Source organism: Crotalus tigris, unplaced genomic scaffold (genome assembly GCF_016545835.1).
Source record: "Crotalus tigris isolate CLP2741 ecotype Arizona unplaced genomic scaffold, ASM1654583v1 scf7180000017935.1779662, whole genome shotgun sequence".
In the NCBI taxonomy this organism is placed as follows: Eukaryota; Metazoa; Chordata; class Lepidosauria; order Squamata; family Viperidae; genus Crotalus; species Crotalus tigris.
Window position 1 is genome coordinate 738,361 of NW_024096727.1, and position 130,492 is coordinate 868,852.

General features: G+C 37.7%; 4 protein-coding genes across 10 annotated transcripts; 2 read left to right on the forward strand and 2 right to left on the reverse strand.

Annotated features, from left to right (window-relative positions):
• Positions 1-26,900: 26,900 nt before the first annotated feature.
• On the reverse strand, positions 26,901-37,178 carry CHMP4B (charged multivesicular body protein 4B). Its single transcript, XM_039344702.1, has 5 exons — positions 36,644-37,178; positions 32,372-32,549; positions 31,621-31,735; positions 29,903-30,029; positions 26,901-29,179 (listed from the first exon to the last, which is right to left on the reverse strand). The coding sequence occupies exons 1-5, from the start codon at positions 36,837-36,839 to the stop codon at positions 29,112-29,114; spliced, it is 684 nt and encodes a 227-aa protein (XP_039200636.1). The 5' UTR covers positions 36,840-37,178; the 3' UTR covers positions 26,901-29,111.
• A 3,952-nt stretch (positions 37,179-41,130) lies between these two features.
• ZNF341 (zinc finger protein 341) lies at positions 41,131-63,065 on the reverse strand. Of its 3 annotated transcripts, none has more exons than XM_039344703.1 (15): positions 62,862-63,065; positions 60,093-60,203; positions 58,419-58,606; positions 57,563-57,712; positions 56,616-56,840; positions 54,904-55,093; positions 53,624-53,708; positions 52,576-52,766; positions 50,215-50,408; positions 48,965-49,173; positions 47,747-47,843; positions 46,780-46,912; positions 46,294-46,405; positions 44,803-44,873; positions 41,131-44,294 (listed from the first exon to the last, which is right to left on the reverse strand). In XM_039344703.1, the coding sequence occupies exons 1-15, from the start codon at positions 62,890-62,892 to the stop codon at positions 43,783-43,785; spliced, it is 2,499 nt and encodes an 832-aa protein (XP_039200637.1). In that variant the 5' UTR covers positions 62,893-63,065; the 3' UTR covers positions 41,131-43,782. The 3 variants fall into 3 exon arrangements, with proteins under 3 accessions (XP_039200637.1, XP_039200639.1, XP_039200640.1); XM_039344705.1 differs by lacking the exon at positions 62,862-63,065 and adding an exon at positions 62,162-62,826; XM_039344706.1 differs by lacking the exons at positions 58,419-58,606; positions 60,093-60,203; positions 62,862-63,065 and having other exon boundaries at positions 56,616-56,835; positions 57,563-57,698.
• Positions 63,066-65,002: 1,937 nt separating this feature from the next.
• On the forward strand, positions 65,003-71,449 carry PXMP4 (peroxisomal membrane protein 4). The gene is made up of 4 exons (XM_039344711.1): positions 65,003-65,213; positions 66,417-66,479; positions 68,308-68,506; positions 69,476-71,449. The coding sequence occupies exons 1-4, from the start codon at positions 65,101-65,103 to the stop codon at positions 69,737-69,739; spliced, it is 639 nt and encodes a 212-aa protein (XP_039200645.1). The 5' UTR covers positions 65,003-65,100; the 3' UTR covers positions 69,740-71,449.
• On the forward strand, positions 68,476-116,700 carry E2F1 (E2F transcription factor 1). 5 transcript variants are annotated; one of them, XR_005556866.1, is made up of 9 exons: positions 88,608-89,660; positions 102,796-102,886; positions 103,730-103,949; positions 105,954-106,106; positions 107,218-107,332; positions 108,689-108,893; positions 111,262-111,881; positions 113,154-113,221; positions 114,182-116,700. XR_005556866.1 is itself a non-coding variant. In XM_039344708.1 (8 exons), the coding sequence occupies exons 2-8, from the start codon at positions 74,140-74,142 to the stop codon at positions 111,510-111,512; spliced, it is 1,041 nt and encodes a 346-aa protein (XP_039200642.1). In that variant the 5' UTR covers positions 68,476-68,506; positions 74,078-74,139; the 3' UTR covers positions 111,513-116,700. The 5 variants fall into 5 exon arrangements, 2 of the variants coding, with proteins under 2 accessions (XP_039200642.1, XP_039200641.1); XM_039344708.1 differs by lacking the exon at positions 88,608-89,660 and adding exons at positions 68,476-68,506; positions 74,078-74,145 and having other exon boundaries at positions 111,262-116,700; XR_005556865.1 differs by having other exon boundaries at positions 111,262-113,221.
• The last annotated feature ends 13,792 nt before the right edge of the window (positions 116,701-130,492 follow it).

Sequence of the window (130,492 nt, forward strand, 5' to 3'; positions counted from 1 at the left end):
TAAAAGAAGAGAAGAAACAATAATTGTTAATATCTCAAGGAACAGGATAACTCATTGTTATTTTATTCGCGTCTAAGAGGCCTGCTTCTAAGTCAGTAAAATCAATGCAGCTTGTTCAAACCTTATGGGTTTGACACGTAATGCAGTTGTGGTCTTAGACAGAGAGAAACTACTTGCCAAATCATATAAAAAGTTTAAAACCTTCAACTTAAGGAGATTCCTACTTTCATCTTCAAGGTGTTATTGAAAGACATAAAAAATGCCTTGACTTTTTTTTTTGAAGGGGGGGAAGGGAATATTTCTAGCACCAATTCCAACCAATAAATATGGAAGCTACATGTATAAAGCTATTATAAAAACAGGTTTTATATATCATATTTACTGTAATTTTAATCCGTTGTTTACTTAGATGAGATTGTAGATCTGGGTCTTATGATTCCCCAGCAATTTTCTATTTTATCTAACAAGCCTCTCAAGTCAATGATTCCATTGATATATGATAACAGAAGTAAGGGTATGGAATAGTCATATTATAACTCATAGAAATGACCCTGATGAGATATACAGGAAAAGATTTAATGTTATGTTTTCAAAGGAATGAAAAAAAAACAAAGCAGAGTCAGTATAGTATAAAAGAGGGACTAAGACCAGAGAGAATCTCAGATCAAATTCAAGTTCATCTTCAATCGAGGAAATTCAAATTTTCATTCTTCCTTGCTCATTTTTTTTCAGCAAAAATTGCTTATAGAGTTGTTGTGAGGATAAAATGAAGGCAGGGCTCCTTATAAGCCACCTGGAGCTCCTAGAAAAAGACAAAAATAAATCTAATTTTAAATTATCCTAGCAAACTGGCACAACAAATATCTTATCTGAAGAAGCCCTTCTTTTTCTTTTTGGTTCTTTGAGCTATAGGAATGGTAGTGTTACTGGAAAAATCATTTACTGATTTCATTGAAAACCTTTTGTGAGAAATTAATAAAGGCAATGAGCATGGGAAACCCATTATCATTGACAGTTTATTTCTCCCAAAGTCTTCAAAATTGCTTGAGGGGGTGCATAAGAGGATACAAATGGGGTACTCTGAGTTGCAGAAAGTTGCCCACCCTTGAGTTCAGGGGTTTCATGGAGATGGCTGGAAAAGAACTTGTCTCAAATTTGGAGAACCACTCTTGATCAGAAAAGGTGATATTGTGTATATCAGTTAATGATCTTAAAGAAGTCATCTATACGTCTTCATTTTTTTCCAGCTTATATATTAGAAAATATTTTTATTAAGCTGAAATAAAACTTTCCAGGAATCATATCTGAACTGGTTTCCATTATTTAATCAAATAATTCCAAAGCCATGTGAAGAAACTAAGAAAGCTTCATTATTATTTAATTTTAATTTTTTACTATTTGGGAAATTAGCTAACCAGAAAGATGGAGTGAAACAAGTGTCCCTATTTAATTTTGTTCAGAATATTTATCACAAAACTCTGTCCTAAGCAATATGTCTTAAACAAAGGAAAAATGCATTACAGTATATATTACCTTCTTTTCCTTCAGGTATGGAAAAGTGTCCTAGGTATAGTGATTATAGTGATATAGATATCTCTATAGGTATTGCTAAGACCAGCAAATGCATTATTTTTATTTAGGATCAACATTTCTCTCTTGACTTCAATGTCATCCTCAAAGGGATAAGTTTCCCTTATCTTTACTTCTATGACAAAGTTTGCTTGCCTTGATATTGTTCTGCAAATTTCAGATGATATTCTAACAATAACAGAAACAAATGAATTCCATGTTTACATAATTCTAAATTTATCCCAAGTAGCTGCTCTAAGATTTTGAGCACCCTTTCCAAGTGCCCAATCCTGGAAGAGCATTCATCTATTATCCCATAAGAAAGCTAAAAGCAAGTGGTATCATATCTGAATGTTGTGCTCTGGATGTTCTGAATGTTGTTTTTCCAAAAGAATCTTGCAAAAGACACCTCAACTTGAGCTCCTTATCTCTAGTTACTATTTAAAAACTCAGATGCTTGAAGGCTTCTGTTGTTATCAGTTAAAACTGTCCTTTTGGGGAAAAAATACTTCTTATATTTTACTCAAATGTCATCTCTTGCAAATGCCAGACATCTTGTTTATGGGTGACATTTCAGGGGTGTCTATCACAGTTGCTTCAGTGGATGTCTTAAGGCAATATTTATTATTCTCATATCTCTGTGGTTAGGGAATGTCTTAAATAATGCCAAGTTTCTCATACTTGCTCATCCTTTCAGTGAACAAATGTTGCATATTTTCATGAGCCTCAGTTTCTCTGCTATCTATGAAACAAACTCTCACCCATCATTTTTTTCATAGGGGCAGGACTTTTTTTCTCATAGAATGCCCAGAACGGAGTTCTGGCACCTTTTTTGGATGGAACCTTGTAGGGTAGGCAAGGCAGGTTGTATGACATGTGTGAGTTCCAGCATCTTTTTTTTTCTTTTTAGAAAAAAAGCACTGCATAGGGGAATATCCATATATGTCTCCCAGAGACTATACCCTAATGAATTGTGTTTATGGGGGGGGGGAGATTGGTTCTGAGAAAATGTTCTAAATGAATGCAGTTCAATGTAAAAAGTATTATTCTGCTTGGTGATGAATGAATGAATGAATGAATGAATGAATGAATGAATGAATGGTGTTTGGACCATTTGAAGACCCAAGCATAAATTAGAATGATGACTGGTGAATATCCACTTAGAAAAGTATCTTTTTAGAACATGTGAATTAAGTATAAGTCAATTCATACTTACACGTGGCACAGAAATGTTGATGAAATATGAGAGAATATATGAAAGATATAAGACTGATGAAAGAACCCGAATGTGGAACAGAATTTAGACAGATTTTTTGTAATGTCAAGAATGGATTTGTGGGAAATGTGTAGGAAAGAAAAGGTGTGAAGTGAAAGAAATGAGAGTGAGTGTAATTTTTTTCTCTATAGGAAAAAAATATAATTTAATCTCTCAGCGGAATGAATGGTAAGTGAATATTAAAAAAGAGAATGCGGGAGCTGTTTGAAAAGAATTATATTACAGAACGCCAATGAAATACATGGAAGTCATTTAAGATGAAACTGATGTGAGGAAATGCTGGAAGGAGATTTGCATGGGATATGCTGAAGAAGAGAAATAGGAAAAAAATGCTATAAACATCAGTAACCAACAAGCTGTAATCTTACATATTGTAGAATGTTTAAAAATGGTAATGTTACAGATAGAGATGGTGTAAGTTGTAAAACGTATAGAGCCAGTTTGGTGTAGTGGCTAAGGGACTGGTCAGAAGCTAGGCGACTGAGTTCTAGTCCTTAGGTGAGCTTGGTGACTTTCAGCCAGCCAGTCATCTCACAGGGTTGTTTTTTGGGGGTGGGGGGAGGAAGTAGAAGCACTTGGGATATATGCTGTCTTGAGTTTATTGCCTCTGAGGCACTCCATGCCGGTCTTGGGCAGCTAGGCTGCCGCGATGGGCCCAACCCTCAACTCCACCTCCTTCGGCCCCTTGGTCCACCTGGGGGGCTCTGGGAAGGGAGAAAAGGCAGCCCTCCTCCTCCTCACCTGCCCCAGCCTCTCCTTGGCAGGCCAGGGCCGGGGAGGGGGAAGGGCTCGGGGCTTCAGAAGGGGCCTGCTGGGGAGGAGGAGGGTCCAGGAGCTCCGCCGCCTGAAGTCTGTTCTGCACAGCTTGGAGGGAGGCCGGGAAGGAGACCAGTCCGGGAGCAGAGGGGCTGTACTCACTGAGCGGGCTGATTTTCTGGCATATGTCTTGTGGCCAGACTAAGTAACCTCATCCATGCTGGGAAGGAATGGGCTCAGCTCCTCTGGGGCTTTACCCAGGCAAGGTCAGTGGGGATGATGTTTCTTGGGGGGGTCCTTCGGTTGGGCTGGAACAATTATCCAGTGGAACAACCTTCCTCCAGAAGTTGTGGATGCCCTAATATTGGAGGTTTTTAAGAAGAGACTGAAGAGCCACTTGTCACAAATGGGCAGGGGTTGGACTAGATGACCTATAAGGTCCCTTCCAGCTCTATTCTGATTGAAAGGCAGAATAAAAATGAATAAATAAATAAATAAATAAATAAATAAATAAATGGTATGTTAAAATATGGATATGGTTTCTTTATGTAGTGGCCATGAAGCTTGTTAACATTTGTATGACGACTGCATTTTTGCCTTCTGATTGGAAGAATTCTATTATTTTCCCTGTACTGAAGGAGACAGATAGCAAGAAAAAAACTAATAAATATTTGGAAAATATTTGGCAGAGTTCTGATCAAAGGGACAAAAAACACACTTTGAGAGGTGCAGTTCAGCTTTATGTCAGGCAAAGGATGTTAACACCAGAAAGTTGTGTTTTAGCATGTCATTGGGAAACATATAAATCTGGAAAATAAAGTTTATTATACATTTATTGATTTAGCAAATGGTTCAGAAAGTAAAACAAGGATATATAGTTTTAATTTTTAGTTGTTTAGTTGTTTAATAGACATATAAATAAATATTTCAGGAATACTGGTGCTAATGTTAGAGATGAATTAATTGTGGATTTAAATGTATATGTACATTTTTACATATGTGATGCTGTGTTGCTGGCTGAGAATCCAAATGATTTGCAGTGAATGTTAGATATAGATGATTAGGGGACTGGAGGCTAAAACATATAAGAAATGGTTGCTGGAATTGGGTATGTCTAGTTTAATGAAGAGAAGGACAAGGGGAGACATGACAGCAGTGTTCCAATATCTCAGGGGTTGCCACAAAGAAGAAGGAGTCAAGCTATTTTCCAAGGCGCCTGAAGGCAGGACAAGAAGCAACGGGTGGAAACTAACCAAATAGAGAAGCAACCTAGAACTAAAGAGAAATTTCCTGACAGTTAGAACAATTAATCAGTGGAACAACCTGCCTCCAGAAGCTGTGAATGCTCTAACACTGGAACTCTTTAAGAAGAGACTGGACAGCCATTTGTCTGAAATGGTATAGGGTTTCCTGCCTAAGCAGGGGGTTGGACTAGATGGTACCTTCCAACTTTAGTATTAGTACTAGTATTAGTATTAAAGATATAAGAAGTGTGGGTGTGAACATGAATATATTATAAAAACATACTTCTGCCTCTTTTGTCATGTGAAATTGAGGGGGGGAGGAGGAGGAAGAAGAGGAGGAGGAAGGGGGAATGAAGAAGTAAAATGAAAAATGTTGGTATCAGCTAGTTTTAACTATATTTGTTATTCTTTTAATTATTTCTTTTACTTCTTTGGCTTTTTATTCCTTATTCAAAGTTTGTTATTAGACAATTCAATCATAAGTAAAAAAATGCCTCAGTTGCTATCATTAAATGACAGCACAAAGACACATTTAGTGAGGATTTCCTAGGATCACAACTGCTGACTTCCTGATGGATTCCCCATTGATTTTGTTTGTGGGAAGTCAGCAGGAAAGGCTGCAAATCATGATCATATGACAGTAGAAAGTTGCAACAGCTGTAAATACAAAGTCCAATCAAAGCAACCACTCATTCTATGTTTTTGTAAGTTTGAATGGTTACTTGAATGAGTGTTTGTTAAATGAGTATGTGGTATGATAGGTATGTATACATACAGAAAGTTAAGTTACCTCTCAGTTCATTTTTCCTCAGGTCCCTGTTCATTCCTTATATGTACATGTGAATTATTTCTTTTAAATATTTGTTGGAATAGGTTGATATGAATATGGTAAGGACTGAGGGGGCTGAGGCAAACATCCCTGATTCTGATACCAGAGAAAAACATTTGGTAAAAATTTGGTAAAGAACTTCAACATTAGGAAAAGAGTTGCCAGAAATTGGTTGGTTTGCAAAGACAGAAGGAAAAAGCAAATAACTTAAATCATGGGTCTGAAAGGGAGACAGAGAAATTGCCTGTGTGCTGGTATATGCTTAACTCAGAATCATAACATCATAGGATTGGAAGGGGCCTTGGAGATCTTCTAGCCAATCCTTTATAGGAATCCTCACAACATTTTGTCTAGTCTTTTCTTCAAAATCTCCAGAGGAGCACTGACAACTTCAGGAGATAGGCTATTCAATTGCTTAACTGTTTTAACGATCAGGAAATTCCTCCTTAGTTCAAGTGTGATTTCTCATTATAAAGCTTCCTCCCACTGACTGGGTGGAAGAATAAATTTACTCTTCCTTCCCTTTGCATTGGAAGACTGCCATCATATCTCTTCTTTAAGCTAAACGTACTAACTTCCTTCATAAATTTTAGCCTCCAAGCCTCTTACCATCTTTTTTGTTCTTCTTTGCACTCCAGCTTCTTTGTATATAAGATTTCCTAATTTTCTACAATAAAGTTACTTAGCTAACCTTCTGGAACCTACTGGGAATTGCAGAGCTGGGCATATTTTAGAGTTTTAACTAGCAATCTTTGGCAACTTACATCCATTTGTTTGGTGACTGTTCAAAGTTACAGCAGCACTCAGAAAAGTGACTTATGACTGTTTTCTACACTTACGACCATTGCAGCATCCCCATGTCACTTGATCAAAATTTGGATGCTTGGCAACTGGTTCATATTTATGACGGTTGCAGTGTTCTGGGGTCATGTGATCACTTTTTGTGACCTATAAGCAAAGTCAATGGGGAAGCCAGATTCACTTAACAACCATGTTTCTAACTTAAGAACACCAGTGATTCACTTAATAACTGTGCCTAGAAAAGTTCTAAAATGGGACAAACTCACTTAATTGCTTCACTTTGGAACATAAATTTTGAGCTCAATTGTGGTCTTAAATCGAGGACTACCTATACAATACAAAAATGGTAAATAATGCTGTTAAACAATATGGTGGGAGGAGCTTAACCAGTTTTCTTCTTAACCTTCCCATTATAAGAAAGATTGAAGCAAAAAATGAAAAGTGGCAAATTTCGGCAATGAAATGGGAAGTGGATATATTGAAACTCTTGTAGTCAGTCTTGCAAAGGGTTGTAGTGTGGAATGTGATGTCAAAATATTTTATATCATCAATGTCAGCTACAAGCCATCAAAATTCCTAAGAGAATAATTAACTTCTAGACAATTTCCTCCCTGCTAAAGTTTTCCTGTAGGCTAACAGCCTGATTAGCACTTTATCACACAATGGATTTGCACCTGGCAGATGGTTTATATTTCTTTGGTGCAAGATTATGAAAAACATTGCAAATCTTTTCCCCCACTATAATTAAAATGAAAATCACATCTGGTTAATATATCAAAGTTCATTTTAATTAAGAAAATGTGAATGACAACTAAAAGAAATAAATACCTAGATCTTTCTCTTTCCCTTGATAAAGAAATTGGCACATACTCCTTGAGAGGAGAAAAAAGGTGCCAAATTTTATTTTTTATTTATAAGCAAACATATTGATTAGATAAAATGAAGTTTCCCCAAGGCGTGCATAGCATTTTTATGTTATAAAATAATTCAAAGCATTTTGAAATTGTCTTTTAATGCAATACTCAGCTTTAATTATACAATTTAAGTAATCTTAGGTTTATTACCATTTTAGAAATTATATGCAACATTAATATAAACTCTTTTTTCTTATCTTCAAAGGTTTGTCTTATCTAAATTATCATAGTGTTAACAATTTCTAGTTTATGTTGAATAAATACCACTGCACCCTGCTTAATATTTGTTCTGTATTGAAATATTCACATTTTAAAATGAAATAAAACAGTTCTTTGAGGGAAAAAATGCTTTCCAGCAAACATATTTTTCCAGTTTTTCAGTTGGTTATTCTTATATTCAAAGTAAGTTATATAGTTATAGGTTCTATTATATCTTTCTTAGCATTTTTATTGTCTCTTAGCTTTTATATATTTTTTTGTCTGTTAACTGGGACACTATGAGCAGGAAAACTTTAAATCCAAAAATGCTAGGGGATTTCTGTAAGCTTGGCATTCTGGCAAATGTGCCATCAATAGACACGTAGAGGTAAATCATATTTATACATCATTCAAGAGACCATTAAAAAGTAGAATCAAAATGACTGAAACATATCCTCCCCAATAGCCAACACCCAGATAAGCAGGGAATAACACCAGACATAATCAAGTAGAAAACAATATCCCAGGGGTAGGCAACCTTGGTTCTTTTATGACTCGTGGACTTCAATTTCTCAGGAATTCTGGGAGTTGAAGTCCACAAGTCATAAAAGAGCCAAGGTTGCCTACCCCTGCAATATCCTAATCAAGGAACTAACCATACCCCCACCAATTCTGACAGGGAAAGCTGCTGTATATAAATAAGAAGCAACCACCATGCTCTCTAGCATCAATGATATTACCTAGTCAGGTGATGAAATGTCTGCAGACAAATAACCAAGCTTAGAGAGCTCCAAGGATTCCATAACTCAATAAATATGATAATACGGTATGATGCAATCTAGAATCAGAACATTTTGGTAATTGAGGATATGACCCCAAAATTCATAAATCTGTCCCCAATATCCCATTTTCATATTTTTGAAAAAGCCATGAATTAAAAAGAATTGTTTCAAGATACGAAACTCTTTAACTCTTATTATGATGTGTCAAGGACAAATGTGAGTATATTGCATAATTATACTTTTTCACCAAAAACCTTTCCACTTTATGGCAACATTCTTGAGTTAGTTAGAAGGAAAGCCTGGTTACTGGATATTTGATGATTAAACAGAAAGGATATGTTTCTGAAGCTGACGCAACAAACCCAGTTTTAATTGAGTTGCACCATATAATATTTTAAACAATCTATTTTAAACGTGTACACCCTTTTAAAATTAAAAAGAGCAGTATTAGAACAAGGAATATTTCTTAGAGAAATTCAAATATTTTCAAAACTCATGAATCCAAGTAGAGGATACCCATATAGCCAATGGGAAAAGTATTCAGTTGGGATTTAAAGGTTTTTGCTATAAGATTTGTTGATCATGCAAGATTTACATGATCAGCCAGGCAAGGTTATTTAAAGAAAACATAAAAGTTTGTTTTTCATCAGAAGGTACTAAAATAGGATAGATAAATCAAGTTTGTTTTATTGTCTAGGATAAAATAAAAGATAAACACTGTTTTTCATTGGAACTCCATTTTTAGTACATATTTTAAAAAACAGGACATAAGACTATCCAACTACAATCAAGCACTATACCACATCAAAGCCAACCAAGCATAAAAATTAATAAAACAGCAGTAGAATAAAAAGGGATTAAAAAAAGGTTTGATCTCTTTCATTTATGCTCTCTTTTGAGGGAAAAATAACAACCAGACCTCCCCAGTTATATGGAAAAAAATAATTAAGTTGTCCAGATGACAAATAGATTACAGGTAGTCCTAGACTTGTAAATCCATTTAGTGTGTTCAAAGTTACAACAGCACTGAAAATAGGTGACTGATGACCATTTTTCACACTTATGACTGTTGTAGCATCTTCATGATCAAATGATCAAAATTAAAACACTTGACAATTGATTCATATTTATGACAGTTGCATTGTCCTGGGGTCATGTGATTACCTTTTGCTCCCTTCTGACAAGCAAAATCAATGGGGAAGCCAGATTCACTTAACAACCATGTTACTAATTTAACAACTGCAGTGATTCTGTGGCAAGAAAGGTTGTAAAATGGGGTAAAACTCACTTAACAAATGTCTCACTTAGCAACATAAATTTTGGGCTCAATTGTGGTCATAAGTCGAGGACTACCTGTATAATGTACAGGAGTTACTGAGCAAAAGAGACATCTGGACACACACATCTATTTCTCTACCCTCTGCAGTAAATCAATCTATTGCACAATTTATTTATTTCCCTGTTTCCAGTCTAGAACACAGGTCCTCTGTGAAAATTCTGAGACTCCACAGCACCATCCTTCCTTCTTTCCTTCCAAAGAGCAATTCAGAGCAGTACTTTAATTAGAAACATATATCACTACTTTTTATGTGAAGCCTTTTGCCCATATGTGCTACAGATTTATTCCTATTCTTCCTCAGTTAATAGAGACAAAAGAAGCGTTGAATTCTGCTTGTTAAAGAAATAACGGTGCGCAGATAAACAAGGACATGAATGCAACCACTGTCATTCCATCAGGAGAACTGTTTCAATTAAGCAGCTCATCTTGAAGTACCGGTCCAAGCTAAATGCCAAGGTCTCAGCCAAAGGTCATGCAAATTAATACCTGGCTTGCAGCTTTTAAAGTTGCTGTTTTTATTTTACTATAATCCTATTTTACATAATTATTCATTAGGGAATTTCTACATACTTAAACAGGAAGCAATATCAAATGCATTAGATAAATAATAAAATAAGACAGGCATCTACAGAATGACCCATGTAAAGTGATGACACTGCACACATTTTTCTTCCAATCTACCCAATTTGAAGTGTTTTAAAAGGTTTCATTTGCTTTCTGTTTAGCTTTTCCTCTTCTATGGAATGAATATTCAGCAGCAGAATTCATAAAATCTCAATCCAGGAAAATTTTCTCCTTCCATCTATACCTGGCTGATGAAAGCTCACTCTTCTGCTTAAAATTTGACCCACTAAATACCACTCAGTTGCATTCACACATGCTCTTCCTTCCTGCTCACTATCAATTCTGTGTGTGATCATTTCCCCCTAATCAGTTTTCTAAGAAGAATTTCATAGAATGGGCCAACGTAAAAAAAAAAAAAATTATATGGCCATAGTGGCTAATATCAGATTTTTGTTAATAGTGTAAAAAGAAACAACAACATACATTTATAAGGCCTATAATAGCAGCTGGAGGCAAACTCTATCAAGAGTAAAATAGCAATATCTCACAGGCTCCCACTAGCCTCCGAAACCTCCATGCCTTTTAAAGGCTCTATGCATCAAGGTTTTTAAAGCTTTTTGAAAAGCCAAAAAGGTCTAGTATTATTATTATAACTTCATAGAGTAATTTAGTAAAATAACTTTATAAAGTAATTTAAAATATGCTCTGACATTTGGCAGAAGAAAATAATGTTATGAACAAAGTAAATTTGTTTCCAAGCATGAAATATTACTTCGCAAAGTTTGGGGTGTTAGTCATTTATTCTACCCATAGGATTCCTTCTGTTTAAGGAAGTACTTTCCATCCAACCCACTAATATATGGGGAAAGATTTCCCCGCTCTTCCGCTTACTACTCCCCCCACCCAGTTTTGGAAGGTGCCCTCAATTCATTTCTTAGAGTTTCAATATATGCAAAAAGAAGAAGAGACTATGCCAGTAGACATGACTGTGAATTATTTTTATCTTTAAAAAACTGCAGAGAATATGAGTGGAAGCCCATTGGGAAAAATAGTTCGATAATTCTTTCCCTGGAGATCACTTGTCTTCCACTCATCTCAGAATCTTACAGCTGCATTACAAAATAAATTCTCAAAACATCACAGAGCAGAATTATCTGTCAAAGACGGTGCACTACATCAGAATAATATTTTTGGGTACTCAGCCTCAACAAGACACCAATGTAGTTTGTAGTGATAGACAAAGGAGCCGAGGAGATTCTGCTGGGAGAACTTACTCACTAATATATATATATATATATATATATTAGTCAGAATTGAGTGCCTCTCAAGTCAGTGAAATTAACTCTCTGATAAACAGGGATTGTTCTATATTAAGCAGATAGAAGTTATATACTCATAGTGCAGATTGTTCTAGTTTGGACACCGGCTCCAAAATGGCTGGTTATCTTAAACTATTAATTTCTGAGGATTCTGCAGAACAAGGTATTGGACAAAGCTGCTCAAGTGAGAAATTGGAGGATGGGGTGGGATTGCCAATTTTATGCAGCAGTTAAAGGAGCAATCAGTGGAAATGTGGACCAGATTTAAAACCTAAGAGGGCCACTGTTCCTGCAGGGTATATAATATAGCTTCCCAGGCCATGTGCCAGATTCAGATGACTTGTTCCTAGGAAGTTAAGACAATTAGCAATGACACAGTTGGAGGATAAGTAGGATCAAAGTATTGCCCATGTTCATTGACCTGTCTATTTTGAGGATTGTCAACCATGCTGCAATTTTAGGTGCAGGGCCAATAAGTAGCAAAGGAAAAAATGAGATTCCTTTCTAAAGCAAATAAACTAGAAAAGCACCCATTTGATTCAGGTGTGTGTGTGTGTGTGTGTGTGTGTGTGTGTGTGTGTGTGTCCATAAGAATGCTAATAGGATGTGTGTCCCTAGATTTTGGCTCAAGAAAATAGCTTCACTTTTGGAGTCATGGGAACAAAACACTCCACAAGCAAATATTTTCATTTGCTTGAGCAACATGTGGGAAGAAGAAAGGTGTTCAGGTTATAGAGAGGCAGAATTTAAGAACCAACATTATTAGAACCATTAAAAAGGGATACAGCAACTCCCCAATTTGCTTTTTCAGTAAAAATGTCACCTCTAGTTTAAATTGTATTAAATTCAGTGCTACATAGAGAGTCAGCATGCACATTTGAATCTAAACCACTTCCATTCAAAATCCATTTTTCTTTCTTTTGTAAGCAGGCAGGGAAATAAATGATATGGGAAGTGGTAAAGTACAATCAGGTTAACACACATAATAAACTTCATGCTAAGATTAGAAGCAAATTAAAGGCCATTAAACATGACAAAGAATATAGAATATATTATATATAAAACCAGAGGGAGCTTAGATTTATAGGCTGCCTCATACAAGGGCTCAGAGCGAATTACATTTACATTTACACATTTTAAGTGGTGGATTGTTTATTTTTCCAAAAGGAAACCAATGGCTTAGACTTTACCATGAGCGTCCATTCTTTTTACAGCCACATTCTCTCTGCTTTCTTTCAGCCTTGCACTCTGAAAATCCCTAATTTTAGTTGTATTCCCCTGTTCAAACAATTCTGAAAAGGACCCCTGGGATCAATCTGAATGCTTGCTATTTGAATGAATGAATGAATGAATGAATGAATGAATGAATGATTTATATGGCTGTCCACTTGCAAAGTACACCTTGGACACCTAACTTAAAAAAACTCACACAAACCAAATATTAACTAAAAACAAGGATAAACATACTAATGAACCTGTTTGAGTTCAATTAAATTCCCAACCCCTATCCCTGAAAAAATAAGCATTATCTATATGATTAGCAGCAAAGTCTAGATTTTTGAAAAGATATAACAATAAAGGAGATACATAGTATAATTCGTGGCTTTCTCTACAAGAACCCAATGAAAATTAGTCTCCACAAAATATACTTGTACAATGATGATTGACTAAGCACCATCGTCAGTGTTCATTTTAGTGATACATTTCTGATGTTCTAAATGCAGAATATATCTTTCCTTCTCCTGCTCCATCATTGAACTCAGAGTAGACTTCTTCCGTACATCCCTTCAGATTGTATGCATCCATGCACACAGCATTCTCATTTACCACTCAGGCCATCCACTCAGTCACCTGAAAATCTTTTACTGCAAAAAAAAGTGCAGAAAACCAGTACATGGCAGCAATAAGGCAGAACTGTTCTAGTGGTTGCCCAGAGTTTTGCAGCCCATATACAGCATGTATTTTCTTTCATTCCTTTACAAGCAGGAAGGAGGAGGACAAAAATAGAAATAGAGCTGGAAGGGACTTTGGAGGTCTTCTAGTCCAGCCCACTGCTCAAGCAGGAGAACCTATATCATCTAAGACAGGTAATTGTCCAGTCTCTTCTTAAAAATTTCCAGTGATGGGGTATCCACAATTTCTGAAAGCAAGTTGTTCCACTGGTTAATTGCCCTCATTGTTACAAAGTTTCTCCTTAATTCCAGGTTGCTTCTCTCTTTGATCATTTTCCAACTATTGTTTCTTCTCCTGCCCTCTGGTGCTTTGGAGAATAACATGACCCCCTCTTCTTTGTGGCAGCCCCTCAAATATTGGAATATTGCTATCAGGTCACCCCTATTTCTTCTTTTCTTTAGACTAGCCAAACCCAAGTCCTGCAACCGATCTTCGTATGTTGCTGGGGAAGCTGTCATCTAATCTTTTTGCTGTCATCTTATGGTCCTCTGGATTTTTCCAACTCTGGATTTTCTAATCAAACAATAGAAGCCACACCCATACACTTAGGTTTGTTGGAGTTATGGGGAAGGAGTATATTGCAAGAGGGAAGTCCTACAGGTCCCAAGATAGCTTTCTTTCTGGTATTTACTATGTGAAGTCACCAGGGATAAAGAAGTACTGAAGTACCTAAAGGGTGAAAGAAAGAAAAATGTCTCACAGGGAAGAAGGCTTGGCGATTTCAGGAATAGATATATAGTAATATTAAAATAGATACATACAGCAGTAAGAACTATTTTTATGAACCTACGTAATTTTGGTAAAAGTATTGTCAGGTTTATAGGAGCTTTGGTTAGATTCTGGCTAATGACTTACTCAAGAAATTCTTTACTCGGGCATCCTGCTTTGATATATATCCTGCTAATATCTCATTATCACAAAGTAACCTAATGAGATAGAAGGAGAATGGACTCTGGGGTTCTCTTTCTTATGAACCAATTTCCCTGATTAGCATTCAGTCCTGGCAAATCTAGCTTAGCTCCTGCTGCATTTTGCTCACCCTCTGGCAAATGTCACATTTCTACAGCACCCAATTTTTCAGTATCATTCTGAAGAAATGACTGGAAAGAGAAAACCTCATCATATTTTATAGCTCTAAGCAATCTCGGACACCACATAGTGTTCAGCTAAAAGGATCGAGTGGCTTCTGCCAATTGTATATGGCAAAACTCTGCTTGGACAGATGGCTAGCAAATGGTGTCTTTTACCTACAAGTCATTGTCAGATTTGATCAAGGTGTTCTGAGAAAAACAACATATGGTCAGTTTTATTTTGTCTTTGTAATGGAGGATGTGTATGAACCCTTATACTAAGTTGGGGGTTTGGTCCATCTAATCAAGTGCTATCTGGAGTGGTTTATAAATTAGTACCATGATATGTACTATGTACACCTTACAAATTTTGTTTCTGTGGAGGGGAACTAGTGTAGCTTCTAAATGGACCTTCAATGGAAAGAGATTGAATAAAGATTGAGAACAAAATAAATTGGAAAATTAAGCATGCAGAGACATGCTCCACAATCAGGTATGAGTATTATATCTGATCACTTCCTTTTTTCAAACCATTTTAGGGTTCTGAAACAAAAACTCCAAAACCATGAGAAATTTCAGCTAAGAAAATATGAGTGGCATATTTGACCAGTTCAAATCAAAAAGTAAAAATTTTATCCCTGTTGTGTAAATATAACTAATAAACTATTGAAATATATAATAAACATAAAGGGTACCAATGCTTGCAAAAATGAATCAAACAACTTCCCTAGCATAGACTATACTATCAACTAAGAACAAAGTCAGGTGAGCATCTTAAAGAATAATAATTTTATTATGGTTAAATTTCATGGACCATAGCCTACTTCACCATGAAGTTATGAATGTATATGTATGTGCATGTACATACACTTAAACGCATACCGAAGGCAAGGTTTAAGTAGTAAATCACGGGACAGTGAAATTAAATGTAGGTAATTGCATTTTGCATTTCACCTCTCTTTAACCCCACTTGCATCTCAACATAATGCAGCCCATGAAAGCTTATGCCATCATAAATATATTCATATGTTTAAAATTTCAGAAGACATTCTGCTGATTTTAATGCAGTGAGCTAACTCAGGTATCCCCTCTGGAAATTGTCAGATCTAACGAGATCACATTCATCCAGTCCTAACTTGTAAGCAGTATTAACCTATTTGTTCAGAATTGTCCTATTTTAAAAGTAGTTTTGTTCCAGTTTCCTGAGAGAAATTATTGCCCTATAAACTGAGATAAATATTATAAAAGATCAAAATAGATCACAACAAACTAAACAGAATTCTGATGAAAAGTAACAACAAAACCCTTGAAACACCTACTACAATAATGTCACAGTTCTTCTAGTTAGTACATAACACTGGAAAAAATAAATGCTACAAAGATCTAACTTTAAGCAGAGAGACACGCATATAGAGAAACTGAAGGATGCACTTATCATATTATTAGAAATACTCTCAGAAACACTTTCATATACTTGAAAACAAAGTTTAAGGAGAATATAAGGAACGGTTGCTGGAATTGGGTATGTCTAGTTTAACGAAGAGAAGGACGAAAGGGGACATGATAGCAGTGTCCAATATCTCAGGGGCTGCCACAGAGAAGAGGGAGTCAAGCTATTTTCCAAAGCGTCCAAAGGCAGGACAAGAAGCAACGGGTGGAAATTAAACAAAGAGAGAAACAACCTAGAACTAAAGAGAAACTTCCTGACAGTTAGAACAATTAACCAGAGAACAACCTGCCTCCAGAAGCAGTGAATGCTGGAAGTTTTTAAGAAGAAACTGGACAGCCATTTGTCTGAAATGGAATAGAGTTTCCTGCCTGAGCAGGGGATTGGACTAGATGACCTCCAAGGTACCTTCCAACTTTATTATTATAATTATAATTATTATTATTATTATTATTCCAATATGAATAACTACTGAAAGCTGTATTTCATGAAAGAGAACAGCTTTAGCCACTGAATCTTTTCCAAGTCAATATTTCAGCCCTTTTGTTACAGGAAGCTTACCTTCTTATGAAGTTAGTTCCACTCAAAGAATTGTTTTATATTAATTTTACATCCCTCAATGCTTACACTAGAAATATTTGAAAGCAGAGTGTTGGTTGCAGTAACTGATGAGGTACCCACTAGTAACCCAATCCTATATCAGTTTATATGGGAGTAACTTCCATTGGACTTGATGACCTCCAGGTCCCTTCCAGCTTATTATTATTATGGATCATCGCACAGTCAGCCAGATGTTCAGACTGGATTTGGCATTTTGTCTACCTATAGAGTCCTTACCCAGGACCTGGGATAGGCAGATGTGGATGTTTGATGGTATTACAGGTATCGTCGCAGGATGGAAGCAGTTCCTAATAAGGCCGCCTTTTGCAATTGACTAATAGCAAATTTGTCAATGCCAATGGTGTTCAAGTGGTGCTCCAGTTGTTTTGGGATTGCACCAAGGCGCCTATGACTATTGGTATTACCCTTGCTTGCTTTTGCCACAGTCTTTCTATTTTATTTGTAGGTCTTTGTATTTTGTTATCTTCTCCAGTTCTTTCTCTCTATTCTGCTGTCTCCAGGCACTGCCACGTCCACTATCCAGACTTTTTTGTCTTTCTTATCGACAATTGTTAAGTCTGGGGTGTTATGTTGCAGGTGCTTGTCTGTTTGAATTCTGAAGTCCCAGAGCAGTTTAATTTTATCATTTTCTATGACTTTCTCTATTTTATGATCCCACCAGTTTTTGCTTACAGGCAAATGATATTTTTTGCAGATCTTCCAATGCACCATTGTTGCTACTTTGTCATGCCGCTGCTTGTAATCAGTCTGTGCAATCTTCTTGCAACAGCTTACCAAGTGGTCCACTGTTTCTTCAGCTTCTTTGCATAGGCGGCACTTACTGTCTGTTGCTGTCTTCTCAATTTTGACTTTGTATGCATTTGTCCTTAAGGCTTGGTCTTGTGCAGCCAGAATTAGTCCCTCGGTCTCTTTCTTCAATTTTCCTGCTCTTAGCCATTGCCAGGTTTTATTATTATCTGCTTTCCCAGCTATTTTTTTAATGTATTGGCCATGTAGTGCTTTGTCTTCCCATGCCTCTATTCTGTTCTTCATTTGGTCTTTCTTGTAGGCCAGTTTGGTCTCTCCAGTAGTCAGTAAGCCTTCCTGATATACTAATTTCAGTGCATCTTCATCATTGTTCTTCAGATATTCTTCCAAAGCCATTTTTTCTTCTTCAACCATCTGATGTACTTGTAGCATTCCATGCCCACCTATTTGCCTTGGTAGATAAAGTTTGTCAATGTCACTGCGTGGATGAAGGGCATGATTCATTGTCATTATTTTTCTGGTCTTCTATCCATTGCTTTTAGTTCTGCTTGAGTCCAGTCCACTATTCCAGCTGTGTACCTAATGACTGGAATTGCCCAGGTGTTGATTCCCTTCATGGTATTTCCTCCACTGAGTTTGGACTTTAAGATCTTCTTCACTCTCTTGATGTATTTGCCTCTAATCTTTTTCTTGACTTCAGTGTGTTCGATGTTGTCAGCTTGAAGGATACCCAAGTATTTGTAGTAATCTTCCTCATCCAGACTCTTAATGTTATTTTCGTGGGGCATCTTGATTCCTTCAGTTTTCACTACTTTTCCTTGTTTGATAGTAAGTGTGGCACATTTGTCCAAGCCAAACTCCATAACAATATCTTGGCTATATATACGGACAGTGTTGAGCAGCGATTCTATTTCAGATGATGTTTTTCCATACAGCTTCAGATCATCCATGTAAAGGAGATGGGATAGTCTGGTAGATGTTTTTGATGTTTGATAGCCATGTCCTGAGTTATTCAGTATTGTTGACAGAGGAAACAGTGCAATAACAGTGCAACTATTATTATTATTATTGTCGATCATTGCACAGTCAGCCAGATGTTCAGACTGGATTTGGCATTTTGTCTACTTATCGAGTCCTTTCCCAGGACCTGGGATAGGCAGATGTGGATGTTTGATGGTATTACAGATATCGTCGCAGGATGGAAGCAGTTCCTAATAAGGCTGCCTTTTGCAATTGACTAATAGCGAATTTGTCAATGCCAATGGTGTTCAAGTGGTGCTCCAGTTGTTTTGGGATTGCACCCAAGGAGCCTATGACTATTGGTACTACCCTTGCTTGCTTTTGCCACAGTCTTTCTATTCTATTTGTAGGTCTTTGTATTTTGTTATTTTCTCCAGTTCTTTCTCTTCTATTCTGCTATCTCCAGGCACTGCCACGTCCACTATCCAGACTTTTTTGTCTTTCTTATCGACAATTGTTAAGTCTGGAGTGTTATGTTGCAGGTATTATTATTATTATTATTATTACATATGCCATCATGGACTTGGAATAAATATGAATGAGGTTGTGCTTCTCTCTTCCTTCAGCATCTCACATTCCACAAAACTGAGCTGTGCAGTATAGGGAATGGATAAGCTGCCACATACACATATTTCATACCTATAGATTCCCTATCACTCCTTCCACAATCAGAATTTGCTCTCCTATTTACAGGAAAACTGTTTTTGATCCAATCTAGCATGATAAACAATTATTATTCAGATTTCCACATGGCCAGGTAAATACTTGACAACCAGAAATGCTCTTTCCAGGATTAGATATAAGAGCGGTACCTGAGCAAACAGCAAAATAATTGGCAAGGAGAGAACCACTTTTGTGCTCTTGCAGTTCCACAGAAATCTGTCATATCATTCAATATTATTTCAACATACATAAAACTATTAAGAGAAATGAGAGACACAGAGTGTATTGATATCGGCATGCTGGTGATCCTACCTCTCAACTGCACTATTTCTTAGATATATCACATCTGTCTTACTAACATCTGATGGCCCACTAAATGGATATAAAGAATTGTCTATATCTCTTCTGTATCGCTACATTTTTTCTTTTTTTTAAGCCAAGGTTACCAAAGTAATGAATCACTATCATGAGTAAAGGGTTATTTTTTTCTACCTTATCAGGATAGGAAGAGGATAGAGTTTGTGGTGGTTGGATAGAAGAAGGAGAAGTACAGGAACAGCTCAGGTAATTTTTAACATGAGGGAAAGAATGATGACATATTCCCCATGATAGAGGCTATGCTTGTTCGCCAAATCTATATTGGTTTCTATTATCTTTTGGGTTAAGAAGAGTACTTCCTGGTATACTGGTAGTCCTTGACTTACAAACACAACTGAGCCCAAAATTTCCATTGCTAAGCAAGTCAGTTGTTAAGTGAGTTTTGCCCCATTTTACAACTTTTGCCATAGATATTAAGAAAATAATTGCAGTTGCTAAGTGAATCGTGCAAACATTAAGTGAATCTGACTTTGCCCATTGACTTGGCTCATCAGAAGCTGGCTGGGAAAATTACAAACAGTGACCACATGACCCTGGGAGAGTGCAAATGTCAAAAATATATGCCAGTTGCCAAGTGCCCAAATTTTGATCACATGACCATGAAGATGCTGCAACCATCATCAAGTGTGAAAAGCAGTCATAAGTCACCTTTTTTAGGGCTGTTGTAACTTTGAATGGTCATTAAACAAATGGTTGTAAGTTGACAACTACTTGTACTGGCCACAGTGTGCATATAGGATTAATCCATATACAGGCCATTCAGGACTTACCAGCAGCGACACAAAGCAGAAATGAAAGAGGAAAGAGATTACCTTTTTCACCAGGGTGGAGAGATATCCAAATTAAATTAGGTGGTCATAACCAATCTCAGAAGACATGGGCATATGGCATGGGAAAAAGGAGTATCAGTCTTACAGGTTTTGCAAGGTATGCTATAATTATTGGTTCCAAAACATTTAAAAAAATCAGGAGATAATTCTATAAACAGCTATTGTTTATTCACCCACTGCAGGAAGGCAGCTAAAATTAAAGAAATCACCACCCTACTATACTTTGGGGATATATCAATTTTAGATGAGAAAAAGTTCCATTAACTTGAATGTTTATAATGTCATACTTTTCTTCTCAATAAATGCTGCTAAACAAAGCCTAGGAGAATTGTGCTTGGAAAAGAATGACATTACTTGCAGGTAGAAGCCAAAGAGTGAGGCATGCGTAGATCTTATTTGCCCAGTTTTTAAATTTATAGATGTATTATTATTTTATCATATTGCTTTTACTACTATTTCAGTTGATTCTGGCTTGTAATCACAGAACTGCCATATCTGGACTGGGAAGTTCCAAATGCCTACTAGCCAACAGCAAAGAGCCACTGAAAACTTTCTTTGTTGTCATTTTTAGAGGTTTTCCACTGAAGTTGAATTTTAATGAAACATAAGTTCAGGGACAAAACAATTCTTAAGTTAACCTGAGGCATCAGACACACATGCCATCTGCCCTAAATCAGGAAAAAAGACCAAATGGATGAACAGAATGCTAAAAACTATATAGCTATAGTAATATTAGTTGAAAAAATATCCTGGTGAGACAAATTAAAATTCCCTTTTGCCTTTCCCATTGTTGAATCAAATTTGTTTTCCCCTCCCTCTCTCTCTCTCTCTCTCTCTCTCTCTCTCTCTCTCTCTCTCAAATTCAAAACAAGGGGAAAATGTTTTTAATTAACAGAGATGACTGGTGAATTTCTCTCCTATAATGAGTCATGTTTAAAACATTCTAATTCATGAAAAATTAATATCCTTTAAAAAGGCACTGAAAATGCTTTAGAGTTCCAGATACTGCAAGGACTCTACAAATGAGCAGAGTGAAGCTCAAATGATGTAGCAACTTTCTAAGCAGGTATCAATAACAGGATTACACCTGGATGACACCAGACAAACAGCTTAATTCAAGTATGTATTCTCTGGAATTACTGCTGATGGTTCACTCATTTTAAAGACATCAACATAGAATTATCCTCAAATGGTTCTTTTGGAATGTGTCTCTATGCTGCTTCTGTATCTTTTGAAATCTCACAGAACATCTGATAGGAAGGAAAATAGCACAGATCATCTTAGTTTATATTCTGCTTATACACCTTGGTCATTATTAGACGCTCTACTGTGAGTTTTCCTATCAAGTGAAGTGGGGCAAGTGGTCCAAGAAAGGTCTTCTTGATTTGGAGCATCCTCATTAATGATCCATCTGACATTCCACTACTTACAGATATTTCACTAATTCTGAACTCATTTTGAGTCCAATTATGCATAGGAAAAGTCTGATAGATAGGTAGATATTATGTTACATTATTATATGTATTTATACTTTATTGCCTTTAAAAAAAATTACTCCTCTTTTTAAAATATTTTTTACAAACTAATGTTTAACTAACTTTCTACAATAATTCATGCAAAGAGTATCAGGTTTTGGGGTAGGCTGGAAATATGTGAAATTAAATAAATAGCATCCTGATGGAAGCATTTCGGTACTAAATATGATTTTAAAACATACTGCTAAAATAGTTTGGTTTGTCATTCCCATAGCTATGTCATATTCATAAATGTAGTTGGGAACAATGAAAGATCAATTACAACAACAACAACAACAACAACAACAACAACAACAACAACAACGTGTCCTTCTGCATTGTGGTAATTGCAGTGCCACCTACAGCCTATAGGAAACAAGCAATATCTGATAGCTGTGAATGCCATCCAGTTCTGAAGGGAGCCTAAAAATATCCACAAATAAAGAGCTATTTTCCTACAGACAACAAATTAAGAAATGGTACTGAGCTCAGAATTAACCAATTAAGGGTCACGATTGCAGGAAACTGCTGTGGTTCCTTGCTAATATTTCTTTAAGAGAAATGTGGAGAGAAAAACAGAAGTATTTTCTTCTTCTTCTTCTTCTTCTTCTTCTCCCTTTGTGAAAAAGTTATTACAGTTAAGGTGTCATTTCCGGCTGCTTCTGTTGGTCCATTGGTACTAATTGGTTTGTTAAAAGCCAAAATATCTGGCCTCCTGCCTCACAGTTTATCAAAAGATTTACGAGAGCAAATTCCACAGCAGTTGCTCAGAAATCTTCGCTGTCAAAAATCTTAATTGTCTTTCAACATACCTCAAAGACTATGTTATCATGGGGATGAACTTTCTGCTGAGAGAAGCCTTATGTTCACATTAATGTTCAGGTAATTAGCTGATGCCTATAATAACATGGTCTTGTGAGCTGGAAATATCAGCAGTACCATATAGACAGGCATAATCCCAGGTCTAAAGTGAGGGACTCTAAAATTTGGCTGGGAGAAGAATGACATCTATAGGAAATTTACTGTTGGTGCAGGGGTATTTGAAATAAAAAAAAATAAAGATGCCCTGAAGTCTAGCTCAGATGAGGCAAAGAAAGTGACTGGAGAAGAAAGAGGTAGGAAAAGTGAATGGATGTATGGAAATGGGCAAAAGGAAGAGGATGAAACAAAAGGCAGGCTGGCAGGCAGGCAGACAGGAACTAGGTCCCTTCCAACTCTGTTACTATTAAGGAGGGAGGGAGGGAAGGAAGGAAGGAAGGAAGGAAGGAAGGAAGGAAGGAAGGAAGGAAGGAAGGAAGGAAGGAGGGAGGGAGGGAGGGAGGGAGGGAGGGAGGGAGGAAGGGAGGGAAGGAAGGAAGGGAGGGAAGGAAGGAAGGAAGGAAGGAAGGAAGGAAGGAAGGAAGGTTCAGCAATAGCAGCTCCATATGTGAAAAATGCTATGATATGGAAGATTTGCGAGAAGATGGCAACAAAATGGACAAGACTTAAGCCTTAAGGGAAAAATATCAATGCCTTCATGGTCACAGCAATTACTTTAGTGTTAGGAATGATAATTCAATACGAATTAGGTCAATTGCACTGTGAGGGCTGCTATTATATTTTATTTTGTTAGCTGCACCTATCACTAATAAAATTACCATTTGTCTGTTGCAAGTCAGACTCTTTTCTATTTGGCCCCAAGAATGGTCTAAAACAGGGGTCCTCCAACTTTTTAAACAGGGGGCCACCTCATTGTCCCTCAGACGGTTAGGGGGGCAGACTGTAGTTTGAAAAAAAATAATGATTATAACCAAAGCATCCTTAATGATAGGATGGGAAACAACCAGGATAGGCGAGGAGGGGGCATGGGGATGGCAAAAGGGCAGCAGGGCAGGACTAAGGCAGGACTTCCCTCAGACCCTTCCTCCCTCTCGTTCCAATCTCCTTCCTTCCTTCTGCCCTCCATCCCTACCCTCCTTCCTTCCCTGCCTCCCTCTTTCTTATTCCCATCTCCTTCCTCCCTCCCTCTGTGCCCAGGAAGGGACAAGGGGAACGGGAGAGGCTGCCAACGTAGCTGGTGGCTGTGCTGCCAGTGGCCATGGCTTGTAAATTCCTGGACAAGAGCTGCACAGCCTTAAGAGCAGAGTGGCAGGAAGATTATTTGCGATGAGGGAGGGAGAAAAACAGGCAAGCTGGGGAAGTATCACCTTCCATGAGGAATGAAGAAAGGTACCATCGGCTGGAGGTGACCAGCAATTGGCCCTTGCCCACTTCACACACCAGGTCTGTGGGCTCTGGGGAAGGGACGCCGCAAGCGGAGTGAGAGTTGGCAACTGCCACCCATCTCCCAGCCTGCAGGCAGCGCAGCACTCTCCTCACAGCATGGAGAGGCTGGGTCGGGCAAGGCGAAGCTAACAAGAAGCTGAACCTGCCTCAGCACACTCACAGGTAGCAAGCAGCACAGGGCCTGGCGTCCGGGGGGGAAGGATCACCCAGGAAGCCAGACCCTGCGCTGATCACCTCCTGTGAACGCGCCGAGGCAGGTGGGAGAGGAAGTGCTGATGGAGCCAATAGTGATTATATATACTGGTAGCCATGAACAAGGTGACAAAGGATTTTCGATAACGATTCTTGTCCAGCAGGCAGATTGCATGTACAAATCATGTGGATTGTTTTTTAGAACAGTGGTTCTCAACCTTTTTTTCATCATATCTTTTGTGGCCAGAGGCCATGGCCATGGACCACCAAGACTTAAGTCAAGATTTAAATCATAAAGCCTTCGTGGGCCCGTAGCAATATAACAGCCCCCCCCCAGAGCCTGTGTACCACAGTTTGAGAGCTACTGTTTTAGAGCATATCATTCCTTTATTAGCCATGAGGAAAGCTGTAGACCATGGCACTATGTACTCATGCAAGTGATGCATAGAGGATGTGCAACTCCAAGTCACAATTAGTGCCTATGTGTCATATTGCTTGATAAACAGTAGTGTGCTCTATTTAAAATGCTGCAGTTAAAAAACTAAAATGGACTTGGAAAATCTGCCTTTCTTAGAAATAACTCATATTAAAAAATTTCAGCAACATTAAAAAAAATACATTATTTACCTCTCCTCATTCCACTTTACACCAAGATGGAATTTTATTTGAAATGGTGCAAGTTTGCCACCCAGTGTTCAAAAACAGTATTTCACATCTACTGTCTGAAATAAGGAATTCGTTTATTCACTTGAAGTAATAATCTATTTGCTCTCAAAGAACACAGAGCAGCAGGTATGGAGATAATCCCTTTAAAATTATTGTCATATCTTAAAATGCATTTTAAGCCATATTCTGTTTTTGAACCTGTGCAATAATTAAGACTGATTTTCAATGGATTTTGAAATACAACTCCATACATATTTTATAAAATACTTTTTTTCTTGGCCAAATTTCATAAAACACTGCTCAAACTGAAAGGCACAAAATAAAATGCTTAAGGATATAATGTCAGCTTTAGGAGAATTTCTAAGCAGCAAACATGGACTTTAAAGACAATTTGGAAGTATTGGGATATAAACAATCAACAACTTGGAATTTTTTTCTCTTAATATAATTTATATAAATCTCTCAGATAAATAGTATACTTGAGAATCGTGGCGTTTACAATTTAATTTTTTTCTACGCATAATATTAAAGTTATGATGTTACATAAACTATTATCCATCCAATTGTTTTGTAACACTTATGAAAAATGTTTGATCATCACTTTTGGTTGATAGTAGCTAAACGTGGGGGAAGGGAGGAATCTCTACACACTTCTACTGTATAATTTGTTTATAAGGAACTAAGCAGATTGACAAATTAGGAGTCTATCAAAGAAACAGGAACATTCATGCTGAATTTCAGTTATCTATTTATTGTGGCAATTAGAAAGATGGAGAGGGGTTTGTATGATAAAAGAAATTGTAAGAGTATTAATAGTAGCAAAATCATGTGTAGCTCCAAAGTGGAAGAGCTCTGAACTCTATAAATACTGGGCAAAGCATACTAATGGATTAATATATTGATTGATTTAAAATGGGGCTCTATTTTATATAGAGTAATTTGAATGGATATGAAACTGTTTATATATATCCATATACATATTGTACAGTAGTTTAAAAAGATAAAATATTATTTTCTTCATCTAGAATAAAACATAACATGCATTTAATATGCAAATATATGCATGGCTAGTTCAGATTGTGGAAGACGGGTCACATAGAAAAATTTGGGAGATGTGAATCCCTCCCATGTTTTTGAAGAAGAGTATAGTTGTGAAAGAACAGTACTTTGTCTCTTTTCTCTGTTTTGGGAAGATGAGTAGGAGAGCTTCTAAACGGAGCAAGTTCTTTCCTCCTTCTTTTCCTTCATTAAGCTACATGGCCTTCCTACAGCCTCCATAAATTTCTCTCCTTTTTCCATCTCCTAGCAGGACAGTTGGTGTCAAAAGAAGCTACAATAAAAGCAGGAGAGTGTAGAAAATATTACTGCTTTTTAGGTGCATATTTCAAGGCTGCAAGCCTGGGTTTGGGAGGAAGAAAGAAGTGAACAACACAGGAACAGCAAGAAGCAACTAGCAAATTGGGGGGAACAAAGAGGAAGAAGAGGCAGCTATAGACAGTCTGGTTAAAGGAAAAGCAATGCATTGCAACAATAACAGAAAGAGTAGAAAAACAACAGCCCAATGGAACTGAAATTTGCCACTAGGTGAATCCTTTAGCGGCTAAGCCATAGCCACACATCTACAAGTATCTACACATCTACAACGATCCAGGACACTGGCTGATAAAAGAGGTGTGGAGAAAAGAGAGTCCAGATGCTAAACAGAGTAGGTGAAGTTGACTTCGCAACATATAAAGGGTCAGTCACCAATTTTGCAGTGATTGTGCAACAGCTTGCTTTACTGTATAGTCAGCTTATGCTTCCAACCTGAAAGCTGGTAAAGGGGAGGAAAGGTAAGAGACACAGTATATGAAGCTAAATAAAATGTACTTAAGCACCTAATATTTCCAAAATAGAAAAAGACCTGAGGTGTAGGAAGCAAGAATAAGATAGGTACAAGGGTATGACAGACTTAATAAAGGCTTTATTTTTGTTGAGAACCAAATTTTACAGTATTTTTGTAACTGCTCATCAATAAAGTATCTTGTGTTAGTAAAATCTAATCCACCCCATTTATCAAACAAAAATGAGTCTGTGACACAGCCTTTACATTTGCTTAAATGACTTAGTTTTTATAAATTTTCTAATTACTTTTCTAATTAAAAACAATCCAGCTGAATCTTTATCAGAAGAAAAAAACATGGTTGTGGAAAGAGCTATAAAAGCTAGTTCTATGTATCATTCTCTGGTTTATTCCATAGAAGCAAGACATATAACCAATTTTATCAATTAGAATTCTTACAGTTCTGGGGTTTATAAAAAATCTCATACAAGCTCTGTAGGACTTTTCATTCAGGGTCGGCAATAAGGTGATAATCTTAAACAACAAAGTGAATTACAGTAAATACATCAGAGAAAATGAACCAAAGAATCAGCTACTGAGAATGGGTAACTCGGCACTGTATTACAGCCACCCTCAAGGCCATTATGTCTCTATTGAAGACAACTATACAAAATTGCAGTTACTTTGAAACCCAAGAGTATTTTAGTAACTTTTATTTTGCTTTCACCATGCGGTGCAAGTATATGGAGGAAAGCAGTACATCAGTATAATAGTACATAATCTTCTTTCCTGAGAAAATGGGCTCACAATCCTGAGAAAAAGAACACTGAAGGATATTAAAAAATCATAGAGATGAATAGGGAGATCCATACTCAAACAATTGTGAGAAAGATGGCATGCACATACATCCTTAACAATACTAAGAATGAATGTGATCTGTTTTAGGGCTTTAAAAATTGTATCCTGCTTCCAATTAAAAAAAAGAAAGGTTATTTCTGTTTCTATATATCAGAATATTATGTTCAATTATAGCTTCGTAAGTTTTCCAATTAAAGTTCTGGCATACTAAAGAACAAAAAAAACCTGGCATGATTAGCCAGGATCAAGTGTGTTGCTTTGGGATTTGGTAGCACTTTGGTAAAGACTAAATGCATTTATAAAGTGTACGTGAACATCCACTCAGTTTCATATAAAAATGACATAACTGTAAAATATATGCATATACAAACTGAAAAAAATATTTTTTCATTAATATTATTATGAAGGAGTTATTTTTTGATCTAGTGCCAAGTTTCTTTTAGACCTCGTTATGAAATCTCACATGGAAAATAAGTTCGAAAGGTAGACACAGTAAACAATCCAAAAAAGATGAATTCAAAACTTTCCCAGAAATTCTGCTTAATGCTGAAATATATTTGTTTCTAGATCATTCTCTCTGAAGAATAAAAAAACAAAGAAAAGAAAAGTTTGAGGAGAACTACTTGGAATATCTGTACAATATTTCTATCTCAAAGGCAGATTTTGAGAGAATGATGAGGGAAAAAACTAAGAAATAAACTGGAAGAAAATCCAAAAAGTTTTTCAAAGTTTTGTAATACATACACAAATGAACACCTCAGACAGTATGAAAATCAGTTTAATACAGTGCATTCATATTTAAAATAAATGTATGTTTGTTTCTGCATGGGCTATCTGTTGTCATAAATAGTAAACATCCAGGTGCTATCGAGAAAAACATACAGCTAGAACAGAGGTGTAAATTTAATTTATTTCCATAACAAAATAATTTATCATTCCAAATCCACTTCACCAATTAAAATGGGGAAAGTGACCAAGTTCAGTGTCATTATGAGAGGCATTTCAATGTTGCCAATATAAATACAGACTTTAAAGTACTAAAAGCCTAATGCATTTGTACATCTAAACACAGTAAGCCGATAATGGCTTATGAGTTTTCATTTTGCAATGCTTTACACACACTTTTCAAAATTTCATTCAACTTAAGTTACCACTTTCACATCCCAAGTCTCAACACAGTCAGAATTCTGAAAGATGAGGATCCAGCAACAGCATTAGCTAAGTCCAGAAGCTGAATATTGGAGTTTTGCCAATAACACTTATTATGTAAAGGAATTCAACGTTCTATATTACAGGTGCCCTTCTTGGAAACTGTTGTTTACTTTGTTCAAACCAAGCTCTGTAGAATGTAATTCCCAGTTTGGGGCTTAAAGAAATAAAAGACCTTGAGCTTAATGAAGTCTCCCAAGTATATGTGCACCTTTAGCAACAGGTGACCAGTCCCAATTATTTATCCAGCTCACTGCTGGTGCAGTTACATGTTTTCAGCCCAGGCTTCAAGCTCTTTCATGTCATCATCCTCCTCCTCTTCTTTTTTCTTAGCTAGAAGCAAGGCACAATAGTAAAGATTTAAGCATTTCACTTTCAATACTGATTGAATTACCACATAGTGTGCAAGATATAAAAACCCCTATAAGTTAGAAAAATCATTAGATAGACTGCTATGCTGAATGAATGAAATTAAAAATTTATGCAAAACCTATTGTTAAATTAAATCAAAATATAATAGGAAATTACACCAACAAAGAGAAAAAAACTGGCAAGTGAAAATATAAAATCTCACTACTTACACTATGAATAAATCTTTTACAAATGAGATATCATATCTAGATTTAAGGTTATCCTAGTTTAAATTTTATTCTTCCCCACTCATAGTTCTATGAAGTCTACTTGATACATCTTTAGATAAATCTCCTTCCACTCCCATTTTAAGAACAATAGCTTGGTACAAATGTTATGCAGTCTATAATGAATTTATATTCCAAGAACCATTTAATGGCATATCAACCTTTTTGTCATGTACCAGTCACAATTTGTCATACTGTCCTAATCTTAAATTTCCAGTGTAGCTTACAACATTAATGTGTACTTTTATAGTGCTATAAAATTGTGTCTGGAAAAGAGATCAGATATTCCTATAAAATAAACAAATTTTAGATGTAGGTATGGCAAGATTTAAAAAAAAAAATTATGCAAATAGTGTACATATGAGTATGTTTGTGCAGCATCTACATTTGTCATAGGACATCACTTTCCAACATTTACCAGGCTTTGAAGGTATAGCTATAGAGGGCACATTGGGTAGTGGAACAGTCTCTGGACCACTGATTTCCAGCAGGTTTTTATCCAGTTCTTCCTGCTCTAGCTCCTCTAATTCAGCCATCAGTTCATCCTGTAATGGAACAAGTGAGAAAAATTTTCATTGTTTATATTAGTATCTGTAATCACATTTACTAATGTTGTATTATGAGAATAATAGTTTTAATTTTTATGACCCACTGGGTGCAACTGGATTTTCTCAGGAGAGTCTCACCATTTGATTGATGGATGGATTGATGAATTTGAGCACTTATATATATAAGTGGTTACAATATACTAAAAACATAACTTAATACAAGCCAAACACTACAGTTCAATTAAAGATGAGGAGAGAAGGAGCAGAATGGGGGAGAAGGTGAGATCTGTTGTCAATCTATCAGCCACCTCCACTATGATGCTCCCACATTGGAGCCCCAAGATAACTGACAAAGCCAGGCCTTTAGGCTCTTACAGAAGGTCAGGATGGTTGAAGCCAACCGTACTCCAAGGAGCAAGATGTTCTAGAGTCCAAGCATAATGGCAGTGAATGGCCTTGTCCTGAACTCTGCTGGCCAGAATATTTGGGCTGACAGGGCCCACAGCATGCCTTCTCTGCCAGCATGGGTGGGGCATACTGAACCCAGTGGGACCCATGCCATGAAGGGCTTTCAATATGATTACCAACACCTTGAATTGTACCCGGACTGGCAGTCAATGCAGCTTGAGGAGCACTGGTGTTACATGGGTTATTCTTTGGGCCCCAAGAACTATTTGTGCTACCGCACTCTGAACCAGCTTCCAGATGCTCTTCAAGAGTAGTCCCATGTACAGCGCATTACAATACTCCAATTGTGAGATGATTAGAGCCTGAGTGATTGAATGCAGAGACTCCTGATCCAGGAAAGGCTGCAACTGCGCACAGCCCGAAGGTGTGCAAAGGCTCTCCTAATCGCAACTGCCACCAGCTCTTTGAGAAGGAGTTGCAAGTCCAGGGCAACCCTCAAATTACAGACCAGATCCATCTAAGGCAGTGCCACCCCATCCAGAGGTAAAACTGACAAAGTACTGGATCTCGGGGCCCCATGCACCCAAAGCCGTTTGGTCTTGCCAGGGTTCAGTCAAAGTCTCTCATCCCCCATCCAGGCCCTCACAGCCTCCAGGCACAAGAGGGCAGTAACAGCATCACATGCGTCACCAAGCGTGGAAATATAAATTTGGGTATTGTCAGCGTACTACCAATATCTCAACCCACGGTGATAGATGATCTCACCCAGCAGCTTCATGAAGATATAAAAAAGGAGTGGAGAAAGTACCGAATCCTGTGGCATACAACTGTCAAGGGCTGGACGTCTCACTCCCTATTAACCTCAATTGGGACCAGCCGTGGAGAAAGGAGCTGAACCAGTACAAGACTGTGCTGCCCAGCCCCAGGCCCTGTAGCCAATCCAAAAGGATACCATGATTGATGATATTGAAGGTTGCCAAGAAGTTAGGGAGAGTGAAGATGGTTTAACAACTGTGGTTTTTAACAGGTGATCACATCATCATGTCCAATGTTCTCTAAACCATCATAATGCATTAGTTGTGGGTAGTTAGCACTCTATCAAAGTATTTTAAATTACTGAGCTTCCTAACCACTGTATGTCTGACACAGAATGTAATTATTGTTAGTTATTTATTCTTACGTCATCAAATTCTTCACCAATTCCTACAGGCTTGGAGATAGCAGTTGAAATTTCATCAGCTAACTCTTGCTGTTCTGCAATATCTTGCATGAGTTCATCTACTTTGTCAATATCCCTGTAAGAGACCAATTGGTAAGTTTCATCCATTCAGGGAATATCTTGGAGAGCAATTAAAATTAGCAGGCATTTCTGGAAACCTATATTGAAATCATTTCAACACTGATTTAAATTAAATTTCTTTTAATATTAGACTTAACAGTTTATGAAGATGAATTACTGTAATTATCTGCAATACAATAAGGATTTATTCCAGTTAAAATTCAAATTGAGATCATAGAAGTGAAATGCCTTTTATGCTACGTGAAAAATGATTTCAGTATACAAATGCATTTATTAATGCATTTATGAATAAATAATCACAGAAATGAGCTATAATAAGTGTTCAATTTTTTCCAAAACAAAGGGATTGGTAATTACTAAGCAAAATTAGTATTTCTTTGCCTTATTCAATACTGCTGCATATTAATAATTTCCCAATACTTTATAGCACTCAGATGCTTGGGGGGAGCAATCTGAATTCTAAGACTTGTAAGTTGTTTTCCCTGGATCAATTATAATTTTTTTAAAAAGCTGGGGTTTTTTAGACAATGGTCAAAAATTTAATTTATACTAATTAAACCAAAAACACTGCAAATCCTAATCCTTGCTTTGTACTCATCCCTCCAGAAAATCAATGAGAAGGATATCTTACATGTTATCATGAGCAGCTTTCATTGCTTTTGCAGCAAAGCCCATATTCTTGAGCACTTCAGTATTTGTGTTAGCATTTTCCAAGGCTTCCCTCTGGAATTCAATTGTGGAGAGTGTGCCATCTATTTGAGCAAGTTGCTTTTCATATCTCTTCTTTCGTTTTAGAGCTTGGAGTGCAGCTGGATAAAAACAACACAAAGCATGATTGATATATAATGTGCCTCTACAACTATCTCTACTAGAAAGCTACCCAGAATACAAAACCGCTTCAAATGTGTGCTCAAAATTACTCTTTATTTTGTTCCAAAATTAACATTATTATTACCAACAGATACTCTTTCCTAGGCAAATAAATTTTACTTATTATCTCTAAATTTAACTCCATATCAGATTCATAACAATCTTAGCAAGGCAGAACTTGGTGCTCCAAGGTCTTCAGAACTAGAAAGATTTGGTATTAAGCAAGTTAACAGAAGTTATAAAAAAGATAGATTATGTCAAGGAACCCCAGGAAAAGCAAATAACACCATATTCTACTAATGTCTCTCTTCAGATCCCACAACAACATATCAGAAAGAACTATATAATCTTATGGAAGAATTTTCTAAGGACATATAGAACTATATAGAAACAACTCAGATGCTCCAGTTGGGTACTTTTACCTAATCTTCAAATTACATAAACTAAGAAATTTTGATCATCCCATTGTCTCGAGCACTAGAACCACCACAGCATATCACAAAATCAGATTCCAGTCAGCAGTTCGGCTATGTAAGAGCAATCATAGACTTACTAAAACACCTAAAATCCATTGGCAACCTTCCCATACCATTTTAACTATCCTGGATATTGAGGTATTATATACAACATCCATTAAGTATAGACTTTAATGTCAGGAATATCATAAGTGAGGTCAGTAAAGCCTATCTTGCCATTAGATTGTATGACTTCGTATTCACCCTCACCTTTGGCAATAACATATCTGCAAATCAATGGCACTCATGGCTCCATAATGTGTCTACATCTTTACAGCTGACCTAGGGCATGCTTTCTCAAATTTTACATTCTGAAGCCCCTAATCTATTTGAATCTCTCATTAAATTCCATCAAAATCTTAATTTACACTGCATCACCAACCTTAGTTTTGACCTATTTATACAAAAGTTCACTTTCTTGACATCACATAAAATTACACAATAGACAATAAACACCATGTTGTACAGGAAACCTATAGGTCATAATGCACAGCCACCTGCCTCCAGCTTCCATTGAGAAAACAAACAAGTATTTACTACTAGAAACTATGCATTTGCTCTGAGATGCTCAATTGATGACATTAAGGCTTTGGGAGGACTGAATTACCCAATCAAATCAGCAAGCAATTGATAAAGTCACATCAATTCTCAGGAAAGACATATCAAAAGAGAGCAAAAAAACCTAGAATAGATCATTACTTGTCACAACTCACAGTTAAAGCCATTCAAGCACATTATTAATATACAACCCATACTACAATCCAAATGTTACTACTCTTTCTCAGGCATTGAGTGACAGCCTATACTTACATATAAGCAATCCCTAAACTGAAGTAGACTCTCAGAAAAACAGTAAAATAATGATGTTAAACATGGGAACCAGAGGCAGCAAGATATTTAGATATCTAATTTGTTCCCTAGATGTGTACTTTCATAGAATCATAGAGTGAAAGGGATATTATCATTATCATATCCATCATATCTATACTGTAAATGCACTATATCATCTCTTGTAAATAACTAACAAACCTCTATTTGAAAATCTCCAGTGAAAGGGAAGAAGTCCATGTAGTAACTTATTCTGATTAGAATTCTTATCATCAAAATGTTCTTCCTAATGTCCACATCCTTGAGGTTTCATGCTATTCTAGTCTTACCTTGTGGAACTTGTGAGAATAAATCTGAACCCTCTACAACACGACTGCCCATCCCGGGTTTGAGACCCAAGCACCACATGATGAGGTGAATTCCCATTACTTACCCTAGCTCCTGTCAACCTAGCAGTTTGAAAGCATGCAAATGCAAATAGATTAGCTTTAATGGAAAGGTAACAGCACCTCAGCATAGTGGTCATGCTGGGCACATGACCAAGTGTCTTGGATAATGCTGGCTCCCTCAGCTAAGAAACAGAGATGAGCACCACCCCTGGAGTCGGACATGACTGGATTAGGAGAAACCTTTACCTTTACCTATGACTGGAGTCAACTTAAATTTATCAATGTGAAATTAAATTGCAGGTCATACTTACTAAACCACAGAATCCATGTAGGCCTCAAATAGGAACAAGGAGGCAAGCTAAGTTGAGCAGAGTCATACACAATATTGTATAATTTTACATGAATCTAAAGTATTCCTTTAGTACAGGGCTCCCTAAACTCTGGGCTGCGCAAGACTGCTGCTTGCACAAATGGAGCTGCACACACAAGCATACCTGCTTCTCCTGTGGAACCATCTCCTCTTCTCTCCCCCCCCCCCCAACGCTGCCACTGCCAGTTTGCAAAGCCAGACAGGTTGGGGACCACTGCCTTAGTATCCCACTCAGGCTATTTCAATATCTGATCTCCATATCATAACAGAATTTAATTTGGGAGGAAGAGTTGGGAGAGATATAATATTGGAAAGAATTGGAATAGACAAATTAGTAACTTCAATTTACATGTGCACCTACTCTTTATTGTCATGCCTTTGTTATTTTTTATAAATAACTCAAAGTGACAACATACTTAATACTCCTTCCTCCTCCTATTTACCCACAGCAACAACCTTGTGAGGTGGGTTGGGCTGAGAGAGAGTGACTGACCCAAAGTCACCCATCCGGCTTTCATGCCTATGGCAGAACTACAACTCAGAGTCTTCCAGGTCCTAGCCTGATGCCTAAACCACTAAACCAAACTGGCTTAGTACTTAGGAAGTAATATAGTCAAAAATGATATACCACCAATGCTAAAAGACCAAATAAACTAAAAGCATTATAAAATGGTTGATTGATTACATACTGCACTGTACATCTAAAACAGTGGTTCTCAACCTTCCTAATGCCGTGACCCCGCAACCGGTCGTAAGTCAAGGACTACCTGTATTTCCCTGCCCGGGAGCGCCGCGCATGCGTAGTGCCGCCCCCTGCGCCGGCCGAGGAGTAGCTGGCAAGCGGCAGAGACGGCGCAGGCCGACCATCGGCTGGGCCACCAGCTGGCCCAGCCCAAGAGAGGTAAGGCACCCGCCAGGCCCCACGCACACCAGCAACCCTCCCTGCGCCCGCCGGCCTCCCACCTCCCACCCCTGGCCCTCTTTTACTTACTTTTAGTAGTTGCTCAGCAGGGAGGGAAGCTTTCCAGAAAGTTCGCCTTGCAGCACCGTTTGCAGACTGGGGCTTTTGGCGGGCTCAGCAGGGCAGAGACAGCTGGACAATTCCTATTGGCTTTTGAAAGCCAATAGAATTAGACTCTATTCAAGAGAGTCTATTCTATTGGCTTTCGAAAGCCAATAGATTCTATTGGCTTTCGAACACCAATAGAATAGAGTCTCTTGAATAGAATCCAATAGAATAAGAGGGAATAGCACAGCTAAAGGAGAAAAAAATGGCGGACAGCCTTGTTTGGCGACCCCTGTGAAATGGTCGTTCGACCCCAAATGGGGTCGCGACCCACAGGTTGAGAACTGCTGATCTAAAAGATTCTAAAAAATCCAAAGTGCCTTTCTATATATATTACAACTCCACACAATATTCTCCAGATATCTGTTGTGCCCTGGATGCTACTGGAGTTGTGGGGAGGTCCCTCAAAATTATTTGAACATCCAACACTCATGATACTATTGAGATGTGAATAAAGGAACCATTCCAAGTAGGGTGCTTTTCACCAAGAGACCTACACCTTACAATCAAAGGTTGCTCCCTCAATCACGGATTTCAGAAACAGTAGAAACCTCTCTCAAAAATTTTGCTCTTTTGTGCTGACTGATGTTGGTGCATTTTGCTTCTGCAAGCATTCTCGATCGCACCCATTCCATCAAGTAACTTTGAGGCCAAAGGGACAGCTGAAGAAAGTCCACAACGTCCACAATTCTGAACCTACTTATACATGCACAGGTTTACTCCCGAGTAAATACAAAGAACAAGATCCACTTTTACTACCCTACCCGCTCTCGCATCCAAAGAGGACATTCAAATTCACCTCATCCGAGTCCACCCACAAACGTTAGGTGGGATTTCCTCCATCGCTCCGATCAGCCGGACTCACCGCGCTTATTCTTGGTGCCGTGTTTGCGGGCCGCCAACAGCTCCTGCTCGATCTTCTCTTCCAGGAACTCCTGTTTTTTACTCAGCATGTCCTCGGTCTCTTTAAGCTTCTGGATGGCCTCCTGGGGAGAAGGCCCCTTCCCGCCGCCTTTCTCCCCCGGGCCGATCCCGAACAACTTCCCCAGCAGCCCGGACATGGCTGGACCTCGCGCGAGGAGAGTGACCGACCGAGAACCCCAGCCCGGAGGAAGTAAGGAAAACGGGGAGGGGAAGGGGGCTCTCTAGAAGATGCTGTGGTTGCTCCCGAGGTGCTAAGGAGGACGTGGCGGCGAAAGGTGATCCCTGCGGTCCCCTCCCGTCCTCGAACCGTCAAGCGGGTTAGTTGGCCGCACAGGCCAAAGGCCCGAAACTGACCGCTCTCTTAGACCAGCCCTCGGCAGCAGCCCCAAGCAACCCCCGACTGACTCACGGCCCGTCGTAGAACTGCTCCCGATCCTATACGTCACTCATACAGCTATGGCAACAGCGGTAACCCCGCCCACCTCCGTCTTCCCCCTCGGCTCAGTGGGTGTAAAATAACCAGCAAAGTCTGCCGGGAGTTGTAGTGTTGTTTGAGAAGGGACGCTGTTGCGTAAATGTGCTTAGACACACAATATTATTCTTGTTTCGTCAGTTCCTGAATCGTTGTAATAGTTTCATCCATAAAAATCATTGATTAGTTGCCTTGTTTTTATGTATAAATTTTGAAACTCCCAATTCATGCAGCATCCAGATATCACAACATAAATAACGTGTTTCAAAGAGTTTTTTTTAAAGGTGTTTGTTTAAAAGACTTTTGTCGTTTTGTCTGACACTTGAATGCTATATTAAAAAGAAAGAAAAGAAAACTGATGCTCCTGGTGGTTATGTTTTAGTGCCCTTGCTTGCTGTGCATCTTTTCTAGACTATTTCATTGGTTTTAATGCAAGGGTTTCAAAACATGCCGTCTGCCCATTTCATTTGACTATCACATGACTTATTAGAATATGGAATCTTTTAAATCGTTTAGCCTTGAATCAACAAAGGGCCGTTTTGTTGGTATGCTCTAATATTCTGCCATCAACTCTGCTTCAGACTTAGAGATCCAGATTATCTGCATTGAATTTACATTACTGATAGTTCAGTTGAAATGAAAAATGATAATCCGCTGACTAATGTGTAACACTTTATCCATTGATATCTATTCTGTGTAAATCTATCAGGAAGTTCTGATTAATATTATGCATATTTTTCATGTATGTATGTTTTTTGTCCTGTCAAACCATAGGTCAGGGGAAAGTTAGCTAGGTTTAAACTATTCCTTCTACCCAGTGCTTTTTTTTTGGGTGGGGGGGGGAAAGGTGCCAGAACTCACACACACCCACTTTGCCTACCCTACAAGGTTCCATCCAAAAAAGGTGCCAGAACTATGTTCTGGGTGTTCTATGGCAAAAAAAGCCCTGCTTCTACCACTCATAAAGTAATTAAACAATCAAATTGTTAGTTACTTTGTGTGCTATATTTATTGATATTTGCAAAATAGCCTGCTGATTTTAAGTTATTTTTCCTATGGTCTCTATATCTGTTTTTGTGCTGACTTTAGGCCATGAGAAGGTGAAAGTCAAATCAAATAATGATAAGGTGACCAACTTTTTTACAATGAAAAGGAGGATACAAATAAATTGAAAAAAAAATATCGTAAATAAAAGAAACATTTTATTCATTGCAACAATAATACAGAATACGCTATAATATGATAAATGCATAATAAAAAACATTTGTAACAATAACATTTTATATTGTAAATATGCTTACATGCTGCACCCCCGCCCGCAGCCACCCCGCCAGCACTGCTGCCCCGCCGTGTAGAGCGGGCCCCATGGCTCCCAAAGCACCAGTGGTGCCAGCTCTGGCCCCGGGGGGGGCAGCCCGCTGTCGACACACCCCGCCTGCAACCACCCTGCCAGCACCACTGCCCACCCTGCACAGCCCCGTGTAGAGCAGGCCCTGCAGCTCTCATAGCACGGGGGCAGCCGACCACCGCCGCCCCTCACACCCCTGCCCGCAGCAGCCCCACCGTCCCTGCCTCTTGCGCCCACAGCCATTATTGCCCTAGCAGGGCCGAAGATCAAGTGATAGTTACTGTGGCATCGCTGCTCCAATCTCCTCCAGGTATCTTTGGGACTAACTAGGAGATGGTGTAGTTGGGTAGCAGGGAGGGGTGCAAAGTTCCTGCCAATTCGCCTTCACTACAGACAACTTACATGTGCAAAGTTTGCCAGCCGGGTATTTTGGCACACTCAGCAGCAATTCCTATTGGCTTTCGAAAGTTGAAAAAAAAAATCATCAAAAAAAGGTACCAGAAGTTGAAAAAAAAAACCATCAAAAAAAGTTGAAAAAAAAAACCATCAAAAAAAGGTACCAGAACGTCGTTCAGAGTGTTCTATGAGAAAAAAAAGCTCTGCAGATTAGTCTTCAAATATCAAAAAGGAGGACATGTAGGAGGACACTTTTTGAGGAAGGATAGAACTTAAAAAAGGAGGACTGTCCTCCCTAAAGGAGGACGGTTGGTCACCTTAATAATGAGAAATTCATCATTATTACCGACCCTTATTACCAGACAGATGCAGCTGATTTATCTTCGTCCTATTTCAAATGCTTTCCATTTGGTTTCTCTGTGTGTCTGTGTATATGCTTTGGGGAAAGAAGAGGGTATTTAGTAGAAATTCTTTCAGCTAATAAGAGATTGGCTAGAAACAGGATATCTGAAGTCTTGAATCTGAAGACCATCCTTCTTCAGTCTGGTGCCCCCAATAACTCATCGCTCCTCCCAGAATTTCCAGTCAAATGACTAGAAATGTTAAGAGAGACAGTCCCAACACAAGTAGAGGGCATCAGGTAAGAGAAATCTGTGGTAGACAACCTTTCAGGTTAGTTCCCAATCCTAATCCAAGCATCATTCCAAGGTAGAATAATGTGTTAGTTCACATTAATAGCATACATACAGATGAAAATTCCACCTATGACAGCATTTTATTTCCCATATCTGGCACTGTCAATTGCATTACTTCAATTACAATAGTTCATTAGCAAATCATAAAGATAATTCCTCTCTTTCTGAGGTACCACAACAATTGATATTCAGTGACATGTAGATCTGATTCACACACACTGAAGTAAGCTTTAATTTAACAATGGTTTATTAATAACATACAAAGCCATAAACCTTGACTTACAACAGGTCATGGGCATAAACTTTTTTAAAAACAATTCATTAACTATGGAATATAAATGTTTAACATGAAACATACTGTAAATGGGACAACTCCTACGCAAAAAAAGAAAAAAGTATTCCACAGTCTAAAAAACACAATTAGTTTTTAATATGACATTAAGTCAAAAACAAAATTTGAACGTTCAGTTGTCTGTAAGTTTGAATTTGGTATCAAAACTATCACTGAAAAATAGTTATTGCAACATTACTCATTCCCAATAGCTGCAAGACTTGCAGACAGAAGTAGTTGTGAAAGAGAACAATGACCCTAAATGTTCTCTGCTCAGTTCCTAATGTTCAACTGATAGTGCTGCTTCCCTACAATTCCAATAGGCAGACATGCCATGTCCATAGACTAAGTTGGCAAAATATAACCCACTATTTTCCAGATGCTTTAATCAAGTGTCACAATCACTTGTAAGTAGTAGGCTGGTTAGTATTAAAGTTTAAAATACATAGAAAACACCAGCCTAAATTGTTTCCACAAGGCCGAGGCTTGCCTGTCACAAGGTCAAACAACAGATTCACCTTACTCATAGCAAGCTTGGCTCATAAGCCTGTTCTTTTCAGTGTGAGGAAAAGGAAAAACTTGATGCAAGTGGGATTGGTTCTTCTCTTTTCAAATTGATTAATGGAAATAATATAAAGGATCAAGTACTGAAATACACATTATATTAAAATATTATGGAGCAGTATATAATTGTATTTTAAAATGTTTTAAACTATAATGTAATAAATTTAAAAAACTGATTTTATAGAAGATTGAATTTTTTTCAATTTAAAATACAGCTGGAAGGGACTCTGGAGGTCTTCTGGTCCAGCCCCCTAATCAAACAGGAGACCGGATACCATTTCAGATGAGTGGCTGTCCAGTCTCTTCTTAAAAACCTCATTATGAAGCACCCACAATTTCTGAAGGCAAGCTGTTCCACTGGTTAATTGTTCTTAGTGTTAGGAAATTTCCCCTTAATTCCAGGTTGCTTCTCCCCTTGATTAGTTTCCATCGTTTCTCATCCTGCCCTCTGATGCTTTCGAAGATAAGTTGACCCCCTCTTCTCTGTGGCAGCCCCTCAAATACTAGAATACTGCTATCATGTCACCCCTACTCCTTTTTTTCTGTAGATTACCCATACCCAAATCCTGCAACCACTCATGTTTTTGTCTCCAGGCCTTTAATCATCTTAGTTGGTCTTCTCTGCACTTTTTCCAAAGTCTCAGCATCTTTTTTGTAATGTGGTGACCAAAACTGGATACAATATTCCAGATGTGGGCTTACTAAGGCTTTATAAAGCGGTACTAATACTTCATACTTTATAATGAATTTTGTTAAGAAAGATGTTGACACTGGCTTATCACCTATGCTGGGAGTACAACCTTGGTTTTGGGAGAGGCAACCTGAGGCAAATTACTGCAGCTAAAACTTTGAAACCATATATATCACTTCTCTGTATTGTCTTCACATCATTGTGCAAGCAGCAATGGGCATAGGAAAACCAGATCAATGGAGATGCCAGCCCCTTAACTTCTTGGTATTCTAATAGGCAATGATAATTGAAAATAAGGATTCACTTTCATATGGTACACTCTTGAAATGTGACTTGGAGACAATGTGAAACAAGGATTGGGTATTAAGTGTGCATGTGCATGAAACATAGAAGCTACAATTCTGTATATTTTAAATGGAACTACAATATTCTATTAAACTTAGAGGGGCTTACATCAAAGTATATAGATGTAAGCTGGACCCGCATATCATAGACTGTTTTGTTTTGTTTTAGTGTGTTGTATACCTAGCTTGTTGGGACCCCCAATTTGGCCATTAAGTAAAGATATCACTAAGTGAAAAATCATGTGATTGCAATTGTACTTACAATTTTACACAGGACAATGCAAACTGATTATAATGGCAAATACATGATTGAGATACCGTAAAGATTGTAAATATGGGCAATGGTCCCAAAGTTACCTTTTCGGTAACATTGTAACTGCAGACATTGACTGAGGCAGTCACTAAGCAAGGAGTACTTATAGTTTGACACATTACTTAGACAAACCAGTTTAGTACTTTAGTTAAATGCTGTGCAAAACTATGTGCCACAATGCACCCAAGTATGCATGCAGCACCTAGTTTTGAATAATTAAAGTAAATGTGTGTTTTATGCACATTTGGAAACCACTCCCAACTGTCACCATATGTGGAATATATGTACACATACATAGAAACAGCTAGGAGCTACACTAATGCCGTTATGCAAATTGAAAAAGCTGCAGCTGCTTAAATAAGAGATCCTTCATACATGCCCATGGTTTTGAGTTACCTCTCTTGAAGTCAAATCAAGTTCTCTCCTTTCCTGTGGATAGAACAGCAACTTTAGAATTTCAGATAAAAAGTACACAAAAGGCCAAAAATTCTGACTCAAAGATTTAACAATCTGTAGTGTCACAGAATGCATGTTTTCCAGAAACTTATGGACAGCATACACTCAAGAACAATTGGATTTGGATAGCATGACTGCAGGACATCTTGGAAAAAACATAAAATGTAACATCAGCACTATAAGTAATCCATTGGTACTAATATATTTGTCTCATTAAATTAGAATCATCCATATCTCTTATTATCTCAATCTGGTCTTTAATAAATCTGAAGCAACTACTTGCTCAGGTCTAAGATGCAACTGTTTCCCACTATCAAATAAGTGGTTGTAAGGTACAAGATCAAGCTACATTGGCTCCACAAGTGCATGGTCACTGAGACTTCTAGTGAAGTACCTTAGAACACTTGTTTGCCAACCTCAGCAACTGTTAAGATGTGTGGATTTCAATTCCTAGAATTCCCCAGCCAGCACAAGGTTGATAAATATTGCCTTAAAAAGCTCCCTTCTTAAACGTAATGAATAAACAAACAATTATAGATGGAAAATGGTACGAACACTATTACAGTCCACGCTGGTCTTTTCTCCCTTTTCTCCCCTTTCCTAGTTCTTTCTTAGCAGGTGCATATTTAGCAACCCTCAATTCTTGAAAGATCCACATTTTTCTTTGAAATCCAGATGCCTGAGATATTCCCATTTCAAAATTATATATTTAGATGTTATTTCCTTCCAAAGCTGCTGCTCAGTATTGGCAAATCTGGGAAAGTTTGGGAGGGGTGCTCCACCTTTGTCTACTGTGTTTGTATACTACTTCCCCATACCAATACACCCTGAGAAAGGGAATACTTTTATGAATAAGTCTTTGAAGTTTTCAAAGGATCACGTTATGAATAAACTTTCATCTTGAAAGCGCAACGTAGATTTTAGGATAGAACCATAAATGGAGTCCTAGGAGTGCATAGGGGAACAAGTAACATATGGGCGATGGCATTATCATAGAAATTTCATGGCTTGCATATTGTGTCAGAGATCAGGATGCAAGTACTAATATTTGTACATTAACATTTTCTTGCACATTTTGTCATTTTGGTGTCACCACCATTTGCTTTAAGTGCTCCATAATGAAACAATAAAATTAAATCAAGAAATGTGAAAAATATTGCGGTGATTTAGATTCGGAGTTCAAGAACTTGAATGAATATTTAAGCACTGAGTATCTTTAAATGAAAAGAAGGTAACTATCCCCATCTGTTTTTAACAGCTTCTTCCAATTAATTCATCCAGATAAGGAGAGGAATGATTTCACTTTATAACACGTTTCTTTAAAAGAATATTGTCCTCTGCATCAGTGAAGCCAAACATTTATACACATACACCACCATTCATTTCTCACTCTCTGCAGCAGTTCTTTTGTATCAGTAAACACAGGAACTTTCCCTCCTACTAAATGGACGCAGCATAGCATTCATCAATTTAGTCAGTAGTGTGGATGTAAACAGGGACCGCCAGCATGGCACATGGACTCTCAGAGCCAGGCTGCAATTCTGTCAGAGAAAGGTTGGGTGAGATGCCAGAATGCTGGCCAGGGTTGTCAGTGTCTGAATTTGCTGCTGATCTGCCAACCACAATGGATAGAACAGTGTCAGGTTCAGAAAATTGTTCTTTATTAGGACCACTTTTTTGAAGGCTCTCTCCACCTGTAGTGTCTTTGAGTTCTGTGAAAGCCAACTGTGCTGAAAGAGGAAGCCCCACTTTCCGCCCACGTGCCCCCCACTTCTTCTGAGATTTTCTGACTGCCAATTCTTTATCCTTTGATGAGTTCAGCCTACATTTGTGGTCCTTCATGTACTTCTGGCGGGTAAAACCTTTGCTACATGTAGGGCAACGGTACTTATAGTTGCCAGTGTGAGAACGCTGATGTTCCATCATATGAGCTCGTCGGCTGAAGGCTTTGTTACAGTATTGGCACTTGTGGATCTTCATACCTAAAAATGAAAGAATGCAGCAAACAGCTTTGATATAAAAAGTTTCTGAAGGCCTCATCTAAACCCAATTAATAATTTTGTGGGTGAAGCCAGATCTGAATCTAAAGTTTATGGCACACTTTCTTAGTGACTCTGCATCAGTTCTACATACAATTCTATATAATTACATTGGTGATATAAACCATATTTTATATAGGAAACTATGCAAACTCAGCTACTTTAAATAGATATGATTTATTGAAGGTTTTGCTATCTTTGGCTTTTGTGAATAAATTCCAGCATAACAATTCAATGTGGAATCGTTAATTCAGTCCCAATGGTAGCTAGAATTGAATTTATTTGATTCAAAGCTCAAAAAGGGAAATCATAAATTGTTAGGACTGAATTGCACTGCTTCTAATCTTCACTGAAGTTGAGAAACAAAATATAAAATGCTTTATTAATATTCAATATATTAATTATAATTATTTTCAGTACTGATCCAAATCAAAGCAATAATTCTACATACCTGAATGGGACAAAATATGAGCTTTCAGTTTGTCCGGTCTATTGAACTCTTTACTGCAGCCTGTATGATTTCTGAATAACAAAATAAAAATAAGCTATGCAGAGAGGAACTTCTAAGATTATTCATTTATTAAAATATCTGTACAATCATCCCTCTTTGAACAGATAATTCTTTTTCACTAAAACAAAGATCGTCATCTTAGCAGAAGCAAGTTTAAATTATCAAACCTTTTGCTATAGCAAGAAAGAAGTGTTGAGTTCTTGGTGCTTTCTGAGCTTGGTTATTTCCTTGCACACATTTTATTTTCATGCTATGTAACATCATCAATACAAAAGACAAGTTGTTTTATATATACGGATAGTCCTTGTTTAGCAACCACAATTGGGATTGGCAACTCAGTCATTAAGTAAAGTGATTGCTAAGTGAAATCATGACTCTGCTTATGATCTTACTTCAGCTTTACTTTGCTTTACAGACCTCCAAAGGTCGTAAATGTGAGGATTACTTGTAAAATTTTTTTCATCACTGTCATAACTGCGAATGGTTGTTGAACAAGGACTTTATGTAGTAGTTTGCTATTTTCCCTCACAATGATGTTACCTTGTGCACCGAAAGAGCACAAAGAATCCTACAGTTTTACTCTGAGTTACTTATTTTCTCTTCTGCTACAAGAATGAAGTCCCTACGCAGTGATGGAAAGAATTTTGTTCCATTTCTTTTTTACAATATTTTTGAAAATTACCCTATGAAAAAACAACAAAAAATAACTGCATATTGGTCCTTAATTAAAGAGGTAGAAAGAATAAAAGACTATCAAAGTGAACAATCTACCTCCAAGCAAGGTTGCTACTTTATTGCACAATTTAAGAAAGTCAAAGTCACCCAATAAAGCCAGGAATGAGAAGAAGTAGAGAAGTCAGACAAAGCAGAATTTAACAGAAACAATATTTTCAATATAATGAGAGCTTTGGGATGGTAGGTCTACATGAGACTACAGACAAACTACAGGTCTATGGTTAAATGTGAGATGATGTGCGATAGGGCCACCTGGGAGCACCTTACAACAGCATGGACCACCCACATAAACCACAATTTTTTTCAACTTAGTCTTCCTTTCATTTTAAAACTGGTTTTCAGTGTAATAACTCAATGTGTGTCCAGGGCTTTGTTTTAAACAAGTAACCTTGGTACAAAACACTTAACCCTGCTATACCCAAACTATGCACAGATGTATTACGGGATACTATTTAATAAATGGAGCTGTTAGTGAGAATGTCACAACCCACAAGCTGGAACCACTGGGAGGTGCTATGAACTGAGAAAGTTTGGGAACTTCTGATTTAGCCAACCTCAATCAATAAAAATAAGGCAATTCCATCTCCTTTATATGCATTTGTTCAAAAAGCTGCTAATTATTTGCATCATTTTATTTTTCAAAACCTAAGCAATCCAATATGAAGCTAGTGTTGCTGTGGGCCCTCTGATACTTACGAGAATGGACATTTATATTTCTTGAAAGGCTCATGGATCAGCATATGCCGTTTGAGTTTATCTTTCCTGTTGAAGGCTGAGTCACACACTGAACACTTAAAAGGCTTTTCACCTGCACAGGAAAGAGGTATGAATTCAGCAATAAATGGGTTTGGTTAAAAAGCATTCTAATAAGTCATTTTCTATTCCTGGGTAACAGAAACATGATTAAATAGAATTGGGATTAGTTCCCCAAGACCTTTCCTGTCTCTGATGTATTGCTTCTAATAGATGCTTGTATGTTTAACATATATTCAAATGGTTCCAATCAAAATAGTGATCCATCAGACAGAAATTAAGAATATTGTTAAGAGAACACAATTTTTCAAACAGGGAAGCAAAACTCAACAAACGTAAGGTATCAACGACCACTGAAGATGATGACAGGAGAACCTTAAAACATGAAGAGGTTCAACAGATTGGAAACCGATTTCTGCCATTTCTTACCCGAATGAATGTGTGCGTGTAATTTGAGGTAGTGTTCTCGGCGGAAGAACTTTTTGCAGATCTGGCACTTAAATTTACCTCCTCCTCCGTGTGTAGGGAGATGCCTTCGCAAGTACCTCTCACAGGGAAACACCTATTAAAAAAGGGCAATGTCATTAAAACACTGGTTAAGGTCATTTAGAAGGGTAGTAATATCAGTCAGACCAGGAGGGGGCACTATTTTGTGGCTACAGTTTACTCTTAATATTTTTTTGAGAAACTGACACTAAAAAGTGAATGGGGAGGTCACATCTCAAATAAGGGCAAGATGGAATTTTAGAAAATTTCAGGATTATCTTCACTTTCAGGATTATCTTCACTTTTCAACATGGAAAGCTTTATTTTAGGGGCTTTATTTTAGGGGTTTTCATCTATTTCTCGGTTCAAGAAATAGACACTAATTGATAGCAGGATACCTTCATTGCTTTTCATCAGTAATGGTTAGATGGATGCTCTGAGGGCTTCAAGGGCTCTTTTTGGTCCAGGGTCTACAGACTAGCTACTTTTTCCTTAAGGAAATGGGTATGTATAACAAATCTATACAGTAAAAGTCTAAAGTAGATGAGACAAAGACTTTACTAACCTAAATCAAGTGAACTTTAAAAAAAAAACAACCTCTGTGTCAGGTAATGAGTCACAGAACAGTATGTTGTGCAAAGGAGAAGATAATTTTGACAACTCAGGTGCTGGCATTCCAGTAGCATCCTCTTCAGTACAGATGGTACAACTCAACGGGATGTAATGTGTATCCACTATACAAAAGTGTGAAAACATAAGCTATCTTGGGCAAGACTCCCTTTTCTCATTCTAAAGCCTGAGAAACAAACTATGAAATAAACATGAAAGTATAAAGGGACAAAATTTTGCTATTCTAGGTGCTTAAATCATAGAATCACTTATTTTCCAGAAAATCAATTTACTTGTCTACCTTCTGACAATGAGGACAGGGGAAGTTGTGTGTTGCTGTCTGTAAGTGATGCTCCAGGGCTTCTGGCGTGGAATATTTATTTACACATTTGACACACCTGAAGAAAAAGAAAGAAAGAAAGAAAGAAAGAAAGAAAGAAAGAAAGAAGGAGGGAGGGAGGGAGGGAGGGAGGGAGGGAGGGAGGGAAAGAAAGAAAGAAAGAAAGAAAGAGGGAGGGAGGGAGAGAGAGAGAGAGAGAGAGAGAAAGAAAGAAAGAAAGAAAGAAAGAAAGAAAGAAAGAAAGAAAGAAAGAAAGAAAGAAAGAAAGAGAGAAAGAAAGAAAGAAAGAAAGAAAGAAATTAGTATGGCTGAAGTCTGCAGGCTAGCTATAGTTTCCTTACCCATATGCATTTGCAAAAAGCATTGTCAAAGAGGAAAGCACTTAAGAGATCCTTGAAGCAAATAAAGGCTTAAAAATTAACTAAATAATTGCCTGAAGTCTGGGTTCAAAATTGTCAGATTTACCTGCAAAAGAGTGAAAGCTTATGGAATGGATTCTGAGGAAGAACCTATTTATCTTATACCTCTGGTATGCCATAAATAGAAAAAAATAATCTCTACATAAATATAAATGAATTAAATTTTCTTAACTCTAGCACAGTAGTGGCAAACCTATGACATGCGTGCCAGAGGCGGCACTCAGAGCCCTCTCTGTGGGCACACACACATTGCCCCAGACCCACCCCCCCACAGCCCCCTCCCCAGCAGCCCCCCTGGAGGAGAGTCGCCCCTGAGCGCAACCCATGTGGAGCAGCGCAGCCAAGGACATGGCAGCTGGGCAGCGGGGACCAGACTTCTCCCTTGCATCCATCGCGCGCAGTTGATGCTGCGGGGCGCGGGCGGAGGGCATGGCTGCCATGGCACTGCTGGGCCCCCTGGATGTTCTGTGGTGGGCCGTGGAGGCGGTGGGTGGCCCTGTGGGAGGGCGGTTCGGGGGATGATGGGGGCTAATTTTGGGGCACTCGGTCTCTAAAAGGTTCGCCATCACTGCTCTAGCAGGTTATACTCTCACAGTGGGGGGTTGATTTTGTTACTTTTTTAAAGAAAGGAAAGTACAAAATCATTCAACAGCAAATCCGCAACACTGACTGCTCTCCCAACTGCAGTTTAAATGATTGCCCGATATTGACTGTTCTCCCAAACAGATTAAAAATATTACTATTTGCAGTGCTACCGTACTTGTAAACTGCCATGTCCTTCTTGGGGCTGTGTTGAGGGAGCAAGCTGTGGGAATATTGATGGACACCCAATTCATACAGAGAAGGATAGTCCTTGCTGCAGAGGTGGCAACGATAGCTCAGCTCTTCCTGGTGGTTCTTGATATGCTCCAAGAAAGAGTCCAGCTTCTGAAATGTCTGGGCACAACTTTTCACAACGCATTTGTACACCTGCACATTAATGGTAAGAAAAGAGAATTTAAATCGGCATTATCCTGTACCACCAAAAGCAAACAAGCTATACTGTACTCTCAGCATTAAATATATAAATGTAATTAAAGGTTCTTGTGAGATTGATGTACCCACTCACCGTGAAATCTATGTACTATGTCTCTAGACAATGAATTTTAAGAGTAATTAACTTAACTTTTCTTCCAGCCAGCCTCTCCCAGAAGTTAGCAGTGAACCATTCAATTCTTCCTTATGGAGAAAAATACAAAGCTATTTTCCTGCGGAGGTTACACATTATGTCACTGCACGAGATTTGCCTCCAGATTGCCTCCTTCCAATAAGGAAACAAGGACATGGGCTGATACCATCTAGCTTAGAATAGTTTCTACACAAGCAATGGCTCTCTAGAATTTTGAGCAGAATTTTTGTTCTCTATCTCCTTAGAAATTCTAAGAATGAAAACTAGAATGTCCTGCAAGCAAAACATAGGTCCTGAGCAATGACTTACTGAATATACTCAGAATAATAATTCATGCACACAAAAATGGAATTGTATGGTTCTTACACGGTGGAAAAATAAGAAGGTAGTATAACTGAAAAATGTATTTCAACTATCAGAGATCTGTGAATTAGGTTCCATGGAATTGCTTGTATTGTTATCTAGAATATATTGTGTTATCTATTCAATACATATTTCTAACGCTAAGTTAAAATATGCATAGGAGGAAATTCCTATGCTGGATCAATGTGTCAAGAATACAGTTTGCATGTATATAAATCACAATTTCCATACCTAGCATCAAAGAGCCTTTGTCAATCAGTGAGAAGCCAATTAAACTTTTCACAGAGCATTTTATATTTTAAACTGTATAGGCTAAAGAAAAAATAGCTGGCAAAATAGCCAACATTCTGCATGTGAGTTTTGTAACCTATATAGATTGTGTAAATTTGGAAGTATGCATGCATTGGTCTCCAACTCATGGAAAAGTGATAAAAAGCTAGGTATGACAGAATGAAGCTATCTCATGATAAACTATCTACCTGTTCATGTTTATGCTGAGTCATGTGTGATTTCAGCTGGAAATATGTATTAAATTTGTTGGGACAGAACTGGCACTGATAAGAACTGTCTATCAAGACCACTTGCTTGGCTTCCAACTTCGCAGCGTCATGTTCTTCCCCAGGAGGCAGAGCTTGAGGATGTGGAGGACTGCTTCTTGGAGCATGGTTTAAGCCTGAAGGAAAAGATACAGAACACAGAAATAGTAGTTTCAGTTTCAAGCATTTTAAGAGAAATAAGCATTTCAAAAAGATTACAAACAAGATCAGCAAAATAGAATTAATATAAATCATTTTCCCAAGATGAAAAACCATGGAAATTAGATTTCCTTCTTTGTGTGTCTTTGTATTTCATTCCTCATTATAACTGAGGATAAAACCTATGCTCAATTTCACTTTACAGTGAGGAGAACTCCTGTCACCAATGTTACATATTATATCCAGCATTGGAGGGATATGCTTGACAATGCCAGCTGCTAAAGAACACTAGATAAGGACTTTACTGTACTTGTGAACTCTTTTCAGGTGGCCCACTGATACCTATTTCATCGCTGTGGGAATAAATTGTGGACCAGATTCTATGTTTTTAAAGTACTCCTCTCATATTCTCAAGGAATGAACAACTTAGCCCTTGGTAAAGTATTTACACTTGTTATGTAGGCACAGGAGATTAAAGTAGAACAAATATTCTCTACCACATAAGTTGATTTGGCACTGTCAGGCTTGTTTTGTCGTGTAAGTTCCAGCTTTTGCCTTGGTGAGCCCAATTATAACTTAAAACAGTTTGGCCCTTACCAATCTCAATCAGAATAGAGCTGGAGAAGACCTTGGAGGTCTTCTAGTCCAGCGCCCTGCTCAAGCAGGAGTTCCTATATCATTTCAGACAAGTGGCTGTCCAGTCCCTTCTTAAAAACCTTGAGTGATGAAACATCCACAACGCCTGAAGGCAAGCTCTTTCACTAGTTCATTGTCCTCACTGTTAGGAAGTTTCTCCTTAATTCCAGGTTACTTTTCTCCTTGATTAGTTTCCATCCATTTTTTTCTTGTCTTGACTTCTGGTGCTTTGGAAAATAAATGGATCCCCTCCACCTTGTGGCAGCCTCTCAGATACTGGAATACTGCTATCACGTCACCTCTAATCCTCCTTTTCTCTAGACTGGCCATTCCCAAATCCTGCAACCGTTCTTCATATGTTTTAGTCTCCAGGCCTTTAATCATCTTAGTTGCTCTTCTTTGCACTTTTTCCAAAGTCTCAACATCTTTTTTGTAATGTGGTGACCAAAACTGGATGCAGTATTCCAGATGTGGGCTTACTAAGGCTTTATAAAGCGGTACTAATACTTCACGTGATTTTGATTCTATGCCTCTGTTTATACAACCAAGGATTGTATTAGTTTTTTTGGCTGCTGCCACACACTGCTGGCTCACGTTTAAGTTATCATCCACCAGGACTCCAAAGTCCCTCTAACAGTTAATGTTTTTGAGCTAGGTTTTGCTATTCGGTACTTGTACCTTTGGTTTTTCCTGCCCAGGTATAAAACCTTGCTTTTCTCCACATTAAATATCATTTTGCTGGATAGGGCCCATTGTTCAAGTCTATCAAGACCTTTTTGGATTCTGAACTTGTCTTCTGGGGTGTTGGCTATTCTTCTTCTCATTGCCTATCAACCAGTTGGTATGTACAACTCAGGAAACAATCTTAGCCCAAGCAGTTACATTTACACAATATGCAAAAGGATTGATGTGCATGGATCATTGTAATTTCTTATGATCATCCAGAGACAGTAACAGAGATGTTCAGGAAGTGAGCGATACTACATCCAAGCATTAGATGCACAGCCTCTGTTTCAGGAATATATTTAATGTGGGCTTTCCAATTTGTTGCTCTCCAGATTCCAATTCTCATAATTACTAACCAACATCATCTTCAGTTGGAGAAGGCCTATCTAATGCAAAGCAATTATATCTAAAGGGTCATTTGGATATTCTCTTCTTGAGGATAGATGATAGATTTTTAATATACATCTAATTTTAAGTTTAGACTATAGAAGGGAAAAATCAGTATTACAGATTCCAGAAGTGAAGAAAAAATTTGCAAAAGGATTAAGAATTACAAGACTATGAAATAATATTAAATGAAGGGCTATGACTGAGCAAGATCATCAACCGTATATCTGATTTATAGATTCACATGCTAGTACATACTTAAACCAACAGTAGCCATAGTTATTTTTCTAACCCTAAATCTATAAAACGGAATAATAGAATAATAGAAGCACTATTATTCAGAGGTTTGGTGAAGCAGGTCCATATGATTGGCCATTCAAGTAGTTAATAATGCACCTGCATTTTCCTCATCCTCCTGCTGGTTGGGGTTGAGTTGCATGACTTGCACAGTGACAGAGCTCCGAGAGATGGTACACCCAATTCCTGGTGGCCACACCTTATGTGTCTGCATGTGCTTCTTCACATTGGATTTTTGCGCAAAAGCTCGACCACACACAATGCACTGGAATGGCTTCTCCCCGGTATGACTGAAGGAAAAATAGACACTACGTCAGAGAACAGGAATCACAATACCTCAACAGAGAGAAAACATATTACTAGTGCACTCGACTACAATCTTCACTGTTGTGGCTTCAGTCTGTTTTAGGATGTTTCCTCTCTCAGCATTCAGGGAGGAGACACAATCTTCTAAGTGAGCAAGTTAATCTATCATTTATGTATTTCATTTACTTTAACTCCCTGTATCCTTTAATACTGAACTTTTAATACCGAACAATTTTCCAGCTGGCTTATAACTACAATTAACTTGCATTCCAAACTGCATATAGATAGGTATTTGCATGATTGGAAGGCTCCTTCACAAGCAACTTTTCTTACACAAGCAACTTACACATAAGAACCTTATCCCTTCAGGGAGGATAGATAAAAGACGTTGTTTTGAGATGTATTTTTCCATGTGACAAGAATCTGCCTGGGGAAACATGAAATCATACTAACTCTCATCTGCAGCCTAAAATGGTACACCTCTGTCTCTCTCCTACTATAGTTCAGAGTTATGGGTCAAGCAGGCCATAATGGTTTATCCAATAATAATAAAACAAATCCTGCCTTAAAATTATGTGCAAAATGTTGTTATCACTTGAGACTCTGGAAGACCTGGTGGTTCAGCAATCAGGACCAAGATTAAGTTTCACACATACACCATAAAGAGACCAGTGTTCAACATTTGGGGGATCACACTGACCAAGCAGAGAGATGGCTTTATTTTCCATAGCTCTTGCCAGCAAGTAAGAATGGCTCCAATTGTTGCTCAGAATATCCAATCAAGTCCTTGGCCTGTCCAAACAGACACTGCTTCTGTCCGATTTTGGAAGCTCAACACTACCTCCTGATATGTTGCTGCAGATCAAAATTCTTGGTGAAGGCTTTATCACAGTATGTACATTTCAGTTTTGGTGACTTGGGCTTTCCTGAAATGCAAACAGCAAAAAACAAGCATGAATTTATGTCAAAAAAGACCATCCTGTTATGGATTCTTGTTTGTTTGTCCATTCTACCCATCAAACTAGAATTAAGTTTGAGGAAGGGAAGTGCAGCAGGGATTTTGAGTACATTGCCTTATGGGAAGAACAGAACGAAAATAGTGGAAAAATCAAACAAAATAACCTTATGTGGGAGGAATGTAAAACCATTATTTGCATTTTCTGTTATCATGGGACTTCCTGCTTTACATCTTGTGTTTACACCACATTAATTCAGATTGCATTCAGGAAAAGAGCTGCAACATTGGCTTCTCCTACCTATACTGGATTTTTCATATTTTCTTATGTCATGGGAATGGCAGTGCAACATTTCCTACAACATCAGAACAATAGCTCGGCTTTCATGGGTTACAATGTTGTAGTCATCCATATTAGTGGATTACAATGAACGCACTGAAAAGTTAATACTGAACCAATAGTCCAATAATGTGCAATACAAAATGACGCCGAAAAACATAAATTTCTTGAGGTTTAAATGTGATTTCCTACAGGAACACAGATTTCTATTTTATAAATTTATAGCGACATCTATTCAACTTGATTTGTTAATTTGTTAATCAAAAAGAAAAACAAAAACCCTGTCCTAAAAATAACCTGAATAATAAAATGAGCCCATTCAAGCATATCTGTTAGTTCCTTCTTTATAATGAAAACACAACAGCTACATAATGTTTGTGAACTTTATGAAATATGAAATGTTTCACATTCCTATACCATCCAAAATATTTTTCATATTTTATTACATCTTCCAAATAAAGACAGTTTGCATATCGATTAGAGGCTAATGATGTGAATCTTTTATTTCACACGTTTCAGCAATGAATAGGAAATAATACATTAACAATTTTTCTATAGTTATAAAACAATGTGTTCTCGGGATTCTAATAACCAGTGTTTGGGTTAGATGCCCTTCCAGAAGTTTATGGATTAAATGTTTATCATCCTCAATTATTATTATTATGTTAGCTTTGGGGTACAAGAATCACAGTCCAGGATTATATGGAGGATCATAGATTTCCCTTAACAATATGTCACCCAAGTCTTCCAGTGTCATGGACTCCACATTCTGTCTTCCTTAAATGTAATTAAGACTACAGCAAGAATGAGTACCAAGAAGATTTACCTTCAAGCAAGTTATTGTCTGGTTTGGAATGACGGTTCTTGGAAGCAGAATCAAAATTGGTCAGATTTCCTCCGCATGTATTATTCAAGGAAGCAGCAGCATTAGCACTTTTAGACTTAAAGCTTTGTTTGCTTGGATTATATACTGGAGGGGAAGGATACACTGGGTTTTCCACACATTGGCTGGGCACCTGAAACAGAAGTCAGTGATAACGTATCTGACAGAAAAATATAAATACAGGTAATCCTCAACTTACAACAGTTCATTTAAACAGACCATTCTAAGTTACAACAGCACTGAACAAAGTGACTTATGACCATTTTTCACATTTACAACCTTTCCAGCATCCCCATGATCATGGGATCAAAATTCAGATGCTTGGCAACTGTTTCATACTTATCACCGTTCCTGTGTCCCAAGGTCATGTGATCACCTTCTGCGACTTTCTGACAAAGCACAGTCAATAGGGAAGCCAGATTCACTTAACAACCGTGTGACTAATTTAACAACTGAAGTGATTCATTTAACAACTGTGACAAGAAAGGTCATACAATGGGCCAAAACTCACTTAACAAGTGTCTCACTTAACAACAGAAATTTTGGGCTTAATTGTGATCGTAGGTCGAGGACTGCCTGTAATTCAAAGCTCCGTCATTTCTGATTCAGCATTCTGACAACCATGACTTTCCAACCATCACACAGAAGAGAAATAGGCTGTCTTGACTTCCATTGCCAGCTCAAAGCTTGGAAGTAGGAAGCAAAGCAAAGTTCTGTTGCTTACAGGTGAAAACAACAAACTCCTGCACTGCTTATACATTTGCATCGTCTTCTAGTATGGCCATGTGGAGAAACTGGTGCTAACCCTGTTTTTAACTAACTATAATTTGCTATTTTGGATAAACATTGACAAACCTTAAATATAGTTACAGTAGTTAACATAAGTCAGTACCAGTTGCTTATTAAATTTAACTGCAGTTAGGTTTCAGATATCCTACCAATCTTGCCAAATGTGGAGAGCTTCCTCTGTGGTTAAAACATCACTTTCATTTCTTCTATATTATTTTTTTCTAATTATACACAATCTAGATTTTCTAATCTATAATCTAATTGTAGTCTACAATCTAATAGTTATGACCATTTAAATACAATTTCTGAATAAGAGCCTTCTGAAATTTCTTATTCAGCCTCAATACTGAGTCTGTACAGTAAATCTGTAAGCTCTATCTCTTGAAAGTCAGATTCTTTAATACCTGACTTAGCTTTGGCATTCCAGGACACATTGTTAAATTTATTTATGTTAAGTATTATTATCTTACTTCTCTATTCAACAATCATTCAAACGTCCATGGACAAATTTCTACGACACATGTAGGTCAATATATAATATTCCTCCTTCTGGTCATGTGCAGTCCAGCAGACTATATTTAAATAATACTTATCTCTCAGTTTAGACAATCTGTATAGAACATAAATAAATTTCTTTCTTTCGGAGACTGGGAACTATTTCACAACCATTTTCCTTAGGAAGAAAATTATTATTATCTATTATAATATAACCTTGTGCATTTAGCTATGCCACTTTCTGAAAACCAACAAAAATGGTATTTTGAGGCTGAGTAAAATCAGAGTCAGTATCATTTTACCAAGGCCCATGAGATCATGTAATTATCACAAGGGAGACCATAATCACTAAGACAGGCAACCATTTTTACCTCCAAAGGCGGATATGGCTGCATCCCCAGATTCTGTATTTCTACCGTCCCATTTCCAGACATGGAAGTAGATGTATTGTAGACTTCTGCTACTCCACTGCTACCTGCATTGGCTGGGCCTGGCACTCCAAGGGTTCGAGGTTGTGGAGGGGGTGGCTGAGGGGGTGGAGGGGGGGGTGGAGGCTGAGAGAGGTATCCTGCGCCAGGATGCATATTCAAGCTGCTCTAAAAACAAAAATCAGAAATTAGTCTTCCTTCCTTCCTTCCCTTCCCTTCCCTTCCTCTCTTTGGTCCATGAATATGAACAATATTTTCAAGAAGATTTTAAGCTTCCTTCTATAACCAGTATCAATATCCATGTATTTCTGCATACTAGCAAAATAAAACTGTCATGATAAAGTTCATGGATATGCAAATCATAGTTTACATTTATTTAATAATATAGGGGTCTCTTCTAAGGAACAACTGTATCCATTTACATTTTCAACATAATAATATTATTACATCAAAGAAACTGAACCACAAAGATAAAAAATGCCTCAAGTCAAGGTCAACCCCTGCTCGAGAGAGAGAGAGAGAGAGAGAGAGAGAGAGAGAGAGAGAGAGAGAGAGAGAGAGAGAGAGAGAGAGAGAGAGAGAGAGAGAGAGACAGAGACAGACAGACAGACTGTATAGATATAGATTTTTAACACAATCCTATGAATGAATGAATGGTGAATGCATGGATGGTTTAAAATATGTCCATTTAATTTGATGTGGGTGCTTGCCCTGTGCTTCAAATTATATTTTGCCCTTCAGATTGCTGTCCAGTCCTACTACACAATATTATGCATATGGTATGTTGTCATCAGACATTAAACAATGTATTTATTAATTTTTGTTCTTATAGCATATTCCATTTGTCAGAGCTTGTGTATGCCTTAAATGGCACAGAAAAAAAAAATTACCTGCACAGTGGGTTGCACTGTGGACATTGGCTGGTCCAGGGTTGTGAAAGCAGACATGGCTGACATCAAAACCTCATCGCTCACTAAGATATTCCCTTGGACTAGTGTTTGGATCAAAGGAGAGGGTGGAACAGTAATATATGTAGAGATCTGCTGAGCAAAATGGATAAAATAAAATCTTATATTGGATATTAGGCAAGACATTTTTCAGAAAATTCTTGGGGATGACATACAAACAAAGTAAAACAACTCATTCAGCGTAACTACTCCCTGTAAGAAATTATGTAGTAAAAGTCAAAATTTTGTGAATAAACCTCTTCAGTATTAATTATGTAGCATGGCAAAAAGGGTAAAACATTGCTCAGCTAGCAATTAAGTCATTAAACAGGAGGAAATCTGGTTTTTATTTCAAATATGCTATTGCAGCCTTCCCAAACTTAAACTCTAACCCATTCTAGATGTTACACCAGCTTGAACTCGGCTACCTCCACTGCCAATCCCCTTACTGAGTCCGCTACCTCTGTTTTACATCACTACAGTCCCCAACTCCTGGGCCGTGGCCCACTACCGGGATGCAACCTGTTTGAAACAGGGCCGCACAAGCGGCGGGCGAGCATGCATGTACATGCATGCCTGCCACTCACACAGAACCATCCCCTCTTCTCCCCCTCCCCACCAGTCTGCCAAGCCAAAAAGGTTGGGGTCCATTGCTCTTAACGTAATCGATGACAACCAATAACAGGTTTTAAACATGCTGAGACTGACTTTGGAATATAAGAGGAAACACTTGCATATTTAGTACACAGGTATAACTGATGACCCAGCCACAAAAAGCTCCAGCATTCAGCATCTCTACCTGACGATTGGTGGTCTGAGCCTGCTGTACTGAGGTAATGGACGGGGTATAAACACTGTTAGTAGCTAAGGAAACTGTAGCCAGTGAAGGGGCATGGCCTTGACACTGTTCCCGCTTATGAGTCATGAATGCTGGCAACGAGTTGAATTGCTTCTTACATTTCCCACAGAGAAATACATCTTCGTCATCTGAAATCAGGGAAAGAAAAATATATTTATTTAACCTCAAAGACTTCCTCCGAAGAAGACGCCAAATTTCAGCAGAACAAAGTGATGAGAAATTATTAACTAAAAATTGACCCGCTGGAGTTAGGAGAATCCTTAGCTTTCTCACAGCACATCCCATCTGATGTCCCCAATGTGTGACTATTCATTTAGCAAATATTCAAAGTTATGACGGTGCTGGGAAAAAAGTGGCTTACAATCCATTCCTTGCACTTACAACTGCTGCACTGTCCCCACAGTCTCATGGTTGCAATTTGGACGCTTGGCAACAAACATGTCTTAGTGGCATTGCAGCATCTGGGGAAGTCAGCAGGGAAAGTTGGCAATCATGTGCTGTCTCACTTAAGTATCATAGCATGAAAAGACTGTTTCAGAAAAGGCTACACTCCCCAAAATAGTCAAATTTGTAGACTGGACATCCTTTTAGATTCATCTCTATCACTACAGGCTCAGGCACACATAATGCCTTTCATTGGCCAAAATTGGTACAATAGCTATGATCCTACTAAAATATAGTCTCATATCAATAAACCATGCTTGGTTAATCTCTCATCTAGATTGCCATAATCCATTATATATTGGATTGTCTCTGAAAACCATCCAGAAACTTCAGTTATCATCAAATTTGGCAGTAAGAGTACTGAATGGAATTGGATATTATAACCATATTATACCAGCTTTATGCCATCTTTACTTGGTCTCAATTTTTTTCTGATTGCAGTTGAAGAGATAAATATTAATCTCTAAGGTCCTGCATGGTATTTGAACAGAACTCCAACTGGTATGATTTTAGCCATACATGATGCCTGAATGTGGCAGGTAATTTCTCAGATGTGGGCCTTCTCAGTGCTAATCCTCCAACTCTGAAATGCTCTAGAGCCTATTTTATTGTCAACACTATGCAATAACCTTTTTAATTGTCACAGGTCTTTATGATAGCATATTATAATACTATGAACTACTCAGAACCTTTTTGGAATTGAATAGCATATAAATTGCAGAAATAAATTTGAATTGGATATGCTACACAGACATTATTTAATAGTGTATTTTTAATTATGTTTTTATATAATGTCTTTGTGTTTGTTTTTAAAACAATTGCTAATTGTCCTGGGAAAACAGTATCAGCAAGCATATATGTCTATTTAAAAAAATAAAGGTATAGTGAGAACAAAACCAAATAAAGTGATATCTTATGCTAAATGAATTTATGTTAATGGCAACAAGGTGATAATACATAGCAAATTAACTTCCCTACTACAATTTTTTGCACAGCTAGTGAATATAAAATGGTTTCATTAATATTGTTTCAGGATTATATAACTCTTTGAATACAAGGGATAAAGAATAAAGTAGTAGTGCATGCATACACTCACAGACACACTGGAACCAATTACTGTGTTACTGCACATCACAAGAAGCAACAAAGAAGTCCCAATGCAAGACTCACCCATGGACTGGATAGAAGAAGATGTGTTGACTGTCTGTGATGATGGATCTGTAACACCTCCTTGGCCATCTAACAAGGACTGAACAGCTAGCACTGTCTGATTATCCATTCCTGGAAGGAATAGAAATGGCAATCAGAAAATCTGTATTCCTTCCAGGGACAAAAATTATGAAAAATTGACTGTGATAAAACCTATTTCGGCACATTAACTTCCATGTTATTTCCAGTTTTCTTACAATGTAGGGATCTTTATTAACTCAAGTACTGTATTTAATCAATTCAGATCACAAACATATTTATTATGTTTACAATCGTCTGGTCACACAAACACACACACTCCATTACTTGACAAAATTGCCACGTTTTTACATTCGATTAGGTAGGCTCTTCTTTCTCTTCCTGGTTCCAAGGTGCCACTCTGGGCTTTCAGGAACCTGGCCTTACAGCTCAGTTCTTTTTTCTTTTATCTTTGTGAAAGTTTGATGGCTTTTAACTACTGTAATACAGTTTGAAACTGCAAATTAGCCAATATCTTAATAACATCATGCTTCAAGATAATATAGGAGACTGTAGTAAAATAATCCCTAATTCCACTCCTCCCCCCCCCTCCTCCTCCTCCTCCCTCCATAATCTGTAGTAATTACCTCTCTTGTCATGTAAGCTCTTTCTCATCACCTTCAACAAAAGTATCTTGATTATAATGTTGGTATAAATATTATGAATGTATTTTAAATACACTAAATGCTTTTCCAGAATGAAACTGTATTTGGGTTAACTATAGTTGGAAAGGAGCTGTAAATTCATACATAAGTTATATGTGATGTATATGCAAGTGTTCAGACAAGAAAATTTGTCATAATCCTCCTAAACAAAAGGTGAAGATCCAGAAAAAAGGAACCTTAGTTACTTTCTATTCTACCAGATAGAGATTTGGCATATGTATGTGTTATATATTAGTGCCACGTAGAAAGGTTTTGACATTTTGCTATCAACTGGCCGTCAGTTTGATCAAAAGGAAATTACCACTGATATTTTTTAAAAGATAGTGGAAGCAGTAGTCTCTGCTAGCTCAAAGAACAAAATAAATTCAGAGGGAGAAAATCAAAATGAGCCCTTGAATCCTGAGAATTAGATAGAAAAATTGCCTCAAAAATTTCTTTTTTAAAGAAGATAATTTTAAGAACATCATTAAGACAGACTTTGAAATAGCTTGAGTGTATCTTGTGTCCAATATTATTACTAGCTATTCTAAGCCTCAAAGATGCACTTAGTAAAGAGACAAGATTTCCAATAAAGTGAAGCAGCACTTTCAGTTCTTAAATTGTCGATGTTGAGGTAACATATTTTTTTCAAGTTGAGACAGGCCTCATATCAAACTGTTCCAAAATAAGAATGTTTTCCACAGATCCAATCATTGTTTGGATAGTGGTTTATTCTTTGGTACTAATTTAATCAATGGTTTGTGTCAGATTTCACTATACAGAACATGGAACCACCACTTTCAAACCTAAAAGTGACAAGGAGTTTTTATAGATCAGAGTATGGGATCTAGTAATTGTTTCTTTTTAAACAATACTTAAAGGATTAGCACACTTTTCTGAAAGACTTGTGATATGACAGCCCACTAAAACTGTTTCACTGCTGTAATATCACATGCCAATCAATGGTTGAATTTACTTGTCAGACTAGTTCTGGCTTATGTTTCAATGGCCTGAGCAATAGGGCCTAGTAAATAAACAATAATTAAAAGAAATTACTGTTCAACACAACATACAAAACCTTGGGTTTCTTCCAAACATGATACAATTGCTGTTTTAGAGCATTTTCAGAAGACCTAATAAATTTCAGTGGCTGCATTCACACAACAATGAAAACAAAACCTAAACTAGCCACATTAGTCGGTCCTTAGATGTGTAAATCATGTAACCAATAGATGTTCTTTTAAATTATATAACATTGTGAAAAGGATCCAGTTGGTCAAAATAGACACGGAGCTGCATTAAACAGATTGCTGATCCAACTCATCAGGGATTATTCTTCTTAAACATTCAGTTTTTACAGAAGCATACCGTATCTTGAAGTTTGATGCAGTTAGGGGGAAAGAATGTAATTTGCAACCAGGAAACATTTTCAATTTTGACTGGCCACTGCAGGTAGCAACTGCATTTGCATTTGTAAAAAAATAGCTTTAGCGGCAGCGGTTTTCACAAATGTACGTGCCCAGACTTTAATGGCACACTAATAACTACGATGCAATTCTTCCAGGGAACGGTGGCGATGTTACACAAGCTGCATTATTTAAGAATCTAGCAAAGGCACCTTTAGAGGTAAAAGGGACTCTTACATAGAGAAAATTAAAGCAACAAATGCCCTTTGAGGGGAACTTGCAAAAGCGGAGGTAGCAATGAAAGAGCCACCGTCCCTTCTTCCTTTGGGAACAATTTCCAGGAGGACCCGAGCCGCCTGCTTGCTTTCCGTCCCTTGCTAAGATTTGGCTCCTCCGGGATTTATCGGGCGAAACAAACCCACGTATGCAGATCGCCGGATGGTACGATTACGCTCCAAGACAGACACTGAACAGTGGCTGTTCCATGAACCCTCCCTCAGCGCCAGAGATGGCATAGGGCGGCACCGCCGCCTTCTTAGCCCCCGTCCCATCCACAACGGCGGGAGGGAGGCGCCCAGCGTGGAATAGCCGCGCTTTTTTTTTTTTTTAAATGGACTTTCCCCGCCGCGAGGCCTCAACCCGCCCGGCTCCCCGAGATATACCTTCCAGCGCCTCGAATATCGCCTGCGCCATCTTGAAGCTGAGGCAGCCACAACAGAACAACTTAAACGGGCATTATGGGAAGACGAAGGAGGGTCGTTCCTCCGCTAGGGGGAGCGCGAGGCGACGAGGTGGGGAGGGGAGGCTGGCTCAGGGAATAGCCTTGCTGTGGGGAAGCCGATACCTAGTTGGAAGGGGCGGAGCTTCCTGGCCGTAGTGTTGACAAGAGGGGTTACTGCTGTGGTGTCCCAATCTGTGAGTCGGCTTCTTCAGGGAGGGAAGGAACCGAAATTATATTTTAATTTATATAGAAGAAATATCAGAGTTTCTTCAGGAACCCCTAGAGCAAAAAGAAGAACAAAGGAAAAACTGCATTTTGAAAACTGAGCTTAGAGACACCCTTGCTCTTTGTCTGGGTTGGCTAGAGGAAAAGTTGCATTTTAATAGGATTTCCCAAGGCTGGACCATCTGTCCAGATTTTGAGGACTTCCATGCCTCTTCATCCATCCTCCTTTTTGCATCATCTTGCGTGACTCATACATTTGGAGAACCTGAAAGTTCCTATGATGTTTTATACTTTTTTACCTTTACCTTTTATATTAGTCCTAATAAAGGTATTATTCAACTATGGACTTGGATGTGCATTCAGCAGGACCTATGTGTAGCCTAAAGGTTATTGCAGAAGAACATAATATTGGGTGGTTATGTATTTTGTTTAATGTTCAGACTCAGCCACCAAAGGCAGGTGTAGAGTAATAGAGTTGTGTTGCCGCTTTCTGCCAGACATTTAGCCACAACCAAAACTCCCTTTCATTATGGGTGTAATTTTCTGAAAGCATCCAGAACATGTTCCCAAAATTTCAGAAATGCTCACCAACCCTAAATGATGCTTACCAGCCTAGCTTTCAGCCATGGAATTCATGATATTTCAGAACCACTGTAAGACAATATTCAAGTTCCACTTGCCTCAACAATGGCATCTGTCAGAAGGGAGCCAGCCCTGAAAAGAAATCCAAGAGTTAAGGAGCAATGGGAAAACTATCTTTGTGAATAACACTGATGAGAATCAGAAAGCAGATTAAATTCCTTCCAGAAAATAGTAATACACCTTATCGAAGCAAAGACTACATTTTGATGTCGCAGTTGGCATGACTTATTAATAAATAACATATTGACCCAGCAGCAACTATTAATGTCTTTGTGATCTATCAGAGGAAAGGCCAACACAATGATCTCTCTTGACTTAAATCCATAAAGTAATTCAGCCTTATGATCAAGAGATCCTAGGAAATTCAGTAAATCGGTGTAGGATTTGTGTTTTGTCCAATCTATACTCCATTTTTTTCCTCCAGCCTTTCTCTATAATGCCTTTTGACTAATTGTGCTAAAAAAAAACTTTTCATCAGATTGATTAATTTATCAACTAATGGAGGTTAATCCACTGGGGGCACTCCTAACTTGGAAGGAATTTAGGGAATCACTCTATCATGTCAAAACACATTTTGCTTGGAAAGCTTTCTCAAGCCAACATCAAAGGATTCCACTTGTTCGCCACAAATACTGGATTGGCAGGAAAAGCAGTTTAATTAATATTCTATTTTCATATAAACTACCTGTTTACTTTTAACACCATCTTGTTTAAAGGGTGGAAATGAAATGCATAAATTAAAAACCAGGAAATAAAAGTAAATTATAAAGCAAAAAAGGGGAATTTGTGTTGTTTTTCATTCATGTTATCTCTAGTAAAATAATATTTTTTAAAAAATGCTACAAATAAAAATATGAAAACATTAAAAAGGAAGTCTCTGGAATTAACTAAGCCACTGGTTAATTTCATGGAGAAAAAATCAGGAGTCTAGTAGCACCATTTCCACCATTTTTTTTTTTTATTAAAAGTCATAACACACTTCCATATAGTTTTCTGTATTGTTGCAATTTGGTCTGGCTCTTAAACGACCAACTTCACGCTTTCTTTTAAAGACGCAGGCATAGAGAGAAGCTGTTTCCGCTTGAATAGCCGGGAAAAGAAGAGTTATAATTATAGGACGGTACATTTTGCTTTCTCTATAATTTAAGACTCAAGTCTTCTGGTGAGCTTATAAAACTAGGGCGGAACCAAAGTTCGGGGGTTGGTTTTCCGCTTGAACATTATTTCCTGAAGCTCTGCTTCTATGCCTTTTGTGTTTCAGTCAAGTTGTTTTCCCAGATTGACCGGCTGCTGTAAACGTCAAGTCTGAGGCAATGGATGATCGGACAATTCTCAAGACTTTGCTTTATACCGTCAATTCTCTCTTGCAGCAGCGGAGATATCAGACTACGCTGGCGCTGCTCAAGGGCTTCCGCAACGGAGCGGTGTAAGTTTGAACTGGGAGCCCTGCTTCTTCCGCATTTCTGTTCCGAAATGATCGCCGAAGGGTCCTCTTGGTATCACGGACGAGCGTTTACACCGATTTCACGAAGACTTTAGCGGGAGGAAGCAGATTTTTGTTTATAAGTGTTAAGTGACGTTTTGTATGGGCAAATATAAGGTTTTAATCTAAGGGCGGGTTCTCCTAATCTTCTGTAAATAATGTTTCAAAGTATAGACATAAGCTAGGTTAAATGACCGATCAGACTGTCAGCCTGGGGTAATTTAAATAGTTTAAAGTGGCCCTGGCTATTTAGATCTCAGAACATTTGCTTCTTCTGCTTTATCGGCATTTCATTTCGGTCGTCTTCAAGAAGTATTACTAACAAAGTGATAATATATCTGCTATTAGATTGAGTTTTCATTTCTTTTTAGAGGACAGTATTGGTTCAGTATATACTATATTATGCTAAAGCTAAAACGTCGGAGAAGGTATAAATGCACAGAACAACAGTGAGCTTAGGTGATGCCTTCTAAGGTCTGGGTACACCTGGATTTCATTTTTAATCATTCATACTTAATGCTTACAGATAAATCCTTTTTTGTTTTCTTCTTGTATAGATGTCTCCAAACTCCATTCGTTCAACTATCATTCTAATAAAGCAATTGTTATTCTATACATTGTTTAGTGGTTACCTATCTCAGCTCCTGTAACATTGTGCTAGATATTTTAAAATCAATTCTGGTGTTAAGAGTGAAGTTTCTTTTCTAGTGGGTGGAACTTTGAAACAAACTCTGTGGTTCTCTTATGAACAAGATTATCTTCCTGTTCTTGGCTGTTTTTATATTTTCAAAGCATTAAATATTATTTCCCCAATAATAATAATGATTATTCAAAGAAGGGAAAAGTGAGGAAGAGGTTTCAGAATATCAAGAATATTGCTTTAGTGGTACACTAAATCTGAGTATTCAGATTTATATGCCTTAGGCAAGCATATTAAGTCTTTCGGTATAGAACAAACCCAACCTGTTTGTGCAATTTATATCTCAATATACATGGCAAAGGAATTGTGAAAGATACTATTTATCATCCAAGACCTGTATTCCCATATTCTGCTGTTTCCAAATTACATAAAGCAATAATTGCATTTAAACATATATTAAACCTCATTTTACTGACAATTTTATGCATTTTCTTTATTTTTGGCAGTTATGGAGTAAAAATCCGTGCCCCTCATGCTTTGGTAATGACATTTCTCTTCAAAAGTGGAAGGTACATTTCTCAGAGCATCTGTCACATACAGAATAAAGCCACTGAAGTTGAAGTTATTTGTGTGCATGCTGTTTAAAATACAGGTAGTCCTTCACTTATGACCATTAGTTTAGCGACATTACTGGAAACAGTGACTTATAACTGGTATTCTTATAACCGTCACAGCCACTTACAACCATCCCCACACTCCCATGATCAAAACTTGGGTGTTTGGCAACCAACATGTATTTATGATGGTTGCAGTGTCCCAGGGTTATTTGACTGTCATTTGCAATCTTCATTTGCAGAAGCCGGCTTCCAACAAGCAAAGTCAATGGGGGAAGTGGCTTCACTTAACAACCGTATGAGTCACTTAACAAGTGCAGTGGTTTGCTTAACAACTGTGGCAAAAAAGTCATAAAATTGGGCATGACTCAAGAAGCACCCTGTTTAGCAATGGAAATTATGATCTCAATTGTGACTGTAAGTTAAGAGCTACCTGTAGTCTTCCAGTACACATTATGTTTTCTTCTCTGCATTCTTACTATTTCTGTTTGGATGTTTTTCAATAATTAAATATATTAGGACAGAAAAAGAAGCGATTGTCTTGTATTACATTAATAATACTCTTCGTATTTTTTTTACTTAAATAAGACTATTAGTAATATATTTAATACTGTTATGTGGATCCATAGAAACAATATTTTCTAGGAAATCAAGGTGGGTTTATGATAGTACAATTTTGCATATATCGTGTTTCCCTGAAAATAAGACTGGGTCTTGTATTAATTTTTGCTTCAAAAGATGTATTAGGGCAGCGGTTCTCAACGTTTGTGTGACGACGACCCCCGTCACACAAACGTTATGCGCATGCGCGGTGCGGCGCGCACGGGGGCAGGCCCCCCCATGCGCGCCGCCCCATGCGTGGCGCATGCGCAGTGGCGCCCCCGTGCGCGCCGCGCATGCACGACACCGCCCCCGGAGGCGTGGCGGCGCCCCCATGCCCAGCGCGCATGCGCGGCGGCGCCCCCGGAGGGGAGAAAATGGCGGATCGCCACCTTTGGCGACCCCCGAAAAATGGTCGATCGACCCCAAATGGGGTCGCGACCCATAGGTTGAGAACCGCTGTATTAGGGCTTATTTTCCAGTTAGGGCTTATATTCGGGGAAATACAGTACTAAATGCATCTGTATGGCTGACTATCTTAACTGGGGGTTATTTTGGGGGTGAGGCTAATATTACCAGCATCCTGAAAAATCATGCTAGGGCTTATTTTCCAGTTGGGTCTTATTTTCGGGGAAACATGGTATATTCGCAAGCAAGTTTCATTATGTCCAATGCAGTTTATGCTGCTATCCTATCAGCCCTTAATGTAGAAGTAACACTGCAATCTTATCCATTGTTAATGTGACTCTGTAGTTGAAGACTCATTAATTTATAGATGTTCTCCTGAATAAATGTAATAGAATTGAGCTAGTAGATATCAGTTTGAATTTCCTTCTTTGAATTTTTTTAATAATTTTAACAATCTTACAGTCATGTCAGATTTAGCTTCACTGCCATTCTTTGCATGTTAATTTACAAACTATAAATGTTTTTAAAAGTGCCACAAACTATAAAAAATTGACTACATCTCTAAATTGACTAGAAAACACATTCATGCTCTTTTTATTAGAAACAGGTTCACTTACGTAGCTTTAGTTTTCTAATATTTTCTGAAAGTGAAATGAAGATCATTGTTACTTTTTAATGTACATCAGAAGCAATGACCAATAAATATTATAACTGATTTATAATATTTTAATGGAAATAACATGTGTAATAATTGTTCACTGTTTCTTCCCTTCAGCCTAAAGGAAAAATTGAAAGCAATTCTTCAAGCTACCTATCTTCATTCCAGAACCCTGGCCTGTTTTGTATTCATTTATAAGGGTTTAATGGCCATGCAGTCACGAATGCAAGGAAAGAAGGTTCCATTTCAGTCTTTCCTCGCAGCCTTCATTGGGGGCTGGTTACTGTTTGGGGAAAATAATAATATTAACAGCCAGGTAAGCAACTGTGTTGTTCTGTGTTAGATTTATGGTTCTATTGATCTAATGAAGAATGAAAGGGAAATTAGGGAATGTTAGTAAATTGTTCCATCACATTCTTCCATCATTATTTTCTATATATCTGCTGCAAATGGAGTAGTGAATTTATCTGAATACAATTCTGCATTTTTCTTTCACTGTAGCAAATTGTAAGAAAGGGATTAGTAATCATAATTTGTTAAATTTGTATGCTGCCCAATTCTCAATTACTCTGGATGGATCACAATCCAGAGAACATTAATACAAGAACATTAATAAAAGATAGAAGGCAGCAAGTAGAAAGAAGTGAGGGGTCTTACTTTCCTGTGCCAAAAGCTTGGGTAAAGAGCCAAGGCTCCACAGCTCTTATAAAGAATAATAGACTGGGGTCCCTTTGGGTCTTGGGGACAACCTTATTCTTATAAAGGATATCTGCTATCTATTTGATAACCACACTCAGTGAAGATTTTAAGAAAAGGAAGTATTGTTATTCAAATGGTAAACCCATTTAGATAAGCATATTTCTTCTAGGAGGAAAACCTTTTATTTGGTAAGTTACAATCGATACTTCACAGTGATAGATAATTGTAGAAGAAGAATGCCTATCCATGTTGATTTTTCACTCTGAAATTAAAAAAAAAAATCCAGGTATAATTTAGATGCTTTTTAGGAAATGTATTTTTCACACAAATGCATTTCTTTTGAAACCAGTCTTCATGCAACTGGGAAAGGATTGATTTACACCTGATTTTTCTAATATTAGATTTAGGAATAGATGTAAATTGTTGCTGAACCTTATTAAAATTCAAGCAGTCTGGTTAAAATTAGAGACTGATTTTGATATGAAAGAATTTGATGATCTCCTAAATTGAAAGTTGTTTAAGTAATCTGATTTTCTTGTTGGGCTAATTACCTAATTTTAATTCAGGGTTTTTTTTTTCTGAACAGATAAATATGTATCTATTATCTCGAATCCTGTTTGGCTTGTCTCGATTGGCAGTAGAGAAAGGTTATATCCCACAGCCCAAACAAGATCCCTTCCCACTTTTTACTGCTCTGGTTTGGGGGATTGTTCTTTGGCTCTTTGAGTATCACCGGCACACTCTACAACCATCACTGCAATCATCCATGACCTACCTATATGATGACAGTAATGTTTGGCATGATATTTCTGACTTCCTTATACATAATAAAAGATCTACTATCAAATAATCCTGACAAGTCTTTGGATAATAACACATTCCAAGGGCAATTAAAAAGATATATATCTGAACATCCTTTTCAATACTGAACATTTATTTATATTAACATTGGATAGAAATGCCTGTTTGAAGTCTGTCCACAATGTTTGGTATAGATTGCTGATTTCTGCTGATTAGAGTTTGAAACAGCATTTTACAAGCAAAATATTTTATTCCTTTTTTCTTCAAGATACCCAGTTTCCCCTTCTATGCTATCAGCTGAGGAAAATATCTCTTCATTTTTTTAAAATCAAGAAATATGAATTAAATGTTAAAGTTGAAGGATCAGATGACATGAGTACACAATGTCATCTACAATATCTTCAGCAACAAAAGAAATAACTAAATTTTATGCATGATGGATATCATTTGATATTGGTCTTTGTAGTTATGGTTCTTGGTAGTGTTATTGCTTCTGTTTTGTTTATCCATGCCTCTTTTCTAGATTATAAGGGCAGATAACATATCAAACAAATTTTAAAGATGCTTTTTTTAATATGGACTTTTTAAATTCAGTTGCATAAATATGACACAAAAATGGATTTGTTTAAGAACACCATCTTACAAAATACTTAAGATTTAGTAACATTAACAAATAGAGAAAAATGAAATTTTATTTCTTGGGTTTCTAAAACAAAACAAGAGTAAATAGTATGGTGAACATAGGAAGGGTGTCAAATAGGTTATTCTTGTGAAATCCTGTGTTATGATGTGTATAGGGGGAAAGACAGTGAATACTAAAAAACTTTTCCTTGATTGAAGCTCTTCTAGATGGAAAATGATGCAGTCATGCATAGCTAGAACTGTTGTTGTAGTTGTCAAACTTTGATCATACAGTCAACAGGTAGAATTTTGTTTAACAATCCACCAAAAGTGCCAAATGGAATATTAGATTTTATCTCATTGTTTTATTAATGAATGCAGATAACTGTATTGAGTCTTTTTAAATTTATTTATTTATTATTATTTATATAGTCACCTGACTCGCACATAGTGACTCTAGGCAGTGTATAACTTTAAAAATCCACATTTTTTTTTTTAAAAAAAACCACCCTAGTGCAGCAACAACAGAATCAGAAAAGCCATTTGACTGGGGGTCCCCCAGGCCGCTGACAAAACATGTCTTCATGTAGAAAAGCAACAGGGTAGAGGCCAATCTTATCTCTGGAGGAATGATGTTCCAAATATTTATAGTCCAATCATGTGAACTGACTAAAGCTAGCCTTCTTTGGTCTTTTCCAGTCTTGTACATATGCACAGAAAAGCAATGTGGATTTTTTTATTTTAAAAGAACAAAAAATGGGACTTATAGATGAAATAGAAGATCTTGCGAAATTCATTTGCATAGCAAGCATAGATCTCCCAAAATGTTAATTTATTTTCATAATTTCATTTCTGTATCATGAATACTACACTCAGTGGCTTCATGCACTGCATGGGTGTACACACACACACACACACACACACACACTCTACTGCTACTAAAAAGCAATGAGGGTAGTGAAGAATCTGTTTTTAAACCCAATTAAACAAATTGAAGCAGTTTTTTTTAACTGAAGAAAATAAATGTACTTTTGTATGTGCTGGAGTATTATTTGAAACAGGATGCTTAATAGACCTTTTTGTTAAAAAAACAAAATAAGACTGATTATAAGGCATTAAAATTATTGGTTCTGCTGTTGCCTGAGTTTTGATTTATTGTTGAAAACTTGCTTATGGTAACACACACACACACACACACATATTGTAGCTAAGGAAGTTTTGTATTTAATTTATAGGACTATAATACTGCTGTGGCTTGTTAATTCTTTTATTACATTTTGCTTTGCTTTTTAATATATTTGTTACCTTGCACCATTAAGTGTATAATAATCAGATAATCTGTGGAAATCTGTTGCCTTCTTTCTGAATTCCTCCCATATAAATGTTTGAAAGCCACCATACCAAAATCACTATCACATCATGTTTTATGTTCAAAGGAATAAATACCAATCTGCTTCAGAATATTATTGATATTTCAGGCAATGTCTGCCCTAAGCTTTTATTGGTTCTCTTCTCATATTGTTTTCATGCAATGACACCTGCTGCCTTCTCCCTAAACAATGGGCAGTATTTCTTCTGAAAGTTGAAGGATCAGCATAATTTTTAACTAGTACTTCAGATAGATTTTAGATTTGTCTGTGTTTCTTTTGGGCTTTCTTTCTTTCTTTCTTAATTTCTTTCTTTCTTTCTTTCTTTCTTTCTTTCTTTCTTTCTTTCTTTCTTTCTTTCTTTCTTTCTTTCTTTCTTTCTTTCTTCATATTATTTAAGACCCTGTCTGAACTGAGAAAGCACAGGACTGTAAAGCAAATCATATGTGATCACTCCACTACTGTTCCTATAGCTTACAGAAGAGGTCGAATCCCTTCTGCCACTAATGTGACTGAACAATGCTGGTGTGTGCTAGGGAAGTGAACTAGAAGTAATGGGTCGGTCCAAAGACTCTTGGATACATAAGTTCCATTCCTCACTCTTTCAAATTGTATTGTTTAGCAAGCTAAGCATTCTGTTTGGTTTTCATGCTAATAAGAAAGAAACACAAAAAGAATAAGGCGACCGTTTGAAAATCCAGCTCCAGGCAGCCTGTTCCATCAAAATTAACCAAGTACCCACTATCTCGGCCCTGAAGATCAAAACAGATGCATATCTGAATTGTGTTAAAAGCACTCAGCAGAGGTTTTACACTGAGGACGGTTTAACAGGAGATCTTGATTCTTGATCTGAGAAAATATTCATCCTTAATACGCCCTGATGTTATTAGGCTTGAAAAGTGTTTCCAAAAAATAATAAAATAATACAAAAAGTATCAATGCTATATTGATACTATATAAATTAAATACATTCTTTATATTATATAAACTTGATGAAATAGATCTAGAAATGCTGTAGAAAAAAATGCCTTTTTTTTAAAAAAAAATAAGTAAACGAGGAAGATTGGAATAAGTCATTATCCTAATTTGAATAGGAAAGTACAATACCCTACATAAGTAGTGGTGAACATATGGCATGCGTGCCAGAGGCAGCACTCTGAGCCCTTTCTGTGGGCACACGTGCCGTTGCCCCAGCCTCACCTCCCCCCATGACCTCATCCTCACCGGCAGCCCCCTGGAGAAGAGTCACCCTCTAATGTGACCCACACGGAGCAGTGAAGCCAAGGACATGGCAGCCAGGCAGCATGGACAAGACTCTGCCCTCACGCCTCATTGCGCACAGTTGATGCTGCAGGGGGGTGGGCAGAGGGCATGGCTGCCATGGCGCTGCTGGGTTGTCTGGGCAATCTGCGGCGGGCCCTGGAGCCGGTGAGTGGCCCTGTGGGCAGGTGGGGTGGGGGGCAGGGGACGTTGCAGGGAGTAGAGCGGAGGCAGGGCCAGTTTTTGGGCACTCGGTCTCTAAAAGGTTCGCCAACACTGCCCTATATAATTCAAAGGTAGTCCACAATAAGGCTTTCTCCTATCAGTGTTTATACTTAATTATTTATAAAAACAACTTAATATAAGCTCCCTAACATGTTTGTGGATCTTAATTGATATTGTAGATGCAGAGTCTCAAACAGCATTAACTAATGGAACAAATCATTTAACAGTATAAAGCTGTGGTGGCGAACCTATGGCATGCGTGCCACAAGCGGCACGCGGAGCTGTGTCTGGTGGCATGCAAGCCATTGCTGGGCCGAGCTGCTCCCTCTTCCTCTCTGCACATGCGCAGTCTGGGAATAGGTGAGAGGCTATAAAAGGAGCAACTTTCTGCGGAAGCAGCATTTGCTGCAGACAGCTTGAGAGCGAGCATGAGTCAGACCGGACAGTGAGCGAGCAAGCAAGCCGACTGCTTGGTGGCCACACCCACTCGGTGGCCACATCCACCCGGCACCCGGCGATGCATAAGTGGGTTTTGGGTTGCAGTTTGGGCACTCAGTCTCTAAAAGGTTCACCACCACTGGTATAAAGAATGTATAAGTACTGTTTTGTTAATAATAGAACTTTCCTGTGGGTGTCATGAAAGTTACTTCTTATAGGTTTTTTTTTAACCCTTCATATTGGCAACAGCAAATGGCCACTTTATGTGCATTCCTGAATTTAAAGCGTGTTGGAAAATATTCATGTGTTTTTTATGATAATAGATTTTTGCCCCATTCACTGGAAATGTCTCTTCTATTTTTTGTTCCCTGGTTTCATATGGGTAGGCTATCATGTACAAAGTTATTTTAAAAATATAATTTCCAATATATGCTTTTTTTAGGCTGTTGTAATCTAATCATATTTTTGTATCGTAGAAACATTAAATGGCTATACAGTACAGGCAGTCAGCTTACAACCACAATTGAGCACAGAAGTTATGTTGGTGAGTTTTGCCCCACTTTACAACTTTTCTTGCCATATTTGTTAAGTGAATCACTGCAGTTGCTAAATTAGTAACATAGTTGTTAAGTAAATCTGGTTTCCCCATTGACTTTGCTTGTCAGAAGATTGCAAAAGGTGATCACATGACCACGGGACATTGCAATCATCTTACTTCACAGAACAGATTATTTTCTTGTGTGTAGGTTATCCAGGATGTTATCTAGTTATTGTCTTCTTCTCTTGCAATAAAACAAGACTGGTCACATTTTGTGTGGCAAGTACATTTTAAAAAATAATCTTGGCTGTAAAAAGATACTGCTTTATTGTATATTTAAAACAACATTTTATGTTATATTCATACATCAAGCTATATAAAATCTGGTTTACTTGATTTTGGTTTAGTGCAATGTATGAACATGGCCACTGTGGTTTATAAACATGGTGCATGCTTGGCAACTTTAAGATATATAGATTTCAAATTATGGCTGGCTTAGGAATTCTGGGAGTTGAAGTCCCCATACAGAGAGTCCTTGACTTAAGACCATAACTGGGAAGAGAATTTCTATTATTAAGCATGTTGACTATAAGCCACCTAGAGTTGCCTCTAGGCAAGATGGGCAACATAGAAGTTTAATAATTAAATCAATAAGCAAGGAAGGAAGCTGTTAAATGAGTGACACCCAATTTTATAGCCTTTTTTTGTCAATGAATCATTGCAGTTGTTAAGTGAATCACACTGCTGTTAAGCAAATCCAGCTTTCCTGTTGACTTTATTTGTCAACAGGAAGGTCACAAATGGTGATTATTGGACCCCAAGACAATGCAACTGTTATAAATACATGCCAGTTGCCAAGTGCCTGAATTTTGATCACGTGACTGTGGGGATGCTACAATTGATATAAGTGTGAGGACTGATGATAAGTCACTTCTTTCAATGTTGCTGTAACTTCAAATGGTTGCTAATTAAATTATTGTAAGTCAAGGACTACTTATATCTTAAAGTTGCCAAGATTAAGAAATGTTGATCTAATGCAATATGTAAACAGCTAGTGACTTGCTCAGTTTACCTAAGACACAGGTCGGCAACCTGCAGCTCCGGAGCCGCATGCGGCTCTTTGAGCCTTCCCCTGTGGCTCCCAGCCTCCTCTGCCTTTGCAGAGAGAGACAGAGACAGAGAGAGGCAGTTGCGCTTCCCTGCTTTTCTCTCTCTCTCTCTCTCTCTCTCACTCACTCACTCTGTGTGTGTGTGTGTGTTTGTGTGTGTATGTGTAAAAGAGAGTGCACTCATAGTGTTCTCCGAGGAGCTGAAAAGCTTACTGGGCGGACCTCCTCCCTTTGCTGCGTCTCTGCAGGAAGCAGGAAGGGCAGGAGAGAGCTAGCTAGCCCAGTTAGGCTGACTCAGGAATTCTGGGAGTTGAAGTCCATGAGTCATAAAAGAGACGAGGTTGCCTACCCCTGGGTTGTTGGACAACAGCTTGAAGCTTGCCAGGTGAGCAGCAGATAGGAGGGGGGGAGAAAGAGAGAGGGAGGGAGAGAGAGAGAGAGAGAGAGAGGAAATAGAGAGAGAAAGAAAGAGAGTGGGGGAAGAGGAGTGGCAGACCAAGGGCAGATAGAGAGGGAGGGAGAGAGACACACAGAGAGAGAGAGAGACCCTTTTGACATCTAAAATGAAGATAACACTGCAAATATCCTTTTTTTACCTATGTAATTTTATTCTCTTAAAGCATTCTCTTGGTAATCATTGTTTTAATAGTATGGATATTCCCAAAAGTCATATTTTTATTTTTATTTTTAATGTGTATGTGTGTGTGCGTGTGCGTGTGCGTGTATACACACACACACACACACATACATACATATGTAGGTCAGAAAACAAATATATACATATATATATACATACATACACACACACACAAACACACACACACACCTATAATAAAGGTAAAAAAGGATATATGCAGTGTTATCTTAATTTTAGATATCAAAAGGATTTTGCGGCTCCCGGTGTTTTGTTTTTGGTGGGAAACGGGTCCAAGTGGCTCTTTGAGTGTTTTGGGTTGCCTGCCCCTGACCTAAGAAGAAAGACTTAATGTAACTTTAACCAATGTAATAGAACAATAAGTTAAATAGGCACTTTTGTTTGATATCAGAGTGGTGTGTATTAATTATAAATTATTTGCTTTAAGTTCTTTTCTGTGCAATTCATGTTTATTTTTTATTTTTAACTGTCCTTTTATAGTAGGGGTCTTCAATCTTGGCCCTTTTATGATTTGTGGACTTCAACTCCCAGCACACCTGGCTGAGGAATTCTAGGAGTTGAAGTCCACAAGTCATAAAAAACCAAGTTTGAAGACCCCTGTTTTATAGGATGAATAACCTGCAGTATTCAGATTAATGTAAGAAACATGAAAACAATAATTCTGTCCCACATTAAATATAGGAGTTTGCAAATGTGGAAAAAACTAAAAAAAAATTGAGCAAAAAAGGATATTTCAAAAAGATTAGATTCATTTTTTAAAATGAAGTTTTTTGGGTGGCATATAAAAATTCCACAGTACCTTAAACTTTTAAAATTAAAGACACTTGAACAAGATACTTATTGTGTAATTTTCTAATGTGAATATCAGTTGTAATTTAACATCTGCTGCCATCATTAAAATGATATAAAGAACAGTTGAATGTCCACATTAGAAGCAGCTGTCCTGCCTACAACTATGCTTGCAATACAGCCACACACACTAACCACATTATCTACCTCTATTCAACTGAAGCTGTCAATTGTATTTGCTTTAATATATAATTTTGTACACTTTATCTCCTATCACAATAACATAACATCCAGTATAAAAATATATAAAAATACAAAGAAAACATGGTAATTACCTAAAGGCAGTCTCAGTCCTGTCACAATTAGTGCACAAAGACTTGCAGTAGGAGGAGGGAATGAGAAAATTTTGTCAGAAAAGATGCTCCTGTAATTACATAGGAGTTGATTGTGTTTTCCAAATAGTTTTCAAACGCAGCTGTAAATACAGAGTATTGTAGTCATTTAGTTTAGAGATGCAAGGGCATGGACAATTGTTCCCTGTGCCTGCCGTTCTGAAAAGTTCCTAAATGGATATGCCAGTCTGAGCTGGGTAAAACCCTCATCCATGCCCTCAGAATCCAAAAAGTGGAGATCTGCCCTTCCTAGCTATTGAAGCTTCCAGGTGTATCCTGATAACAAGGCAAATAGTTCATAGAAGCTGCCAAACCACTAACTCACCACTTTATCTGGATCAGCTTGTGTCTCTGTTGCAGTTCTCTAATGATAGCCACACAGCCACGTCCATTGCTTCCAAGTACAGCAACACTGGAGTCTCACTTTCAACAGCCATTCTTCATTTGCTGCCTTTATCACTCACTGGCTCCTTGCCATTTCCATTTGTTGCAAGGCCAGCTTTTCCAATTATGATGTTCTTTTCTGCCTTCTCAGTCTCAGTCCTGCTTTTTCATTAAGCTTTCTAATACTCCTGGCTTAATATTCCTATGCACTTTAATCTTCCCCACATTATTAAAAATTTCCCTTTCTAAACTACCTAACACTTTCTTATTCCAAAGAAAATCCTCAAAGCCCCCTACCCTCATTGTAATGGCACATTCCTTAGGTGCCATCTTAAAAAAAATCACAAAATTGCATTAAACTTATTTTTAATCACATACACATTCCTAACAGGAGGGAAAAGATAAATCATATGAAATAATAGCTTATCATTACCAATTACAAATGGTAATATAAGCATAAAGGCAATGCAAATATATTACTGCTCGCTATTCTTCAGTTATGTTGTCTTCAGATAAGCCCCTTAAAGGCTTTATGAATAAAAATATTTTTAAAAATTTAAATCTTGTAAAATTTTTAAGGAAAATCATGAATGCCTCCTCTCTCATGTTTCAACATATGTAGAAAATGTGAAGCAAAATATGGACCATATGCTTTACGTAATACAGCTGTGTGGAGTACATGCATTGATCTCTACAGAATTTCTTAAATGTAAAAGCCAAATTGAGTAATTACATAGAGTTATCTGAAATAATGTTTCTTGTTTTGTTTTGTTCATTTGAGGAAGAAATTCTGTGGTGGTGCCAATGTGAATAATTATGTATGTCTATTTAAAATAATTTCTCTGACTTGGCAAGAAATATTTTGTTGTTCATGTGGAAGAAAAGGGATAATTTGTGTGATACTAAGTAGAACAGCTACCACAAGAAAACGTAAACAGTTCTGCCACTGTTGGCTTAAAACTAACTCCCCAAGGCTATTTGTCAATTAAAGTTGCCCTCCTTTATAAAATATTCTTGTATTATGCACATAATGTACACATTCATTTTATATTCCTTAAATATACAAAGATTCAAAATAAAGATTTCTTAATTAAAATTCTGTACATTTGAGATGAAAGGCATTGACTCTTCTTTTAGTTATTTCAAGAGCAATGCATTGACAAAGAGCTTGGGAGAAAAAACAGGATTAAGGAACTACAATAAATGAAAACCAACTTCAGCCTTTTAAATTGTTGCTTTTATTGTGTTATTGAAGTCATTTTATTACTTTATTAATATGTTGTTTGTGGATTCTAAATCTTGCTTGTGTATGCAATCTAGTCCACAATCATAAAATTCTTAGTTTTCTCTAAATGAAGGAAACTCAAATAATGATTTCAAAACACAGATCAGTCTTGTCTATATTATGATGCAGAATCCAGTAAAACACAAAGCATAACAACTAATGCCAATTTTCAAATGCATTCCATCTATACAAATTTTGAACGAGAGAGTGAATGTGATGTAAAAATAAGTTTCAATATCTATATTACACTACTATTTAGCAAAAATTGGCCATCTAATACACACAGATGTATTAGATGGCCAGTTTTAAGATGGTGAACAAATATAGAGGTTATTAAGGAAAGAAAGAAATTGGATTGTGTACCGTCAAACAAAAAAGAAATATATGTACAATTTTCCATTCAACTTTAAAAAAAATCTTGCTGCTTAGAAGACCATAAAATAGATTGAAAGCAAGTTGATACACTTCTATGTCCTGCACTAATTTCCATCCCATACACTAATTAAAAATATTACGGGATTGACAGCTAGTCTTGTTAATCACCAAACTACATATTCTCCCTCCTGCTATTTTCCTTTTATAGATTTCTGGAAAGTGATATATTAATTGGGAGAACACTCTATGCCTTTCTTTTGATTCAATATCATTTATGAAGCTTTGGAATGACTTAATGGAATTTAAAAGAGCCCGTTATGCTTTGGATGAATGTTTTCAAGACTTCCAAGTACAGCTCTGGGTTATCTTTTACCATCACCTTTGAATCTGACAGATTGATGCTGAAGAAAAGATTCAACCCGTGCCGTCCTGGAGGGAATAGCACTGGCTTCCTTGTCTGCTTATTCTGGACATAGTTAAGCAGACTCATTAACCCTGAATAAATGTACACTGTGAATTTGTAATTAAAACTTTTTAATTCCACTTGGGGTTTCTGAGCAACTTGCTAATGGGACTGCCTTCCTTCCCCCCACAAAAAATGACATCTTTTGTGACAGTAGGAGGAACAGCTGGTGCAGCAGCTGTGTCTAAAAACTGCATAATAAGAGACTTGCATAGATGGGGAAAGGAAGAACTATCACAAAACTCTGCTGTAATTTCTCACAGATGGGAAGGAAAAAAAACCTCCAGGTATAGACTGCATCCATCTGGTCAAACTGTGCTTCATTTTGCAAAACTGTACCAGCAATGGTTAGCTTCCGAGACAGCATTTGTATACATTGCCGATGTGACCGTCTGCTAAAATGAAACTGAACGCTGATCTCCAAATATCCTTTGCTATAAACATCAAACCAGCTAAGCTTTATTCTCATTTAGACAAAGAATTCAGTAGTCACATGATCTCTTGGTCCAGAATTATGAACACTCTGACCTTTTAAAATGTAAGGCAACTGCCTCCTAATAGCATGATTTTTATGGAACTATATTTTGTGTGTGAATGAATCAAGGTAGGGGGAGGAGGAAGTATTTTGTGGTCCATTGTCTGTCTATCTGTCCATCCGTTCATCCATCCATCCACCCATCTATCTAATTTCTATATTGCCCATTTCATCTCTGTGACACTGGGCAGTTTACAAATAAAACCATACAATCATATAAAAAGGTTAGAGTCAAAACACAGAGTCAAAAAATCTAGTTAAAGCAGAATTAAAACAAAATTAAACAGTGAAAAGGTTTAAAAAGACAAAGGGAGGCTATGGTATCATGATATAAGGATGCAGCTCAGCATGAAGAAAGCCATTTATTTATTTATTTTGCTGCCTTCAAATCAACCTTGACTCCTGATGACTGCCTGGACAAGTCCTTGCAGTTTTCCTGACAAACTTTTGGAAGTGGTTTGCCAGTGCCTGCTTCCTAGAATTGAGACAGAAAGACTATACAAGATTATCCAGCTGGTTTCATGCCTAAAGTGGGACTAGAACAACTCAGGCTCATGGTTTCTAATCAGATGCCTTAACCAATATGAGAACCAAATTAGCTCTCATATTAAAGGGAAAATGGGTGATTGAAAAAAAGTAAATGCTGAAATAGTAATTAATCCCTCAATATGAAAACTAAGAGCAGGTTTCATGCTACATTGAACCTAATGTGACTTTTATATCTGCATTGTAGTGTTTCCTATCTCAACCATGACTCTATGCAACATTAGAAATCAGACAGGTAATAATTTATAGTGAACTCCTTCTTCCAACTACTTGAAGTAAATCTAGAGATTCAAGATGTGAACCACTCTGTTTGTAGTTGTCCCTACTGTTCCCATCATGTTTACCACCCACATATTATACAGAGCTGAAATGGGAACACAAATTGAGGGGGAGGCTCAACTATTCCCCATTCTAACCATGGTAGCTCTCCCCTACCTTGGAGTATTACATACTTTAAAAAAAAGAAAATAAATAAAGTTTGAAAGCTATCACAAAGATGACTCAGATACCATCCAACACTGAAGCTGAGCAGTAATGGTAGGTGGCTACAGCTTGTTGGGTTATCTGGTAAAGCATATATAGGCAAGTATCTTTCCTATGTTCAACTAACTATTGTACATCATTTGCTAAAGAGGATATTGTTTACTCACAAACAATAAGAGTCCTCATATAAAGTAGCTATCTAATTTTTATAGACACCAGGGAATTGTCCCAAAGTCACTCATCTTTTAGAGAAATTTGCCAACAAAGACAAGGAAAGTTCTAGAAATACCACTATCCTTTTAAAACCTGCCCTTTTATTCAATGATAAGAAGGCAAGAACTACAATAAACTGAAGGCTGAAGGGCATGAAACATTTGTCATAAAATAGTAAGCAAACTGTAATTATGGGTTTCTTTCCCGGGGCCAGAGAGAGAAAGAGTTAAATTACATTTATTTTGACAAATTATATTCTGCCTTTTTTTAAAGTAACAGTTAAAAACCTTACAAAACAGAGTCATTCTTAAACCAAATCAAACAGAAGTCTTGGCTAAAGAGTAATTTTTCAAGATCATTTTGGGTGGAGGTTTGGAGCAACTTCAAAGAGAGAAATTTCAGAGTTTGGGAGCAACACTGGAGAAGACTGGCTTTGTATCAAACAAAAGGGCCCCAGACAGTGAAATCATCATGAAAAGGGCCTGCTGACCTTAATAACCAGAATAGATTTTTCTGATAGTAGAACTTTTTATTTTTGTTTTTATGCCTTTTAGTCAGTTTTGATTCTTGACAAATCCATGCAGTTTCCTTAGCAAGAAATTGGTTGGTTCCTAGAACTGAAATGCTTGCTTCCTAAGATTGAAGTGACAGTGATTGTTCCAAGATTCGCCAACTGCCTTTGTGCCTAAGGTGGGACTAAAACTCATGGTCTCCCAGTTTCTAACCTGGTGCCTTAAACATTACTCCAAACTGGCTCTGCTGGGAGGTGCCTTAAACATTACTCCAAACTGGCTCTGCTGGGAGTAAAGCTATCCCTTAAATAAGTGTGAGCTATGCCTTTTAGGGCATTAACAGTTTTAATTGGCATCTAACTCTGGAACACCACCAACTAACAGGTATTTCAATAGAAGTCCATGATTGGCTGAAAGTAACCCAGTTGTCTTAATGTAGGACTAGAATTTAGATCTCACACATTTGGTGGACATGTGGTAAGGCAAAGGCCTATTGGAGAAAGATACATATGTGGTTAGAAAAAATACTGGGTGAACAAGTAGATTTTAAACCTGAACTTTTTTTACTAGGTATTATGCCTGAAAAGACTAATAAGCAGAAATTATATTTAATCTTACACATTACTACAGCAGTGAGAATAATTTTTGCACAATACTGGAAGAATGAAGGACTGCCATCAGAAGAAGAAATAATCAGGAAAATATTGGAATGTGCAGAGATGGACAGATTAACTATGAGGTTGAAAGATAAAGAAGATACAGACTACTATCAAATTTGGAACCTATTTTATTCTTGGCTAGAGGAAAGAATGAAGGATTAGGAATTGAACATGTATTAGCATAGCAAACTCCAGACAACTTGTTGATTGGAAAAATTAACATATGTTGATGGAAAAAAAACCCAATAAAATCTTTAAAATTTAGATCGTAACCACCAAACCAAAGTATTTCTCTTAATATTATTTCAAGGATCATTGTTATCCTTCCACTATTTGATTACAACATTTTAAAGCCTATTTATTGCAGAACAAAAGACAATTTAACAAGTTTTTTATTATTTGGCATAACTTTATATTAGTTGTTCAACTGGTTTGAAAATACTCGTCATACTCTTGCTTGAGCCTCTTTTTATAATAAAGGGTCTCGAACACTTAGGGTAGCTGTGGAAAACTGTTTGGTATCCAAGGAATGAATTTGCCTACGGGTATGAGTTTGGGTCAAAGGACCTGCATGGGATAATGATACAAAATGACCAGGACCATGTCAATTTAAAAGAACTGAGATCTTGTATTTTTCCTGGATTTTTGAAGGGAGTTTGATATTTTTATTTTATTTTAAACTATAATTAATATTATTTTAGGTCTTGTATATTTGTTTCTTTCCCCCAAAGAGTGGGAAATATTGTCAAAAATTTTCATCAGTAGTGATGAGAGGAGGCTCCAAGAAAAGGAGAAATAGGCTTAGGCTGTTGTTCAGTTGCCCTATTCTCAGGATCTGATAGCAATCATTTTGCAAGGATTGTCCACCAATATCTGAGTCCTTACAGCTTAAGCTTAGTTCATCTTATTCTCTGCTAACTTATCTTTCAGTTACTTTTCAAACATCATCTTCTCTAATGATTTTGAAAACAAATTTTAGCTTCATTATTAGTGCTTGTAGTCAGCACTCTAGTTCAGCACTCCCCAACCTTTCCTGGTTAGTGGCCGGGAGGGAAAGAGATGAGCAGGGAAATGTGTGCGCGCGCAACCCCATGCACGCATGCACAAATGGGTTCATGCACGGCGGGGAGTACTAGCACCCGCGCACATGCGCAGGCTGCTAGCGCCCACGCAGCAGGGCTAGCGCGAGTGGGGAGATGCACACACACATGTGCACATTCACCAGCCATTCCTGGGGCCCAGTGACCAATAGGCCATGGCCTGGTACCGGGCCATGGCCCATTGGTTGGAGACCCCAGCTCTAGTTCATCTGATATTTATTTTTCTTATGGTCCAAGATCCTCGCAACATTTTTTCCAGCAACAGAATTCAAAAGCACCAATGTTTTTCATTCAGAATTTTTAATGATCCAGTTTTCACAGTCATGTTACAGCTGGGAAAATTATAGCCTTCACAATTGGAAGTGTAATGTTTCTGTATTTTAATATTTTATTTAGATTTATCATTATCTTTCTCCCAGTTCACATTGCTGTGAATTTTTGAACCAAAGAAGATAAAAATCTGTAACTACTTCAAATTCTTCTCCGCCTATTTGCATTACATGGTCTGTTTATTTTTTAACAATGAACAGCAGACCAGCTTTTGCCTTCTTCAATTTATATCATGAGGAGATTCCTTATGTCTTCCTTGCTTTCATCAGCATATCTAGGGCCAGTGACAATTCTCCCTGCAATTTTAATTCCAATTTCTATTCTAATCCACCATTTATTTTGCTATAACCTAGACAAAAATTAAATAAGTAAGAAGAAAGTATCCAATCTTAGCATATTCCTTTCCCAATAGTTCATCTTCTAGCTTCTTGCTTTTTTATCATCAAAGAAATAGGCAGAAGAGATGGCTTTATACAGGGCTTTTTTTGTCATAGAACGCCCAGAATGGAGTTCCGACACCTTTTTTGGATGGAACCTTGTAGGGTAGGCAAGGCGGGTTGTATGACATGTGTGAGTTCTGGCACTGGCTTTATATACCCATATCTTTGAAAGCCACCCACAATTTGTAAATAATGAGAGTTAAGAGATCAAATCCAACCCCTGCAAGATTTGCTCCCCATCACTGATTGCATGATGACTCCATGAAGTCATCAATCCTACCCAGATGCACGTAGACTTCAACTTCCATAACTCCTGGCTAGTGCTGTCAAGCTGGTGACATTTGAGAGCCAGTTTGGTCTAGTGGTTAAGACACCAAGCTACAAAACAGGAGATTGTGAGTTCTAGTTGGACCTTAAGCATGAAAGCTGGCTATGTAACTTTGGTCTCTCTCTCAGTCCAACCCACCTCACAGGGTTGTTGTTATTGGAAAAATGGAAAGAGGAGAAAGAAATGCTATGTATGTTTGCCACCTTGAGCTAAATAAATAAATTTGCAATGTAATAAACCCGAATTTCTGAAATATTCACCTGTATTTCTCTTTCCCTTTACTGGTGTCTCTCTATTGTTTTCCTTACTGACCTCTTAGAATTAGGTGTGAGATGACAAAAACCCATTCCTTTTCATTTTCAAAAACCTCAGGATAATAAAGCAAAAATAGACATCCTTTTGAACTTCCTTGCCTTTTTCGTTATCTTTTGTATGTTAATAGTACAGTCAATTGATCCATCTCTTCCAAATTCAGTTAGTGCGTAGTTTTTTTCCCATATACTGTTGAAATCTGCATTGCAAAATCTTCAGCATTATTTCACCTGCCTGAGATAATTATTGGATAGCCTAAGCATTCTTCAGCATTACCTTTTTTGGTACTGAAATATGTAAATTGAGGATTATCAGACTCTTGGCCACTCCTTTGCTTGTTATACCAGCAAACATCATCATTCATGCATCATCCCTTTTCATCTTTCTCCAGTAGATCTTTGCTTGTTTTATCTTTTATTGTGCCTGTGTAAAGGACAAAGTTTCCTTGGTTTCTTCAATTTTATCAAATTAAGCTCTTAACTATTCAGTTTGATTCCACTGATTATTTAAATGTTTCTCTTTGTCTCCTTTTGTTTTTCTCTGGAATTCAGCAAATAATTGGACAAAGTTTTTTTGTTTTCCTTGCCTTTTGTTTTCTTCAGCTATTTTGAATGTATCAGGAGGCAGACTTTCCCTTTGTTTACTTTTTTGCATTTTGGAATATTTTTGTTGGCTTCATCTTTGAAGGCATAACAAATTTCAGTATAGGGAATCTCAAGCACTCTAACCAAAGCTGAATTATTAAATCTGTTCTTCAACTTCACTATATAATTGCATGGAATACTGTTGAGGCATAACTTGTAGGTCTGATTTTGCTTGCATTAGTTTGTGATTTTGAAAGAAAGATTCATAAGCTAAGCCACAGCCAGCCCTAGGTTTTCGTTGCTGAATGAACAGAATTTCTTCATCTTTCTTTACCAAGTATATTGTTTATTTAATATTGATGTTATTTATGCGGTGATGTCCTTTTGTTGGGGCTTCTTTTAGATTACAGAAAGCAAGAGAGATATTCAGGGCATATTCTGAATAGGAAATATATTACTCATTAATGGCTATATGGTTTTAAAGTTATCAGTTTCCTTCATTGAGTCTATTTCCTGGTTTGTTTTATATGCTGAAGCAGATAGGTTACCAGGTCTAAGCTGCAAGATGCTAGGCAATTACAAGAGTATTATTATATAATTTGATTTGTATTCTGAAGATTAAATTCTTAGAAAAATGATTCTTTTGAGTAATACTAATAAAGGAAACTGTTACTTGAATTCTAATTTTTCAGCAGGTTGTTTGTATCTGAAACAAATAAGAAATCCAACAGATAAAGCATTATCATTTGGTCTGACTTTATTACATGAAAAGTTGACATTTCAGTCCATCACCCAATTATTAAATACACAATTATCTCAGTTTGTACATCTTTTTCTCTCATTCACTATGTTCAAAATGCACAGCATTTTAGGCATGGTTTATAGTGGCAAGATTGTATTTCATTCAGATTCTTGAAAGCATCTCATACAGCAATAAATACAAGTGAACCATACAAATTTCCTTTAGCAAAGCAAGATGTTAACCCTGATATACTTACATCTTATTAATTAGATTAGTGTATTACTAGAAGAAGAAAATGTGGAACAAAATGTAGTACAGTGCAGGTGCAATGATCTTATTTTCTTCTTCAGAGGCATTAGCCAATGTAACCTGGAGGAAGTGTTTCCCAATTTCAGATATGCTTTTTGCATAAAAGTAAAATATATCACTAAACTATCTCAACAGGAAATTGCTTTAGGGCACTGTCAGAATGCCACTTCACCATTTAGAATCTTGGATTTTTTAAAATTTGTTTTGTAATATAGGTTATCAACCTAACACACATTATATGATTCATAAAGCAACTTCATAATCTTGACCATATTTTCTGGGTGTATTTCTGAAGCCAAATGTTTATTTCCAGATAGGAATATGCTGTTATCTTTTCTTTTTCTGTCTCTGAAATTTTAGGTTAAGAAATTTGAGGTGAAACTCTACTGGATACAGTGTTAATAAAAACTAAGTTTTCAATGCACACAACAAAAAAGCTAAGTTTAAAAGACAGAAAAAGTAACAACATACTCCTATTAGGAAATAAACATTTCGTTTAAAAGATCTTCAAAAACAGTAAGGAATAGACAATGTGTAAATTCCAACATGTGTCATATGTGTCTGAATTTGAGAGAAGATATTTCTCTGATAGAGTATATATTCGATTAATAAAAAGTCCAAAGGTCCTCAATCTGGCCTCTCAAAATAAGGTTAGTGAAAGTGTCTGAACCCTGTTGCTTGTCAGTGTAACTGTAAATTATGCTTAAATGGTCTGGTGAGTAACAGACTGCTGCCTATATACAGTACTACTCATATACATTACTTGGTATTTACACACACTATAGTTTGCAATAATTTCTTGAATGTATAAGTTAAATCTATTGAAAAATATTGCATTCAAACTTACTATGAAAAAACTGATCTGCAATGGGCAACCTGTATTTCTTATACTGTACAAGGCATATATTTCAATGAAGTAGCAACAGACTTAGCTTTAATAGGAAATAAAATTCCCCCTTCCAAAAAGACACTCAATCGAACTAACCACCAACTTACTGTCCCTAGCAATAAGCATGTTTGTAGTAAAAGACACTTTTATCCATGCTCACATTCAGCAAGCTGATGAAAGTTTATTTTGAGTTGATTTCAGGATGTTTATACAGTTTCCTGATAACAATAAAGAATAGATTCGTTTTTATTATTTATTTCCCAGTCTAGTGTATAGGTATAGCTTTGGGTAAATTAACTTGGTCCCAACTTCAGAAGTTGTGGGTATTCCACCATGGAGGCTTTTAAAAAGGAGACTGGGCAGCCACTTGTCTGGAATGGTATAGGGTCTCCTGCTCGAGCAAAGGATTGGACTAGAAGACATCTAAGATTCCTTCCAACTCTTATTCCTTAGTGTTTTTAGCTTCTATTGCTAGCTAGGTGCTGCCACCTACCTGGGCTACACAAAATGAATGGGAAAGGAGGAACAGAACTGAGGTGAGTGGAAGAAGAATGCAGAAATGTTTTAAGCCCAATGCACCTATTCACGATCTTGCCTTAAAAAAAACAAAACGGATGCAATGGCATGAACGCTTTCAATGGCATGAACGGCAAAGATTTAATGTTCTGCGTCTCTGCTTAACAGTAAATCTTACTATTACTTACTAAATCCGGATGGGAGGATTAATTTTGTTTAAACGCACCCTAGGTTTGAGCTACGTTGCAGGCGGTAAAACGATCAAGTAGTAATAAGTAATCCACCACTTTCAAAGGGAAAGACATACAACAACGCGCCCTTGCGAGATCTCTCTCTCTCGCTCTCTCTCTCTCTCGCCACAATAACGCCTCCTTTCTCACATGCTCTCCGCATCTTTCCTCCGATTGGTCAGCCTCCTTCCTCTCTTCCGCAACCCGGGCCGCTGTCATTGGAAGGCTGTCAGAACGTTTGAGCCGTCACCGCTGCGCTTCGGCGGCCGCCCGATCGTAACCAACGAAAGGGCGGCGTAAGGTATCAATCTTGGAGCGCCGACCAATAAAGGGGCGACTCTCCCCTAAAGCCGAATGTTGATGTGGCTGACTCAGCCAATGGGAGCGACGATACCCTGCTCGTGTTGCTTTCGCGGCAAAAAGGATTTGGCGCGCAAACGTGTGCGAGGCCGGGACCAGCTGGGAACAATAACAGTGCCTGAGTTGAGAGCGAGCGGATCCGAGGGGGTCGGCTGAACTCGCTGGTGGAAAGACGCGCGGGAAAAAAGCTTCAGTTGGATTTTGGCCGGAGCGGGGAGAATCTCGGAGAGACCCGAGCGGAACAAGGCTGGGCAGCTGGGAAGTCGGCACTGGAACTGAGAGCGCGAGTGGAAGAGTGTCCTGCGATGTGCTGTTGACTGTAACCCCCACCTTTCCTTTCTTTTCCTTCCCTTCCACCCCATTCCCCTTTCCTCCCGAGCGGCGCCCAGACAGGACTCGCTGATGTCCTGCACAACCGCCCTGGTGCTCTCCCTCCTCGCTGTCGCCTTTCAACTTACGGCCTTGGCTGGATGCGATTCCTCTAGACACCATTTCCCGGGCTTCTGCTCTTAAAGAAGATGGGGCGTGTTCCATCCTACCAGCCTCTGCCATCCGGTGTCTCCCTCCACCGCAGCGGCCGGGACGATGGCATGAGTCCGCTGATGCGACTTTGATTCCGGGGTGGGGGGGCTCAAGACGGGGGGACAGTTTTGATTTCCTGCGGTGTGTGGAGGGGGGCCAACCCAGGCTCCCCCCACCCCCACCCTGCCTTCCTCCAAGTTCTCGGGCATGTGAGTCCCAGCGTTTTGTGCCATGTCTCTGGAGGGGCTGGAAGTAACTCAGAATGTGGCAGACCTGGAAGCCTTGCTGAGGGGAGCAGAGGCCATCCATGTGATGGAACAGCAGATAGTGATCATTTCCACTCCAGACCAGCTCCCCGCGTCCGAAGGAGAGAACGACACCGAGCTGCTGCTCTTTGCCACCCCACAGCCCGCCAGATTGGAGACCGTAACGCAGAGGCCTGCTCTGGAACGGCCACCGGTAATGCCACCGCTTTTTCCTGTAGCTGCCTTCCAGGAAACCAGGCGTTTTGCCAGCGGGCGAAACGTGCTGCTAAATGTGCAAAGTGTGTCAGGCGTGTAGCATTAATATATTAGGGTGTTTATGAATGTGTACTCTGATGGTATAGAAGGGGATTTCTTTTCATGCTAGCAGCTAGCCAAATAATGTGTAGGCCATTTGTTTAGCGCTGGGTGGGATCTGATTCTGGAGCATTTCTTGAGCACGCTGCAGGAGGGCCGTGGTGCTGGGTGCAGAAATATATAAATTATTCTATCAGGACAATAAAACTGCGTTGGATTAGAGATAAAGGACGTTCAATCGTAAATGAAATGAAGATTATTATTATTTTTAAATCCTATGTTGAAAATCCAGTGGTCGTAAGCCCCCTCTTGTCTCTTGCCATGTATAAGATTGTTCTGTGTGAATCTGAGCAATGAGGGAAGAAAGGCCATTATTAGGTAGACTTCTTTCTGAATTTCAAAGTTAGAGAATAGCAGGATATACTAGCAGTTGTATCTGTGAGCTGATATGATTGTTTTAAAAATACATATGCCTTTGTTAAGATTTTCTGGATGACTATAATTATAGGAAAGTTTTCAAATGTGTGACTGAAATAGTGCTCCTTAAACGTGGCATATGTAGCAAACTTGCAGGAAGGGCAGACTGTTCATGAAAACATGCAAAGAAATGATTAACTAAAAGGCCTAGGCCTCAAAATATGAAATTGTAGAACTTAATCCTGCAAAATGTTCTTCTCTAACCTACATAGTTAATACTTTTTTAGTCTGATAGTTAAATTTCGTATTTATAATTGTTTGCAAGTTAACTGAATTATAGTTGGCCTTTCTTTAGAGAGCAATAGCCTGCAAATGTTGTTAATGAGGCAGCTTCACTTCCTGTTACAGGATGTTAAGGGCTGAGTTCTGTGCAATTTGTTCTTGCAGTAACAAAAGCAAATGTTTGCCTTTGGTTGTGCTATATGTTGCTTTCTGTAGAGCAGCATATTGCTTGATGTTATACAAAAGAGAAGGGAATTCCAAAAGCAATAAGCTTGCCATGGCATGCAGAGGAAGTAAGTGGCTTCAGCTATGCAACTCTCATTGCTATCCTATCCCAGAATTATAAGTGTTTAAGTTGGAAAAAAGTCTAAGGATGTTCCAGTGTTATTCACATACAAAGCTATATATTTATACATATCTTTATATAAACATATATGTATAGAAATAATGTCAACATTAACTTTTGTCTAGTGCCTTTATCAGTGGCTAATGGTGCTGTACATTTTTTTCTTTAAAACACTTTGGAAGAAAAAAAGTGAAAAACATAAGATTTAAAAACATTTGTGCATACTATTGTGCCCATAATGTATATACAAAGAAATAACAAGGTCTTTCAAGGGTGCTGGAGGGAGAAGGGTTTTATAGTACTAATCGTAACATGGGAGTAAGTGCCATCTGGATTTTAGATTTCTGTACCACAGACTGTCTAAATTTAAATGTGTGGATCCTTAGGGTACAACTTCTGAGAAGTTAGACTAAACATTTCTGTTTTACTGGACCAGTACTTGCTCTGTTTAAAGCTAAGCACATTCTTCATGACTGCAACATGCTTCGGCTATGGCCCAATGGTAGAGTGTCTTGTTTGTGTGCAGAAGGGGTCAAAGTTTAGGAAAGGAAGGGGGAAAAGCCTACTGCTTGGAAACTTCCTGAAAGAGACAGAACTTTGACTTTATATAAGGGAACTTCATTGTTCCTTCATGCTATTGACCACCTATGCTATCGGTGGTGTGTCTGTTACCCCTTTGTTGAAATGATGAGAACTATATTGTAAGTCTCATCAAAGATGCTGGTGTGGAGTTAGAGCTCTTGTTTGTAATTGAAATGAAAGAATGATGTGAAAAAAAATCTGCTTGCCCCTGAAGTTGCCTTGTTTTAAAAATGTTATTGAGCAACCTAGCTCATTTCAGTCATATTCTTCCACATATTATGGTGATGGAGAAAAGGGACTGTGTGCACTAATTCTGTCTTTAGCACCCACGTGTTTATTATGTTTGCAATGGACTCAACTATATGCATGTGCAAACACGGCACTAAATATGTAATGTAAGGTATGAGATTAGGGCTTCTGATAACATACTGTAGCAGAGTGATATATGTGTACATATGTATGCATCTTTTACAGATATGATTGTATTCTGAATATGGATGCAAACCCTTCAGAATTATGTTTAACCCCTACTGTCCCTGTCTGTACATTTTAATTTTATTTATAGGACTGGTTCTAAACCTATTCTTTGTTTCATTTTGTTAGCTGCTTTGAGCTTCTGTTGATTCGAAATATGAGCTATACCTTGAATTTATAAATAAGTGTGCAGGGTAAAACTGGCACAATGCCATCTCTTGCTCTTCCATGGATTGGTAGACAAATGGAGAATGACAGAAAAGATTTCAAATGAATTTTATTAAGTTATTTTATACAAAACAAAATCATTTCAGGAGATCACTTTGCTTCCTGAAAAATATACAATCTAATTTTCCTCTATTAACTATATAAATATCATTTTTCTGCCTTTCATAAAAGAATGTCATAGCTTCCAAATGATACATTGTAGACATTTGATTTAAGTAATATTGCTTCTGTTTCCATGTCTCTGTATTAAGAAATACTGCTCCTGTTGAACTTTGGCTCATTGTGTAGAATAGATGGTAAAATGACATCTTTCCAAAGAAGAAAATGGAAGCTCTCCTATAGCTCTTTCCTTGCTTTCTCAATCAAGCTATTTAGCATTATGCAAACTTGCATTCGTTATTCTGTTAGAACTATAATTTGCTGTAGTGCTTGGGATTCTATTCCTAATGGTCCACTGCTGGAGAACTCAAGCTCTTGGAGTTTCCTTGTGCAAGAGTTTGATGGACCAGTGTAGCAAACATCGTTGCTCTTTCTCAGCAGGCAGAACAAGGGAGGTGATGCTCCCAATGTTTTTTTACTAGCTTGACATCCTCCTCCCACAGAGGCCCTTTCTGTCAAGGAACTTACAGTAAATGGGAGCTTTACAGTTGGTTCTTTGTTTTAACTGTGGGGTCTGCTGTTTGGGTCAAGAATCTATAATGAACTTTCACTCTGTTGTCTCATGGGATGCCTGTTATTCAAAGAAGGATTGAAAATATCTGATTTACCCATCATGTAAGGCATTGAGTAGTGGGCTTGAGGGCTTGACCTATACGAAATGGAGGATGCCGATGTCTAGAACATTATTTACTTGACTCTATGGCTGACAAGAAATCATATGGAGAATAAGAAAGGAAGTTCTCTTTTAAAAAAAAAAGTATTTCTGGATTAAATATGGAAAAATGTTTCTTATTCTAAAGTATTCGTTTAAAGTTTTGGCATCTTAATATTGGCTTTTTAGATAAAGAATGTTCCTTTTCTTAAATGTTTTCTTTACATTAATAGATATATGTGAAATCTCACTGATGTTTCTCCTTTAAAATGGACCTGCAGTAGAGTTTAGCATGGCTTTACTGATTGTTTGACATAATTTTCTGCTACTTTGAGCTCAGCATGGCTCAAAAACTGGAGATGCCAGGTTATGTAACAGCAGAGCCAAATGTACACTGAACCCTCTCAAATCCAGATTCTGAATCTTTATTATTCAGTTTACCCTTGATATTTTCAATCAGTTTAGTAATGTGTAATCACTAATTCACGTAATTTTGGGGGGTTCGGACACTGATTTTTATGTATAAAAAGAGGAGGAGGAGGAGGAGTAATGATAAAATTGGAAGAGACCTTGGAGGTCAGCTAGTCCAACTCCCTGCTCAGGCAGGAAATCCTATACTATTTCAGACAAATGGCTGTCCAGTCCCTTCTTAAAACTTCCAGCGTTGATCATTTACAAAGCCCTTTGTAGCATGGGTCTACAATATTTGAGAGACTATCTCTGCTCACCCTAAAAGATCAGAGAGAATTGGCATGCTCCAAGTCCTGTTTACTAAGCAGCACCATTTGAAGGGACCCAACAAACATGTTTTCTGTGTTACTGCCCTTCCCGTGGCTCTGACTCTGCTGATGTTTAGGAAGGTCCAGAACAGTTGGCTCTTCCCTTGGGCATTGGGCTAGGATGTTGCATGAGCCATCAATCAATATGTATTAATATACATAAGATGAATTTTGATCCCAGCCTGTTAATACTACTATTACTACTACTACTACTACTACTACTACTACTACTACTACTACTAATAATAATAATAATAATAATAATATAGAGTGGGAAATGACCTTGGAGGTCATCTAGTCCAACCCCCTGCTTAGGCAGGAAATCCTATACTATTTCAGACAAATGGCTGTCCAGTCTCTTCTTTAAAACTTCCAGTGTTGGAGCATTCACAGCTTCTGGAGGCAGGTTGTTCCACTGATTAATTGTTCTAACTGTCAGAAAAATTCTCCTTAGTTCTAGGTTGCTTCTCTCCTTGATTAGTTTCCATCCGTTGCTTCTTGTCTTGCCTTAAGGTACTTTGGAGAATAGTTTGACTCCCTCTTCTTTGGGGCAACCCCTGAGATATTGGAACACTGCTATCATGTCCCCCCTCATCCTTTTCTTCATTAAACTAGACATACCCAATTCCAGCAACCGTTCTTTATATGCTTTAGCCTCCAGTCCCCTAATCATCTTTGTTGCTCTTCTCTGTACTCTTTCTAGAGCAGGGGTGTCAAACTGCTGGCCCGTGGGCCAGTTTCATCATACCAAAGCTGCGCCCACCTCATTGCCAGCAATGCAAAAAGAGTCATGATACATTGTGACACGTCACATGACATGGCGAGTTTGACACCCATGTTCTAAGTCTCAACATTTTTTTACATCTTGGTGACCAAAATTGAATGCAGTATTCCAAGTGTGGCCTTACCAAGGCATTGTAAAGTGGTAATTGGTACACTTTTGTACATCTTTTGATAGAACAATGGGATATTCTACTGGTAGCATCCAATCAAACACCACTCAATAACTCTTTCCTTATGGCGGGATAAATAGAGCCATAGTTCTACATTCAAGGCTTACCTTGGATTAAGGATACATGTCTCCTGATTTGTTGAATGGATGTTGATCGGGTGAAAAATATCCTCTTTAGCAAGACTGGCCACAATTCAATAGGGCATGATATTATTCTCATAACCGGTGCATTTTTGGCCATTGTAATTCCTTTAAAATGAAGATATTTATGTCTTTTTCTATATTTCTCATTTCTTTGCAGTGATGATGCAGTGCTTGTATTTTTCACACAGATCTACTACTGTTTTATGCTGGAAGAAATGCCATGCCTCCTGCAAGCTAGGAAGAGAGAAGCTGGATGCAACATTTTATGACATAAATGTGACAGGAAAAGACAAGCTCATAGACAAATTGTTCATATTAAACAGTAATACTTCTCATGATTAAATTAAAAATTATTGTCTTATTCGTTATATAGCTCGTTAACCGTATTTGCTAGTTTCAAGCCTCACCCCCATTCAAAAAGCATTCTTGGCATCAGCTTTCCAGTATCCATATCTATTCTGCAGATCCAAACTGGTTTAATTACTGCAGCTTTTCACCCAGGGCCTCTAGAAATTCTGGTTTTATGATGATGTGAAGTGTTTTTAATTTATGCTGGGTTCATGATTCCTTTTATTGTGGGAACTGCCTTTTTTCTAAGGTTTCATTCAGACATGTGTATAATTACTCCCTGAAGTATTTTTGCCATGCTTTGAATGCCTCTGAAATAATTCTAATATATTGTGAAAAATATCTACTGTATAAGATTACATTTTATTAATTTTAAATCAAACCAATTTGCCCAGTTTATCAATTGTTATCTCTTATTTTAGCTGCCTGACTTGCTAGGATTTCAGGTGTGTTACAAACAAAGCAAGTAGATATGGATATTCAAAGGGCTGAAGGCTGTCCTCACAGCTGGGATGGGTGAGACTTAGTTTCACACCTTTTTCATTAAGATACTTCTATAATACTCTATACTGTAAAATGAAGCCAATTTTGCAATCTAAATTGATAGAAACTGGGTTCACTCCCAGCAATACCAATTAGAATTTCAATGCTAGTTCAGGGAAACAATTTTCATCTTTCTCTCTTGTCAATTCTTTTAAGAATAGTTAGTATTAACCATTCATTTGTGTCTGACTCTTCGTGACTTTGTAGGGAAGTGCTCTCCATGCTACCTGCCAAGCACAGCTTCTTTCAGTTGTTGGATGTTCATCTTTGTACCAACTTTGATGGTATCAAGTTCTTTGCTTGTCCATTCTTCTTGCTCCGCTAACCCTTCCTAGTATTATTGAGTTGTCCAATGAAGTTGTATGCATGACATGGCCAAAGTAAATCAGACATAGTCTTGTGATTTTGGCTTCTAGTGAGATGTCTAGTTCTATGCGATTTAGCACCTCTCAGTTGGTAGTTCTGGTTTTCCATGGTAAACATAATAATTTACGCCAGCATCACAGTTCAGAGGCATCAATTCTTCGATCAGCCATTCTTGGTGTCTAATTCTCACACCCATACATCATAATAGGAAAGACTATTGCATTAACTAGCCTCCTTTTTGTATTTACAGTATATCACTGTCTCTGCTTTTCCAGATCTGTGTTTCATGTTAACCATTGCTATCTGGCCTAAGGTTATCCTGCATTTGATTTCAGGTGTAGGACTGTCATCTTGAACAATTTTTGATCTAAAGAAGATAAATTCTCAAACTACTTCAATTTCCAACTTGTTGATTTTAAACATCTCATGCCTATCTTTTTAAAGAATATCTTTAAAAATAGAAACAAATGATGGTTGGGCAAAAGACAATGACACCACTTTAAAATTCTGAAATTAGGATTAGGCACTTTATCTTCATCATCTTACTTCATTTTGATATAAGCTTTAAGTACATTTCATGTGTCCGGATAATGTCTTTAAGACAGTAGGACAATGCAAACAAAAGAGAAGCAAGTATAGAAACAATAGCAGTGTTCCTAGATTGAACATTTTGATTGGTGTCATTGGTCAAGAGACTAAGTCAGCAGTAAAAAGAATAAGGCATATTCCCAGTGCTTACTCACTGTTCATAGACACTTAGCAAGCTTTGAGAACTGTGAATAGGAAGAAATTCAAACAATGAGGCCAATCTTAGCTGAGCTCCATCTGAGAGACCTGATCTCTTCAGTGTGTCTTAAATGGCAAGGAATGATCCAATGAAATTGAGGATGCAGAGAGGGAAATTCAAGGGCAAAAGAACAAAAATGAAGAAAGTAAGAAATTAGGTTGTTCTTTTCTAAAACCATGGGTGGCCATGAGTAAAGCAAGGGAAAAATGAAAAGAGAAGTTTATTCTTAAAGTTACAGAAGCAAGACTAACACACAGTATGACAAAATGTAGCAGAAACAGAAATACAAAATTTCCATAACATATGCTGTCTGTACTATACTGTGATGATCAGGCTATATTTTAAAAATCTTATTATCTGGCAGGGCTTATTAAATATACCTACCTCTTCTATACAGTGAGTATGTGTGAAAGAGATTTGCTTTTCTATAGAAGCAAAGATGTTTTTAGAGAACAGTATCTCTAGCTGGTGATTGCTCTGTTGGCCATGTGTTGTAGTTATTGCAGATGCTGGCTTATAATGTACTTACTTAGTTGAATGATTCAGAAGAAAGCTATTTCAAGAGACCTTTATGGGAAACTCTATATAAGCAAGAAAAAATAAGAGTTTGGAAGTGTAGACAGATAATTTGTGTCTATAGGCATCAAACTCCATTTAATTTCAATATACCAGTTTATCAACAATTTGTTGCTTTCCTGAATTGTCCTAGCCTTGGGTCCGTCTTCTCCTTTCCTCTATTACCTGGAGCAAGGATTTCCCTTATTTCCCTATCTTGGTACATACCTATTAAAGATTATCCATTTCTAATTATGTTAGCTAGTAATTTCTTGTAATTGTCATAGGAAAACATAAAAGTATCTTGCAACAATATTGTAATTATGGAAACTAAATGCCTGAAAAGTTAACAGGAAAGAATAAGGTGATTATATCCTAGGCCAGTGGTTCTCAACCTTTTTAATGCCGCAACCCCCCAACCGGTCGTAAGTCAAGGACTACTCAACCGGTCATAAGTCGAGGACTACTCAACTGGTGCAGCACCGTTTGCAGAATGGGACTTTTGGCGGGCTCAGCAGGGCAGAGACAGCCTGGACAATTCCTATTGGCTTTTGAAAGCCAATAGAATTAGACTCTATTCAAGAGTCTAATTGTTTGGCGACCCCCGTGAAATGGTCGTTCGACCCCAAATGGGGTCCCGACCCACAGGTTGAGAACCACTGTCCTAGGCTGTTATTTTCATTGAGCAAACTTCCATTAATTGAGGTGTAATGCATTGAAACAAGCCAGGAACTGTGTTTTACAAAGCATCTGCAACTCTTGCTATGCTTCCTCAGAAAGAGCAGGTTCACACTCCAAGAGCCTCCCGGAAGGAACAGGTAGAGTCAGGGGAGCCCTTTGTCCAGCTTCTTCAGCTGGTGTGCCAAGTGCAGCCTTAGCTTCAATGGTAATCACCAATTCAGTTTAAAAGTACAAAGATAAGAAACTAATACAAACAAATAAGAAAAATACAGAAAAAAGTGCAGAGAGGAAAAAAGGGGGGAAGGAAGAAAAATATATAAAAACAAAGAAAAGACGTTTTCCCCTCATCAATGTAAGTACAAAGAATTTCAGTAACCTATCACATTCTTCTCATTTCAGCCTAGAATCTCTTCATCCCATATCTTACCCTTAACTCTTAGCAAATTTATATATTTAAATCTGTATATAATATATATATTTTTCTAATGCTTGGGTTTCAAAGCTCTAGAAAAATCGGATCACAAACCCAAACTCTGGTTCAGATACGTAGACGACACCTTCATAATCTGGCCACATGGGAAAGAAAAACTGGACAACTTCCTCATACACCTCAACAGCCTACACCCCAAAATACAGTTCACCATGGAAACAGAAGCTAACAACCAACTTCCCTTCCTGGATATCTTAGTCTACAAGAAATCCAATGGCTCCCTAGGACACACCATCTACCAGAAGAAAACACACACAAACCGCTATCTGCATGCTCTCTCACACCAACACCCAGCACAGATCAACTCTGTAGCCAAGACACTCATCTCCAGAACAAAACGCTTAGCTGACGAACAACACCTAAAACCCGAACTACACACTCTCACCAATGTACTAACATCCAATGGATTCCATAGAAATAAGATTACAAACCTAATCCAAAAAGAAACCCCCACTAAAATCTAAGACAAAGAACAAGAAAACGGCAAAGCCCTCCTCCCATACATAAAAGGCACCACAGACAGAATCAGTAAGATCCTCCATAAACACAACATCAAAACAGCATTCTGCACAAACAAAAAAATATCCACCATCCTTAGAAACCCCAAAGATAAAATTGAATTAGAAAATCAAGGAGTATACGAAATCCCATGCACCGCTTGTCCCAACACATACATCGGACAAACCAACAGAAGAATAAGTGCACGCATTGAAGAACATAAGAACTCAGTCAAAAAAGAGGAACCAACATATTCCCTGGTCCAACACCTTAAAGCCACAGGACATGAAATTGACTTTAAAAATACCAGAACTATCGCCAAAACTGAACATTTTAATAACAGAATAATCAGAGAAGCCATCGAGATAGAAGAACGCCCACACAGCATGAACAAATGAGATGATACCTCCCGCCTACCAGCCATTTGGAAACCCGCCCTTATTGATAAATGACTCCCTAACACAAAGAATGACACCAGACCCACACTCACAAAAACCACACAGGATGTCACCACCACACATCCACACAAAAAGCAAACCCAAAGCCACACCGATGATGAGGCACGACCACAAACCAGAAGCCAGACCATAGCTGCATCATTAGCCACTTTTCTCTCGCGTAAAATTGGAAGTGTCTTGGCGACGTTTCGACGAAGTCCCATTCGTCATCCTCAGGCTGGTGCCTTCAGCTTCGTGCTTTGAGCAGCAATGTGTGGTCTTAGCTGTTTCTTCCTTTTAACTGCCAGTGGGGGTATGAACTGATTGGGTGGGAGCTTGGCTGTGTTCTGATTGGGTGGAGGTGTGTTCTGAATGGTTAGGGGCTTGGCTGTGCTCTGATTGGCTGGGGGAGTGTTCTGTTTGGTTGTGCTCAGGTTAGTCTGAGTTGCAGAGGGGTTTAAGATTTTGGGCTGCCTTGCTATTTTCTGGCTTCGCGTTCGTGGTCGTGCCTCCTCTTCATGGAGGGTGTCAGTTTGCTTCATGTATGGATTGGAGGGGTTTAAAGTGGCTAATGATGCAGCTGTGGTCTGGCTTCTGGTTTGTGGTCGTGCCTCATCATCGGTGTGGCTTTGGGTTTGTTTTTTGCGTGGATGTGTGGTGGTGACATCCTGTGTGGTTTTTGTGAGTGTGGGTCTGGTATCATTTTTTGTGATAGGGAGTCGTTTGTCGCCAAGACACTTCCAATTTTACGTGGGAGAAAACCCGAACAACCAAAGACATACATATATACATATATATATATATATATGAGCAAATTTAATATATATTAACCTTAAACAAGTAAATTTTCATATTCCTTCCATTTACTTTACACAATAACTTACTCTTTTTTCTAAAAATACAAATATTTTCTCCCCATGTCTTCTAGCTATAAAATCTTTAAAGCTTTATCATTCAAAGTTAATCAGGAAAGATTTCATTAAGAACTACCAGAAACACCAACATACTGAAATATAATCCCATCAAATATTGTGCCACTAATAAATTTCTTATCTTCTCTTCCTCCTTTTAGAAACTGCTTTGCAAGTTTAACATTTCCCTTCAGTTTTAATACCATAGCTGATAACTTTCTCTAACAATACAAGAAAAAAAATATTTTCCCATAACTTTATCTTCTCTTTGAACATCTTTAAAGCTTCATCATTCCGTCTTGTTCAAATACCCACTAAAAGCTGCTAGAAAAAAATCATATACATTTTAATCTTAGCTGAATGAGCCAACTTTTTAAATCTTGTTATTTTTAAAAATCTTGATGTTTATACCTTTTAAATAGTGTCCCAGAAATTGGTTTCCTTTCATTCTCTTTTATCTTTTCTCAGGAATTCTTTCATAGGTATAACACATCTCTTTTGTAAGTTCAAAATAAAGTATCCAAATCACTCTTCTGAATTGAAATCCACACATCGAAATCACTCTTCTGATTTATTATTTATGTGCCCCTTTAGCTACTAAAATATAACCACTTTCATTTTTAATCCTTTATGTAACATTTTTGTCAATGTCATTCTTGTATCCTGTCAATTTTAAATCCATATCCAAAGCAGCCTGATTCTGAGTTGTTTCTTTTTTGTCTCCTCTTTTGAACCCATTTTTAATAGAAATGGACAATCTTAAAAGAAAGTTGTACATTGTTGCAAAATATCCTTGAATTCTTCCAGAGTTAAAGTACTTTTCTCCATTATATATTAGTGAGTCTCTTCACTTGGACTGAATATTCTAAGGACAGTGATGCTTACATCATTTGCAAATTAGATTTAATCTACAATTAATTAGCTCTACACAGGGATGCATTTTAAGACCATCTAAAAACTTCAGTTGTTCCAGCATGCAATGGCCTGCTTGCTTCCTGTCCAGTCACATTCCTGCAGCACTCATTGCCAGGAAATTCAAAATGTTAATTGCTGCCTTTAAAACAGCAGTCCCCAACCTTTCCAGCTCTGCAGGCCAGCGGGGGCTGGGGGCAGTGACAACATGGAAGGGGGGGAAAGGGGATGGTTCTGCACAAGTGGCATGCATGTGTGCAAGTGTACAAAGCTCTATTTGTGCAAATGAAGCTTTGTGCATGAACACACATGCCCAGTGCTTGTGCAACTGGAGTTTTGCCTACCGCTTGTATGGTCCAATTCCAAGCAGACTGCGGCCTCGGGGTTGGGGACCCCTGCTTTAAAGCACAAATGCCTTGCACCCTGCTTATCTAAGACATTGCCTTTCTCCTATGAATTCTGTTTATCTGACCTGGATGGCTAAGGATTGTCTACCATGTGTATTCCCCAACTAGAATGTGCTATGGGAGGTGGTTTGATGGTGGATGTTCTTAGTGGCAGCTTGTCTCCTATGGAACATCTTTTTCCTTAAGAAGAGAATGATCCTGGGGCATACTAAAGTGAGATGGGGGTCTGCCCCAGATGCTAAGAGGGGATGCTAAGAGAGGAGATTATCCAGAAGAACAGCAGCTGGTGTAGAGTTGGTCACTGCTGCCATTGTGCTGGTCCCTTGTTTGGCAGTCAGTGATGTGGCAGCAATGACAGATAGAATCAGTAGCAGTTCCAGAAACTCAAGGTACTATTTGATGAATGGAAATAGTTGCTCTGGGTGTCAAATGTGCTAGATACACCCCTGGAATGGCCCCCATTCTCTTGGCCTTGTAGAGGCTATTAAAGTGACTGGATAATATCAGTTAAACTTCATAGGCAATCTTTATGATAGTTATCTAAATTTATAATCCAACCACCAATGCAAAAGAGGGATTCTGGTCAGAGTTTTATCATCAACTTCAATCTGAAACTGATAGAACATCAAGCAAGATGATCAGCTTGTAGCTGGAGATTGGAAAACCAAAGTTGCTGCTAATTTTTGCCCTTTTAAAATTGAGGAAATGAACATATTTTAAATACATTTATCAAAAATGTAACAGTTAATTCAAATGTAATAATTAATTTTCTTCAAACCCATTTTAAAATATTTTATCTAATCCCATATTTTTGAATTGTGGTGCTCCCCATTCCGTCCGTCCGTCCGTCCATCCATCCATCCATCCATCCATCCATCTATCTATCTTATTAATTTTATTTATTTATCAAATTTATTTGCCACCCATCTCACAGTTCAGGCAACTCTGAATGGCTTACATTTAAAGGCAGTCCTGGCTCAGTAAAAGTAAGATGTGTAGATATGCTCCTAGTTTTACATGATTGCTTCTTGTTTCATTAGCGTTTAAATGGTGCAGTTATTTACAAATCTCACTTGTTTTCCAGGTAAAACGGAAGCTGAATTTGGAGACTGACCATCAGTACATTGCAGAGAACGTTCAGGTGGCTCGAGGAAAAGCAAAAAATCCAATAAAAGGTACCAGTATATAGATGGGAACTCTGGTGCTTTAATTTCTGCAGCTACTTCAAGAATCCTTGTCCTGGTGGCTAAATAATGCCAGATTCTCAATACAATTATTGAGATACACTGAAATTGAACCAGTGAAATCTCAGAAATGACTGCTGCTACTGGGACAAGGAGTATTGATGCTTCTTCAGGCTCTCTCTGCTTTTGAATTCATGAGGGAAATGGTTTTTATTTATGAAATGACATATATTATGCAAAGTTGCTTTTTGGGTTTCAAAATTTAGCACCCTGAAAAACTGAGCTTTCATTTTTTACAAAAAGGTTAATTTCCTTGAAACACAGGCATTTGATTTAATTCATGGCTGTGGCGAAAGTCTCATCTCAGTTCACAGTTGGGTTTGGCAAATGATACTATCTTATTCCACAATTGCCATTTATTTATTTATTAAATTTATATGCTGCCCATCTCACACTTCAAGGAAACTGAATGGTTTACAATGTTCAACCATGCAAAACATCTGACCAGATTCAATTCCTTTGGTGGTATAATCCATTTTTCATATCCCCACAATGTATCTTGGAAACATACTTGGTCAGTGTGGGAAAGGTGAGTGGTGTTTTGTCCTTTCTTTCTATTTCTAAGGTAGTCACCGCAGCTTTCAGGCTAGATGAGACAGAGAGAATAATAGAAACTCTTAAATTCTGAGCCAAAGGATGCCTATCTCCAACAACATTGCTTGCTTTCTTGTCAAATGAATATGCAAGCTGAGCAAATTGATGGATTAAGCTTGGAATTTATTTAAGAATTGTAGCTGCTTTGCTAGTTGTAATTAAGCCCTGATTCATCCCCAGGTTTAAAGTCTCCTGGCGAGAAATCCCGCTATGAAACTTCTCTCAACTTGACTACCAAGCGCTTCTTAGAACTATTGAGTCAATCTCCTGATGGTGTTGTGGATCTCAACTGGGCTGCTGAAGTACTAAAGGTGCAGAAGAGGCGTATCTATGACATAACGAATGTCCTGGAGGGCATCCAGCTCATCACCAAGAAATCCAAGAACCATATCCAATGGCTGTAAGGAGAATGTCACCTGTCTATCTCCAAGCTTTTAGTTCTGAAGATGTTCTAATTAGTTCTAATAAATGTTGGTTTGGCTCCATTATATTGTAATCCATTCATAAGTAGAGCACTGTTTGTAGTTGCATATTAAGTTGTTACAGTTTCCATTTATGTTATTGGTATATGTGATTTTATAAATAGATTCTTAAATAGATTCTTTGTATATCGTGCCTATATCTGTTTTCAATCAAGAGAACTAGAACATGATGATCTGAATTATCCTAAATCAAAATTACATAGTATTGTATATGTGTATAAGAATACTCTGTTATAACCTTAGATACTTCTGTGCATTTTTGCATTTTCTGGAAGTATACTCAAAAAAACATTTATCATTTGTCTTTTAATTTACCTTAAAGCAATATTGCAGGAAAGAAATTTACTGCAAGGGGAAAAAAATCACATTAATAACAGACCAGTGAGAGTATGATAAATAAAAGTTCATTAATCTGTGCTCAGTTTAGTTAAAAGTGAGATAATAATGGTATATGAAAATTTGATCAGTTGTGTAAATAATTTTAACCCATCAGTTTTTCCATCAACATATAATTATTGCTTATTATAAACTTATGTTCTGGGAATTTAGTATAATTTGCTGCTTACTATCAGATAGAAATAAATACTGTTAAATATGAAAACTGAAGTTTTATGGGTTGGTGGACTACTCTGTAATGGCAGTAATCCATTCTTGAAAATGACAACATTTATTTTTTCCACAGTGTTCATATGTTAGTACCTTGGCTTATAGATGAGAGAGGTGCTGACAGACTCAGGGAACTTTTAAGTTTGCAGAGGCACAAGAAAACTGGTAACTGACCATATGATGTAATGGTTAAAATATTGGACTACAACTAAAGAGTACTCTTATAAGCCATGGAAGCTCACTGAATTACTTTGGTTGGATATTATCTCTTACCCCAGCTTTCTTGTTATGAAGAAAAGTTGGTAGAAGGAATGGAATACTATAATGAGATCCTGAAAAAAAGTCAGAATATAATTCTAATCAATAAATGAGAAGCGAGCATGTTTAGTGACCACCAAATGTGGATGAGAAGAGAATGGAATAATTAAGATGGGAAAGAAATTACTTTAGGCAAATTCCTGAAGCTTCCTAGTGATATTATACACTACCAGTTCCAGAACAATTTAAAGGCAGGAAATAAGCATATAAAGGCCAGGGCTCAAATACTATAAAAACTCTCAAGATTCATTAGGCATGGTCAATGGGAAGAAGATTGTTGCTTGATTCACTAATTTCCAGGCATTTTTCACAGAAAGGTCCCTAAGCAGGTCCACTACAAAGATCAATCTGGTATAATTGAGGAATTGAATTACATTAATTCAAACATGAGATTACTAAAACAAGGATCACTTGATCCAGAAAAAAATTAAATACTTTTTGTTACTGTGACACTTGGGTCTTCAGTTACAAAATTCATTGCTTGGAGTTATTCCTTAATCCATTTGCTGCTTTGAAGGAACTCAGAATTATCCAGAACTACCTGTCTTCCTAATTCATAGGCTCGAACTGCTCCTCAACAACATTTCAGTCTTGTTAGGATTCAGTTAGTTTTTTTGGTTTCCATCCAGCCACTACTCTCCTAGAACATCTCCTGCATAACTTCATATGCCTATTGATGATAAATAAATGATAAATCTAGAATTATTTCTCCCAATGGCTTTATATAGATATTAAAGTTTATAGGGGACAATTGGAATCCTATAGCAGGCATAGGATTAGAATACTATAGGGCAAGAATATTTTCCCCATGTAATTTGTTGAACTTTCCATTTAAAAAATAACTAATTTACTTAACTGAGCATTCATCTGTCCTCTTTGTGCTATTCTGACGATGTGGAAGCACACACAATGCAGTTTACTTCACATCTGCCTTAATGCTAAGAGTTGCCAAGTTATTAGTCACAAAGTATTTCATCTTGTCTTATTCTGTTTTCTAGGGGGAACCGGTCTGCTGTGGGGGGCACCAATAAGAATCAAGCATTAATGAAGGAACTCCAGGATCTTCAAGCAGCAGAACAGCATCTGGACAGCCTCATCCAGATGTGCACTACTCAATTCAAGATCCTTACTGAGGAACCTGAAAACAAGGCATATCCTTCTCTTCAAGATGAATGGGGATTAGATGACTTTATCCAATCATAGAGTACAAAACAGGTTCATAGGAGCAAATCTTCTGCAGTAACCAGTAGCAGTAAAGTACCATATCCCAAAGAGGCAGCTACACTACTGACATTCCTGGATAGGGTGTTGGTACTTTAATTTGTACTTCCACACCCTGTGAGTTAATGGAAAATCCCTACCTGGCTGTTGACTAAGGCTCTGAATTGTCAGTGAGGTAGAGGTGTATATGTATGTATATATCTGAGAAAGAAAGGAAAAGAAGGGTGGTGGTGCATCTGTCAGATGTTTCTTGTTGATTTTTGCCTGGCAGCTCTGTAGCTGAACCTGTTCCTGATAATGAAATCTGCAATCCACCCTTTCTGGTAAATGAACAGTTTTACATATATGTATGTGAGAGAAAACTTCAGCTATCCTTCAAACCCACCCACCCCTCCAATTTTTTTCTTTGCAATAATATTCCAATAAATAGGTTTACACGTTGCATATCACAGGTAAGATATATGTGATAAGGCCTTAAGTGTACTTAATGAAATTGGTTAATCTCTTCAACATTCACTTCTACAGGGTTAAACTAATTAGTGTGCTCATAATTTTAATAATTGAAATCAGTTTTCTGACACTGTACAAATTTGTGGAGAATTCCCCACAGATCTCAGAACTGCAAGCCAGAAGACTGAGAGTAAGAGTTAACTAGGAACTATTTTCCAACAAAAAGTGTGGGTCCTGAACAGATTATTTATTACATAGAAATTGTAGAGGGAAATAATTAAATTTGAAGTAGACTGGCATCAAAATATTAAAAGCAAAGAAATAGAAATAGGCATACAGACATGGTTATTTTGAATGAGATTAAATCTTCATGCCAAATTAATTGCATCCTGAAATACTGAAGGAAGTAGCTAGTCTAAAGCTGTTGTAACCGCAAATGGTTGTTAAATGACTGTTCATAAGTCAAGGGCTGCTTTTATGTCTTTTCCCCAATAGGTAGTGATTTGGGCCTGACAGTTGTATTTTGCTATTCTAGTTTTGTATCTTGACATACATCTTGTGATATTTCTAACAAAACTTGACTGACCATACTTCAGCTTATGTGACTTGCCAAGATCTACGCAACATTGCAGACCCCTCAGAGCAGCTGGTGATGGTGATTAAAGCCCCCCCTGAGACACAGATGCAAGTCTCTGATCCTGCAGAGGTAACCTTCCTGTTTCCAAGAATTACAGAGGCCATTTGGGACCATTCATGGAATACTCACACACTTAATTTTCAGAATCCAATCCTCTTTATTATGTGTATCCTTTCCATTCCTCATTAGGTAGGAAAGGTTTGCAAGTCCATTCAAGTATAGTATATCTTGAAACAGTATTGTGACTGAGAAATTTTGCCACTAATATGATAGATTCAGGGAAGTTTGGTTTTTAAATGCAAGATTCTGTAGATGTGATTGCTGATCTATTCATCCATCCATCCATCCATCCATCCATCCACCCATCCATCCAATTTTTATAGCTGCCCAACTCAACCAAATGACTCTTTGACATATTAATCTTGGCCTCTTATAGTTTAGCTGTATGTCATTAGGCTACATAACACTGTGGGACATTTTACAATAATCAACTGCCACAAAGTTTTATATCCTAGATTAGTTAAATGGTGGCTAAGAATGAAATCCTATCCTCTAACTGTGCTGCCCTGTCAGAAAATGTCCATTTTTGGATAAATCACCTGAGGCAATGTTTTGTGCCTAATCTACCAAACATAACTGGTGAGCTAAGGGGAGAGATTTGTTGACATAGTGAGGTGAGTTTAGGGCATGTGAAATAGAGGCTATACATCTTGGGTTAGTCTAATACAGTGTTTCTCAACCTTGACAATTTTAAGGCATGTGGACTTCAACGCCCAGAATTCCACAGCCAGCAATGCTGGCTGTGGAATTCTGGGAGTTGAAGTCCACATGCCTTAAAATTGTCAAGGTTGAGAAACACTGGTCTAATAGAATAAGTTACTATCTATTTGGAGCCAGGAATGATGCACAAAATAAAGGTATTTGCAGCTCTTTGTTACCCAAGTGGTTAACTTCTAGGTAGATGCAGTGCCTTGTGAACTCATGAGTAGCAGTGTTAAACCCAGATATAACAAAATAAAATGCTTCAGGTAGAACTTTTCCTTTCTCATTTTACTATTTTTGATTTAATACGTTTTTCCCACAAAGTGTTAAAACGATGAGCAGAGATCATTACAAAATAGAATTTTTTTTTTCACTCAGATACTGAGATGTACTGGGCTTCTCAAAGATTTCCTTGTAGAATGTATTGTTATGAACAATAGTTGTCCCAGGCAGTGAAACAAGCTAAACAAGGCAGATGTTTCAAATTTTTTATCATCTAGTCGTGAAGAGATAAAATTCTGAAGATTTTATAAAACTGATGTTCCCAAAATATTCTTCATAGAAAAGACCTACCGAGGCTTACCACTACTACTCTCACAACAAAAGCTTATGCAGTTTTCTATTATATGTCTCCTCAAATGTTCTTTTCCCCATCTCTGTTAGGCTTTCCAGATTGCTGTGAAAAGTACTCAGGACCCTGTTGATGTGTTCCTGTGCCCAGAAGAGAGCTCTGGTGTCTGTAGTCCCACCAAGAGTCCATTGAAAGTGGCTACTAAGGAACCTTCTTCAGAATCTTCACAAACAACAGCCTCTGTGCTTCTACACCCTTCTCAGGATACAAATTTGCCATTGTTGAGTGGAGACCAAGGTATGTGAATTGTTGCCTTAAGAATTGGCATCCAAGAGTAACTTTGGCCGACAAGCCTTTTCAGTCAAGATAATTCTGTGCCAAACTTGTGTTTTGACTGTTATAGCCACACATTTCCTAAAGTGTGGCCTTTCAGTGGAGAGTGTGTGTTTTGATTTTGTAGATATAATGCATTATGACATCTGAATATTTTTTTCTGAAGCTTTCATAGCCACCCTATAAAAGAAAAAAAAATCATTACTGGAGCTTCCAGATCATTTGCATTTTAACTATCAGAGTACCAGAGTATAGGTGATTAATGTTTCTTCCTCCGATTTTAAAACGATGCTCATCTTTTTTCCAATCCAGCTTCTCTCAGTATATATTCAGAATGTGGGTTGAATAAATAAGAAGATAATAAGTTTGTTTCACTATATTCCATCCAGGCTGTGGCTTTCTGTCCTGACTATAGATTTTTAAAGGATACTGAGATGTCCTGGGATTTCCAGTTTTCTGAAGATATTCTGCAGGTTGGCTTGGCTGACACAATCAAAGACTTTTCTATAATCAGTGAAGCACATATTGACTTTTTCTTGGTACTCTTTTGCTTTCTCAGTTATGCAGCATGCATCCAAAATAATATCTGTTGTTCTCTATTTTTTCCTAAAACCAGCTTAAATGGCTGATATCTCCCTTTTCATGCCTGGTTCTAATATGCATTGGATGATCTTCAGCATTATTTGCTAGGATATGAAATTAAGGATATTGTCCAGTAATTTGTGAACTCTGCTAAGTTTCATTTTGTTGTTGGTGGTGTTTAGACTGATCCCTTTCAATCTGTTGTTACTCTCTCATTCTTCAAATTTGGTGGCATAGTTTCATTCAGGCTGAGATTATACTGCCAAAATTGAGCTGGAAATGACTGTGCTAAGCCTCTGTTAGGCAAAAGAAATTCAGCCTTCAAATCTGTCCAACTTCCAGAACAAATAATTTTGCTCAGTAGCAGTTGTAAATGTAATTTATGGCCCCAGTTTGAAGAATGATGCCTGTTTTTATCTTAAGAGAAAGGAATTCCGGTATCAAAATGCCATAAGGGAGGACGTTCTATTCTGTGTTTTTATTTCATAGCATTTGCAATATACAAAATATACTATATACAGAAAAGCTTCCACATCTGATCTTAAATTATGAGCAAGAACAAGCTAGATTTTCAAATACCCTGGCTCTAAAGCAAATGCATCCTTTTGCAATATGTATGTGAATTGTTGTTGGTCTTGCATTGTTGGTTCTGCACTTCTGTGGAGATGATTATTTTGAATCTTTTTGATAAAGATATGGAATAAAGAGAGGAGGCATAGAAACAGATGGCATTAGGAGAGATGATATACGAGAGACCAGATAGGAAACAATAAGAGAGGTAACTTAAATGCTTTAAGTATTATTCAGGCTCACATTCTGATTTTTAATTCATAGGATGTACTGTTAGTTCTACTTCAACCAAAAAAAACCTGTAATACCAATCTACTAGTGTGACAGAGAAGCAGTGGGAAAGGTGACGTAGCACTTCACAGTGCTTTACAGCCCTCTCTAAGGTTTACAGTCAGCATAATGACCCCACCAATCTGGGTCCTCATCTCAGAAGGATGGAAGGCTGAATTAACCTTGAGCCAGTCAGAATCAGAGGGAAGGACGAGAAACAATGGATGGAATCTAATCAAGGAGAGAAGCAACCTGGAATTAAGGAGAAATTTCCCAACAGTGAGGACAATGAACCAGTGGAATAGTTTGCTGTCAGAAGTTTTGGGTACTTCATCACTGGATGAAGAAACTGGACAGCCACTTGTCTGAAATGGTATAGGGTCTCCTGCTTGAGCAGGGGGTTGGACTAGAAGATCTCCAAGGTCCCTTCCAGCTCTGTTCTGATTGAGAGATAGAATCGACCTCCTGGAGTGAGCAGTGAGTTAGCCTAACCACTGCGCCACCACAGCTCTACTTAGAAAGGCTTGATGGGGGAAAAGCTACAAATAAGAAAGGCAATACATTTCTCGATACATTTCTGTACCAAGTGACTCTCTCTCTCTTAAGAGTTTTTCTAAGAAAAGGTTTTTACATTTTGCTTCAAATTATATGTAATTTATTCCTAATTTGTGATAGAGACCAATTCAGATATTTTTGTAGGCGCAGCTGAGCCATGAAAATTGTTTATACTTTCCTAATGGAAAAAAATATTGTATATTATATATAATTGGAAGATTAAGCAGGCAGATGTCAACAAAGCAATTTTGTTTTTGTGTATAGAGAAGGCTTTCTTTGGGATATTCACTTGGGATGAGAGGCACGGGTATATCTATTATGATGGTTACTAAGTCTCTCCTTTATCTCTTGGCAGAACCTTTGTTATCTGGAGAGACTACGCTGCCTCTGAAGTGTCCCGGGGATGATGTAAACCTCTCACCACTGGCTTCCGTGGATGCTTTGCTTCTGCAGGGCAAGGATGACTTCTCAAGTTTTCTGCCCTCTGAATTCATTGCACTTTCACCACCCCAGACTCAGGACTATCACTTTGGGCTTGAGGAGGGTGAAGGCATCAGTGAGCTCTTTGACTGTGACTTTGGAGATTTCACCTCCTTGGATTTTTGAATATCCTCTGGTTGGGGAAAGGGGAGCACCACACGGTCAACTCTACCCCATCATAGGGGATCTTTTTGCAGCTGACATCTGAACATAATTCCAGGGCTACTTGTCGTCTTCAGAGCCAGCGTGCTGTAAATCAGATGCCAGGGAAGGAAAATGGCAGCTGTGGTCGGGCATCAGTGACAATGAGAGCACTCAGCTCCTGGAAGGGCTGCCTTTTGCTGGCCATCTCCCTGTAATTGAGGGAGATGGCTGTGAAGCTAATTGCTGCTGTGAATGTTGCAAGCTTGTTTTTGTGACCTGATTGAGAGTCAGCAGGCATCACCTCAAGGCTGCTGTGCCCAGGCCCAGAGTAGTAATAATACTTAGGAATGGGTGAGTAGTGTCACCTTGATTCTCTGGTGCCATATTTGGAATCTATAGGGATAGCTGTAGAGATGCTGTTGCAGCAGCCTAGTTATTCTTGTTGAACCACTCCTTTCCTTGAATTTCACTTTAGACAATACTTGGCTGTGGGCAGGCCCCTTTTTTTATCAGGTGCTTAATTTTCTATGTATTGAGCAATTATCAATCTTGGCTTAGAAAAACATGATGGTCAGAAGCTATCCTTAGAAGAGGGGCCCTTCCATTCCTTTCTCAGCAAACTGTTTGGGATGTGTGGCAGAAGCACTGAGCACATTATTGTGAGGGACACCTTTCTGCCAGGCAGCGGTGGGAGAAGGTGACCAGAATGGTACTTCTCAGAACAGTCATTGATCTGTCCTCTTACAATCCATCTCTACCTGGTTGGATGGCATTTTTACCTTTTACCTTTGCTGGCAATGATAAACCAGAGATTTGCAACTCAGTAGTCAAAGTCAAAGAATGGCCAAGTAGAAAATAAAGACAACCAACTGGATGGATAGGATGGATGATACAATGGGAGCCTTTTGTTAAACAAGCTGCTCAAACTAGTGAAAGATAATGGGTAACTGCATGTGTTAGAAAAGTGGGTGGGCTTTTTTTGCTCTTTTTAAAAAAAATATTCTGGTTGAAAAGGAGAAACTGGCTTACAAATATGAGGCACCAAGAATAGTGGGGTGAATTGTTTCTGGATGCTGATGCAAGTATATTTTTTTCTTTTTCCTTGTGAGCCTCACCATAAAGCTTTAAGGAGGGTCCTGTACAGATTATTTATTTATTTTGGGTGTTCCTCACCTCCCACTATGGATATTATTTTGTGGAAAGCCAATTCCCTGATAGAATATATCTGTATCTATCTGGGGATGGGATGGGTTTTTATTATGGTGATTTTTTTTAAAATAGTGAGGTGCTCAGTCTGCTCAGCTGTCTTTAGTTTTAGAGCAGACAGCCAACAAGGCAGAGGGGACACTGCTTGTCGTAGGAAATGAAGATATTGGAACGTTTTGCTTCAGCAGGAGGAAGAGAGGGTTGCTGGCCATTCTCCATGATAGTAAGGGAGGTTAACCCTATACAGTATTGTGAGACAACAAGCAACCAATGCCTTTGTTTGCCCCTTTCCTGTAAAGTGAAGGGGAAAACACTGACTCTTTTTCCTTATTATCCTAAACCCCATGCTAAGCATAAGGTGTGTCCAGAAATCATGGATTCATATTATTTATTTATTATTTATGTGCCTCCATCCAGTATTCCTGGAAGATAAAGGATAGTGTCAGAGGATTATGGGTGCATGAAGTAGAACTCAACATGTCCAGGTATGTGGAAAGAAACCCTTTAGGTATCTTGTTAGAACTGCTGACCTAGCAATTGGCAGCAGAGAACCTGGGAAGAAGTAGGTTGTAGTCAGAGAGCCTTGAATAGCAAAGAGATTCAATGTCTCATCAATATGTTGAGAGTGTATGACTGGTCAAGACAAGTGAACTTAAATGCTATTTATTCATAGAGGATGGACAGCAGGTTCATCTTTTAGAGTAGTATTTCTCAACCTCGCTAATTTTAAGATGTGCGGACTTCAACTCGCAGAATTCCTCAGTCTGAGAATTGAAGTCCATGCATCTTAAAGTTGCTGAGGTTGAGAAACACTGCTGTAGAGAAATATTTTGTTATGTTGAAAGGGAGGGTGGGGGAGGGAAACACACATTGTGCTAGGGTAAGAGTTTGTGGAAGGAATAGTTTTATTCCAGGTTTATCCATTTTGAGAAGTAGCTTTAGTTGAAGGAATGGGGCTTTAGCAGCAGGTATGGATGCCATCAGCTTGATTAGGAGTACTTCCTAGTGCATCACAAAGCAGTAATTGGTGCTGTCCCTGAGGTGCCTTCTTAGTCCTTTAAGTATTATTTCAGTTCCTGGAACTCACCAAAGTGTGCTCCTACATATTAGGAGGGTATTTTGCTTTATGGAAAGGTAACAATGACTCGGTGTGTGGCTTTGGGTGGGGGTTGCGTATTAGTGTTCTTAATAGATGAGAGAACTACTAATATAAAGCATTGTCACACCTAGTCCCAAACAATTTAAATTTCACTGGAGCTTTTTTTTTTTTTTTTTTTTTTTGGACAAGACTAAACAAAAGCATCTCTTAAGTGGGTCTTCTTCAGGCAACACATATAAATATGCTTTCTCAAATCAAAATTAATCAGGCAGCAGATGGTTGTATAAACATATAGGTACACAACGTGGTTCCTGTTCTCTCTCCTCACTTTTCATCTCTTTCTCAGGTTGCCAGATCCTAAAGCTGAATCAAGTTAAAAATTATCCCTGTGTTGCTAGAATCTGCATAAGGAGAAACGGCTAACTCTCTCCAGACATTGCATTTTCCAAGTCGGACATTTACAATTAGAGTGTCTTCAAGAAACTTAATGCTGTGTTCTCTTAGACTGCACTACTTCAGAATAATAGCTGGCAAAATATGTTCTCTGTAACCAAGGTACAACTTATTTCTTGTTTCAGATACAAACAGGAGAGCAATTTGATCATACTCACATTAATTACTGATCTCTTAAGTGAACCTTATCTGGATGCCTTGTGGATTTCCTATAATCTTAAACGTTAGCCAAGGTGGCTGGAGCTGATGGCAGTTTTAACTCAGTTTATCTACAGTGTACCAGAGTTAAAAATCTGGATTGCATTTCTGTACATAGGTCATCTTCCCATTCTGACAGGTTTATCTTTTTGAATTGTGGATATCTCTCTCAGTGACTGCAGCAAACAGAGTGACAATCTGTTCCAAAGGACTCAATGATAGATTTATATCTTTTGATATATCCATTCTGAGCATATCTTGCTTTTCCAAAGGAGAGGCAAGTGCTGCTTTGGCCAACCTCTTTCTGATGCAGCTCATACAAAAGTCACTGTAATGTACCAGATATTTTTTCTCTTTAACTTATCTAGTGCAGGCTACTAGCCCCCCCTTCAGAAAAAGAGTCTGGTTGCTAGAAAAATAAGGGAACAGATTCCATAAAAGATTGTGTTGGTATTTGCCTACTGGAGTACTTTCCTGAATTGATGTTCCATTCTTACTGGTTGGGAACAAAAATAATGCTGTGATGCCAGGGCCCATTTTCTGGATATATCAAAGCAATAAACCATGCTGTATTCTTTACATTTTAGATAATTCTTGAATGTATTTCCTTCTTGATAGTTACCTAGAATGTAAGGAGTAGAACATAGTTATCTGTGGTAGAATGACAAGCACCCATAATTGTTACTAAAATTTTATTCTGCAAAAATCCTTGAAGAGGCTTCAGCAAAATACAGTACACTTTATGGTTCAATAAGCTGAACAGCATTTTCCTAATGGCAAGTTAGGATTTGAACCCTGTTCTGCTGCCTGCTTGGGATTGGGGGGAAAATTATGCATGACTGAGAGGTCTTCCTATAGACCTCTCAAGTTTCCCCCAATTCAACAAATAAGATGGCTGCTATCTTCCCTCATAATCTCAGTTTTCACTTCTACATTAAAATGCTGCTTAATGTTTTCATCCTTGAACTTCAGCATCACCTGCAACGGAAAGCTATTCTATAATTTTTGAAGTCATGACTTTCACATGGGGTAAAGGTCATGAGACCTTCTTACCCTACCTCAGTATGGGTAACTCTCCTGGCTGAGATATCAGGATTTTGTTTGAAAGAAGGAAGACCTTCATGCTATTTGAGGAACTCCAGCCCCTCTATTTAAAGCCCTCCAGACAGCAGTGGATTGGAAGGTCTTAGATAAACTGATGAGCACCATTGATAGCTAAGAAAATGGCTAATGGTGAAAGCTTTAATCTGAGAAAAGCAATCTAGATTTTTTTTTAAAAAAAAAGACACAACTTGAGTTAAGGATGGAATGGAGAGGTACAGGCAACCTATGAGAAGAGCATGATTGATGCAAGTTGGCCTTGCACAGAGAATCGAACATTCTATAACAGATTGGAATCGTGACCTCCACATGTTTAGCAAGAATTTCCAAGCATTTGAGAATAAAGATTTGAGATCAGTTGCTGCTGTCATGATTAAAATGATTTTTGAAGAATCAGGTACATGTATGAACAAGAATGCCTCTTGCACCAGAAGCCTATTATAAGAAAACCCATCCACCCAACCCCTTCCCTTCTAACCAGGTATCTTGATTCTGAACATGGTGACCATATGCACCGCAGAAGATGTTGCTGCTATCAACCTAAGAACCAGGAAGGATTGGAGCCAGACAGTTCTGGTACCTTAATCCAAATGGGAAGCACTTAGTATATCTCATAATGCAAATAGTTCTATGAAGCCTTAAAATCTATTGGATCAAAGAAATAAGCCTAGAGTGCACGCAGTTCTCCTTTCAGCAGGCTTCTTCTAGTAAGGAACATGAGAAGTCCAGTTGGGCAAGTTCTTTTATTAAAACTGAAAGCACAGCAGAGGAGAAGGTGCTGTATCTATATCCCAGCAAGAGAATTAAGAGTGCCCTTGTGTAAGTTAAGTAGAATCAAAGATTATCTGGAAAAGTTGTGGGATCTTGCTGAGGTGGCTAAAGCTTGCTAAGATATTGTTATAGTTCTTAAGGATCGCAACTTTTTTGGTTTAAGTTTCCATGGTATCCAAGATCCCTTGGCAACTGAGAGACCAAATGTGTTGCAAAACGTGCAGCATTTTCCAGGTGCCTGAACATTGAGGGAAGTGCACGTTTTTGTCTGTGCCTATTTTGAATAACAAGCCTTGTTCATGATTTGTGCCTTTAGTTTTAATAAACATTTCTAATAATTTCCTCTTGATTTACTGTCTTTTGATTATTTAAATATTGCTTATTTAAATAGTGGTAAGCACTTTGGACTGGTAGGTGCTTAATAAGCATGTCCTGAGATAAAGTTTCTGCATTCACTTTTAGGCAGATAACTATTTGACTATTGGTTGCCTAGTAGTTGGGGAATTTACACATCAAATTAATAATAACAGCATCAGTTGCCTAAGGCAGACCAAGGGTACAGCAAGTGTTGTGTTTGTTACAAGATACCAAAATTACATTATCCATCAATGTTTCTCAGATTGGCTTCTGCAAAGCCCACATTCAGTGTAGTTCTCTAGAATCTGGTGTAAGGGGTGAAATTACAGGATCTATTTATTGAATTTATTCACCAATTCACATAATTGTCTTTTCAAAACAAGGATATTCATATGATGTGGAGCCAAAACCAATGAAACCTGATTGGGCATTCCAGGGGTTATATATAAAACTTCCAAAGTGTTCAAGATCATGTTGACAAAAATTAGTGATTTGGGGGCAGTACAATTTTTGTCAGGAAGATAAGCAGATTAAGGATTTACTATCATAGTCTCTCCTCTGCACCATGTTTTCAAAATACTGCTAATTTCAACATTAAACCCTCCAAAATAGGAGAGCCTGGTTCAACAAATGTTGATCTTGCTCTTGTATTGTCACCAGTAAGATTTATACAATCCGTTAGGTTGCCTAGTTTTGAATTATAGGAAAGCAGATGGGTTCAGTAATTTGCACAACAGTTTTATTCTGGTGAGAGTGATGGAGCTGAAGTTATTTAATACCATATTATGGCAATAGAGGCTTTCACATACTGTACTGTCTGATCAGTTTCTCCCCTCTAGTAACCTAATTATGATATTGATCAAACAAAAGCCAGAAAACACTTGTCTTCTAGAATCTAGAGCAGAGGTGGGGAATAATGCCCCCTTTATGACTTGTGGACTCAGGAATTCTGGGAGTTGAAGTTCACAAGTCATAAAAGGGCCATCACTCCCACCCCTGTTCTGGAGGGATCATTTGAGGAAAAATGCAACAAGCTACATCTGTCATGGAACTAAAGGTTAAAGCTTGTGTTCTCTTTGTGTTTGAACATTATAATGCATGTGTCAGAAAAAGAGAAGGGGGAAAACACACACAAACCAATAGTCATAATGTTGACTAAGTGTTTCTATTTTTTTTCTTTTTTTCAGAAAGATCAAAACAGATTTTTTTTTCCTGCTTAGTAAAGTACAGGGCTTATTCACAGAAAAGAAATGCAGGATAGGTGTAATTCCAGCAGGTGGCAGAAGGAAGCAAGGAAAAATTTTGGAAGAAAGAACAATGTATTCCCTAACCCTAATCCCAATATTTGCAAGGTAGATTCAAAGCTCTAGTTTAATGTTTTGGTGCTTTTAACTTGATCCCCTAATGCAAGTTTCCTATGTTAATCTTGAAACATAAGTCAGCTTACAGTTTCATTGTTTTACTGTAGCAGTGGCTGTCCAGGCATCTGACTGAGAAATCTTTCCTCTCTCCAGCTAACTGATTCTTTGATCTATGCACATAAAAGCAGTATTAACTAGTGTGTTGTTTTTCAAACTTGGCAGCTTTAACTTTAAACTGGCTAGGGAATTCTGGGTGCTGAAGCTCACACATTTTAAAGTTGCCAAGTTTGAAAAATACTGATCTAATCAGAATAGAGCTGGAAGGGATGTTGGAGGGCTCTATTAAATTTCTGCAGGAAATTAACCTGCCTATCACTAAAGGTAAAGTAAAGTGGGCAGTGCTGATCTCCATTTCTTAGCCGAAGGATTCAGTGTTGTCCAAAGACATTTGCATGATCGTGTGGCCACCATGACTAAACACCGAGCATGAAATGCTGTTACCTTCCCATTTAAATGGTACCTATTTACATACATTTACATGTTTTTGAACTACTACCGTAGGTGGGGTAGGAGCTGGGGCAAGTGATGGGAGCTTACCCCATCACACAATGCTCGGGTCTTGAACTTGGGCTGTCAGCTTTCCAGCTGACGAGCTCAGCTGAGCCATCATGCCCCTGCTTATCACTAGCAAGTAACAAATAATGTAAATAAATAAATAAGCCTGCCATTTTAAAAAGGACAGGTTATCTAGACTAGAATAGGTTTAACTATTGAAGTAATGATTCATTATGAATATTTTCCACTGTTTCTTTTTGTTGGTTTTATAGCTTTTTGATATTGCCAGACAACTAATTAATAAAGTTTCTTGTTGTTAAATCTCTGCCAAGAGAGAAGCCTGCATACCAGAATTATTCTTTAGTAATGTGACTGTAAGACTTTAACACTTCCTTCTTTCTGCCTCTGCCAAGTCAAAAGCTGGTGAGCTTGGCTACTGGTAAGAAATATTGGAGGCTGTTAGGTTTTATGTCTTCAGAACTAGGAGGATCATCATTTGATTGGTCCCGCAGTAAGTGAAACTTGGCAACGGTTGCATCTAATGACAACAAATCGATTCAGTTTGTGAACACTTTTAGAATAAATCTAAATTAGAGAGCAAGTAGCTACAACATCAAATTCATTTTTGTATTGTTTTCTTTCCTGCTGTTTGGAAAATCTTTACTTGATGATGATGTGTTCTAGAGAACTCAAAGTTTCACAAGATCCTCTGTAATTTTAGTTGTTCCTATTATGGCCCTGAATTCTTTGAACTAGACATACTGGAGATTGAAACAGTTGCAAAACATACATTTTACCACCAACTTATCGTTCTTCCTTGCCCTACACTCGCAGCCATGCAACCATTTAATAGCATATCTAGTGATTAAATTATGGCTTTCTCAATTCCTCTCCATTTTTTGGAAACTTCAGAATAAAGAAAAACCAGTTAGTGTAATACTGCTTAGTATGGCAATGCAGAGATAAATACAGCTTTCTTTTATTACGTGGCTGTCTATCCAATTGCTCATTATTGTTATTGTATTATTTGGCAAATCAATTTTCTTGCTATCTTCTGGCCTACAATCATGGAGCATAAATTCATTGCCTGTTTACTAAAGACGTCAGAAGGAATGGAGAAATTTTAAGATATGCAAATGCTGGTAGAAAGATAGAAAGTAGGACATGATATGTTGTGAGGAAAAGTGGTTTTGAAAGAAGCAAAAATACTTCTGTCCACATTGTTTTATGGAAAGAGAGTTGGGTAGGTCAGACGAAACATCAAAGAAAGTTGAATAGAGTAAGATTGGATACTTAGAAATATATGTGTTAAAACAAAAAGATAAATTTAAGAATGAATAGATGCTGAATGGATGTGGACTGAATACAAAAATGAGCAATCAGAAAGTGAGCAATCAGTATGAAAGAAGAGTTTGTGATAGTTTGGTTATGTAGAGAGATTGAATAACAAATTGTGAAACAAATATATAAATGAAGTGTGGGTCAAGAGAAAAAAAAAATCAAGGAACTTGTCCTTGGGTAGTGATGATGGGATCCTCAAAGAAAAAGGTGAAAAATAATGTGAGAAATGATATGGATATAGTAGATGGTTTGCAACGATAGGAAAGCATAGAAAGACATAGTGAATAATGCTGGGGTAAAGAAACAGGCAGTATTTCCTTTTCTTAATTCATGTCTTTAGTTTCTTTGGGTTATTTTTGTTACTGCATAACAGCAATGTTCATCCTGTAAAGCTACTTATGCCCAGCATATGTAGAGAACTGGTCAAATTTTAAACCGGATGATTAAATTTGGGGGAGGGGGAGAAAACCCTCATCTTGCTAGACCAGTGGTTCTCAACCTTTTTAATGCCACGACCCCCAACCGGTTGTAAGTCGAGGACTACTTAACTGGTGCAGCACCGTTTGCAGAATGGGACTTTTGGCGGGCTCAGCAGGGCAGAGACAGCCTGGACAATTCCTATTGGCTTTTGAAAGCCAATAGAATTAGACTCTATTCAAGAGAGTCTATTCTATTGGCTTTCAAAAGCCAATAGAATAAAAGGGAGTAGCACAGCTAAGGAAAAGGGGGGAAAAAATGGCGGACTGCGTTGTTTGGCGACCCCAGTGAAATGGTCGTTCGACCCCAAATGGGGTCCCGACCCACAGGTTGAGAACCACTGTGCTAGACTATCAAATCTGTGCTGCAAAAATCCACCTTATCCCTCTTGTATCTCTCTGCTGCCACCTAATGGTTTTCTACTTTTTTGCTACCTAGACGTGGTATCTTTATGTGGCAGTTGTTGTAACCTTTGAAACTAACACATCTTATTTTGGAGTACATAATTTTTTGGAGCTAGAAGCCGCATCAGTCTCTGATTGGCAAGTACAAATAACAGAATATGGCCAGAACAATGAAATACATTTTGCCATTAATTCATTCAAATTACATAAACACAGTTTGGTACTTCCCATGTACTTCTCAAGACTGTTTTCCTTCTCTCGTATTAAAATTGTTTAATATTATTTTATGATACTTAGAACTATATATTACTAAGTTTCAAATGGAGTTGAATTGATGGAATGCCATATTTATATTCCAGTTTATTGAAATAAACCGTTCCATGAAATTTTGGACCAAGACACACCTTTTGTCACATAATTAGAAGGAAAACAGTTGTTTACCTATTTTGCCTGCATCAATTAATTCTTATAGTGGTAATATCCTCTAAGGTTAACTCAAATTTTACATTTCCCTTCCTCTTCCTCAGCAGGAAGGCCTGTGGGGAAGTAGTTTGCTATGTTTTGTGCAATGATTTTTAGAGAAAGATCCTGTGGTATGTTCAAAAGATGCACTATGAAATGCAACCATAAATAATGAATACTAAGAGACAGATGAGATGATGAATAAACCACGAGTACTTTGTGATGTACATTCTTTGCTTCACTGCTCTGTCTGATATGCAGAATTGGGAGAGAGAGGGAGAAAGTTCTCTATTGTAAGCATGTAGATAGTTCCAAAGGTTCTGGAAATATTTAACTTTGCATAGGAATGGGCTCATTTTACTAGATGCATAATTTAGAATGAAAGACATTTATGATTTCTCCTGGCACACTTGCAAAGTGGTTGGGTTCATACACTGCACTACATAATTTTAGATCATAAACTCGAGGTTACAAACCTTGAATACGTTGTTTCATATATATCAATATGTTACTATAATATTATATACCATTATGTTATATATACCAGTATACTTTATGGCTTAACATGATCTACTAATTCACACTGCGCATGAACAGTTAAAAATCCAGAATTTCTACTTGATATAATAATAATAATAAAGTTGGAAAGGACCTTGGAGGTCATCTAGTCCTGCTTAGTGATGGAAATTACAGTCCCTGAGAAATATCTGTAACTAGCTCAACCTATTTGGGAGTCAAGCTATCCTCCAAAGCACCTGAGGGTAGGACAAGAAGCAATGGATAGAAACTAATCAAGGAGAGAAGCAACCTAGGGCTAAGAAGAAATGTCCTGACAGTTAGAACAATTAATCCATAGAACAACCTGCTTCCAGAAGTTATGAATGCTCCAACACTGGAACTTTTTAAGAAGAGATCGGACAACCACTTATCTGAAATGGTATAGGTTTTCCTGCCTGAGCAGGGGGTTGGACTAGATGACCTCCAAGGTCCCTTCCAACTGTTATTCTATTCTATTCTATTCTATTCTCAGGTTACAGAGTCCTGTCATTTCCATAGGACTCGCTCAGTCAGGTCCATCTCTGAGTAAAATAAGGTGTTTTTATTTTACAGATGTCAAGAATATTCCTCACAGTGGTCCAAGAAAGATCCCCCAAACTCTCCAGACCCCTCATCTTGTTGGGTCTGGGAGAGAAACCCTAAAGATTAACAAAGACTCAAAAAATCCAAATGAACTCATTTTGGAAAGGGGAAAGCCTGCCCACCATATCCAACTTGGTTTATGGCCCACTCATCCACAATCATCATAGAGGAAGTGCTCTTTACTATTGTTGTTTTTTGCCTAATGAACTGAGTGTCAAATCAAATCACAATTATATTCCAAAAGACTCACAGAAGTTTCCAGATGTCATTGCAAATCTTTGTTCAAGTAAGTAGGCTTGGGTCCAGTCAATGCCTAGGTGAGAATTCCAAAATAGAAGAAAAACAAAATACCTATTATTTGATAAGTATATGAATATACATTTGTTACAATATATAACTCTAATTGGTTCTATCAGTGGTAAACATTATTTCGGAATAAGGTATCAGAAAAAGACTATGAATATCTGGACAACCACTAGATGACAACAAAGAGCTGTTATTTGTTTGTTTGTTTATTTGCTTCCATCCAGTGATCATCTGGATGTCTTGCAAGCTCTATCTGGCAACTCTCTTCCACTATAGCTATCATGTGAAAATGACCTGCTATTAGGAACATAAGGCAAGGCATATGTTTCATTAATGACTAATTTATCACAGGTATTAGCTTTCATACAATGGGACATTGTATCCTTATACGCATGTTGTACTTTGACAAAAGAAGAATTCAGACAGAAGGTGCTTTATTTCAGTTCCAAATGCATTGTGTATTTTTTGGACAGTCTGTTCTACCAAGGTATAAAGCATACTTGATTCAACAAGTTATTTTAGCCACCTATGCCTTAATATTATATAAAAAAAACTACTAAAGATAATAGAGACCATTGATCAACCCGTTAATTACCACTCATTTAGTGTTCTTAAGACTACACTTCAGGAATTCACAATGGCTGGAAGAGAAGCCTTCAAATTATTCATGAAAGAATCGATTATCCTGCCCTGAAAAAAAAAGTGTCAGGATAATTCATTCTTTCATAAATGATTTGGGGCTTCTCTTCAAACCTTTATGAGAGAATTAGCCAAAATTTATTTTAGACCAGAGTTTAATGCAAAGGTAAAACATTCAATGAAATGTACATCCAATTAATTCTTCAAATTCCCCTGCAAATATGCATAAACAAGGAATGCCAACTGAGAAAGAAAGTAGCTCCCATTCTAATATTCTAGGCTTATTACTGACTAAACGCAAACAAGATATTGACTTTCTGCGAGGTATTTGGCGTCTAACCTATGTGCAATACAGAGCTAGCTCATCTCCCACAGGTATGGTCCAATCTCTGAAGATCTCTAGGAAGAGAGAATATGCCTCTTCTTTTGGCTACATAGTTTAAATCACATGAACTTCATTAGAATAACAAATTTCCTCAGATTCATCTGTTGTGCAACATATGGCACTGCACCAGCCTCAGAAGAGACATGAGTCAAACAACGGAGTTTGCTAAAATTAACTAGGTGTTAATTTTGTTGAAGTCCATTATCAGCCATGGAAATAATTGATCTTCCTTTCTAGCCATATCTGCCCAACAAGGTTGTTGTAAGGACAGTGCATTATCCTAATGTACTTAAAGAACAGTCAAAAGCTGAAGGCAGTGCCACACTAAACAATTTTTAATTCCTGTAAACTGGGCTACATTTGATACATTAAGTCTGAAACATTCTCATACTTGATCCCCATGGATCAAGGAAATAAGGCCAACTCAGAACAGAGGAAAAGCAATGAGAATAGTTAAGGTTCAGACTTAACATCAAAAATAGCACTGACTGTCCTGTACAGAGGAGCAGACACAGCATCAAAGGACAATCTGAGGTCCAGGTGACCAAGATAGATCAGAGTCTGAGTGCCAAGAGCTCAGAGATTCCCAAGTTCTTTGAAACGTGCATGCCTCTCCATCCAATATCTGTTTAACAGAGTTGGAAGGGATATTGAAAGTCTTCTAGTCTAGCACCTTGCTCAAGCAAAAGACCCTATACTTATTGTACATCCCTATAGCAGACAAATGGCTGTTCAATATCTTCTTAAAAACCTCCAGCGATGGAGCACCCACAACTTCTGGAGGCAAGCAATTCCACTGGTTAATTGTTCTCATTGTCAGAACATTTCTTCCTATGGATTGGTTCTCTCCTTGGTAAGTTTCCATCCATTGCTACTTGTCCTGCCTTCTGGAAAATAGGTTTAAACTGCCATTTGTCCTAAGGGGCTGCCATGAAGAAGAGGGGGTCAAACTATTCTCCAAAGCATTTGGATGCAGAACAAGAAGCAATGGATAGAAACTAATCTAGGAGAAAAACCAACCTAAAACTAAGGAGGAATTTCCTGACAGAACAATTAATCAGTGGAACAACTTGCCTCCAGAAGTTGTGGGTACTCCAACACTGGAGATTTTTAAGAAGAGATTGGAAAAGCATTTGTTTGAAATGGTATAGTAGTTCCTGCTGAAGCAGGGGGTTGGACTAGAAGACCTCCAAGGCCCTTTCCAGCTCTGTTATTCTGTTATAATACAAGACCTACCTCTTTTTAATGTGAGTCACCCTGTAACACCTCTGCCCTTGAACAACCCACTTAAACTGGTGGTGTTTACTTGCTTCCCTTCATTAATCCATCCATCACATATCCATCTTTTCAGTCCGAAAGATCTTCATTTGAAAATTACTAAATTTTTAATGCTGATGAATTTTCTACAAAATGTACATTCTAGTGTCTCCTTGGAATTTCAGATCAGAACAAATTTCATTACAGTCAGTCTTCTGGGGAAACGAAAGAGAGAGAGAGAGAAAAAAAATGCAGCAAAACAACTATCTATATACCCTTAAATGAAAAGTAGGTAAACTTAAAACAGAATAAAAATTATAGGCATAAAACCTGTAAATCTGTTGAGCTGATATAGTTAAATAAGCCTATAAAATTAGTATCTGCAAAAATTATTTTATTTGCTACTTTATGATCCTTAATTGGGCGCACATAAAAACAAGTTAAAGTGCAGGAAGTAAATAATTTTAGGGTGTGCAATATTAAGGGGGATTAAAAATGGAAAGCCTTGGTGAGCCTGATTATTTTATTATTTTTTTTTAATTGAAATTTTTCAAAAATTTTACAAATAAACATCCCCCCCCCTCCCAAACCACCCCACCCTCCCCCCCCGACTTCCCAGAACTGAATATAGGATTATTTAACAAATTTTAAAAAATAACGTTTACAATTTATAAAATAATTAATAAAAATAATAAAGGTCATAATAATAATATATATAATAATATATATAATAATAATATGCATAACATAAGCTTTAAAATGAATAATATATACTAAAAAAGAAAGAAAAAAAAGGGAAAAGAAAAGAGAGAGAGAAAGAAAAAAGAAAAAAGTAGACGAAAAATAAAACATATATATAAAAAAATATATATATATAGTAATAATACGTAAAGAAAAAAGGAAGAAAGAAAGAAGGAAAAAACAATCATTACAAGTTATAAAAAAGCTAAATGGTATTTTTCCATATCCAAATTATATTGTATGAAATTTATCCATTTTTCCCATACTGCAAAGAATTTCTCTTGAGATTGCTCCTTTAAAAAAGCCGAAATCTTTGCCATTTCTGCCAGATACGAAACTTTGTGAAACCACTCTTGCAAAGTAGGCAAGGATTCCTTCTTCCAATATTGCCCTATTAACAGCCTAGCGGCTGTAATCAAATTTAACATCAATATAACCTCCTTAGCATCACAATCAGTAACAATACCTAGTAAAAATAATTGCGGAGTAAATTTTACCCTCCGTTTAAAAATTCTTTGGATATTCCACCATATCTTAATCCAAAAAGCTTTTATATGCTTACACGTCCACCAAGTATGATAATAAGTAGCATCCAAATGTCCACATCTCCAGCATTTCGGCTGCAGATTAGGGTACATAATGGACATTTTCTTTGGATCAAGGTGCCATCTATAAAACATCTTATAAAAATTCTCTCTTAAATTTTGCGCTTGTGTGAATTTAACATTTCTTATCCAAATAAGTTCCCAGGTATCCATTGAAATCGTTTCACCAATATTCTGTGCCCATTTAATCATACAATCTTTAACTAATTCAGGTTCTGAGTCCAATTCCACTAAAACCCCATAAACTCTCTTAATATGGGTTGGCCTTTGATCTCTTACTTGTTTTAAAAGAGCTTCATCTTCTCTAAGCCAGCCCATTTTACAATCCATCTTCCATCTGTCCACTATTTGTCTGTATTGGAACCATGAATAAGTTAAATTTTCATGCGTTAATTCTTCCAAAGATTTTAACTGCCAATCTTGGCCATCCCATCTAAGTAACTGTGCATAAGAGACCATATCCATATTAACCCCTTTCCTTATGCCTTCTATGGCATGCCGAGGTATAGCCCATAATGGTATTTTGAAGTCACTTTTATAATACTTTCTCCACACTCTAAGCAAAGAGATTCTTATAATATGAGACTTAAAAACCCAATCCACTTTTTTATTAAATATTAAATAGGCATGCCATCCAAAAAGTAAGTCCCAACCTTCCAAATGAAGTATTTCTATATTTGTTAAATTCACCCAGTCGCTGATCAATGTTAATACTACAGCATCCTGATTATTTTTTCTTATCCATTAAGGCCGTATGCTTTTATATGGCTTCAGAGGAAAATCTCTCAACTTGTGCTGAAATGATTGGGCTTGTATCCTTCAGCAATAGATGAAGGTCAAATTCTGTGGACCACTCTTTAAATCTTTTAATAAGGGGAGTTCCCCTTTGTGTCTGGCTTGCTCATAGAAAAGCAGCTTAGACGAATATGACCCTTGGAATTTCTTCATTCTCTCTTCCTCCAAGTTGTGTATTCCTGAACTAGCTGTGTTGTTTCTACTATTTGACACCCTTCTGTCTCAAGTTTTTTATATAAAAGCTGCTGCTGATTCTACCTAAGCTTAATCCATATTTTTGAACTTTTCAGGAAGGTCTGCTTGGAATACAATCCATATCAAAAACTTCTTCTCCCAAGGAACCCAGCCAAAGTCTTGCATTTCAGCGCTGTTCTCATGGGCTGGGGATTGGTGGAATATTTTTAGAAGAGGCGGGAGAGGAGGGAAGTGCAAGTGCCAAAAGGTGGAAGGATGTGATTCTGTCTCTAAATGCCCAGGTGGTTCTGAGACCTCAGGTCACTGAGTCACTGAAAAGGTCAGGGCAGGAAAAGTGTACTTTTAACTTCTAGAGATTTTCCTGCTAGGGATGCTTTTAGAATGTAAATCAGCCATCTGGAACAGCAAACCCAAGTGATTTTCACTCTCCAGATTCTGTGCCTTTTTATGATTTTTGCAATGTAGCACTCAGCATCACAAAATGCATAAAATTATCCATTTGGGGCAGCTAAAATGTGATTTTAAAATAATTTGATATTTGGGCTTTTTCTTAAAGCTCTCAGCTAGATGAAAAATGGGATCAAACAAACTAATGAATGGACTCAGTATTGTCAGAAGCTAAGAAAAAGATTGAAATTTGCTTGCTTACATTCGCTGCTGACATTTTCAAAACAACCAAGGAAATTTAAATTGATGCAATGGCATTAATCTCACTCTGTTTGGAGGGAAAATTATTTATCATGAACTGGGCAGAAATGCCTGAATGGAAATCACAGATAGCAGCAGCTCCATTGCCTAATCACCACTTGATGCTCAGCATTTAAATAGGTTTCATCCTGTCCTATCAACCTGTTTAATCTGTTGACTTCGTCTTGGATACAATTGGGCAACACTGCAACAGTATAAAATATTTTTTATTTTGTATATTTATTTTATTTATTAGACTTTAAACCTCCCTTTATTACTTTACAGATAACTCAAGGCAGTGAAAATACTTAACACTCCTCCTACTCCTATTTTCCCCACAAAAACAACTAGACAGGTTGGGCTGAGAGAGAGTGATTGGCCAAAGTCACCCAACCATTTTTTATGCCTGAATTGGGACTACAGTAGAACTTATAGTCTCCTGGTTTCCAGGGCAACACCTTAACACTACACCAAACTGACTGTCATATCCTGTTATAACCTGCTTTTCTTTTGGAAACTCAAGATGGAACACTTGGAGTAGCTCCTTATTTTATCCTCGTGCTAAAGAGGTTTGGAGAAATGGGGGTCAATGTTTCAAAAAATCACTTGGGACAAAGGGGCACCATCAGGAAATATTTCCGATTCCATCCAGAAATTTAACAACTGTGTTACACTGGCTTCTTATGATAACAAACAAAAAGAAGCATCTCTTGCACCTTCTATCTCATTGATGTGCTTTGCAGTTTAGCAAATTAGGCAAAATCAACCAGCAAATTGTGCTTTAAGCAAGCCATGGTTTATAAAGATACGTAAACCACTCATTCTTTCTTTGGATACCTCCACATAGGCATCAGTCACACCTTTCTAATCTTTGCAGCAGCTTCACAGTGTTGGAACCAACAGCCTTCACTGAAAAATCTCTCCCCCATCCTATCTTGCCAGGTATTGTTCCTCCAGCTGCCTAATGGAAGCTTGCAAAACCTGGCAACCAGCCTAATTCTTTTCCAAATCATTGTTTCTTTCTGTTGCAAGGAAAAAAAATGTAAAATCTGCCCAGTGTTTGTCTAAGGAGAGTGCAAAGCTACCCTTTGGTGTGATGTGGCAAATGAAGGCAAGTCATGATGGTATTGTGTCTCTTGGAGGGCTGGGGTGGGGGAAGAAAGACAGGGATTTTCACCCATGGGAAAATCTTTTCCCGGTGGCTGCAGCTCCTCAAGAAATGCTGTAACACTGTTAATCAGCTCCGCTTTCTAGGACTCTCAGTAGCCTTACAATATTTGGACATAAGGAGTGAAACTTCGTGGACACAGCTCCTGAATCTTCAATGTTAGGCATCGATTAGGGTTGAGGTGTTTCACTGCTTTTTTCTGCATTAACTTTCTAAGAAAAATATCTCATTTAAGGGGAATATGAATGTTAAGACCTTGAAACGAAAGTGAAGGAATAGGACACATCTCTGTAGAACAATACTCTTTATTGTACTTCAGCCAAAACTCCAACAACGAGCAGAGGCACGCAGGCCTCCTTTTATATGCTCAGATCCCTGGGCAACATGGTTACATAACAAGGCCCTTTTCGCACCTTGCGCACGCACGCAAAGCCAGCGCCACTCAGTCTGGTCCCGGGCAGCTTTTGCAAAGCCCAGGACCCTTGCAACGTCCTGAGCCTGCATCTACAACAATGAATATAAAAATTCTCCCCTTCCTTTCTTATACCAGTTTAAAACTTTATGAGATGCCACTCAAATATTTCTTCTCACTGAAATGTCTACATTACACAGTTTTGTTTATATCTGATACTAACTCTTAGCCATCCAGGCTCATGAATTTGAGTTGTTGGCATATAAATTGGAACAATGAATCAATCAATCAATCAATCAATCAATCAATGGGATATACTTAGTCAAGTGGAAGAAGCTGAACGGAAGCAAAATTAGCTTACAATTCTTCTGTAGACATGTCTCTTTAGGAGTACTATTTCACACATGCAATTCCTCATTTCCCTATACTAGGAAATCCTAGCAGATATGCTACAAATACTTGTTTTCATTAGGAGAGAGAATTGAAAATGTCTAGCATTTTTATTACTTATTTTGTATAATATGTTTTATATGCAACACTTACAACCATCTTTGTAAGACAAACCACATTCTGTACAGTGTACAAAGATATTTAGAGTCTGCACACCACCTCTGGTGGATAAGAGCAAAAGAAAATCTGTCCATATGTTTTTGTCTAATAAAACCATCATTCAGTTAGGCTTTCTCCGTTGCTTCTTTTTGTTTCTCCTTCTATCTTCAATCTCTTTCATTCTTTCTTTTCTCTGAATACTTTCCCATGTCAACTGAACCCTCCCCCACCGCAACCCTCCCCCAAATAAAAGTTGTTAAAAAGCTTTTATTGACATAATGGAAGCTTTTTATAAAGA

Bases quoted from the DNA above. Each gene is read 5' to 3' on its own strand.
- CHMP4B (XM_039344702.1), bottom strand. From the start codon at position 36,839: ATGTCCGGGCTGCTGGGGAAGTTGTTCGGGATCGGCCCGGGGGAGAAA. The intron at 31,736-32,371 runs GTAAGATATCCT...GGTCTCTTACAG, and splicing joins AAAGCTGCTCATGATAACAT to GGATATTGACAAAGTAGATG. The intron at 29,180-29,902 runs GTAAATGTTGGA...CCTTGCTTCTAG, and splicing joins AGCTATACCTTCAAAGCCTG to CTAAGAAAAAAGAAGAGGAG.
- PXMP4 (XM_039344711.1), top strand. From the start codon at position 65,101: ATGGATGATCGGACAATTCTCAAGACTTTGCTTTATACCGTCAATTCT. The intron at 65,214-66,416 runs GTAAGTTTGAAC...TATTTTTGGCAG, and splicing joins GGCTTCCGCAACGGAGCGGT to TTATGGAGTAAAAATCCGTG. The intron at 68,507-69,475 runs GTAAGCAACTGT...TTTTCTGAACAG, and splicing joins ATAATAATATTAACAGCCAG to ATAAATATGTATCTATTATC.
- ZNF341 (XM_039344703.1), bottom strand. From the start codon at position 62,892: ATGGCGCAGGCGATATTCGAGGCGCTGGAAG. The intron at 55,094-56,615 runs GTAAAAATGGTT...CTTCTGTTTCAG, and splicing joins AGCCATATCCGCCTTTGGAG to GTGCCCAGCCAATGTGTGGA. The intron at 50,409-52,575 runs GTGCATTATTAA...CTTTTCCTTCAG, and splicing joins GGAGGATGAGGAAAATGCAG to GCTTAAACCATGCTCCAAGA.
- E2F1 (XM_039344707.1), top strand. From the start codon at position 89,433: ATGTCTCTGGAGGGGCTGGAAGTAACTCAGAATGTGGCAGACCTGGAA. The intron at 106,107-107,217 runs ATATCCTTCTCT...GACTGACCATAC, and splicing joins GAGGAACCTGAAAACAAGGC to TTCAGCTTATGTGACTTGCC. The intron at 107,333-108,688 runs GTAACCTTCCTG...CATCTCTGTTAG, and splicing joins AAGTCTCTGATCCTGCAGAG to GCTTTCCAGATTGCTGTGAA.